At 37.5% G+C, this 144,179-nt stretch overlaps 1 protein-coding gene across 2 annotated transcripts; it reads left to right on the top strand.

The window, feature by feature from the left end:
* Positions 1–28,851: 28,851 nt before the first annotated feature.
* On the top strand, positions 28,852–143,629 carry Prrg1 (proline rich and Gla domain 1). 2 transcript variants are annotated; one of them, XM_036174443.1, is made up of 4 exons: positions 28,852–29,008; positions 85,992–86,042; positions 116,332–116,492; positions 139,998–143,629. In XM_036174443.1, the coding sequence occupies exons 2-4, from the start codon at positions 86,033–86,035 to the stop codon at positions 140,481–140,483; spliced, it is 657 nt and encodes a 218-aa protein (XP_036030336.1). In that variant the 5' UTR covers positions 28,852–29,008; positions 85,992–86,032; the 3' UTR covers positions 140,484–143,629. The 2 variants fall into 2 exon arrangements, with proteins under 2 accessions (XP_036030336.1, XP_036030335.1); XM_036174442.1 differs by lacking the exon at positions 28,852–29,008 and adding an exon at positions 68,934–68,959.
* The last annotated feature ends 550 nt before the right edge of the window (positions 143,630–144,179 follow it).

The raw sequence follows: 144,179 nt of genomic DNA, 5'->3' as shown, positions 1-144,179 counted from the left end.
TTAGACATCTGGATTTGGGATGAAGATGGGTCTAGGTGTTGATTCTTGTGTTTATCTTCATTGAATGGGTGTTTTGTTCCTTGATTTCTGTTTCCTCTCTGTTCTTCTGGCCCAACTTGCCAAGGGTTCTAGTGACTAGCAAGTCTTCAGGTTTAGTAGGGTGTCTCCATTGGGCTTTTTGAGGCCTGGGTTCCCTACATCCGCCCTGGCCTCCAGTGAAGCCGAAGTTTTCTCCCAAAGTTGTGGGGCAAGATTTGGAGCCCAGGGGCTAGGATGCAGTCTGAGGTTGTTGGGTGGGTTTAAAGAGATTGAGTGGGCTGTAGGTTGTGTCCTAACTGAGGTTTCTAAGACCAGCATGGTGTCAGGGAAAGCTGATGGGGCTGAGGGCCTTAGTATGGAGCCCAAGGAAAGGGGTGCAGTCTGGGGTTGTTGGATTGGTTTAATGGGATTTAATAGGTGGTGGGCAGTGTCTTACCTGGGGTTCCTAGATCCTGCCTGGTCTCTGGTAAAGACAAAGTTTTCTTCCAAAGTTGTAGGCCAGGATATGGAGCCCAGGAGAGGGTGTCGCCCTGTCCCTTCCTTTACTTCATTCAGTCATTACTAATTTTGCCTTAAATAATTTTGAGCCTCATAAATCACAAATATATTATTTTGCCATTTTTCATTTTTATTGATAGTGTCATTGGACTTAACTGATTTTAATTGTGTTTGTATAACTGATTTATTTCAGTGTTGTTGCTGTTGCAGTGATTTGTATCCTTCTTTCTCAGTGGTGCTCAGTATTGAACTATGAGTAAAGGCTCTTCATTATGAAGACCCCTTCATAAAACTGAAAGACACATCTACCTCAGTAGATGTGCAAATCATCACTCAAAAACACAGAAAATATGAAAAAGCAAGGAAACACAATTCTTCCAAAATCCACAGTTCTTTAAAGACCAAATTCTGAGAAACTGAAGTGGATTTTAGAAGTTTAATTTTAAAAACAATTGATTACTCCACAGGGGATTTAAAAAAGTAAATGAATCAAGTGAAGAAGTCAATTCAGGGCTTACACAAGAAAATCAGTAACATGGATGAGAAATTCAACACAGAAATTGAGCTTCTGGAAAGAAGAAGTGGTAGAAATGCAAATCACAATAAATCAAATAAACAACACATCACCAATATGCCAGATTAAGCAGAAAAAAAGAGTTTTCAGACATAGAAGACAAAGTTGAGGAAATATTACACCCAGAAAGGAATAAAGAATCATAATAAGAAGATGACAATTTTAAGAATTCTGAGACATGATTTAAAAAAACAAATCTAAGATATTCTGGTTCGAAGGACTGAACTGAGCTGCAAACCAACAACATAGAAAATGTAACCAATAAAATTATAAGAAAAAGATTCCTAAATCTAGAGCTATGAACCTCCAAACACAAAAGGTATTTAGACATTCAAATCAACGTGACCAGAGAAGAACTTCCCCATGACATATTATAGTCTGGATGTCAAGAAGGCAAAACCAAAAACATTAAAAGTATGTGAGAAAAAATGGTATTTCACATACACAGGAAAACACATCAGTTTAACAGCAGGCCTCTCAGCAGAATCCCTAAAAGCCAGGAAAGCGTGGTGTGGTATGTGTCAAGCTCTGAAAGTAAATAACTGCTAACTATGTCTAGCAGTTAGCCTTTAAGACCAATGGAAGTATAAAGACTTTCCAGGATAAACACAAACTGAAGGAACAAATCCATGTCTGTTGAACCATCGCAGAAAAACAAATACTGTATACTTTTTTCATATGCACATTCTATTTTTCTTCTAAACATCATAACTAGAAAGGGAGTAGCTTTGGGAACAGGAAGGGCCACAGTGCAAGAGAGGAGGGAAACAATAGAGGGTAATGAATGAAAATAAGAGAAAAATACCTGATGTAACCATAAGAAATATTACCAAAAACCTATTAATTGTACAACAAATATGCTTTAATACAATTAACATCAAGAAAAATATGGTTCTAAAAGATAAACAATTACCTAATTTTACTTTAAATTTATTCTTATACAAATGTAACCTTTCAAGTTAAGAATAGGTTAACTAGAGGCTGGAGAGTTGGCTCAGTGGTTTACAGCACTTGTTTACTTGCAGAGGACCCAGTTTTAATTCTCAGCACCCACATGGAGGCTCACAGAGTTCTGTAACTCTAGTTGCAGGAAATATGATGCCCTTTTCTAACCTCCAAGACCACTAGGCATGTATATGGTACACATACATATATTCAGACAAAACACTTACACATTTAAAACAATGAATAGCTGAGCATGGGGAACACAGAGACAGGCAGATCTTGGAGTTTGAGGGTAACCAGAACAGCCAGGGACACAGAGAAACACTGTCTCAAAAAACAAATTAAATAAAATGAATAAATCTAATTTTAAAAACAAAAAGACAAAAATAACTTAAGTAAATGTGTGTATACATATACATATATATACATATACATATGTATGTATGTGTGTATATATATATATATATATATATATATATATATATATATATATATATGTAAAGCTCTAGATCAGAGGTGGAAAAGTTTCAGATACTAAATATTTTGGTACTTATAGGATAATGATCTCACCATTACTAAAAGCTCTTGTGGGCAAAAATAATCCCAGAAAATATATTTAAAACTATCAATGTGTTTGTATTCTAAGAAAACTTTATCTGTGTATATAAATGTTTGCTGTTGTATTTTCAAATTAAAAAATGTGAGTACACATTTTTTTATAAATAGATTAAGTCTTTAGCACTTAGCTAAATACCTTGGTACTTAGCCAAAATTATCAAATCAATAAAAATCTTGTTTCTGAACTTTTAAAATGCTTTTCATAATTCTTTGAGAAATTCATACATGCAAAGAATTGTGATTGTATTCACTCACCTATTTCCAAACTTTGTATTTTGTAGTAACTGTGCTGCTGGAATGAGCATGTATTTCTAAACTTTAAATTTATCTCAATTTACTATTGAAAGCCTACAGAATATTTTCAATGTTTTCTGAAAAGCAAGGCAGTACAATGGTTCAAGTGCATCCTAGCTTGAACTAAATCTTAAGTTGCTACTGCTATGAATGCCCCTAAGTAACCCTGGTCAGTTGGTCTCCCACACCTTTCCAGTATACTAGAAATAAAACTATTAGAGTGTTCTGTGGAGTTTTACAAGCAGCACCTCCTGACATCTTTGAGATTAGCTTGAGTAAAACCAGGTATGTTGTGGCATGTATGAAGCCTGTCCATTCCATGGTCCTGCTTCTACCCTTGACCATGCTTCTGTCTGCATGTCCCCAATAAACTGAATTATGTGCAAGCCTTGGTCTAGTTGCCCTTTTTCTTCACTCTCTCCTATCCATTTTCCTATACAGTGGCTAGTTCTTGAACATACTGAAGCTGCATCTCAGCCTCAAGAAATCCTGATTTATGAAATATAGTACTTGGCCTATAAAATATATATTAAAAGTTATTTGTACAGTGTAACATTGCATAATATAGATCAAAGGAAATATATATGCTGAGGCTTCATGATCTACATAGAAAATACTATGTATCAGTAGAGGAAAATATAGAAAAAAACCACATTGTAACACAACAATAACATCTCAATAAAGATTAAACACACTCCAAACAACTCTACTTTAAATGGATGCTGAAAGATTGATAAACAGATATGTTTAAAGGTCTTGACCACCACTAAGGAGGAAGCAATTTGGATGATGTCACTGAAGAGATCACATAAAAATGCTCTTATTCTAAAAATATTCAATTTCATCTTTCCTTATTATTTTTAGTGACAAAGGACAAATCAAAGATCTTCATCATACTAGCCTGAAATATAGTCTCAGCCACTGTTTACTTTTGTATCTTTAATATGATTTTTAAATATGCAACCCAGACTACATTAATCATTCACGCATTCACAGTGTGAAGGTATCATTTTTTTATATAGCACAAAGTAATGGCAGTACATTCTTAATTTCTTTTCTTTTTTAATGCACACTTCCAAAATTAGAATGTTTTCACAATAGAAAATAATGGATTTCATTATGACACTTTCATATATATATATATATATTACTATTTTCATACTCACTCCAATTTATTACCCTCTCTGGTTCCCTTCTTTTTCCAAATCATCCATTGCTGACTTTAATGTTTTATGGGACTGGCAAGACTGCTTAGCAGATAAGGGTGCTTCTCACCAAGCTAAGCCTGGAGATCTGAGTTTTAGCCACAGAGCTCATGTGGTATACACACACACAAAAATAGATGAATGTAATATATATATGCATACATACACATATACAGCTTCTGCGTATGAGAAAGTATGAACTACTAACCTTTGTAAAAACTGGCGTATTAATATGATGATTGCTGGGTCATCCATTTTCCTGCAAATAATAATATATATGGCATATTTGCTGTGTCCGGTTTTCTTCTGATGGACATCTAGGCTGATTCAATAACAAGGTTATTGTAAATATTACCAACAAACATGTGTGTTCAGGTGTCTCTACTTTATGCTGATTTAGATGCCCTCAGGTATGCATAACAGTAGCTGGACAATGTGCTAGTTTTTGTTTCATTTGTTTCTGGGGTATACTGAATCCCATAGTGCGCAGCCCTTGGTTTATGTCACAGGGTCTTGCTAAGTTATCCTGGATATTGTGATTCTCCTGCCATTGCCTTCCAAGTGCTGGGACTGCAGACATTCACAACTATTATTTAGTTTATTGGGAACTAAAAATACTAAACTAAGCATGGCAGTGCATGCTTGTGATCCCACTATTTGGGAGATGAAGGCAGGAGAATCACAACTTCAAGGAAGGTTTAGATGATGTAGCCAGTTGAAGCCTGGGATACATGAGGCCTTGTGCCAAAAAAAGGAAATCATTAAAATTAAAACATACTGGAGTAAATCTAACAAAATGCTAACACTGAATACGTCTTGGTAGTGTTATGTTGGTAAAGTTTTATATTAGTCTCTATATTACTTGTATACTAGAAACAGTCCATAATCAGAGACAAGAAGTTGTTTCTTTCTCTGCTCAGAGACTGTGTCTGTTATGGAATGCTGACAATATCTACAGAATCTTTTGTTTTGAAAATTCCCCAACCTATTTTCTTTTCCCTTTTCATTATGTATATGCATGGGGGAGAGAGTTCTATGCATGAGCCTGGTGCTCAAGGAGGCCAGATAAGGGGGTCAGATTTTCTGGAGCTAGTGTTATAGGTGGTTTGCTGTCCAATATAGGTACTGGGAATGGAATTTGAATCCTCTGCAAAAGCAGTATGTGATCTGCTCAGTGGATAGGCTGAGCCATCTCTCCAACCACAAGACACTTTTTTTTTCAAGAGGAGACTGAGTAATGAGCACTTTAAAAACACAAAGGCAAAGTACTGTTTTAAAGAACAGTGGAAACTCTTACCAAACATATAATGACTTCTAGTCACTCTACATAAGTGAAGACATTTAAGCTTATAAATCACAATCATACTTAAAGTATCACATTTCCTTGATAGCTAGGTCTTCAAGCTGGGATGTATTTCTGGGGTCTGTAATTCAATGCCAACATTTAGAAATTATCTATATTTCATAGAAAGGACTCATGAGACAGTAGGTCCTTATAATCAGAGTTAAGATTTATTACAAGTATTTTAATATTTCTAAACCATAAGAGGAGAGACAGGTGGAAAACTTGGAATCCATGTGTTCAGCCTTCTGAAGTAGAGTATCCTTTTCCCCACTAACTGAAATACATGTATGTGCATACAGTATTTTTGATCCAGGAAAAGTCCTCTAGGGCTCAATTTAGGGGGTTTTGTGCACTTGTTTGTTTTCAGTAGCCCATGCTGACCACCAACTGACTACATAGCAAGGCTGGTCTTGAACCCCTGACTCTCCTGTGCTATCAAGCTCATCTTGGTTTTTTTTTTCTAATGGAGTTGGCAACATAGTTACTTCTACCTATCATATGCCCAAAAGTTCACACTCTTGAAATATAGCATATGGCCACATTATTATGTAAACAATCTGAGGACTTAAAGCACTTTAGTCAACTAAGAAATGTTAAGAATTTTTCATAAATCCAAGTTTTCAGATAGCTAGTAGTTTGAGACCTACTATATTAACTGCTTTTTGTTTGCGCAGAAACATTGATTAAGAAGTCAGAAAGTTAAATCAAACGTGTTAAAGTACTCAGTAGAGTAGAAAGAGTTGGTAAAATCAACAAGGTGAGGCCTACTAAGGGAAAGCAAGAGCTTAGCACCAAAGTCCAAAAGATTGATTACTGGCACAGGATTCAAGAGACTGAGTTTGATAGCAATTAATGTGAAAAATACTCAAGGGGCTTGTTGATCAATATCAATTAACAGTGTTAACCGAGCCATCAGAAAAACTAATGGAATCCTACTCTAAGTTAATGTGTTGTGCGTTAATCAATAGAGTTAAAACTCTCAATGTATTATGAAATGTTCAAACATCTTTGAGCAAAATATGTCTTTTTATTTTTGATACAAATAGGAATACATAGTCCAATATTCATAGTAAATTACTAGGCTGATGCTGACTCCTGATATGTCTTTATATTTGTTACATAAGGTTTTGAAATTTGACAGTGAATTGTGTTTGTTTCTTTGTTTGTTTGTTTGAGCTTCATTTGGAAAATTTGGGACCAATACTGACAAATTTAGAGAAACAAAACCAGAATCACTACAAAAAGCAAATAGGAAGACCTCACTATGGAATTAGCTGATTTACACAGAAAAGTTATTTTTCAATAGTGGACACATCCCAATGACTGCATTTATCTCTAGACTGGAAGAACAATTGAGCCCAATGAACTCCAGATTCTCTGTTACTGAACTTGGAAATGATAATCTGTATCCAAAGCCAAGTCTAGCCACCTGTCTTCAATAAGCCAATTAACTAAGGAGCCAAAAACATCCAGTGAACCCCCTAAGTCTTACTTGTTCTTCTTTCCAAAGGGTATCCTATTCCTCACTAAATTTCAGGCCCACTAATTTGCTCCAAAATTGGGTCTATGTCCATCTCAAGCTGGACTGTAAAAGTAAAAGGATTAATACATCTTTTGTATTAATATCCAAAGCAAAAGAGTGGCCTTGGTTCAATGTTTCTGATTTTTATTCTGAATATCACATCAGGTACTATGAGAAAGACCACAAATACTATGAACTTATTTCACAATTCTTTTTTCATATAGAAGAGCTCTAAATTTGGACAATAATCACTCTTCAAATTTCCAGCACCAGAATTAATCTTTAAGATTAATTTGTAATAAACATCAAGTACCTCAAGGAAATACTTGGTTTACAAGAAGTTCCCCCCCAAAAAATCATTCTTATGTGTTTTGCAAATAGGTTGACTTTCAGGAAATCCTGTTAAAAGGAAATACCATCTCAGGATAGAACTACTTTAGCTACAATCACGTAAATTAGGCATCTTCAAAGTTTTTGTGTTGTGTGTATATCAGTAAAAGGTATTAAAAAGTGTATCTCCAGTATGTGTTTCTACAATTATTTACATGTATTTTCAACTCCTTTGACTAATTTTCATTCAAAGGTACTTCCTTAATACAACTATAACCTTGATCTTATCCTTTTTTTTTCTGCTTTGCATGTTTTCTTTTTGTAAATTTTAGTTGAAAAACGCTTATAGCTATGCTGATGACTCTCTTTAAATTCTTGCCACAAACCTCAAAGAAGCCAATTTCCTGCTGCCAGCTACTTTCCAACTTCAACTGCCCTGAGAGAGCTTTAGAACTTTAAAGAGGGATTTAATAGTTCTTAGCACTTCGTCTATATATCATTCAACCTCTGAACCACATATTCTGCCTTCTCATCTGTTAATAAACACTGAAAAATAAGTTTCCTACAAATAAATCCCTGATACGGTCACCAAAGTCTCTTCCACCATGTCCTAGGTTCCCATCTCAACTTATGAAACTCTTCTCATTGCCAAAGTCAGAAGCTTCAGAGGAATACTTCTCATATTTCTTTCTTTACATCATATAGAAAATACTACTTGCTTTAATTTATGTGCACTGTCTGACCTCCTTTTTTTCCCCATATGATCTAGGGTGAGTGGATCAATCTAATCATCTGCTTGATATCCTTGTTTTTATCCTTGCCCTCTTGAAATCTATCTTCAACCCACAACTATGAGCAGTATTGTTATAAGAACCATGTTATTGAACCTAAAAGGTCACCAATTACAAGAAGATCTTACTATCTGCATAATTTATGTTAATGAATTTGGGGTGTCACAGCCTATGTCTCAAGCCAGGTTCAGCTACCTGTCCTTGGGAAACCAATTAAAACTTGATAAGTCACATCATCTCAGCCAAATTAATAAAGGGAAGCAGAAGAGATGTATTTAATGTGACCACACTGAGAATAGAATTAAGATCAAATTGGAGGTTTGGGCCCAGGAAAATATGGAAGAAATGTTCATTTTTCATGGATAATCCTCAGGTAAAGAGTGTAGTATTCCACTGACATCTGTAGTTGCAGATGCCTATTGTAGAAAACAAGATGATTTTTCCAGTTTAATGACTGCATGATAAAATGCAGAAGATGACTTTCAGTGAAGCTTCTTCTAAGTTTACCTCTTACTTTAGGAAACCAGAATATAGTATTTTTGTCACTGTTTAAATGAGATTAAAAAATGAGTACAGCAGAAAGCATTGAATATTGTTAACATTGAACAAAGGCCAGACATTGAAAATCATTAGTTATGAACTTCCTTTTTACTTGGATATTTTGTTTCTGGTGAAGAAGTAAGGATCACTTTTCTAAATTGCTGTGATAAAGATGCTTCAAGACTGTATTTGCAACAAGATCCTTACAGACATTAATTAAGATTATGTCTCATATGTTCACACTTCAAGAAAAGACTTTATTTTGATTTTCATCAAATTCATGTGTGTGTGTGTGTGTGTGTGTGTGTGTGTGTGTGTGTGTGTGTTGTCTCCTGTATTTTAACTTGGTTACCTGTTATCTCAATCACATTCTGTCACTCTTCAAAAGACTGTGTGAGAGGTCATGTTTCTCTTTTTGTTAAAACAAAAGAACAATTTTTGCACAAAACTATTGGCTTGGTTTGCCTTAGCAAATACACTGGGACATTTGTATATTTTATATAGCCCTTCAGCGAAAATTTCAATTTCAAAAACAAGTACCCATGTGAAACAGGGGAAAGAATAACCTATTTCTTCCTATTATAATCTCAATATTCTTCATCTTTTCAGAACACATCATTTACAATTCCACAGCACATTTGTATGGCCCAGATGTGTATAGTTCCCCGCACCCTCCCATACTAGCTGATTCTCCAACACTGTCTGAATAGCTTATCATTGAACTTCTGACACTGTCTATCTGGACATAAGATTCAGACACAATAGTAAGGGCTGTGTCCAGCCAGATGCTGGTGGCACACGCCTTTATTCCAGCACTCCAGGAGGCAGAGGCAGGCAGACCTCTGAGTTCAAGGCCAGCCTGGTCTATAGACGCAGTTCCAGGACATCTGGGGCTACATAGAGAAATTATGTCTCAAAAAACCAAACAAACAAACAAGGAACAAAAAAGAGCCAATCACAAGTGGTGAATTTCCCAACAAGTCAAAATATCTGTCCAATTTGGGTACAAATTGAAGGATTCCACAACCTCTTCCTCCTGTTCAATAGTTTGCTGTGTCACTTGAGACAAGGTAGAAAGATATAGGAAGACAATCACCAAAAGACTAGAGATGTTCCTTACTCTGACATCCAGCTTGCCTCCCCTTCTGATAGTGTCATGGAGCTGAGCAGCTTAACACAACATTCATAAGGAAAAATGCCACAGAAACAATATGTGACATAGGGAACTCATCTGTGCTTACTTAGAATGACGTGTAACGTCAACTTTTAGCACTCATTTCTCATCTGTCAATTTAGCACAGTCAAGTTTGTTTACAAAGGAAAATTGACCTTCTAAACTTGTAGACTACACTCTTCGATTTGATTTTGTTTCATAAAAGAGCTTCTGAAAAATCTTCAAAGATGGAATTAAAGGCTACTAAAACATATATTGAGAGATAGATATAGATATCCATTGAAAAGACACGTAAGTGTGACCATTTCTTAAGAAATGCATAATCATGCTTGGGTGTATCGTATTTGTTCCCTGAGAGCATGTCTCTTTATATTAACCCTGTACTTAAGATCCATGTTTAAAAGGTCTTTTGATAAAATCCAGTTCTGCTTCATAGTGGCTCAATCTGAAATTCTTTTCTTCAGTGAAGCCAAGAATCCTAGTTTTGCCTGAGAGTGAAAGTACCGAAGGGAGAAGGCAACTTCTTAGGCTACTGCCAGAGAGGGCACTTTGCTTCCATTCCTGCTATCATTGACAAAATCAGGGGATACAATTATCCACTGTGCTTATGGTTAATGAGTCCTTGTAAAGGATATTATGAATGATACTGATTTAAAAAGTCAGATGAAGAGATATATACAGCAAATTATGTAGAAGCAGAGGTTTGTAGAAGCAGAGGTTTGTACATCACATTTTTATGGCCTTCATGTGTTGAGAAAGCCAGAAGGGATTTTTATAGAGGCTTCATTATCTATTATTAATTCAAATTCCAGTCCTTCTCCTCTTCATGGAGAATGAGTGGGCAAGCTGAAAACTTCAGACCTTCTAGTCATGAAAGGCCAATCCCAATTCATAATCCATCCATGATTGACTTTTAGAAAGGATATTCCAGGAAATCTTAAGAGACTGATAGAGTTAAGTTGAGGGATACTATCAAAGATAAAATATCCAAACAAAGTATGACAGGGCAGGAGAGGTAGTTCAGCTGTTAGGAGTACTTGTTGCTCTCCTAGAGGACCCAGATTCTGTTTACAGAACTCACACCTCTTCTGGCCTCTGTGGGCAGCAGGCATGCACATGGTAAAATACATACATGCATGCATAACACTTAGACATAGACAATAAAAATGAATGCCTTTTTTTAGGAACTGAAAATAAAAACAAAAGCAAAAATCAAAGTATATACCTAAGACCCCTATCAGTCAAGAAACAGCACATATTTTTAGGAACTCTAAGCCAGGAACTAGAGGCAGAGAAAATATATTGATTTTATTATGAGATAACATCCCACAAAGATCAGTTTTAATATGAAGTGCTCACTATGGCATGATAAGATATTTTGCTTTATATTTATAACATAAATATATATTCATAGCTTTGCTTCCTATTTAACTCTAGTTTTTGGTGTCAATGAACTATAGCTATCTACTCACAGCATTCATCTAATGTTTTATAAATACATGTGACATATTTTATAGGACTTCTCTTGAGAGGTTTGTTACTTTGTAGTGAACAAGATACCAGTCTCCCTGCCTCTGTTCTTACTCCAACAGTCTACTCTCAACAGAGTAGCTGCAGTGCATTCTGATGAAACCAGATTCAAATCATTACTACTCCAGTGATCTCACCCTCCTTACATTCTGTCTCTCAAAGATAAAGTCTTCACAATGCCTCACAAAAACCCTCCTCTATCTTACTCCTGCCTTTCTGTTACCTGGGCACACTGGATATGTAACTATCCTGGCATCAAGAAAGTTATTATGAAAAAATACTTGTGCCTTTCCATTTGCTTATCAGACTATTGAAACAATGGTCCCCAAGGAACTGGAATTTGGGGCTGGGGAGATGGTTCAGTGGTTAAGAGTACTGATAATCCTGCAGAGGACTCAGGTTTAGTTTCTAGCACTTACATAGTGGCACACAGCCATTAATAATGCCAGCTTCAGGTGATCTGATGCCCTTTTCTGACTTCTGTGGGTATGGGACACACATGTGGTGCACAGATATACATGCAAGCAAAACGCTCACACATAGAATACACGTAAATCTAAAAAGGAAAAATATGAGATTTCTCTAGTAATCTTATACTGGGAGAAGGAAGAGTCTGAAGCCTGATACCAGGCCAACAGAAACTTTTTCACTGGGAAGAGATTTCTCATGATTCTGACAACTTGTCATACCACTTTACATTAGAGACAATGATGGTTCAGAAATGGCCAGAACCATACCTTCACTGGGACTACTTAGTGATGCATAGCTATTTCCTTGTACTTAAAGATAAACTTCGTATCAGAAACCTGAAGATGGACTTGGGGAGGTGTGGTCACTGGATCTTTGTTCTTCTTCCCAATGTGAACACATTAAAAATACCCCTTTTTCTGCTTCTTTCTATTACTTGTCTTTTTAATTGGCTAGTTGAAGATGGGTGACTAAGTCTGGCTTGTTAGGTCTACCAGGACCCAGGCTCTGACCCTAACAATTCTGACAACAAGTATATTCCCTCTTCTGATCCTGTGTATTTTCTCTCCTCTGTGTTTCAAACTTTTTCTTCCAAGATTTTCCTATATTGTTTTTACCATACCCTCTGCATATCTCTGTTCAGAACCCAATTTCTGCTCAATGTGGTGGTACTTCCTGTATTCCTAGCTATGTGGGACTCTGAAGCAGGAGGGCAACCTGAGCTCAGATGTTCAAGACATGATTGGAAAACATATAGAGAGTTGTAGTCAGATATTTCTCCCGTCCTGGCCAGCCCTGCGGATAGGGTCAAATCTCTCCCACCCATGTCCCACAACTTCTTGCCCCCAAGTAAACATACTGAGGCTTATATTACTTGCAACCTGTATGGCCTAATGGCTCAGGCTTCTTGCTAGCTAGCTCTTATATCTTAAATTAACCCATTTCTACTAATCTTTGTTTTGACACATGTTCTGTGGCTTTACCTGCATCCCATTACATGTTGCTCCTTGGGCTGTTGCTTTGCATCTCCCCTTCACTCTGCCTTTCTTTTTCCCATATATCTGCCTAGATTTCCTGCCTGCCTCTAAGCTACCTTGGTATAGGCCAATGCAGCTTTATTTATCAACCAATCAGAACAACACATATTCACAGCGTAGAGAAAGACATCCCACAGCAGAGAGGCCACCTCAATAAAAGAGTAACATTATTGAGACTTTTAAAGAATGAGCACATTTTAATTCACATTCACACACACACACACACACACACACACACACACACAGAGACAGAGACAGAGACAGAGAGATACAGATACAGAGAGAGACAGAGAGAAGAGAAATGGGGGAATTCTTCCTATGTTTTGTTTTTCCCATAGCCCTTTAACAGTGTTTTAACATTATACCACATTGTTCTTCATTAGTTGTTTACTGTCTGACATCCCTAGTATATTGTAAGCTCCAGAGGGCCTTGATTTTTGAATTGCCTGTGCTTTTCCCTGCCACTATCCAAGCTACTGGAATATAGCCAAGATGAACATTCATACGAACTTGGAAGAACAATATACATTATGCCCATTGTCCTGGTATGGTAAGTTACAGTATTTAATTATCCAGAATGTTAGATGATTTATGCTCACCATACAACAACAAAGAAATTCTCAATGAATGTTTTTCGCTTGAGAGGCTGTTTCTGCCACAGAAGTGCCTTCTCCAGTTTGGTTCAGTCAATGCTAGGAGAGAAGTAAAAAACTCATGCATTTCACACAACCAAGGTTAGAAATGTTAGTAAAGAACAGACCCATCTGCAAAGTCAGTCTCTGGACTATAGTCTTTCAATATCTGATGTTCAGATAACAAAATCCAAATCCTCAACACAGAATACAGTAGAGTGACACTCCTGGAATACTTGGGAGCTACTTAGACAAGAGAAGAAATTCTGAATTAAAAGAAAGAAATGGCTAGGTAACCACAAGTTTCATTAGAAATCGAGAGAGAAAGGGCATGAAGTTGGGTGGGTGGGTATCTGGGAGAAGAAAGAATATGATCATAATACACTGCATAAATTTTAAAAACTAATCATTTCTTTTTCAAAAACCAACTAACAAAATGTATTACTATGAAACTGAGGATGTGGTTCAATAGAGTACTTGACTAGCATACACAAAATCCAAGGTTTGACATCCAGCACCAAATATAACTGGATGTCATGGAACATGTGTCTAATCCCAGCATTTGGGAAATGGAGGCAAGATGATCAGAAGTTCAAGGTCATCTTCATCTACATAATGATATCAAACCAGCCTGAGATATACAAGACCATATCTCCAAAAAAGGTGTTCACAGTGTCTTACTGTCTTGAACAAACATTTGAATGTTTTACATATATTCAAGATCACCCTCCTTTTAAAATGTATGTATATATGTGTGTCTGTGTAAATGTGTGCCACATGTGTACAGGTACCCATGGATGACAGAAGACATGATCTGCTGGACCTGGAGTTATAGATGGCTGTGGGCCATTCTACATAGGTATTGGGAACTGAACTTGAGCCCTTTGGAAGCACTCTTAACAGATGAGCTATTTATCCAGCTCCACCACATTTTGACTCCTTATGGAATCTAGGACACATTGCCTAAAAATAAGATATTTGGCATTTGTAGAAACAACACAAGTAAGTAACATTAGAAATGAAAAAAATCCCCCTTTTTACTGTACTCTGAATGAGGTTATAAATTCTAGTTGACCTTGTCCTGAAAGTAAGTCTCATTTTAAAAAGAACTTACTCTATACCCAGAGGACAGGAATGTCACACAGGAGTTCCAAGAAGAATCACAGGAGGCCTTGTTAAGTTCCCCCTGATCCCTCTCATATCCATTTAACCATACCCTTATTTCATTCAATCATGTTTCTCCACATTTATCCAGCAGAGAAGCATAAAATGCACCGTTCTCCTTGGGGTTCTGGGTCTTCATTTCTAGATGCTTTCATGTGACACACAATATATTACTAGAGTTTGGAACATGGATTAGTGGTAAATTGTTTGTCTAACATATGCATGGCTCTAGATTCCATACTCAACACAGTGGGGTACATTATATTAAACAAATGTGCACAGTTGCCTCTTTTTTTTTTTTTTTTTTGAGACAGGGTTTCTCTGTGTAGCTTTGTGCCTTTCCTGGATCTTGCTCTGTAGACCAGGCTGGCCTCGAACTCACAGAGATTCACCCACCTCTGTCTTTTGGTACAGTAGTCTAATTCATGAACATTGAAGTATTGTTCTTCCTTATACTTCTATTTATCTTGTCAATATTCCTCAACATATGTAAGTACAAATACCTTTTTAAATGTGTTAATGTGTTTCATTTTTATTTCTTCTCTCTCTCTCTCTCTCTCTCTCTCTCTCTCTCTCTCTCTCTCTCTCTCTTGGCTTTTCGAGACAGGTTTTTTTTTTTTTCCTGGAACTCACTTGGTAGCCCAGGCTGGCCTCGAACTCACAGAGATCCACATGGCTCTGCCTCCCAAGTTCTGGGATTCAAGACATGCACCACCACCGCCCAGCTCATTTTTATTTCTATTCTCCTTTTGATCCTAAGAAAATGCTACAAATTTGCAGCTATAAACACAAACTCACTATATTGTAGTTCTGTAGGACAAAAACATGGGTTGAGGCTGAAGATAAAATGTCAATTGGAACTCAGGCAGTGGTGGCACACGCCTTTAATCCCATCATTCCAGAGACAGGGCCAGGCAGATCTCTTTGGGTTCAGGGCCAGCCTGGTCTGCAGAATGAATTCTAGAACAGCCAAGGCAACACAGAGAAATCCTGTCTCCAAAAACAAACAAAAAACGTCAATTGGTAGAATACTGGCCTGGCTGTGAGTACTGAAAAATTAAAATGAAAAGAAAACAATTGATTTGCATTTCCAGGATGATTAGAGATGTTGAGCAATTCCTTAAATGTCTTTCAGCCATTTGAACTTCCTCTGTTGAGAATTCCCTGTTTAGTTCTATAGCCCATTTCTTAATTGGACTGTTGGGCATTTTGTTGTCTAATTTCTTGAGTTCTTTATATATTCTGGATATCAGCCCTCTGTCAGATGTGGGGTTGGTGAAGATCTTTTCCCATTCTGTAGGCTGTTGCTTTGTCTTGTTGACCATGTCCTTTGCTCTGCAAAAGCTTCTCAGTTTCAACAGGTCCCATTGACTGATTGTTTCTCTCAGTGTCTGTACTACTGGTGTTATATTTAGAAAGTGATCTCCTATGCCAGTGTGTTCAAGAGTACTTCCTACTTTCTCTTCTATCAGGTTCAGAATAACTGGGTTTATGTTGAGTTCTTTGATCCACTTGGACTTATGTTTTGTGCACGATGACAGATATGGATCTATTTGCAGCCTTCTACATGTTGACATCCAGTTATGCCAGCAGCATTTGTTGAAGATGCTTTCTTTTTTCCATTGTACAGTTTTGGCTTCTTTGTCAAAAATTATATGTTCATAGGTGTGCGGGTTAATGTCAGGGTCTTCAATTGGATTCCATTGGTCCACATGTCAGTTTTTATGCCATTACCAATCTGTTTTTATTATGGTAGCTCTATAGTAGAGCTTGAGGTTGGGGATTGTGATGCCTCCAGAGGTTGTTTTATTGTACAGGATTCTTTTGGCTATCCTAGGTTTTTTGTTTTTCCATATGAAGTTGAGTATTATTCTTTCCAGATCTGTGAAGAATTGTGTTGGTAATTTGATGGGGATTGTGTTGAATCTGTAGATTGCTTTTGGTAAGATCACCATTTTTACTATGTTAATCCTGCCTATCCATGAGCATGGGAGGTCTTTCCATTTTCTGACATCTTCTTCAATTTCTGTCTTCAGGGACTTAAAGTTCTTGTCATATGGGTCCTTCACATGCTTTGTTAGAGTAACCCCAAGGTATTTTATATCATTTGTGGCTATTGTAAAGGGTGATGTATCTCTGATTTCCTTCTCAGCCTGTTTGTCTATTGTATATAGGAGGGCTACTGATTTTTTGAGTTGATCTTGTATCCTGCTATGTTCCTGAAGGTTTTTTTTAGCTCTATCAGTTCATTGGTTGAATTTTTGGGGTCACTCATGTGTGCCATCATGTCATCTGCAAATAGGGAAAGCTTGACTTCTTCCTTTCCAATTTGTATCTCCGTAATCTCCTTATGTTGTCTTATTGCTCTGGCTAGAACTTCAAGTACTATCTTGAATAAGTATGGGGAGAGGGGACAGCCTTGCCTTATTCCTGATTTTAGTGGTCTTGCTTTGAGTTTCTTTCCATTTAATTTGATGTTGGCTGTTGGCTTGCTGTAGATTGCCTTTATTATGTTTAGGTATGTTCCCTGTATTCCTAATCACTCCAAGACCTTATCCAGGAAATGCAAATCAAAACAACTCTGAGATACCACCTTACACCTGTCAGAATGGCTAAGAACAAAAACACTGAAGACAGCTTATGCTGGAGAGGATGTGGAACAAGGGGAACTCTCCTCCACTGCTGGTGGGAATGCAAGCATGTACAGCAACTTTGGAAATCAATATGGCGCTTCCTTAAAAAACTGGGAATCCATCTCCCCTAAGACCTAGCTGTAGCTCTCTTGGGCATATACCCAAGGAATGCTCAATCATACCACAAGGGCATTTGCTCAGCTATGTTCATATCAGCATTGTTTGTAATAGCCAGAACCTGGAAACAACCTAGATGCCCTTCAACTGAAGAATGGATAAAGAAAATGTGGTACATATACACAATGGAGTACTACTCAGCAGAGAAAAACAATGATGACATCATGAGGTTTGCAGGCCAATGGATGGATCTAGAAAAAATCATCCTGAATGAGATAACCCAGATTCAGAAGGACAAACATGGTATGTACTCACTCATAGTAGGATACTAGATGTAAAACAAAGATGACTAGACTGCTACACAACTCCAGGGAGGCTACCTAGAAAATGGGACCCTAGGAAAGACACAGGGATCACCCAAAGACAGAGAAATGGATGAGATCTACATGAACAACCTGGATGAGAGTGGGAGTAATGAAGGGCAAGGTTTGTGGGAAAGAAAGCTTAGGGGAGCAGGAGATCCCAGCTGGATCAAGAACAGAGAGGGAGAACAAGGAATAACAGACCATGATAAATGATGACCACATGAGAACAAGAACAGGCAGAGTGCTGGAGAGGTCCCCAGAAATCCACAATGATACATCCTCTGTAGACTGCTGGCAATGGTCAAGAGAAAGCCTGATCAGACCTAGTCTAGTGATGAGATGGCCAAACACCCTAACTGTCGTGCTGGAACTCTCATCCAATAACTGATGGAAATGGATGCAGAGATCCTCAGCCAGACCCCAGGTGAAGCTCCAGGAGTCCAATTTTCGAGAAAGAGGATGTACTGTAAGAATGTGAATTGTTGAGACCAAGATTGGAAAAGCACAGGGACAAATATCCAAATCAATGGAAGCACATGAATTATGAACCAAAGGCTGTGGAGCCCCCAGCTGGAGCAGGCCATCTGGATAAGTGAGACAATTGAATAGCTTGAACTGTTTGGGAGGCACCCAGGCAGTGGGACCCGGACCTGTCCTTAGTGCATGAGCTGGCTGTTTGGAACCTGGCGCTTACACAGGGACACTTTGCTCAGCCTGGAAGGAGGGGACTGGACCTGCCTGTACTGAATCCACCAGGTTTAAATGAATCCCCAGGGGAGTCTTGGCCTTGGAGGAGATGGGAATGGAGGGGAGGGGCTGGGGGGAAGGTGGGGGTGGGTGTGGGAGGGGAGAGGACAGGGGAACCCATGGCTGATGTGTAAAATTAAAACACAAATATAATAAATTTTTAAAAAAGGAGAGAAAAAAAAAGGAAAAAAATGTACATTAGGTCAGCAAATTTCTCTGGGGTTGCAGAAAACTGAAATCAAGGTACTGGCTGTCTTGTACATTTCTCTGGATATTTTATTCTCCATCCCAGCTTAATCAGACTGTCAGCAAAATTCAGTTCCATGTTTTTGTAGGCTTGAGATCCCTGTTTCTACTTATGTTGGGTATTATCCAGAAATCATTCTCCGGTTCTGGAGACTGCTTGAACTCCATGGTTTGTGGTCCCTTTCATCATTAAAGCCAGTAATAGCAGGTTGTGTTTCTCTAGCACTTTGAATTTCTCCATCCTCACATTCTACCATAACTCTCCTCTGGCTCTGTCTGCTACTTGAATCTTCCTACTGGAATTTGCTGCCTTCTCTTCTGTTTTTCTGGGCTCATCTTATTCCATTGAATCTTAAGGATATTCTTCTAAATTTAATCACTTTCTAACTGTAACTACATATTTTAAATCCCTTCACAAAAGTACTTAGGTTAATATTTGATTGAGTAACCAGAAGAAGATATGCTGGAGCTTTGAAGCCCCTTTTGAATAACATCCACAATACTCCCCCTGCTTTAAAAGATGAATGCTTTTCAAAATTGCCTTTCAAAATTGTTATAGTCAGTCGCTTGAGGTTTCATTCTTCACTTTTGAGTCTTAATGCTTTCCTGTCTTGCAGTAACCAAGTTTTGCCTGTAAAAGTAGGGAAGTGGGTGGTCAAAGTACTTAAGCTTACTTAAAGAATAAAAAGGAGAGGATAAAAATTATAGAGTGAGAGCTGAGGTGTGTTTCCTGCTAACAAAATGTTTAGTAAATATCAAAATCATACAGTGGAAAGCAGTGTCCTCATCTCTCATTTATTTGGTAGGATAAAGGGATGCATTATGAGCACAATGCTAAGGAAATGGCAGCACAGAGTATTGCTGTCCAAACTACATGCAAAAAATATAGCAGAAGAATTCTATGAAGCTAAGATCTACTAGTTAAGAATTATATCAAGGTGAATAGGGGTGAACCCATTGCAGCAACTTCTGCATGGAATTAGAAAAGAGGTAGTGGTCCTTCAAGTATGATTCCCTAAACTACCAGCCTGGGCAGTTGCTATACATGAAAAAGCTAGAGCCCCAACCTCTGCTAACCGAATCAGAAACTGTGGTGTGGCCAAGCATGCTGTGTTTCAAGGTGTTCTCTAGATCATTCCAATGCAGTTTACAGTAATTGTAAAATCATTTCCCTTTGTAAAGAAGGATGTTTGTAGGTTAAAGCAGAGAAATGAAACAGTTTTGATTTTTTTTATGTATCTGTAAGATCACTATTACAGAATAAATTGAAGGAGATAAAGGTATAATATAGAAATGTTACATTCTGAGTCACTTTTTATATAGGAACACTATGTTAGTGACTGTGTATGTGTGTGTGTGTGTGTGTGTGTGTGTGTGTGTGTGTGTGTGTGTGTGTATGCCTATGTCTGCGTGCAGGTGGAGCCCAAGGTAGAATATTGGGTATCCTGCCCTACTAATCTCTACTTTTTCCCTTGAAGGAGTTTCATTGGAATTCAGGGTCTCTCACTGAGTCTAGAGTTAAGCTGGTGGCTAGTAAGCCTCAGCAATCTTCCTATCTCTGCTCTTTCTGCTCCTCCACCCCTAGGAACTGGATTTAAAGGAATATGTGACCATGTTCAGTTTTTCTTGTGTAGGTTCTGAGGACTTGAACTCAGTTTCTCATACTTTTTCAATGAGCATACTTGCCTGCTGAGCCATCTCCCAACCCTTTGTTGGTGATTTTTTTGAGGTCTGGATACGGAATTTAAACAAGGCATAGTCTGCTAGTATTAAGTAAGACAATCTCCTCTAGAACAGGAATGTTTATCATGGAAAACCCCTGGGAATATTTTCAAACTACAACAAATTAGGGTTATACTTCATGTCCCATAGCAGTAACATTCATATTTTGAAAACTATCTCTCAAGAGATTCTAATTGATTTTAATCACTCCCCTGCTCTTTGTAAAAAACAATGAAGAGTGCGTTGCCTTTTCCATTCTGTTAGATTTCCAATGGCATCACTCACGGAAGTCCTTCAGATCGAAGAAAGTCCAGTCATTAACCTAATTGACTCTTTTTTTATTTCCTTGTGAGTTCTTCTTTCCCTCATATTTCTGACATTCCAAGGACCTGAGTCTGAGAAACAAACAGTCGGAAAAACAAAGATTATCCTCTTTCATGATCACAGGACTTGGGGATGAACATTCTGTGAAGGAAATGAAGATTTCAACTTAGCTAAATAACATCCTTGGCACCAATAAGACTATGATAAGAAAGGCCCCTCAACTCTTATCTTTTTGCATTCCTCTTCTATGGAAGCTCAGATCCACTATTTTTGTATCCATGACTGTCCTTAGCCTTATACTTCTTCATGGTCACATTGAAATGATTTTTTTCCTGTTTAACCCCCAACTTTTACTTATCTGCGCCCCACCCCCATCCCCACACACTTTTAAAGAGTCCTAGGTCATTGTGACTTAGAGCTTTTTTTTTTTTTTTTTTTTTTTTGCCTTAGGAACTCAGTATAGAGATCTGCCACTATTGTCCTTATAACTGAAGTTATGAAAAAACAGCCTATCTGCTATATAAATAGCAAGTACAAGTTAACTTTAAATATACACACAGCAAATAAGACTTGTCTTGGTATATTGAATTTTTATTCCTTTAGCTGAATTTGTACATGAGGCTGACAAGCTGTTCAGTCTGTTAGATGGTGCACAAACTTACTGTGAGTCAGTGTACCAAGCTGGGAGGGTGCGTGGGAAGAGGGGTCAAGGGCATGTTGAACTTATACATCTGCCTGGGCACTGTAGAGAAGAATGAACTATGCTTAAAAGGATTGACATTTTTGCCTTCTTTCTCCGTCCTAGATAAAGAGTGATGTCCTTTTCACTGAGACTACATCCTTCTGTTTTTCTTTTCTTTTGTTTTGTTTTGTTTTATGGTTGTTCTGGAAGTTCTTAGACCAAAAGAAACGGATTTTCTTGATATTTTACAAGCAGTGACTCTGAAATACATTCTTTGAGAGCTGCTTGAGCAAGTCACTTAGTCTTTCTATACCATGGGATTATTTTAATGATTATATAAGTTCACATGGGAAAAATGTTTATATACTAACACAGAAGCATGGGACTATAACAACCTACAGAAATAAAGGCTCCGTTATATATTTGCTTCAACAAACAATTTGTCTATAAAATATTTTAATATTAAAACACTTTAAATAAATAAATGAAAGCCACAAACTATTACCTCAATACACATAGACAAACGTTTTTGACATTGCAATGACCACTCCTATTAGCAACTTTTGAAACACTGAAAAGAAGGGAACCTCCTCAATATGCTAAATGGCATCATAAGAAAAACCAATGCTAATATCATAATTAATGGTGAAAGTTCAAATCTTTCCTTCCTGGCAAAGAAATAAGACATCTACCCTCACTACTTTTATTCATCATGAGTAAAGAAATTACATGTTAAAAAGACAGAAAAGACACCATGGTTTAAACTTTCAATTCTTGATAAAATACTGATATTACAAAAAGTAATAAATAATGCACAAAGAAAGTACAAAACTTTAGCTCCTTAAAATATATGCCCATAGATGCAGAAAACTAAAGAGCTTACCTTACATCATAAAATAATAGTGAAATCTTAGCAAATACATTTTTTAATTAAGCACAGTTGTAGTTTATTGAGAAAATATTTTAATGCAAAATTAAGAATACATATTATCAGAGAAAGGGGCTCTTAGGAAAAGAGCAGAAAAATCTATTTTTAGTTAAGAAAGATTATTGATATGAAATGAATTTGACACGATACAGGAAATCACTTAAAACCAAGTAAAATCAAACTAGAATTGAAGGTGGTAATAAAATATGAAATTATGCATTATCACTGATAATATAAGTTTTTGTCATATATGTGTGTGTGTACACACACCATAGTGTTTTGAAATATATGCACATTGTAGAAAAATTAAATCTAGCTAATTAACAAACCTATCATTTTATATACTTATCATTTTATAGTGGTAGCACATATTTAAATTCTCTTTACATTTTTCCATGCAGACAGTATATTGCCATTAACTATGTTTAACTTGGTATACAATTAGACCTGTTGAAATTTATTTTTTCTTTTCAAACTGCTCATTTCTTGATCCTATAACCCGATTAAATCTGAGTCAGGAAAAGGCAACTAAAGGATGCTGAGACTGGGAGAAATAGTCTTCCCTAGGGAAGGGCCCCTCAATTAGCTATCCATATTATTTATTCACATGTATATATATATATGTATATATACACACATATATGTATATACATACATACATATATATACACATACATACACATATATATACATATATATCTCACAACAAAGAATAAAGCTAGGGGAGGCAATAAATACATGAGAGAGGGAATAAACACATTGGAGAGAGGGAAGAGAGAAATGATACAACTATATTTAATTATATTTAATTTCAAAAATAAAATAAAATATAAAAATATATTTCATAAGTGTATGAAATTTTCAAAGAATAAACAAAGATACTATTTCTAAAAAAGAAATGTATTTGTAAGGGTTGGGAACTCATTATTCCCAGAATTTTTTAAGTGGCTCGCTGTACCTAATCTGTATAAACAATGCGCTTTTAAAAATTCTATTACATTTATTTATTTGTGTGGGAAAGGTTTGGAGTGGGATGTGTATGCCAGCCCTCACATTTGGAGGTCAGAGGGCAACGTGCAGGAATCTGTTCTCTTTGTTTATCATGTGGGTTTCCGGAATTGACCTCAGGACAGTGACAGCAAGCGCAGCAGCAGTAAGTGCCTTTTCCCACTGAGGCATTTCCCCAGTGGCCTGTCTTCAACATTGTTCTTAATACGGAAATCTTGCTTGTAGAGAATATCTACACTCACAACTATCAGTAATAATCCAATCCTAGGTACTGTTTATACCAGGATTCCTTGAGCAGAATAACCTTGCAAAGACTGCTGAGTGTTTGTTGATGATGGAAAATAATATCCTATATGATCCCTCCTAGAAGGGAGCGGGGTGGGGTGGGGTGGAGGGGGAGTCAGGGGAGGGAAGGATGTGGGGGAGGGAGGAAGGAGGGAAGAAGAGGGAAAGGAATGTGTATAGATGAAGGTCTGTACGTGAATTTTTCCACATTCTCCTTAAGACTATTTCTTTTATTTCTTTTGTGATCTAGCTGTGTCTTCTTAATATATTCAGCTTTAATCTTGTGTACTGAGTCCTGTGAACCTTTCAGGTGAATCTTCAAATGTAAGGGATTTTGTGGAGACCTTTGACACAGGTACTTTTTGTAAACATGTCACACGTCAATCCCATGAACACCATAATAGCATTGCGTGCTGAGTATGTTTTTATCACAAAATTGTTGAATGACTTCCATTTGGCACCTGTACTGATGAGATAAATAAAACTCTTCTTGACAATGTGTGTTTCAGTAACTTGGAAACAAACATTTTACATGATAAGAAACTCTGGGAGGAAATCAGGAAGGGAGCAAATGCGCAGAGTAGAAACAATGATGCACTTTTAAATCAAAGGAAGGACAACTGTCATTGTTCCTTCAGCCTTGGGGCACAATTATTCTTTGTTCTGAGAACTGTGAGAAATAATCTAAGAAGCCATGCAAAGATCTGCTGCGAACACACAAAAATAGCAGTTGAAAGATAAAATGGAAAAAGATAGAGGGATCATGTTATTAATGAATTCCATCTTTCAAAACTGCAAAAACATTACCTGTGTAGCAACACTGGTGTGCTTTTTCAGCCTTTCCTTTTAGCAGCAGGGTAGCCATTGAATGAGAAAAAAAAGAAGGGAAAAATTCCACATGTATATTCTGAATTTGAATTGAAAGCAAAAGAAGAAAGCAGAATATTCAGAGATCATCATATTCAATACATATGTTCCTACCATGTGACTATATTAAAATGTCAGTTCAATAAATGATGTCCCAAAGAGATACTGTAACATAATAAAAAGCATCAGAAAACAATAATTCCATGTACATGTTTTAAACAAAGCTACATGCTTGAGAATGCATAAACTTCAATGTTGTGACAGTTAAACACATTTTATGTTATTTCTCAGAGTGTTTCCAGAAAATGAGTAATCATTTAAGAGAGAGAGAGAGAGAGAGAGAGAGAGAGAGAGAGAGATAATCTATTGAGACTGGGACTCCAAATTCTGTTCCCTTTAACCAAGATTCCTGTGACATACATGCATCCTTAGTGTCTGTTCCCCTTGGTTTTTAACCTTCCCAGGAACTTCTTTTTTTTTTTTCTGTGTAAACTAAGGAAATTTTTATCCTAATAGAAGTTAAAAGAGTAGCCTTAAAGGGAAATGGGGTTTGAAATGGTAATAATACAGAATTGGAAGAAGGAAGACAATGAGAATGATGAATAGTTTAAAAACACAGATTTTTTAAAATCATAAAGTAATTGTCATGGTATCCCTGTAAACATCATCTGTCATTAAAATAGAAGTGATTTGAAGGCTGGGCACTTTGGCATACACCTTTAATCTCAGTGCAATGGAGGTAGAAGCACAAGGTTCTCTGTGACTTCCAGGTCAGCCTGAATTAAACCATGAGTTTTAGGACAGCCAGGGTTACATACTGAGACCATGTCTAAAAAAAAAAGCTGATTTTGATATGGCTTTGTTACTGTTGTTTTGTTTAGTTTTGTTTTTGGTCAAGCATATTGTGTGTTGGTCTCAGACTAGATAGATAGTCTAAATACTATGAAGTGGCAGCATTCAATTTTCAGTTCTTATTTTTGAGCTGTATTAATTTGTGGTTCAGAGGTTAGTCATCAAACTGAAGAACATTTATAGAGAAAATTTGGCGAACTCTTCCTATCTTTACTTTTTAGTATCACCTCAATTTCCAATTCTCTTGACTTTTCTGAACTATGTCTTCTGGATCTTTAGAATGGAAATGTCACAGGTTTTCTGTCAGAGTTCTAGCTACACAGTGTGGGGCCATCTTCAATATACCACAAAACTGTACTCTGTTGCTTCTTTCTAATTTCTTGTCTTCTCCAGCACCCACCTGTTTTTATTTATTTATTTATTCTTCTATGTCTCCAAGTCACAATTTTGGATTACTTGCCAACTTTTAAATTATTTCCTCTGTTGGAATTAAGCAAATTATCCAAATTCTAAAGCTCAATATAATTTCCCATAATACAACTTTAAGTGAACTTTATAAACAAGTTTAAGATTTCTATGCATTTTTTGCTAATAGATTGCTATAATAAAACAATTTAAATAACCTCATTGATAAAGATTAACCTATCAAAGACACACTTTCTATAAGTAGTGAAAGTGAATCAGTTCATTTTATGTCCTTGCATTTTGTTTATTTTTGTCTGTTTAGTACTTTTCTTTTCTTCTGTAAACAACATCTCAGGGTTGGAGAGATGCCTCAGTGATTAAAAAGATTGAATATTCTTCTGACCTGGGATAGATTTCCAGCATCCACGTGGCAGGTCATAACTGTCTGTCACTCCAGTTTCAGGAGATCTGGAGCTCTCGTGACCTCTATTGGCACTGCATACATGGGTGTACATTGACATTCATGCAGGCAAAACAGCAATACACTTAAACTACAATTTTAAAATTTAAAAACAAAACTCAGTGCACTGTCATTTTTTAGATCTGAGGGTCAGAGGCGATCTGGCAACATTTCTTCTTATCTTATATTTTCATTCAGAAATTTTTTCTTTGCTTTCTCTCTCTCTCTCTCTCTCTCTCTCTCTCTCTCTCTCTCTCTCTCTCTTTGTGTGTGTGTGTGCGCGTGCGCGCGCGCGCATAATCCCATTTACATATTATCTATATATTTTCTGTCCAGAATCAGTTATGATATTCTACCTGATCAAGCACTTCAGCTAGTGCTTTAAAAACCTGAACTGAGCTGGGCGGTGGTGGCACACGCCTTTAATCCCAGCACTCAGGAGGCAGAGCCAGGTGGATCTCTGTGAGTTTGAGGCCAGCCTGGGCTACCAAGTGAGTCCCAGGAAAGGCGCAAAGCTACACAGAGAAATCCTGTCAGTCCCAGGAAAGGCGCAAAGCTACACAGAGAAATCCTGTCTCGAAAAAACAAACAAACAAAACAAAAACAAAAAAAAAAAAAACCTGAACTGAGGGCAGAGAAACATCTTCTATCTGGCCCAACTTGATAGTTTGAACCCAGTGTTGGCCAGAGGCTGTGATTCCAAGCCTGTAGTATGTGACTTTGGGAGGTTCTGAAAGAGTGACCCTGTCTGAGAGAGGAAAGATTGAGAGACTGAGATGGAATTTCAAACATTCTACTTTTTGGTTTTATTTATTCTCATGGCTAACAACAGACTCACCCTTTCACAATTTGGGTTACACAATAATTTTGTCATTTTGCTTAAGCTATTTCAATTTAATATTTGTTACTTCCACCAAAATAACCATTAAGGGGAAAAAGAAGAATATGCTAGCAATCAAATTAAAAGTGAAATCTCTCACATATCTACTTCTATTAGATGTGTAAAATTCACCTTTTTGACCCACTGTATTTTTAAAGCACCTTCTTTACAGGTAATGTTTTAGTAGCAAAAGGAATAGAAACAAGATTACATTTTCATCACTTAAAGATTCATTCTGCAAAACTTACCAGCATAAGCACTTCCTACAATGCACAATGCCGCTAAGCCTTTTTTTTCTTTACTAATGCAAAGTAGAAAAGAGCTCAGGAAAGTCTACTTTGTAAAATACGAAGATGAAAGAACCACAAATCTAAAGAGAGGAATTCCGGTATATTTAGATCTTTAGTGACAATGACCAGACTGCCCCATAAAATGTTTCAGTCACAGCGGAAGTATTTATGGGGAAGGGCCTATTAGTGTGGCCCTAATTCCATCACCGACCAAAGCAAAAAAGGGGATGGGAGCAAATTAGCTTGGAACAAATCACTTCAAGCCACACCCAATTCACTTTGGGTTCACTGAGGTGTGCTTATTTTAATAGTTGGTCTGAAAGCATGTGAGATGGATGCCACAGCTGACCAGAGTCTAAACAGAAAAGCTCAGAGCTTAAAAGTAAGCATGCATGCAGCATAGGATAATAATCACTATAGGCTCCTGGAATTGCTAACAACCAGAAGGCTTCTAATCATGAGAGGAAAGTCTACACAACAATATGGCCTTGTATCCCATATCTAAGAGGGGCTTTTAGACCTCTAGTGTTCAAAGTATAAAACGAACACCTAAAGACATTTTAAAAATAAGTCTTATTTGACAAGTTGTGTTCTCATTTCCCGAGGCATTTGGATGGATTTTACCAACGTAATTATTCAGAGCAGAGTGCTGTGGCACACACCTATAATACCACCAGCACTTGGGTGGCTGAGGTAGGCTCCTTTTGAGGTAGAGGCCAGCCTGGGTGATATTCAGAGTATTTAAAAAAGCCAGGGCATCAAAGCAAAACCTTGTCTCAAAAATAAGTAAGTAAGTAAATAAAATTTGTTTTAAAGAGATTGCAGATCGTTAGCCTCAAGAGTTGTTCAGAAGTAGTGCAAGTTTGATCCCAGGGAGAGGGCGATTCCCTGAGCTGTGACAACAGCCAAAGGTTGGTTGGCTAGTCATTAGTCCTGGACTGGGCTCACATACATATCTTCTTAGGAGGTCTGTCTGTAGATGAGACATTTCCATTCCACTCTCTTGAAGAGGGCTGAGGAAAATGTGGAATGAGAATTAACAAAGGAAAAGAATTAATGGGGTGGTGTGCTGTGGGATAATGATCTTGTGCTGAAACTGACAATGTGGTTTGAGAAAGAGACCGGCTGCTCCGACAACTGTTTGATCTTGCTCCAAGCAAGGTTTGCTCGTGGGTGGATATGGGAACACACAGAGGGGCCAAAGGCAGTTTTTCTGTCGTGGTTACAGGCACCGAGAGTGAATAGCCTAAGGCACTGCCCAGGCTCTACTCTTCCCTTTCCCGCCCTGCCGGATCCCGCCCCTTGCTTCCCACACCTCCTGGCCCCTCCCCTTCTTCCTTAACCGTGGCGGAGTCCTCCCCACAGCTGCCAACGACGGTTCGGTTCGCAGCAACTGCTGACTCCTTTCTCCGGTCCTGGCCCGGCAGTAGCCGAAGGGCGCAGGCGCGGCTTGCGGCTCCCCTAGCGCCTAGTAGCGGAGCGGGACTCTCGGTGAGTGCGGCTGCAGTGCGGGACTCCTCCGAGAGAACGTGGTTGCAGCCCGAGCGGGGGGGGGGGGGGGTGTGTGTATGGAAGACTTTGACCTGGTTAAGGGAAACTCGTGCAGCTGGGTCGGTGGCGGCGCTGCCCTAGGTTTCTTGGCTTCCACCGCGTGGGCAGAGGAGTGAGCGGTGGCGGGACTCGGCAAGGTGTGTGGGAGCTGCTGAATTAGAAGAAGGAAGAAGGGACTGTAGACGCTGGAAGTCCATACTTGGGCTTGGCCAGGCCCGGAGATTTGCTTGAGGGCCCTGGAGAGTGGCCCAGCTTCAAGTTCAGTCGTGTGTCCGGTCCCCACCCTGAGCGATGTACCTGCTTACTCTCTACCCTCGTTCGGCTTTCTCGGGGTGCAGAGTTGCCAGGAATGTTTCCTGTCCCTGGGGAGAGGGTTGGGGAAAAGTGGGCTATGGGCCTGGGCTGTTGTAATAGAGGGTGTGGCGTTCCTACGACTTTCCTTTCCTCGGGAATGTGCTACTACTCTTCTGATGCATTGTGCCTGGACATTTTTAACAAAGGCTATAACTGTTTTGTTGGCAGTGGCTGGTGACAGCGGGTGATGCGCGCGCGCGCGCACGCACACACACACACACACCCCACACGTGGTGAGTGTGTGTGTGTGTGTGTGTGTGCGTGTGTGTGTGTGTGCGCGCGCGCGCGCGCGCGCGCAGGAGAAATCAGTCACGTTGCCGCCCTAGGTGGTGGGGAATCTAAGAGGGCCTAGAGTTGGAGGAATGGAGAGACCAAGCAACTTCCCTGCGGAGGCTTTTTTCTAGTCTGTTGGTTTTGAGTAGGAATATCCCCCATAGGAATGTGCCTGGATATTGGTGTGTGTTCATGCTCTGGCTGCAGCCATTTTGTGTGTGTGATTGTGTTATTCATATACATTTTTAAGAGTTCCAACGAGAGAAAAACAACTAATGGAATTTGAGAAGAAATTTGTGAATGTGAATGCAAGTGAGAAGAGGTGGAGTGACAAACTTTAGGGCTAGACTTATGATTTTTGATAGTCACAGTATAAGGCCAGACTTTGAAAATTATGAACGTGTACAAATCAGTAACTGAAATTTTAGCTAAAGTAATATTCATTGTTTCAATGAAGAGTGTATTCTTAGTGATATAGTGCTGCCAGATACTTAGGCAGACTCACTTTTAGAAACTTCAAAATGATGTTAAGAATATAAAACATTAGTGAAAGTCTTGGATAAAGATCTGCATGCTTTCATTTGAATTTTTAATGAACTTTTATTAAAGATGGTATATGTGGTCCCAAGTGCAGATGTTTATGTTTTAACTCATTTGTTTTAACTTAATACAACATTATAAACTTAGCTTCCTCCTCCTCCACCCCTTTTTCTTGATTGTGAATCCTAGTTTATAAACATTTACTCTCAGATCTGAAATACGTTTAAACATAATTTCTTCATGTTTTCTTGTTATTTTATTTCTTCCTTTCTTTACTCCAGTTATTCCAAGGCCTTTGGTGATGATATTATCAATCTTGTGAGGGGGATGTTAGGGATTCCTTTTGCCTTTTCCAAGAACTCAGTGAACTCCTATTTATCCTTCCAGACTCATTCTTATTAACTTATTGCGAAAATTTGTCAACTCCCTTAGAAGTAATCTAATGCTTTATGTTTTTGATAGCACTAGCCTTATTTTCTCTCTTGCTATCCAAATAGCTGTCTTGCATGTGGGGAGTGCCCAATAAACTTATTATTATCATTAATAAATTTGCATATTATTAAATGTTATTAGAAAGATAATTCATCCTGGATGAAGTTCATGGAGTAATAGAAGAAATTCTGAACTTTTATTTAATGTTTAAGCAACATTTTTGACTATGGATAAGGAGTGAGAACATACATACATTCTCATGTATTAGTGATAGTTTATCCACATAAAAGGTGTAAAAATTTGTAGGTAAAAAGGAAAATGAGGATCACAAAAATGCACACTTTTAAAAAGAGAACTAAGCTAGTGAATAGTCAGTGTACACACTGGAACGTTTAATTTGTCATTCACAAAAAGACATGAATACGGTGCTGCTTGAATTTAGGAAATACTAAAAATGAACACAGCTCACTAGGTACTCTTTAGTAAAGGTTAACACATGAATAAAGAAAACTGCAGCCTACATTATATTGTACTCCTGAGTCTTAAGGTGGTTTGAGCCTTTAGCTAATGGGACTTTTGTATACTATATCCTTAATCAACTTGGTCTGACTATTTCTGCTAGCTTGTTTTTGACATCTCTCTTAACTCCAAAAGTATTACTGACCTTCCAGTTACCTCTAGTCAGTCTCAACAGTCCTGTCCCCAACTTTCATTTCCTGATTGGATTTACTCATTGCCAAGAGTATCCTAAGCAAATACTGGCTTTCAAAGAATGAATTTATTCTTTTGTTTAAAAATGATTCAGGATATGGCAACTTGATTGATCCAGAGTCTATGCCTGAAAAGCAGAGAACTTATCCTAGTCATTAGTAACCCCTGTTTTTCTTCCCTTATTTAACTTCCTCTGTCACCTAAATGTAAAGTTGTTTTTTTATGTGACTTTTAAAATAATCACCCTCTCCAAAACAGTGATTCACGTGTTTGATGTTTATGAATAAAGTTTAAGATGCAGAAAGGCTGAGTACTCCATGAATATTTTTTTTGAACTCGGGATCAAACCCAGGGCCTTGCGCTTGCTAGGCAAGCGCTCTACCACTGAGCTATATCCCCAACCCTTCCATGAATATTTTTATTTAAAAATTCTACATATTTTCTGATTCATGCACACATTTATTGAAAAAAATTGATACCAAACTACTTTGATTACTTTATACATTTCTCCTATGAATTTTTCTCAACCAGCCTTCCTCCTTGTGTTTCTGGTGTTTTCCTGTGTTTCTATAGCTAAACAACCGAGTGTGCTTAAAGCTGGGGTTGTCATATCATGTGAGGGTGGGAAGGACACAACCAAGGGAAGATACTTGTATTTAATAACCAAAGAGCCCCCCCCTCGCTCTTTTTAAACTTTTTCACTTTTTTGGTTTATGTGCACAGGATTGACTTAATTATATTCTTCAGTTGGTGAACTATTATTTTTCTTAGGACTAGAAAGACATTGCAGGTATTTGGAATAATAGTTTTTAATTTGGCATATGTATAATACTCTGCTGTTAGGAAGCTCTTTCAACAAACATGTTTATTATCTTTCCTTCATATGAACACATCAAATTAGTAATAAGGATGTAGAAACTAAAACAACAATAAAACAAAGTAAAACCTTGGGGGATTTTTGAGGTCCACTCTGTTTCAGAAATACTTTTGAGTAATGGAAGTCAGGGTGTGGATACAGTGAAAATAAACTACTTTTGTGTGTAAATTATTAACAAAAGAAGTTAAGACAAACATTACAGTTTGAGGATTTTTAAGAGTTCAATACAATGGGAATGCACCAAAGACAGTTAAAAAGCCTGTTGGAGTGCAGGAGTGGCTATAGGTGTAATGCTCGAAGATATTAATGGAATAGAGTACTTAGAGCAGGGAACCTGGAGCAGTGAGAATAGGCACAAAGAGAGAAGAGAAAAGAATGAATTCAAACATAAGTTTAAAAGCAGAGATGGATGAAGCTGACAGTATTCTTTTTGTGTCTTTTATTAAGTGATGAATACTATTTCTCAGTAAATCTATTTGAGATTCTTTTTTTTTTTTCATTTTTAAAACTAAAAAGATAGTCACGTGGTGGTGCCTTTTGTATTAATTAATTTATTTTCTATTATCGGCTTGATACAGTATAAATTCTTATCATAATAGTGAAATATTTGATTGAGGCTTGCCCAGTAATTGAGTAAAACCAAAACTTATTTAATAATAAGATTCTTATTTAATATCCAGGTAAAGTTTGTAGGTATATCTGAGTAGAAAACTCTAGGAATAAATCAAATCATAAGTGCAAAGTTATTAATTTTTTAATCAGTGTGTTCTATTTTTAGAGAAGTTCCAGGTTAACAGGGAAATTAAGTAGGAAATAGAGTTCTTATATGCCTCCTGTATTTCCTTTACTAGGATAACAAATATACAGTGGTACCATTGTTTCAGCTGATAAATTTACACTGACATATCATCATCACCTAAGGTGTATTGTTTACATAGGCTTTTCTCTTTGGGTTGAACATTCTATAGGTTTGGACAAAATTATAATGACTTGCATTCACCATTGTCATATCATGTAGATAATTGGACTGCCCTACAAATCCTCTTTGCTTCATCTGTATAGCAGGCATTCTTGGGTTGCCAGCTCCCAAATCATGACACAAACACTTACTACTAATTATGAATGCTTGTTGCATTTGCCTCATCTACATACTGTCCATCTTTTCTACTAACTCTGTGTCTAGCTGGCTACCCCCACCCAAACCCCTGCTGGCTGGACCTCCTTTTCTCTGTGCCCACCAGCCCAACCTATCCCTTCTGCTTAGCTATTGGCCATTCAGCTTTTTGTTAGACCAATCCAGTATCTTAGGCAGGCAAGGTAAAACAGCAATACATCTTTATATAGTTAAACAAATTTAGCATCACAAAAGCTACACACCTTTACATAATTAAACAAGTGCCTCATAAACTAATACAATACATCTTTGCAGTTAAACAAAGATCCTATTCCATAACACATCTATTTATCACTTACCTTTCTAATGTCTATTAACTATTGATCCTTCCCCTATTTCCATACTTTCACCTTGTGCAAAATACTGTATACTTAGGATCATATAATATGTATTTCCCGCCCCCATACCTTTCATTTAGTAATGTGCATTTAAACTTCCTACATGTCTTCCCATGGTTTGATATCTTATTTAAGTGGTGGGTAATAACACCTCACCTGGCTATGTCACAGTTTATCTATTTACCTCCTAAGAAAATATCTTTGTCACTTCTAAGTTTTAGCAATAGTAAATAAAGCTACTGTAAACATCAATATTCTGTAAAACCCCCCCCCCCCACATACACACTCTTCCCACACCATAACTTCCCAACTCCTTTGAGTAAATACCAAGGAGTATGAGAGCTGTATTCTATATTAAGAATAAGTTTGGTTTTGCTAGAAACTGACAACATACACAGTGACTATACTACTTTTTTCAGTTGCACTGGTAGCAAATGAGAGGCCTATCTGCATTCTTAACAACATTTGGTAGTGTAAGTGTTCTCTATTTTGGCTATTTTAATAGATGTATAGTGGTATTCCATTGTTGCTTTAAATTGAGCTTCCTAAAAACACATCTTTTCATAAGTTTGTTTTCCATCTATATTTCTTCTTTACTAAGACATCTTTAAACCAAGTACTTCCAAAAATATAGAATTTAATATTTATTTTGTGAGTATATTTTCTAATAATGTGTAGTTTTTTTAAAAAAATTTTCTTGACAGTATCTTTTGTAGAGCAGAACTTTTATGTTTTAATGAAGCCCACTTTAGTAATTGTTCATTTTATGGATCATCACCATCATACCTGAAGTCATTTAGATTTCCTTTTATGTTATCTTCTAGGAGTTTTAGTGTTTTTTTTACACCTAACATTGTGGCCCATTTTAGGTTAACAATGCATTTAAAGTTAATTTCTCTGGGTGTGAAGTCTGCATCTAGACTTTTTGTCTATTGCTCAAGTTGAACCCAGGGCTTCATGTATGTGAGGCAAGCACTCTACCAACTGAATTACATGTATCAGCTCTATATTCATTTTATTTGAGACGGGATCTCATTGTAAAGACCTGACTGTCCTGGAACTTGTATTGTAGACAAAGATGACCTCAAACTCACAGAGATCTGCCTGCCTCTGCCTCCTGAGTGCTGGGACTTAGGATGTGTAGCCACTATGCCTGGTTTTCTATATTCATTTTTGGTTTTGCATGTGGTTATCCAGTTCTGGCAGCATTAATTGAAAGATTTATATTTTCTTCATTATGTTTTCTTTTGTCCTTTGTCAAAGACAAGTTAGCTGTATTAATAGGTATCCATTTATGGAAACTTACTCTATTACATTGATTAACTTGTCTATTATTTTGCAAATACCACATTGGTTTTATTGCTTTAGTCTAATAATAAGTCTTTGTGGGGGTTAATCTTTTTTTTTAACTGAAATTTAATACAATATATTCTGGTCATGCTTTCTATTTCCCCATATTCTTCTATTTGATGAGATTTAGAATCATCATGGAAACAATCTCTGGGCATGTCTGTGAGGTATTGCCCTGATTAAGTAAGTTAACTGACATAAGAAAAATCAACCAAAATGTGAGTTGTACTGTTCCATGGGCTGTGGCCCAGTCTGAATAAATAAAAAGAAGAAAGTGAGCTGAGCACAGACATTCATCACTCTCTTTCTCTCTGCTATGGACACAATTTGACCAGCTGTTTCCTGCTCTTGCCATTGTTCCTTCCTGCCATGGTGGATTATATCCCCTGGAATTGTAATGGGAAAAAAAATCCTTCCTTACTTGCTTTTGCCAGGTACTTTGTCACAGGAATGAGATAATTAGTCAGTACAGTCTAGAAATTGGTGGTAATGTTCCACTGCCTTTACTCTTTCCTAATATTGAATTGTCTATTCCCTATCTTCTGCCTTTTGATGTAAATTTCAGAACCAATTTTATAGTCATAAAATAAGTTGTTTAGGGTTTTTTTGGGGGAGGCGGGGGTTGTATTGAATTTATGGACCAAGTTGGAAAGAACTAATACCTTGAAACTATTAGTTCTTTGTACCCTTGATTCCAAAGTCATTTTAATTTGTTTGGTCCTTTTATATATCTCATCAGAGTTTTTGAGTTTTCCTAATAGACATCTTACATAAATGTTATTAGATTGTTATCAAAATAATATCAAAGATATGTCAATATAAATTATGATGTGTTTCAAGTTTCAATTGGTGGTTGTTTATTATTGATAAAATAGGAAGAAAATTGAGTTGTGTTTATTAACCTTATGCAATCTAGCTGTACTAATTCTAGGAACTGTTTTGTCAATTCTTTGATATTTTCTACTGAGATACTCATGTGATATGTAAACAAAGGCAGTTTTATTTCTTGGTCCTAACTGTGTATTACTTCCTTTCCTTCAGTAATTCCTCTTGGTAGAATTTCCAGTATGATGTAAAAATCAGTGGTAAAAGGAGACACATTTTCCTTGTTTCTGAGTTTAGAGGGAATGCTTTCTGTTTTGAACAATTAAATATGATATTATTAGTAATTTTTTAAGGAACAGATTGTTTATGTGAAGTTAAAGAAGTCTTCTTTTATACTGATTAATCTTGACTTTTAACTTGATTGGGTTGAAAGATGTCCAGAAGATAAGACACGTTTCTGGGTGTGTTCTTGGGGAATTTTCAGAGAGAAGTAATTAAGGAAAGTAAGACTCACCTTGAATATGAGCAGCATCAGCATAAACTGAAGGCTCAGATGGAATAAATTAAAAGAGCTGTTAGCACAGGCCCATATTCTCTCTTTCTTTTTTCTACTGTGCCCTCCTGCCATGACATTTTGCCTTATTACAGGCCCAAAAATATGAACATAGCCAATTATCAGTCTTTCAGTATTTATCACAGTGATTGAAAGGAAAAAGTCTAACACAGAAAATAAATACCAGAGAGGTGAGGTTGTTTCTGTGAAGACATGACTATGGTAAAGATGGTTTTAGAACATGTTTGTTGGAAGAATTTGAAGAAAAATAGAGATGAGGATTAAGGAAAGCCCCATAATTCTGTAACCAGAGGTAAGTGTATGATTTGGCCAGAACCTTAGTTCAGAAAGGGATATGGGCAGCAAAAACTGCTCAGGCCATTTCAGAGGGAAATGAGGATTCCATTGGTAATTGGACTAGAGGATATTCATGTTTCATGTGTAGCAAATATCTTTTCTACATTTTTTCCTATGCCCTAAGCCTTTATGAGAGATTAAATTAGAAGGTGATAGACTAATTAGCCTGGTAGAAGTTATTTCTACACAATGCAGCATTCATTTTGAAATGTGGGCTTTGCTTGCTGCTTTTAGAGAGGTTTATAGTGAGAACTGAAAGCTAAAAGTAACGAAAAAAATAATTGAAAACTTACAGTTTTCCTGAAAGTTGGGGCAAGATAGGTGTAGCTTTTGTAAAACTGGGACCAAGAGAGGTATTGCTGCTAAAGAGACTATGCTTAATAAAAACAAGTCAACTAGGGGTCAGAGTGGTTGCTCAGTGGTGATTATTCTGAAATCACGTATCCAACTCGAAAAGGGAAGAAATAAGAGGATTGCTTAGGCTTGCTGGCTTCCAGCTTCAACAGGAGAACACCTGTTCAGGAAGAGACCATTGCCTTAAAAGAAAAATATGGAGAGTTATAGAGGAGAACACCAGACACCTTCTGTCTACCACACATACAAGAACACTCAAACAAACACACAAATACAGATACAAAGAGATAGATAGACACCCCCAGTACATAAACAAACAAATCTAAACACAAGCCAACTACTTGCAGCAAGACAATTATAAAGATGCTTTATCACAGGGTCAAGAGTGTAAAGAGTTAACTAATTTTAAAGACTTTGCTTTGAGGAGAGCCCCCTGGTATTGGGGAGCTGGAGAGATGGATCAGCAGTTAAGAGCACTTGCTCTTGAAAACAACCTGAGTTCAGTTCATTACACAGAAGGCATGGTGTTGAGAACATCAGATACCTAGTCACAGTTTTTAATAACAAATGAAGTTTATTTTCTGTGTTCCTTTAAGTTGCTATGGTATTCGTTTTCCTTTGTAAAAAAATTTTCTTTATTTTCCTCCCAACATAATATTCCTATGATTTGGGGATTTCATACAATATACCCCATCACACTGGCTTCCTATTCCTTCCAGGTCCATACTCCCACCCTTTTGCCCTCTCCCCAAAAGGAAAAAACACACCAAGTCCAATTTGTGTTGCCCATATACTCATTGGAGCATGCTCAAACACCCAGTGGCTAGCCCCTTAAAGAAAGCTGAGTCCTTTGCTTTCCCCCAGCCAGAAACCATCAACTGTGATGAGCTACACTTCAGCATCTTTTTTATTACATGACTTTTTGTTTGTTTGTTTGTTTGTTTTTCGAGACAAGGTTTCCCTTTGTAGCTTTGCGCCTTTCCTGGAACTCACTTGGTAGCCCAGGCTGGCCTCGAACTCACAGTGATCTGCCTGCCTCTGCCTCCCAAGTGCTGGGATTAAAGGTGTGCGTCACCACCACCCAGCTTTACATGACTTTTTAAAATTGATTCTTTGGGAATTTCATAGCAAACATCCCAATCTCACACATCTCCCAGTCCCTCTACCTTCGTAGCATCCCCCTACAAGGAACACTTTAAAAGAAATAATAAAAATAAGAACGTTAAATAAAACAAAAAACAAAAACAAAATAAAACCTCAAAAAAAAAAAAAGAAAAAAAAAACACTTTGCTCCTCTATCTTTCCCACTTCTCCATCACCTCTGCATTTGTCTCAGTGTTTTTGGGAGCTGCTATGTATGTATCATACTGTTCTGACCGAACAGCTGTACTTGCAAGTGTTCATTGTGTAGTGTGTTATTGGTCAGATTCAAGACCTCTGGCTTCCGGTATATCATCAGTGCTAGATCCTCACTGAAACTCCTCTGGGATATCCAACTGTTGTGCTGATTCATGGAGGTCCTGTGGCTATGGTTCAGCAGGGTCAGTCCCTTCATGCATGTCAGCAGGTCATAGATGGGGTAGATGTTGGGAATTGCCAACTCAGAGTACTGATGTGGGCCAGGGAGGAAGCTGAGTTGGGCATGGCCCTCATACTTAAACACATGGTTGAACACATGGGTCCCTGTGATAACATGGGCAATGGACATCAATACAGACCCTGGCTGCATTTGGACTATAGACCCAGACATGGCCATTAGCAGTATCTTTGGCCCGGTTGTCACCATAGCTCCAGGTGGTAGTACAGGCCTCCCATATCGTGATATGCCCAGCAGTAGTGTGGTCCCAGGACTCCAACATGATCCCAGGTGGCAGCCCAGACCCCAGATAGTCCCACAGTCTTTGATGATAACAGGAGCCATAGGTATCAACACATACCCTGGCTGCAGTATGGCCATGAGCCCAGACATGGCCCTGTCCACAACTCAGGCCCTGACATCAGTATGGCCTGTGGAGGGGGAGTAGTGCAGGCCACCCCAATTTGTACAGCCCTGGCAGCAGCCTTACCCTCAGGTGCCAACATAGCCTCAGGTGTCAGCCTAGACCCTGGGCTCTGCACAGCCTTTGGTGGTGAGAGGAGCCACAGACATTGATGCAGACACTGGCTACAGTAGGGCCACAGACCAAGACATGGCCCTTGCAGCAGCTCAGACCCAGATGACACCATGTCCCTGAATGGCAGCATAGATTACCCAAATCAGCATGGCCTTCTAGCAGCACATCTCTTGGACCCCAACATGGCCACAAGTGGCAGCCCAGAACCCAGGCATCCTTTGGTGGCAACACGGGCCATGGAGATCAACACAGACCCTCGCTATGGTAGGACTACAGACCCAGGCATGGTCCTAGGCTGTGGCTCAGGCGAAAGTGACACCATGACCCACGTGGCAGTGCAGGGCACTCAGATCTGTATTGTCCTGGTGGCAGAATGACCCTCAGACACCAACATGGACCTAGGACACTTCAACATCTTTGTCACAATTTTTAAGAATTCTTCAGTAGCTTCCTGTCTAGGCTGCATTTTTTTGGTGCGGGGGGAGGGGGAGCTGCCATAGAAGCCTTCCCTGTCTCTTATTCTCAATTATGAGTCTGCCATCATTGATAGCCCAGCAAAAGAAGCTTTCTTGCTCATAACAGCTGGCAGCAGCATGGATCACAGACTTCCACATGGTTTCCAGTGGCAGAATAGGCCACATACATTAACATGGACTACAAGTGACAGCACAGATCACAGACACAAACATGGCCTCAGACAACAGTATAGATCACAGGCATCCACATGACCTCCTGTGGCAACATGGACCACAAATACCAACATGGCCTACAGTAGCAGCATGAACTATAGACACCAGTACTGGCCCCAGCTGTAGCATGGACCATGAACTCCAGTATAATCTCTGGTAGCAGCACAGACCATGAAGATCTTTCAAGGAGGCTTAATCTAGAAAATGAACCATTCTTCATATTGGATATCTTGTCACTCAGAGACAGGGTGATTGTGTGGCTGGGCAGCACAGCCTGCGTGAGCTCCAGGACATGCTGCAGCAACACTTTCATAGTTCTGCCTCTCGCCTCAGCTCTCACACCCCTCCATTTCATCATCTTTCCCACCTCCTATTGCATATTCATTTATTAAAGTAGCGTTGCAAATCACTGTGTGTTACACAGTATATTTTTTGATCAAACAGCTTTACATGCAAATACTTATTGCAGCAAGTCATCAGTCTGGTTCAAGATTTCTGGTAAACGCTAGACTATTGCTGAGACTCATCGCAGATAACCCTGTTGTTGCCCAGAGTCAGAGTAATCTTGCAGTCGGACAGCTTGTAAGGGGCAGAATCCACTCGCTTCAGGCAGCTGCACTGTTCCCTGCCCTCTGCACCTCCTCCCACCCCAGACACGACTGTTGTGTTTGCAGCCCATGGGCATTGCCATGGCCCCGAGCTCTTCTGCAGCAGTGGTCGCTTCATGCTATTGGGCCGGGCCCACTGGCCTGAGCCTCCTGGCAGGCCGAGGACCAGTTTTACTTGGCAACGGCATGCTCCTTTGTCCGCATCACTGCCCCCGAGTCTCTGTGCTACATGCTGCTCTGCTCTGTCATCATTTTTTCCACTTCCATGAGACCACTTCTTTTTTCAACATGATATTTATATTGATTCTTTGAGAATGTCACATAATGTCACTTCCTAGTCCTCCTAGGTCTACCCCTCCCCATACACACCCTTGTAGACACACACACACACACACACACACACACACACACACACAAAGAAAAAATACAGCAAGTCCAGTTTGTGTTGCCCATATACTCACCAGAGCATGGTCAAACTTCCAGTGGCCGGCCTCTTAAAAACTAAGTCCTTCTCCGCAACCCCAATCCCCCACTCCCTCACCCCTGCCAGAAACCGTCAATTGTGATGAGCTACACTTCAGCATCTTTGTCACAATTTTTAAGGACTCTCTTCAGTAGCTTCCTGTCTGACTGTTTTCTTTTTTAGGGGGGCAGAGGGGGTGCTTTCACCAGAATCCATGGGAAAGTCCGTGTTCTGTGCTGCTGCTTACTGAAAAGGGCAAGGAAGCTTCTTTTGCAGTGGTATGATGACTGCAGACTCACAGTTGGGAATGAGAGACATAGAAGACTTCTGTGAGACCACTTTTAAAAAGTATCTTCCCGTAAGATCTGCCTTATTTTAGTTGTTCTAGAGGTACTGCGGCCTCTCTGCAGGTTCATCCTTCACCACTGAGTCTCTCCTCAAAGCCTCCATGGGTTTCTCAGCCACCACTGCCAATTTGAATCCTGCCATATCTAGTCACATTTTACCTGTAGTCAAGAAGCAGAGAAATGAGGTTTGAGAGATAGTTCAGCAGTTAAGAGCACTTGCTGCTTTTCTAGAGGACCCAGGTTCCTAGCACCTGCAGGCAGCTCACAGCCATCTGTATGTAACTCTAGTTTTTGGTGATTCAGTGTCCTCTTTTGGCAAAACACTCATGCCCATAAAATAGTAATAAATCTTTTTAAAAAGAAGCAGAGAGAAATGAGTGTTGGCTTCATTTCCCCCTTTTTATTAATTAATGAATGTTGACCCTTTTTTCCTTTTTAATTAAGCATGAGACACCAGTCCACAGGATGGTGTTCCCCATGTTCAGGTCTTCTCCACTCTAAAACCTCTTTAGGTGTGCCCTCACAGGTTAGCCCAGAGATGTGCCTCCTAGGTGATAGCATATCCAGTTATGTTGACAAATGCAGATTATCCCTCTACACTGTGGTGCCCTGCTTGCAAAGAGCCATATAAGGAAGTGATTCTATCTGTTCAGTTGTGTAAACACTCAGAAGCCTTTGTAATGATTATTCAAGGGGGCTCAGTCTACTGCTTGAACTGGCAGAAAACTTCCCTATCATGCATATGGTGTTAACTTTGTAGGCATTTAAGGAGGCAAGATTTGAGAAGTCCTGAAAGCTTTTACCCACATTTCAAAATAAAGGTAGGTGTGTGTGTGTGTGTGTGTGTGTGTGTGTGTGTGTGTGTGTGTGTGTGTGTGTGTGTGTGTGTGTGTGTGCAGGCAATATGTGGCAGAGTCAGTATCTCTGCAGTTAGTCCCTGAGAAGATAATGTAGTAAGATACGAATGCAGTAGAGACTCAGAAGTTGGAGATAGAAGGAAGGTGGGGTTACTGCTGAGGAAAGCTGCGGGCAGTAAACTGAGTTATTCCAAGAGAGATACCATGTGAATTGCTGATTGCAAGACCATAGGGATAGGGCTTTCCAAGTCCTTTGACATTCATATTGTACCATGTCCCTCAGATGCTTGGACATGCAGCTATAGGATTTGATGCTTTCTCGGCTTGATTCTTGGGCTGCCTTTGGTATACGTCTCCCTTTCATTGCTTCCATTTTTTCCACTTCAGAATAGAGATGGTTTACTCTGTGCCATTTTATATTGCAAATAGGAGCTCAGGCTTCAGAATTATAGATATGAATATATACATTAGGGGTAGAAGGACAGCTCAGCAGTTAAGAACACTGCTCTTCTTGTAGAGGACCTGGGTCCAGTTCCCAATGCCACATGGTGGCTCATAAAGTTTCTATAACTCCAGTTTCAGGCCTCTGTTTGCACCAGGCATGCACATGATGTGTTTGCATACATGTAAGCAAATATTTCATGTAAATAAAATAAAAAGAAGTACATCTTTAAAAAAATGTATATGATAAACTCCAATTCAACATTTATTAAGTACCCTTGAAGTACAAAGGATTTTATACAGGCTTTATCCTTTGTAATTTAAAAGCAAAAATACTACTTAACATGTTATCAGGCATAATGAAGTAGCCAAAGAGCCATGGGATGGGCTAATCACAGATCTTAAAATGTTCAGAGTGGCTTTGCTTTCTCTATATTATATGGCAATAGTTGATATAGTTATTTTCAAGCTCATTCAAAGACCTGTGATGATTTTTTTGATAATAATATGTATTATCTTCTTGAAAGGCTTGACCATTAAATAGATCAAAATTGAAATAACTGTTTGAACTCTTAGACGCATTTCAGTGCTTCAGTGGATTAACTCAAGCTCAGAAAATTGTCTGCTTCTGTCTGCTTAAGCAGACCAGAAAAGTAAAGTGCCTGGAAAAAATCCTATATACAGTGAGATTTTTTATTTTTCTTAGTGACACAAACCCACTCTTAAAAATAAGGAAACAAAACTTTATTTTATGTATATGGCTGTTTTACTTGGTATTTTGCCAAATGGATACTATGTAGTAAAATGTACAGTCTCCCTGTGATTATAAGTCTCCTGCTCATTTTGAGCCTTCTACCTATAATGTCGGAAAATTGTAAATGTTCAAAATATTTACATTGATGTTTTCCATTCCAGTGTTGTTGAGTTAATGATATCCATTTGACTTTTCTATTAAAACAGATATGCTAATGATGTAAGTATTTGTATGACATGTCCGATGTTCTGGTGAAAAGCAAGATTAATTATTTGTTTGTCTGTTCATTTGAGACAATGCCTGTCTTTATAGCCCTGGCTGCTCTGGAATTCACTATGTAGACTAGGATTACCTCAAGCTCAGAAATCTGCCTGCTTCTGTCTCCCAAGTGCTGAGATTAAAAGTGTGTGCCATCACATCCAACTGTGAAAGCTAATTTTAAAATTAAATGTATTTATTTATTTTACATCCCAACTGTTGCAGACTATGAGAAGTCCAGCCCCTCAATAGCGTACTCCCAGGGGCTGGGAAGAATCTACAACCCGCTAATAATCTAATCTTTGATGGTATTAAATAAATCTAAGTACACAAAACTCTTCATACACTTTATTCTTCTGAATCAGTTCTATCTATACACAGCTTCTTTTCTGCCCTCATGCTTAGCTCCTCTCTGTCCTCTCTTTTTCTGTCCTCTCATAGCCCTAACTAAACTCATATGCTTTCAATTTCATCTTTGTCCTCTGTTCCTTCATCCTCCATCTTTCCTTTCTCTTCTACTCTCCTGACCTGATTCAAATCCACTTACAGTCTGTAAAACTTTTGTTTCTTATTCTTGACCTGAGCCAGTCTGCCTTACCATCTACAGAAACTCTGCCTTGTTCTCTTCTCTCTGACCACACAACTCTGCCCAGACCAGGAATTCTGCTCCAGTCTTTACTGTACTCTGGTTATGCAAAAAACTCTTTTGTCTTGAGTCAGTAGTTCTGGCATGCCACTGGGCCTGAAGGAGAGAGATGGTCTGAGCTTCATTTGCACAAGAAACGATATGCATCTACAGTCCACTGTCTCCTAGACTCTGTAGGGGTGTTCAGCAGTAGGATTGAGAAGCTTATACTGTTTGCCATATGGCCTAGTAGTATATGAGCATACAAGAAATTCATATCAGAAAACAGCTGATGTATTAAAAGCTGAATAACACCAAATAATCCCTGATAAATGGCTTTCCTCTAGAAAAGATTCCTTGACCTTTCTAGGTATAGCCTTATTATATACAGCTGAATCTCTATCATATATTCTTGCGGCTTGCAGCACCCAACCACATCTTCCCCTCCTTCCTCTCCTTCCATTCCTCCTCTCCTTCCATTCCTTTCTCCTCTCCCCTCTGCACCCCCCCCCCCCCCCAATCCACTCTTGTGTTTCTGTTCAGAAAGGGGCAAGCCTTCCATGGGTATCAGCAAAGCATGGTGTATCAAGTTGCCATATGACTAAGCACCTCCCTGTAGTGGATAGCCATTCCAGCCTTGGCCTGGAAGTTCCAACCCCCATTGAGGCTTCAGTAATGGTCACGCCCACAAGGCGGAGCTGAGGGAGGATGCTGAAGACCCAGGATTGAAAGGAGAGGCTTCTCTTGGTTCCAGGACCCTGGACACAGAAGGTAGACCGAGCAGAGTTCTCTAGAGAACACCGCTTGACTGCACCATACCTTTCCAAGACCCTGCAACCTATCGCTTCATTTGTAAGTTACCCCACAAAATAAACCTCCCTTTTAACTACGTGGAGTGGCCTTAATAATTTCACCAATACTTCCCCTTTTATTTAGGCTGAGAAAGGCAATCCAGTATGAAGTAGGTTCCTAAGAGCCAGCCAAAGGATTAGGGACAGCCCCTGATCCCATTGTTAGGAGTCTCACAAATAGACCAAACTATACAACTGTCACATATATGCAGAGAACTTAGGTCAGACCCATGCAGGCTCTCTGGTGTGTTGGTTCACTCTGAATTCCTATGAGCCAGGCCAGTTGTTTCTAAAGGTATTCTTGTGATGTCCTTGACCCCTCTGGCTCCTACAGTCTTTCCTCCCTCTCTTCAGCATGGTTCCCCAGCTCAGCCTAATGTTTGGCTGTGGGTCTCTGGGTCTGTTTCTGTCAATTATTGCATGAAGCCTCTCTGACATTTGGTATAGTCACCATTCTGATCACAAGGGATGGCCAGATCAAGCTACATATCCACTATTACTAGGGGTTTTAGCTAGGGTCATCCTTACAGATTCATGGGAGTTTCCTTTGCATCAAATTTCTACTTGACCCCCAAGTCCCCCCTTTCTATTATCTCTTTCAGTACTCCACCCATCCCCCAACCCAGTCTCTCAAGTTCTCATGCTCACCTGACTCCAGTCCACCTATGAGATCTCTTCTATTTCCCCTTACCAGGGAGATCCATGGGTTCCCTTTAGGTACTTCTTATTACCTAGCCTCTTTGGGTGTGTGGACTGTAGCATGATTATCCTTTACCAGTTAATATCTACGTATGAGTGAGTACATATTGTGTTTTTCTTTCTGGGTGTGTATTACCTCACTCAAGATGATTTTTTTTTTCTCATTTCATCCATTTGCATTCAAATTCCGTGATGTCATTGTTTTTAATGTCTGAGTAACACGCCATTGTGCAAATGTACCACATTTTCTTTATCCATTCTTCAGTTGAGAGGCATCTAGGTTGTTTGCCTGTTCTGGCTATTGCAAATAATACTGCTATGAACATAGTTGACCAAGTGTTCTTGTGGTATGATTGGACATCCTTTGGGTATATGCCAAAAAGCGGTATCACAGGGTCTGGAGATAGATTGATTCCCACCATATTGATTTCCAAAGTGGCTCTACAAGTTTGCACTCCCACCAGCAATGGAGGAGTGTTTCCCGTACTCCATATCCTCTCCAACACAGGCTGTATTTTTAATCTTAGCCATTCTGATAGGTTTAAGATGGAATCTCAGAGTCATTTTGATTAGAATTTCCCAGATGGCTAAGGATGATATACATTTCTTTAAATGTTTCTCAGATATTTGAGATTCTTCTGTTGAGAATTTTCTGGTTAGGTCTATACCCCATTTTTAATTGAATTATTTAATATTTTGATGTCTAGTTTTTTTTAGATCTTTTTGTATTTTAGAGATAAGCCCTCTATCAGATGTGGGTTTGGTGAAGATCTTTTCCCATTGTGTAGGCTGCCATTTTGGCTTATTGACAGTGTCCTTTGCCTTACAGAAGCTTTCAGTTTCATGAGGTCCCATTTATTAATTGTCCATCTTAGTGTCTGTGCTATTGGTGTTATATTCAGAAAGTGGTCTCCTGTGCCAATACATTCAAGGCTGCTTCCCAGTTTCTCTTCTATCAGGTTCAGTGTAACTAGATTTATGCTGAGTTATTTGATCCACTTGGATTTGAATTTGTGCAGGGTGATAGATACAGAGGCATTCTTCTACATGCCAACATCCAGTTATGCCAGCACCATTTGTTAAAGATGCTTTCTTTTCTCCATTATATAGTTTTGGATTTTTGTAAAAAATCAAGTGTCCATAGATGTGTGGATTTATGTCTGGTCTTTGATTTGATTCCATTAAACAATGTGTCTGTTTTTATGCCAGCACCATACAGTGTTTATTACTATAGCTCTATAGTAGTGCTTGAGATCAGGGATGATGATACCTCTGGCAGTTCTTTTATTGTACAGGATTATTTTGGCTATCCTGGGTCTTTTGATTTTCCATGTGAAACTAAGTATTACTCTGTCAAGGTCTGTAAAGAATTGTGTTGGGATTTTAATGGAGATTTCAATTGCTGTTGGTAAAGTGACCATTTTTACTATGTTAATCCTGCTGACCAATGAGCATGGGAGAACTTTCCATCTCCTGAATCTTCTCCGGATTCTTTCTTCAAAGACTTGAAGTTCTAGTTGTATAGGTCATTCACTTGATTGGTTAGAGATACACTAAGCTATGTTATATTGTTTGTGGCTATTCTGAAAGGTTTGTTCCCGTGATTTCTTTTCTGCCCTTTTGTCAATTGTCTATAAGAAGGTTACTGATTTTTTTTTTTTTAGTTAATCTTGTATCCAGTCACTTTGATAAAGGTGTTTATCAGCTGTAGGAGTTCCCTGGTAGAATTTTTGGGGTCACTTATAACATGTCATCCATTAGTTTGGATAAGGATTTGTCTATCTCACTGATTTTCTCAAAGAAACAACTCTGTTTCATTGATTCTTGTATTGCTTTCTTTGTTTCTATTTCATTGGTTTCAGTCCTCAGTTTGATTATTTTCTGCCATCTACTCCTCTTGAATGTACTTGCTTCTTTTGTTCTAAAGCTTTCAGGTGTGCTGTTAAGTTGATTGTATGAAATTTGTCCATATTTTTTATGCTGTGAACTTTCCTCTGGGCACTACTTTCATTGTGTCCTATAAGATTGGGAATGTTGTACATTCATTTTGATTGAAATCTAGGAAGTCTTTAATTTCTTTCTTTCTTTCTTCCTTGACCCAGTGGTAATTCAGTTGAGATTTGTTCAGTTTCCATGAGTTTTAAGCTTTCTGTGGTTTGTGTTGTTGTTGAATTCCAACTTTAATCTGTGGTGATCTGAAGAGATGCAGAAGGTTATTTCAGGTTTTTTTTTTTGTTTTTTGTTTTTGTTTTTTTGTATCTGTTAAGACTTGCTTTGTGACCAAGTATGTGGTCATTGTTGGAGAAGGTTCCATGAGATGCTGAGAAGAAGGTATTTGTGTGTGTGTGTTTGGGAAAAACATTCTGTAGCTATTTGTTAGGTCCATTATTTGTCTATTTAGTTTCTGTCTGGACGACCTGGCCACTGGTAAGAGTGGGGTATTGAAGTCTCCCACTATTAATGTGTGGGATTCGCCATGTAATGTAAGCTTTAGTAATGTTTCTGTTACAATGTGGGCGCCCTTGTATTTGGGGCATAGATGTTCAGAATTGAGACATCATCTTGGTAGATTTTTCTCTTGATGAATTTGAAATGTCCTTTTCCACCTGTTTTTATTAATTTTGGTTTGAAGTCTATTTCTTTAGATGTTAGGATAGATACACAAGCTTGCTTCTTTGGTGCATTTGATTGGAAAACCCTTTTCTAACCCATTACTCTGAGGTAGTATCTGGTTTTGATGTTGAGGTATGTTTCTTGTATGCAGCAGAAGGATGGGTCCTGTTGTTATATCCATTCTTTTAGCCTGTTTCTTTAATTGGTGAATTGAGTCCATTAATATTGAGAGGTATTGACTGGTGATTGTTAATTCCCCATTTTTTCTTTTTGTTGTTTTTGGTGGTGGTGGTGGTGGTGGTGGTGGTGGTGGTGGTGGTGGTGGTGGTGGTGTGGGGTGTGTGTGTGTGTGTGTGTGTGTGTGTGTGTGTGTGTTTGTGTTTCCTTCTGGTGTGGGATTATCTATTATTGCCTGTGTTTTCATGGGTGTAGCTAACTTCCCTGGGTTGGAGTTTTCCTTTCAGTCCGTTCTGTAGAGTTGGTTTTGTGGATAGATATTGATTAAATTTGACTTTATTGTGGAATATCTTGTTTTCTTCATCTATGGCAATTGAAACTTTTCTGAGTATAGTAATTTGGGCTGGCATCTGTGGTCTCTTAGAGTCTGCAGCACTTCTAGCTTTGAAGGTCTCCAGTGAGACGTTGGGTGTAATTCCAATAGGTCTACCTTTATATATCACTTTCTCTTTTTCCTATGCAGCTTTTAATATCCTTTCTTTGTTTTATATGTTTAGTATTTTGATTATTATGTGCCAACGGGACTTTTTATTTCCTATTGGCATTCTGTAAGTTTATTTGGTTTTCTGTAAGCTTCTTGTATCTTTTTAGGTATGTCCTTCTTTAGTTTGCGAATATTATCTTACATGATTTTGTTGAATATATTTTCTGGGCCTTTGAGCAGGGATTCTTCTTTTATTCCCATTATTCTTAGGTTTGGTCTTCTCATAGTGTCCCAGATTTCCTGGATGTTTTATTTCAAGAGTTTTTTAGATTTAACATTTTTTTGATTGATGAATCTGTTCCTTTATTATATCTTCAGTTCCTGAAATTATCTCTTCCCTCTCTTGTATTCTGTTGCTGATGCTTGCATCTGTAGTTCCTGTTTTCTTACCCAGGTTTTCTATTTCCAGAATATCTTCAGTTTATGTTTTCCTTATTGCTTCTATTTCCACTTTCATGACTTGAACAGTTTTATTTGTTTTTGTCAACTGTTTGTTTTTTCTTGGGTTTCTTGACATTCTTTAAGAGATTCATTGATTTCCTCCAGTTTTTTGGCTGCCTTTTTCTCCATTTCTTTAAGGGTTTTTTTTTTTTTTCTTTCCTTTCCTCTTTAAGGATATCTGTCATCTTCATAAAGTTATTTTAAGGTTTTTTTCTTGCGGTTCAGCTGTGTTGCAATCTTTAGATCTTGCTGTGCTAGGAGAGCTGGTTTCTGGTGGTGACATATTGCCCTTTTTGTTTTTTATTGTGTTCTTACACTGACATATAAGCATTTGGATTTTGGGGTGATTATAGGTCTAGGTGTTAATTCCTGTGTTTGTCTTTGTTGGATGTTTTGTTCCTTGGTTTCTGTTTCCTCTTTGGTCTTCTGGCCTAAATGGCCAAGGGTTCTGGTGACTGGTGAGTCTTCAGGTCCAGTAGGGTGTCTCTGCTGGGATTTGGGGGAATTTGTGTCCCTTGATCCACTCTGGTCTCCAGTAAATCCCAAGTCTTTTTGGGTCTTTAGATCTGGCCTGGCCTCCAGTAAAGCCTGATTTTTCTTCTGGGGCACTTAGGACCAGCCTGGCCTCCAGTAGAACTTCTGGGGCTGTTCTTTCCACTGATGTGGGCTATGTGTAGGCCTATGACCTGTGTTCTTCTAACTGGTGTGGACTGTGTCTGGGGAAGAGCCACTTGTTAACTAGTGAGTGCAATTGTGGCTGTTGTGGTCTGTGCCTCAGTAGTGCAAGTCTACTGGGGTTGGGGGTGGAGGTCCAGCAGCAGCAGGGCTAGGGACAAGCTGGGATGGCATTGAGCTGGGGGAGGATCATGGGGGACAGAATCCAGGGAGGGGTACAGTTCCCCTCATATGCCTGCCACTCACCTGTTCTGGCTTGTGTGACCTGGGCCTGCTTGGTAGAAGTCTTTTGGGGCTGGAGACTAGCTGGGATGGTGTGAACTTGGGGAAGGTAGAAAGATAATTTTTAATAGTGTTTTTCCTATGATGGATCACTCAAAGTATTATAATTTTTAACTTGAGTTTTCTCAAACTCCTTCCTCACCTTTTACCCTTTGTTTGGCTAATGCAATCAGTTATCTTCATGACTCAAACTCATTTTGCACATAGAAAACTTATTTAACCAGATCTTTTTCATGAAGACTGAAGAACATAGACATGACTCCCTACCATAAACTAGAATCACTTAGTACAGAATTTCTTCCCCTGCCTCCTACCACACTTGTATATCTGTTATCCCTTCCCCTCTTTGCTTATTTTTTAAAAATTATTAATTTATTATACAAAGTATTGGATTATGTTACAACATTTTGAACTAAGTATGTTTTAGAAGATTCTCCTTTCTTCTCATCTTCCAGATACTCCTAATTACCTCCCCCATCGCTTCTCATCATTTATGTCCATGTGTCCTTCCTTTCTTATATTATGAATGTGAAACTACCATTTTTCCCACTTGTTTTTTTTAATTAAGAGATTTTCTATTCATTTTACATACCAACTACAGATTCCCCTGTCCTCCCTCCTCCCACCCCCAGCCTTCCCCTACAACCCACTCCCCATTCCCACCTCCTGCAAGGCAAGGTCTCCCATGGGGAGTCAACAGAGCCTGGTACATTCACTTGAGTGTAGAAACCCCTCCTCCCTGCACCAAGGCTGTGCAAAGTGTCTCATCAAGTGGATATTAGATGTAAAGCAAAGGCTAACCGGACTGCAACCCACAACTCCAGGGGGGATAGGTAGTAAGGACGACCCTAGGAAGGATGCATGGATTGCCCAGCAATGGAGAAATGGATGAGAAACTACCTTAAGGTCATTCCTCACATACTTCCTAGTTTCAGTTCAGTGAAGGATTTTCTGCTTTGGGAAAGTAATACCATTCTGATTTTGTTTTTTTTTTTTCTGTCTGTATAAGTAATAAATTGTCTCTTTAACAGCTAAATAAGTGGTATACCTTTATTAAGGTAACATGACAGGTACAGTAGTAATGCACATGGGCCTATAAGCCACTGTGTTACCACATTAATGATGTTTTTGTGACACAGGAAAACATTCATTGGTCAAACAACTCATATGGGCTGCCATGTATGCCTTGGGATATTCCTTGAGCCTTGTGCCTATCTTTGGACAGAATGGGACTCTCAGTTTGACAGGTAGACAGAGGGCAGAGCTTTCTATTGGAATTAATCTGAAATGCTTTTCTTACATTGTCACACTAAGTTAAACAACAAGATCTCCCTCATTAAAAATTCTTGTTTTCAAAGTTGGAAGAAGTATGGCAGTTCTGAAGCCACTCCCTCTAGGAACATTTATCTGAATCTTGGTAGGAAAGGAATAGTAGTGGCAGTGTTTGGGTCTATTCAGACTAATAACCTTTAAATATGTTCTTGCCTCCTGTTCATCATCCAGTGAGCTGTTCAATCTGCAGTGTTTTGAGTCTCTAAGAAAGCAAGGTTTTACTGTATAAGCATCTGCATGTATTCTTATTCTGCCATTATCTCTAGAAAATAGTAGGATTCATGAAAAATATTTTCTAAATTTTACGTTTTTAAAAGAAATGTTTCTGTAATACTTATCTATGGTGGTTTTTAATGAAAATGACTTCTATAGGTTCATGTGTTTGAATATTTAGTTCCAAGTTGATGGAACTGTTTGGAAGGATTAGGGGTTGTGGCATTGTTGGAGGAAGTTTGTCAATAGGTATGGGCTTTAGTGTTTCGAAACTCCCTAGCCATTCCCAGTGTGCCCCACATTCTCTGCTTTCTTATTGTGGATCAGGATGTGAGCTTAGCTGCTGCTCCAGTGCCATGCCTGCCTGCCCACTACCATATTCTCCTCCATAATAGTAATGGACTCCTATCCCTCTACAGCTGTTAGCCTTGAGTAAGCCTTTCCTTCTATAACTTGCCTTGGTCAAGATGTTCTTATCACAGCAAAAGAAAACCTAATACACTGTTAATATTGCATTATATCCTTTTAAAACCTAGTTGAGACTTTAAATTTCCTTCTAAGCACTATTAATTGCACTTTACAGATTCTGATGTAGTTTCATTACCATATAGTTCCAAATTTTCATCTCATTTCCAATAGGAAATGTTTTCCTAGTTCTCTTTTTCTCAGAGAAACAGAGACAGAGAGACAGAGGTACACCGAGACATGGAGAAAGACAGAGAAACAGAGATAGTTGCTACTACTTTTGAAGTAGCTCTTATCTAGTTTTTGGTTTGTAACAGTCTGGTCTGTATAAATGTGGTTCAGTGTTTAGTAAGAAATACCAGTAGTTAAAGATTAAGGTATTACTCTTATTTCTTTTGAATGATCATGATTCCTTGAATCTCTTTTCTGTTTTTCTAAGGCCAGGCTGCTGATTTTTTTTTTGTGCTTACTTCTATCATACATATTTTGGCTGTAAGAATTCCCATGCTAAAAGACATATCATCTCCCTTCCACCAAGTAAGTTTACACCCCATACCTGTGTCGACCTACTTCTTTGCACGTATTGGTGAATTCACTGTGGCAATTCTAGCCTCAATTTACAATTATTTATTTTTACAGCTATTCTTTACAGGGTTCACTTAGAGATATTGGATGACAAAATATTATAGCCTCTCCCTAACTCTTCCTCCTTTTATTTCCACACTCTTCAGTATTTTCCAACATAACTTTTATGATTCTGTAGATGATACAAATGAGAAGTTGATCCCATGTGCTCTCACTGCTCTCCCTTGCTGCTTTCACCATATGCACTATGCGTAGCCCTGGCCAACAGCCAAGGTTAAGAGCTCCATGTGTCTTCCATCCCTCCTAGAAATTCTGAGTTCCTTTTCAGATTCCGTATGCATCTGTCCTATACCTTAAGTTCATTTATCTTTTTGTTATATTTGGATTTTTAGACTTTTTGATTCTTTCCTGTTTGTATGTGGGAATCGTATAAGTATGGGGATTCTATATAGATCAAGAAGTGGAAGATTTGAGGCCCATTTTTCCCTTAGGATGGAAAATCCAACTAAACCAAAGGAAACAACCACTTCTGCTTTACTGAATCATCCTCTCAAAACTACCTTTAGTTACTATTCATATAATGTTCAAGTCTTTTGTTTCCATAAAACAATGAGTAAGTATGACAATTGTTAGAGGTAAGAATAACCCTTTGGAGGCTATGAGCACCCTGTGTAATCCCATCTCTCCAAATTATATTGAATTTGAAAATACTTTTCACAGACTCTGAAGATTTTTTAAATAAAAAGAAAACTATTTACAGCTGTTTTGAGACAAATGCTTGCTTTTTAGATACTGCATCTAAAAAAAAGAAAGAAACTGCATCTAATACAAGGCCCACTGGATAATTGGGTATTCAATGCACTTGCCTAATAAATTACTCATCATTAGTAAATTAGCTAAGGGTGAACATTAAAGAAGAATTTTTTTTTTAAGTTTTCCTGTAGTTATGTATCTAAACAGACATGTTGAAACCATGTTAAGTAAATACTAGCCTATTGTGATATGCTTTGTTATATAGTGCTATATAAATGAACTGTTTTGGGGAAATTCCCGTAATGATGTTTTCATGTATCTGTCTAACTCATTTATTGGAGGACTGTAGGGAATAGTAAGCTAGGTAATTAAATAAAGTTCATTTTGTAGTTTCTGCCTTATAGACAAAAGGCAAAGTAAATGAGATTATTTATAGGAATACCCTGAAGATGCATATAGAAATAGGATACTTGAGAAAATTATCACAGACTTACAAGTGTAGAACAGCAAAGAAGGAAAGGTTTTTATTTTTGATTTGGAGGTTAACATGTTCATTAAAATTTATTAAATTAACATTTGACTTTGGGCTCATTACCTATCACATTAATACACATGTAAGAGTTTATCAATTCTTGATATTGTTATGGTAAATTAGAGTCCTTAGTGTAGTCTTTAGTACTGAATGGGAATGGAGTCAAAATCACCTCATTGAACTTTCACTAAAGTTGAACATTTGGCATTGACTTGTTAGGGTGATTTATTTAAAGGACATGCAAGTATGGAACTCTTTTCTGGTATTCACTCAAGTATTCAGTCTCATAAACCAGATAGTACTTTCAGTTCTTTGCTCTAGGTCTGCACTTAGTGATATAGGTATACTGGGGAATCCTGAAAATATTTGGGCATTTCTCAGTTCCTTAAGTAATCATCTTGCTGCTGGCTCTTGTGATTAATAGCTACATATTCAACTTATAAGTAGCTTCTTTTTCTCTCAGGTATCATGAGTTCAAATCAAGCATTCTAAGCTACTCTCAGGCTTTAATTGCATCAGTGAAGTCTGAAAATGAGAAAAACAATTTAAGATGAGAATAACAAGGCAAGTAAGGCTAAAGAATGTTTTTAATGGATATTCATGCATGTTGCCAATGGTACACTTTTCCTTCCATATGATTCATAAAGATTAATTTGTAATGTAGCCAGAAGTTTCTCCAGTCCCACTCTGCCCTGCAGTCCTGACAAATCTCTCCCACATGTGGTCCCGCAGCCACTTAAAAAAATCACTCAGAGGCTTATATGAATTATAAACTGTATGGCTTATGGCTACAGCTTATATTAGCTAGCTCTTACAACTTATTTCAACCCATTGCTATTAATGTATGTCTTACCACATGGCTTTGTGTCTTACCAGTACTTTTACATCCTCCTACTTGGATGGCTGGATCACATTTTCCATGACTCTGCCTTTCTTCTCTCTCTCTCTCTCTCTCTCTCTCTCTCTCTCTCTCTCTCTCTCCCTCCCTTCCTCCCTCCCTCCCTCCCCGATTTCCCACCTGGCTGTTAGCTTTCTTGCCATTGGCCAGAACAGCTTTATTTATTAGCCAATGAGGGCAAGACATCCAGAAACACTTCCCACAGCACTTCCCTTTTTTCTGTCTAATCATAAAGGAAGTTTTTTTTGTTTTGTTTTTTGTTTTTTCAAGACAGGGTTTCTCTTGTGTAGCTTTGCACCTTTTTCCTGGAACTCACTTGGTAGCCCAGGCTGGCCTCGAACTCACAGAGATCCGCCTGGCTCTGCCTCCTGAGTGCTGGGATTAAAGGCATGCACCACCACCGCCTGGCTATAAAGGAAGGTTTTAACTTTAACATAGTAAGTTTATATATAACAACACAGTTATCAAGCAAGAATTATAGTTATAATATCTAGTTTATTAGTATTTGGCAAAATTAAAGAAAATATTTTATCATCTACCCTATTTTTATGAGTCTAAAGTTTTATATATAATTTATCTTTTATCATAACCGAGGAAAATTATAACTATCTAGTCTTCAATTACATCAAAGACCCCAGAAGGGCATAATATTACCTGAATAAACAGGAAGTGCATGGCAAGCAACTTTTATAATTCTAGCAATGACAGAGACATCTAGCTACCTGGTCAGTCATCCAAATTCCTCTGTAACGTTGAGGCATCCATCTTCAGCCTACAGGTCTAGAGTCTCTGGCAAACTATTTAGTGAAACAGGGAATTTAAAGGCTTGTTTTGCCTATTGGCAAAATGCATCAGTTGCTTCTCCCTCTGTCCTGCAGAATGTCTCACAGTCTTCTTTGTGAAGCAGGAACTTGATGGACCACCTTCCCTTGCAAAGCTCAGTGGTCACTTTCCCATGGGTCCTACATACCCAGGTTACACAACAAACAGTCAAGCAGTCCAGGCAAGAGCAGCAGTTTCTTGCCTAAATGGCTAGTTTTGCCAAGAAGATAAATCCCATGATGAGTTTCTTCGATGCCCATATCTTCTTTGAAGCAATTCTAGGAGCAGACATGTCTCACTGTCCAGAAAAGTCTAAGTTCTTAAAACATTTTAAATGCCACACTCTGTTTTTGAAGTGTTTGAAGATTATCTACCTAATTTAAATATATCTTTGTGTACCTAAAAACTTAACTAACATAATTATAAGCTTGATTATCATAGATGACTATTAATCTGTATTTCTTACTTATATATTACAATTTTAAATGAGTTGCATAAACATAATACCTTAATCAAGAATAGAAATATACATACAGTATAACAAAATTAACTTTAAATTTGTATCAATAAACCAAAGTCCATACTAATGTAAGGTATGTAAGATTAATAGTTATATTTTGGATTAAATTAGATTCAATAATCTACCCTTTTATCCTATCATTTTCATATCATGCATTTCTATATCATATCCCCCTTTCTTCTTTAAGAGAGAGATTGACTATGACCAATAAATTTTTTTTAACCTATTCCCTAAACAAAGACAAATCTCCATAATCCATTTTTAGGGAATGTGGGCATAGTGTTCTAGGCTACTTCCTGCTGATTGGGGGCACTGTTAATCAGTCTTAACTGGAATAGTCTTTGAGGCTGGATAAGCTCAGCCAGTTGCCTTGAAGCTGTTCTGGATGTTGGATCATCTGGAGACCTCTCAGGGGGTCTTCCTTGATGGAACCATATTAACCTAGAAGGAATCCACAACTTCTCATTTTCATTGGAAACAAAAGTAGAACCTCCAAAGTAACATATCCTTAGATCCAAATTTTCAAGTCAAGATACCTTTAATACATACATATATATATATATATATATATATATATATATATATATATATATATGTTTAACTAAGCAGCCTTTACAATCAAATGTCTCTCTCTAGTTAAAAATCCCAAAGACAACATAATCCAGACTCTCTGTGTAATTTCCATCTTTATGTGACTTACTATATTTTTATATATTATTTTATTTTTAAGGCTGTGTTTTATTTTTATGACTATCTATATCCTTTCTTTTCTCTCTCTCAAGACTATGTACCTTTTTACATACAATGTAACCTGTTTAGAGCTTTTTTTCCATCTGAATCTGTCCTATTGTAAATCTGTAATCATTTTTTGACCAGGAGAGATTTTAAACTATTAAGCTGCATGGCTAGGATGAAAGCGGCAGCATCCCTGGCTGCTGGCTCCACCCTACTTGGTTTTTCAACATGGTCCAGGTACCAAGGAGCCATGCTTACCTCCCCAAATCTGGGAAGCAGTATTAAGTAGTATGCCTGTGTTTTTAAGCCGGAGTCAGTGATCCCAAGCCAGTAAGCACTGGCTGGGAAAAGCCTCTCTGTATCACAGCCTGGCTCATCAGATACTTCAGGAGTCTGCCATGTTGCTATTGAAGCTGCTGTGGCCAGGAGACATGTCCCTGTACCATTGCCTACCTTGAGTGACATAAACTAGGAAGTTGATCTTGGCTCCACTTTAGAACACCCCCCCCCCGTTTTTTTTTTTTTAAAGATTTCTCAGGTTTGGGGTGGAAATTCTTGCTACCACGTTGAGTACCAAAAAGTAGCCAGAAGTTTTTCCAGTCCACCCGGCCCTGCAGTCTGGAAAAATCTCTCCTACCCATGATCCTGCAGCCACTTATATAATAATCACTCAGAGGCTCATATGGCCTATGGCTTCAGCTTATATTAAGTAGCTCTTACAACTTAATTCAACCCATTCCTATTAATCTATGTATTGCCACGTTTTCTGTGGCTTTTCCTGTGTCTCTTACATTCTGCTCCTTGGATGAAAGGCTGGCGCCTTCCCCCTCTCTGCCCTTCTTCTCTCTGTATCTCTGCTTGGATTTCCTGCCTGCCTGTAAGCTGCCTTGCCATAGGCCAAATCTTCTTTATTAGCCAGTGGCAGCAATACATATTCACAGTGTATAGAAAGACATCCCACAGCATTGTAAATTAATGGAGTGTTTTGATTCTTCTGAGGATCCAGTCACATTTCTGTTGATTCTCTATAAAAAAACATATTAATTACTATCATTTGCCTTACTCTCATGTCTCTGGTAGATGAATGCCTTAGTTAAATGAGAAGTAAGGGCATGTGCTTTCAAGGGACTTGACTCCTATTTCAATGTTTGTGTTACAGACAGAAAGTCTGTTTTATAATTAATCATATAACATGTTAGAACCACATTATGTGATGAAGTTTAGCAAATACTTGGTCAAAGAGAATTTTCTCCTCAAATTAGTAGAAACATTGTTTTGTAGGAGGAGCATTTCCTAAGACTGACTTTTCTTGGTAGTTAATGTTGCAGCTAGACATTTCAGAGGCAGTTTCCAAGGAAGTGAATAGATGGTGAGGTAACATTTTAAAGTTCTTAAATCCAGTTAGTCTCTAAAGACTTTGAACTTTGAAGCTGTGAGTTACACAATAGTCTGATTTAGTCTCCTGGGATCTTTGCCAGAGATCATAATTGCACTGAGATTTTTTAATGATCACAAATGACATCATGATGCTTTTTCTCTTTATTCTGGAAGTGAGGTGATTACTACATGGTAAGGAATGAAATTGGTTTTAGTCCGAAGACTTGAAAAATCAGACTTCAAATCAGATTCAACAGTGTGTCTGATACATATTTATATAGTCACTGAGTTGTACCTAGTTGGTTTAGTGAAGTAGCATTGGCTATGTCATATACACAGTATGGGACAAGTTTTATATTCATTTTGGTAATCATTGAGCTCTGGCACAGTAGTTGGCTGTGGTAAATTCTTTTTAAATTTTGTTATGAAGATAAGAAATTATCTTTCGGGGCTGGAGAGATGGCTTAGAGGTTAAGAGCACTGGCCACTCTTTCAGAGGTCCTGAGTTCAATTCCCAGCAATCACATGGTGGCTCACAGCCTCCTACAATGAGATCTGGTGCCCTCTTCTGGCCTGCACACATACATGCAGGCAGAATTATAATTAAAAATTTTTTTAAAAAATTATCTTTCATTACAATGTTCTAGGCTTCCAATCTTTTTTAGCATGGGAATAGAGGTGGGCAGAGGGCAGAATGATGTGTTCTTTCCCTTCTTTGCCTCCTGGCAAACAAGTCTTTATTTTCATAATGTTTTCCAGATGTAGCCAACCTTGTTGTTTTTCTCACAGTATGTCCTTTTGTAGAATATAAGATATGTATCTGCCTTTCTCATGCAAGTAGAGAGCTTAATTATTACTCATCTGTCCATCTTTGTTGCAGCCACCTTTCTTGAAAACAGGATGTGCAATCAATAGGTAGGTATGTAGCTAGTTCATAGAGTAAGTTTGTAAATTCATAGTTCAGAATGACTGTCTTCACGGATTTTCTATTTTTTCACTCTGCCAGTCATAGCCTAAGGCTCTCTCATTGCTGTAATTGTTCAGATGACTCTATTCCATGCAAGAAGAAGGCAACTAGAAGGGGGGTGTGTCAGAATAATAATTTCTTAGAAAGAAGACTTTTTTTTAACGTAACTTTTGGTCAAAATTGGGGTATACAGAAATCTGAAAATTTTTCCAGCCCTTATACTAGAAAAAGGCAAGGGGGAAAGGCATTGTAAAGAGCATTTATAGAACTGGCCTTAAGAAACATGTGCAGTGGTTGCTCCCCACTCCTTAATAGGCCATGACACATGTACAGTCAATTATGTTACATATATATTTTAGACATAAACATACCATGTTAAATCTCAAGCTCAACATCTCTCTTTGATATTCCTTCAAATCTTTGCATTTATTGTTTTGTTTTTATTATACTGAGTTATAAAAAGATATTTTCAGGCAAGTATATAATGTACTTTGAGCATACCACTATACTTTATTACCATCCTTTTCACCCCTTTACCTCTCCACTAGTCCCCTCTTTTCACCAGTTTCCTTTCTATGCACATGTCATTGGTATATGTATGATTTTATGTATCTGTGATCCATAAATAAGAAAGAACATGATATTTGTCTTTTTGAGACAGAATCAATTGACTTAATATGATTATCTCTAGTTGTATTAATTCTCCTTCAAAAAATATAACTTCTTTCTTTTTTATGTGTGTATAAAGTACAGTTTTAAACCCATTCCTCTGTTGTTGGGTACCTGTTAGTTCTATGACTTAACTGCTATGAATAATGCTACAATAAACATTGCTATGCAAGTGTCTCTCCAATTATTCAATTAGAGTCTTTTAAATAAATACTGAAAAATGGTACAGGTGAGTCATATTGTAAGTCTATTTTTAGTTTTTTTGAGGAACCTTTCATACCTATTTCTATAACAGCCAGACTAGTTTACATTCTTTTCCTTCTACCAATGTATAAAGGTTCATTTTTATCCTTACCAACATTTGTTATTATTATTTTTTCTTAATGACTACCATTCTGATAGGGGTAAGGTAGTATCTCAGTGTGGTTTTTATTATAGACACTTGATTTTTGACAAAGATGCCAAAAACATATATTGGAGAAAGATAGCTTCTTCAACACATGACAATTAGATTATCCACATGTAGAAAAATGGAAGTAGATCCCTGTCTTACATTCTGTATGAAAACCATTTCAAAATGGACCAAAGACCTTAATGTAAACTAGTAGAAGAAAAATACTTCAGTATATTAACATAGGCAAACAATTCTGAATAGAACTCTACTCACTTGTGAAATAATGCCAATGATTGACACAGATGGGAATTAAGAAAATTTTAATAATGGCTTCATAGCAAAGAATCAGTTATTAATCAAGTGAAAATATAGCCTATAGAGTGAGAAAATACTGCTAGCTACATATCTGATATAGGATTAATATATAGATTATATTAAAACTCAAAAAACTAACCAAGAAATTTAGTAACCTAATCAATAAATATGTTATTGAAATGAGAACCCAGTTCTCAAAAGATGAAGCATGAATGGCCAATAGACGTGAAAAAATATTCAACATCAGTAGCCATCAGAGAAATGTATTTATTTTTAAAGTGTTATCTGGCACATAGTTTCAAATTAAAGTCACTTTGACTATTTCTAAGATATCATAAGAAATATAGATGTCAATAATAGAAGGTAATATGATTCCAAGAGCTTGGCCTCAGTAATACGGAGGTTTTATAAATATGTAAGTGATCAACTCCATAAGAGTCACAGCAGTATGGAAAACCTTCATTTCTGTGAAAGCTAAATCTATGAATATTAAAATAATCTGTGCTTCTTAGAATTCTAAACGCCCTGGGTTTTTTTTTGTTGTTGTTTTGTTTTGTTTTGTGTGTGTGCGTGTGTGTGCGTGTGCTTGTGTGTGTGTGTGTGTGTGTGTGTGTGTATGTGTGTTGTTGTTGTTGTTGTTTGGTTTTTGGTTTTTGGTTTTGTGCAGTTAGTCTGGCCTTGAACAGGGAGTTTTCTGAATTCACTATATAACTAAGGATTATTTTGAATTGATTCTGTTGTTTCTACTTCCTGGATGGGAGCTATAATAACAGGCATCTTCACATGTTTGGTTCATGGTAAGAATCAAAGCCAGATCTTTGTGCATGCTAGGCAAGTGCTTACCAACTGATTTGTTATAGCTCTCTAACTCTTTCCTTGGTTGCAAAACTTGTTGACAGTGAATTTGTTTAATAGATGCACTCAACAGAATCTCTGGTTATCAGTGACTTTTCATCTGGTTGGAATGAGGCTTGGGCCATTTGAAAAACCTTAGAATCCATGTTTTTTTGTTTGTTTGTTTTGGGTGGGTTATTCTATCTCTGATACACACACACACACACACACACACACACACACACACACATATATGTATATGTATATATACATTTGTTTGGGTTTTTAAAGACAGGGTTTCTCTGTGTAGTTTTGGTGCCTGTCCTGGATCTCACTCTGTAGCCCAGGCTGGCCTTGAACTCACAGAGATTCACCTGGCTCTGCCTCCCGTGTGCTGAGATTAAAGACACATACATAACCTATAGAGTGAGAAAATACTGCTAGCTACAGTATTTGTGTGCCACTGCCGCCCAGATATATTTTCCACTTAAGGACCTCCTTCCTGTAATTTCTGAGTTTACATGTATTTTTTATACATTCTTCAGATAGTTGTCAATTCTTATGTCTCATTGTTCTTTCTTTATCTACAAAACATTTGTTTACATGAATTCCTATGTCCTTGCTACTTTAACAGGAAAATGCCATTTTGATATTGAGATCTGTTAGATTAATCTTTTCCCTCAGAGACTGTGTGGTTCCCTCTACAGGCTTTTGGAACAAAAGAAGAGCTCTTAGGAATGTTTCTATATTTTTTTCAAAAAATTATGTCCAGTTTCATAATACAGCGTTTTCTCCCATTGAGGAACACATTGAAGAAGAAAAGATTGAACAAGACCCCATATGTTAGGTTATTTCAGTCCAGATTTGATATGTTCAGGGTGGTAATGGCCATAGAAGATGTTATATAGTTTTAAAGAAGGCTTTTTGGGCTGTGAAACGAACAGCTCTTAACTCTGTGACCAAAGATTTCAATTCTCCATATAGAATGATACAGTTACTCAGTATGCTATCAAACTTAGGGATCAAAGCCTGTGCCCAAGCCAGGTTTGGCCACTTGTCAATGAAAAGAGCCAACTTAACAATGGAAAGCAGAAAAGGGAGATTTATTTAATGTGGCAACATTGGGAAGAGGGGAAAAAGAGACCCAGTGAACTGGTTCTGAAATAAGATTGAAGTTTAAATAGAAGGTCAAGAACACTCACATCTAAGCAGTCCCCACCAAAGTGTGGTTCTACCCACCATTGACCCGTCATTGTTTAGGCTTCAATTTCATGGGTAAAGTGATCTGAGAAGTTGTTAGAACTCTTAGAAATCACTTTCCTTTGAGATAAGTTACCCCTCTGGTACCTTTTCCTTCTACCAACATAATATTCCATTTCTTTGGAGCCCATTGTTTCAATAGTCTGATAGTCAGATTGAGAGTCACAAAATATCTTCATTTCTGCCAGACCTATTAGAAACAGTGCTTTATTTTTCTGGGAGATGTAAAATGTAGGTGATACAGGGAAATATATAGTTTTCATAGATTTATTTGTTTGTTTTAATTATAATTTCATATGTTTATATAATGAATTTAGTCACTTTCACCCCTCTATTCATTTCCTTCTTTCCACTCTATGTTTGTTTCTGGAATTACTCTTAAGAAATTTCCCTTCAATTTTCATGCCATCTTTTTGTGTCTGCCCCACTGAATATAATAGGAGTGATGTATTCTGTGTGGTAGGAGGTTATTGAGTAGGGCAAGGGCAACTTATCTGAGACTATACAACCAAAGAATAAAGAGGCCATATATGTAAAAGATTCTAAGAGCATAAGTTAATGTCTGTAGAAGGTTTAAGTTTCTGAGATAGAAAATATTCTTGAATTCTTCAATTTTTTAACAGAAAATGTACATACCCATGAAAAAGAAATTGTAAGGTTTCATGCAAAAAGGGGGAAGGAAAGATAATTTTGTCCAGCCTATATGTACATGTTCAATGAATGATCAAGGAATTGTAAACTAATGAGGGGCCATATTTTAACTTATTGAGTTAAAGTTGAAAAACAAATATTCACTCACATGTGTTAAGGTGCTGTTTTAAGAAAGAATTCTGTTGCTGTTGTTGTTACTTGTTTGAGACATGGTCTAGTGTGGTGGTATTGTATTCCCCAAAATATTGTGCGCCCTAATAAATTTATCTGGGGTCAGAGACAGAACAGCCACAATATTAAACATAGAGAATAGGCAGTGGTAGCACACGCCTTTTATTCTAGCATTCCAGAGGCAGAAATCTATCTGTTCAAGGATACTACCAAGCATGGTGACTCATGCCTTTAATCCCAGGGAGTGACAGCAGAAAGAGAAAGATATATAAGGCATGAAGACCAGAAACTAGAAGCTTTTGGCTGGTTAAGCTTTCAGGCTTTGGAGCAGCACAGTTTAGCTGAGATTCATTCGGATATGAGGACTCAGAAGCTTCCAGTCTGAGGAAACAGGATCACCTGAGGAACTGATGAGGTGAGGTAGCAGTGGCTTGTTCTGCTTCTCTGATCTTCCAGCATTCACCCCAATAACTGGCCTCAAGTTTGATTTTATTAATAAGTACCTTTAAGATTTGTGCTACAGTCTAGCTTTATAGCCCTCACTGGCTTGGTACTCACGATGTAGCCTACACTCATCTTGAACTTGCAGCAATCCTTCTGTTTCATCTTCCAAGTGCTAGGATGACAAGTATGTTCAACCATGCCTAACAAATGTTCTTTCTTTTAAATATATAAAAAAAAAGGTCAAGGTACCCCAAAGTAGAAACACCAGTATAGTAGAAAAGTCTGTACTTGCCATTTGATTTTAAATATGTTTTGTAAAGGTTTTTTTCTTCCCTAATTTGATTTGGTTCCTTCTTCTGTTACTAGTCCCCTCGCTGCCATTCTAGACTGTAACACTCTTTTTACACTGGTGGTAAAATGAAATTCCTAACATCCTTCTGGACGTCAGGTTACCTAATGATTCATCCAAGACATTTAATATTTGAAAATAATAACAGATGTGTATAAAAGTATAGAGGAGTGTGCTTTTCTCTTGTTTATAATGAAATGAAAACATCTTAAATGAACAAACATTGAGGACTGCTTAAATAAGTAACTGTATGTAAGGGGTTATAAAGCAGCTAATAAAAATGTATGCATTTCATGGGTTGACAACCTTAAAGGCTGTAAATCAGTTTGAACAGAAAATATTCTTCAGCCATCCCACACAAGAATCTATATTTAGTTCAGTGCTAACACAGATGGCTTTGTTTTGGGACAAAGTAGAAAAATAAAATAAAAGTAGAGAAAAATGGAAATCCAAGTACAATGATATACACGTATAAAAATGTCTTAAGGAAACCAGTTATTTTATATGAAAATTAAATAAAAGAAAGCAAAGCAACATAAAGAAGAAAACCAATTATGTGATATATTGTCCACATTTCACTGTTTATTGTTGATAGTGAAAGCAATAGTTTGTCAAGGGAATAAAAAGATTAGTGGCAAGTTAAGGCAAGCAGTGAAGCAGACACCAGGTTTATTTAGATTGCTGAGGAGATTTGGTGTCTGAGCTCTCCGCTCCTAAGCATTTTCTGTGCCAGCTGGTTGCTGAATGAGGGCCAAGTCGTGCCCTCATCTCTTAAGTAGTTTGCAATCTGAGGGAAATACTGTGCATAGGTAGAAAGTTGGCTAATAAGAATGAGTATATTTGATTTGAATCGTATCAAAATTCAGAGGATAGAGATAATATTCTGCTGCCTAACTAACATGCTTTTCTAAGGAGGAAGGGAATTGTACGCCTCTTAATCACAATCAATTAAGTTTTAAAAAGGGACTAATGTTTAAATAAAGGCATATAGTATGAGTAAAGTCTTTGAAGTGGAAAGTTATTCAGCATATGTAGAGGCTGGGTTGATTCAATTATAATATTCTCATAGTAGTTGTGGAAGAGTATCTCTGGACCTTCTGCTTAAAGTTTAATCTTACTTCAGGACCCTAAGATGGATTTGGTGGCAGTGGTGGTATCAGGGTTGTTCACTGGATTTCTAGTTCCATCTTCCCTATGTGGCCACACTGAATACATGTCATTTTTCTGCTTTCCACCAAAAATGTAGGTGTTCTAGCCTTTGCCCCATATGTGGATTTTTATAAATTGTAAAATAGTCATAGGCACAGTGGGTAGGAAATTAGACCTTCCCTTTGGCCAAACTGTAATTCAATCCATTTTCCTAATTCCTTTAGAATATAGAGAAACTGAGCCAAGTAAATTTATGAGGTCAAATGCCTAGGGAAAAAAAAGTTATCTACTTCCTGAGAACTGGGATTATAAGCATGTTCTGCCCTCTTGGGCATGTTGTCTTCATAGGGCTTTTGTTTTTGTTTGTTTGCTTTGTTTGTTTTTGAAACAGGGTCTCACTGTGTAGCTCAGGCAGGTCTTGAACTCAGAAATCTGTGTGCCTCTGGGGTACTGGGATTAAAGGTATGTACCACTGTGCCTGGCTTTACAGGGATCTTAATACACAGATGAATTGAAATAGTATGTTCTTAATGTAGGGAAGAGACAGAAAAACTAACATTTTCAAATCAAATCTGCTTTTCACCTATTCCCTACTTCAATTCTAATGAAAAAGGCAGTGTGTATCTAAGAGAAATAAAGGAGTAACAGAAATAGTTTCACTCACCTGAAAGTGGAATACCAAAGTGATAAAAATCCAGGAAAAAAAATACCAAAACAGTAGTACATCATCTCTAGATGGAATTCCAACACAAGGTGTAGAGGTTTCTTTTTATCTGTGACTTTATGATAACTGATATCCTGATTTGGTTTGATTGTTGGCTTCCAGGGTGGTACAGATTTGGGGAATCAACTTTTCAAGTTTCAACAATCTACTGTTGCTAAGTGTTAATTCTTAGGGTCCAAGGCTTCCCTCAAATGAACTTTGCCCTTAATTTAGAGTGGAGTGGCATTTTAAAGTCTCTTGGCCCCTGTGCTTGCTTGCTTATCAGCATTTCTTACAGGTCTGCTTGCTTCCATTTTTGGAGAAAGGCCAGCAGAATGAGTCAGATCTTTTAGGTTTTGTTTATAGAATGGCCATCAGGCATAATTTTGGATCAAGTAAGTCCAAATTATTATTTTAGTCCTGGTCACTCCATTGGCTATACTTTATGTCTAGGCAATTTTAGGAAGCCATTTGTGTGGGCTAATTTATAAATATATAAATGTAGTGTATATTATGTGCTGTATTGCACATATGTCTTTGTATCACATCTATACCTGTTGTCTAGGGAGGCTAGAAGAGTGTGTCAGGTCCCCTGGAACTAGAGTTACTGACCATTGTAAGCCATTATGTGGGTGATGGGAATTGAATCCAGATCCTCTGTAAGAGTTGCCAATGCTGCTGAGCCATCTCTCCAGCCTCCTGCTACATTATTGTTAACAGCAAATAATAGAATGCCAGTTTTAAATGATTAGATTTAGCAAACTTTATTTTCAATGACCAATACATTTAGGACATGGTTAAATTATTATACGCGAATATACTATAGCTATAAACACTTGTTAAATTTTAATTTTAAGCCGAACTAGTGGAAACACATGAACTATGAACCAATAGCTGAGGAGCCCCCATGGAACTGGATCAGGACCTCTGGATAAGTGAGACAGTGGATTAGCTTGAACTGTTTGGGAGGCCCCCAAGCCTTGGGACCACCAGGACCTTGTCCTTAGTGCATGAGCTGGCTTTTTGGAGCCTGGAGCCTATGCTGAGTCACTTTGCTTAGCCTGGGTGAAGGGAGGGGGGTCTCGACCTGCCTGGACTGAATTTACCAGGCTAAGCTGAGTCCCCAGGGGAGTCCTTGCCCTGGAGGAGATGGGAATGGGGGGGGGGGTGGGGGAGAGGGCAGGTAGGGGGAGGAGGGAGGACTGGAAAAATTCTAATTTTATAGGAAAATTCTTAGAGTGAATGGTTCTAAAAAGTAGATCACAAAATAGAATATCATATAAGCTCAGCTTATTTAAATATATTAGTATATTTCAAGTATAGTGATAAACACAAGTCTATAATACCAAAGCAGATATATGTGATTCCTGCCAAAGTTAAACAAAATAAGACTTTATGAGATCATATCTCCCTTTAGGAATTTGTAATTTTTAGTTAAATATGATTAAGATTATTTTCTAGTTGGTAGAATTTTCTTTGACCCTCAACTCATAATTCTTCTGCTTTTTATTTCCTGAGGCTTCATAACTTTCCAGTTCAATTAGATAGAAAAGAGTTAAAAAAACAAAACCCATAATTGAAGCCTAGCACTGCCCATCATCATTTAAGTTTTCTTTGTCTTTGTGGTTAGTGTCACAATAATATAATCTTCAAGGAATCCATCATGAATTTCTTTGGGCTGCTTTTGCAGGGCAAGTTATTAGTTTGCAAAAGGAAATAGCACTTTCTCAGGATTTTTTAAAATTTTGTTTTATAAACAAAGCTACTTTTGTGCTTTTATGGGTTGTAATTCTTACTGTTTGTGGGATACTATTAGTTTGTAGGAAATAGATCTTTGATAAGAAAACTTTACATTATTAAATTTTTTGAGATGCTAGAGGCTTGTGCATATTAGGCACTCTACAGTGAGCCCTCAAATAATTTTTTTTCTGTGTGCTGCATATCTAATCAAGCAGAAACAATTATTGAAGAGATTATAAATCTTGTTTATTTCAGAATTTCATCCTTCAAAATAATCTGCCGGGCAGTGGTGGCACACGCCTTTAATCCCAGCACTCAGGAGGCAGAACCAGCCGATCTCTGTGAGTTCGAGGCCAGCCTGGGCTACCAAGTGAGTTCCAGGAAAGGCACAAAGCTACACAGAGAAACCCTGTCTCAAAAAAAAATCTTCTCTGAAGGTATATATATATATATATTTTTATTTTATGTGTATGTGTGAGTAACTGCACATGTATAAATATATATGTGCATCGTGTGTACTCCTGGTCACCACAGAAGCCAGAAGATGGCATCAGAACCCATGGAACTGGAATTACAGGTAGTTATGAACCATCTGATTTGGGTGCTGGGAACCTGCACCCTGGTTCTCTGCAGGAGCACTAAAGTGCTCTTAACTGTGCAGCCATGTTTGCAGGTTCATATTTAGTCTTGGGAATTGAGGTTATTGTTTTAATTGTGTATGTCAGACAACTGAATTTTGGTTCTCCCAATAGCTTTAGTGTAATGTCCTTAAGTATTTTTTTATTACAGTAGCATGATTTGTTACATAGTGATGTAACAGTAATATATAGCTTAGGAAGGACTCTTTCCTTTTAAGGCCTCTGAAACCTAGCAAATTTGTTTCATATGCTATTTACAGTGATTATTCAGTGTCTCTTTTGGTGACATACTTTCATAATATGATAATGCCAGAATTTTAATTGTGACAATCTGCTTCTTCTGGTTTAATTGCTTTTGTTGAGCTCTTATTTTATATGATCTAATTCATTTAAAAAAGTACAGTTTCTGAATCTCTTATAAGACCATATTTAAAACATACTGGATTTTTTTTTGTTGTTTTTTTGTTTTTGTTTTTTTTTTTTGGCATTTGGGGCCAAAATTCTGTGCTGTAATGTGCCTAAGATTTTGAAACCAAAGCCACATTATTTATTCTTCTACTTTTTCACTCACATGTGGTGTCCATTAGGCATTGATCTTGTTCAGTAATATTAACTTTCTTTTAGTGATTGTTCTGCTTTCTGAAGAATCTTATTAAAATTTAATAAGTAAACTAAAATAAGCAGCTAATGCCATAGTACATTCTGGTAACTCATCAAAGAAAGAAAAATAATAAGAAGGAAAATAAAGCCTAATGTTGGCTTTTGAGGTTGAAGAAAGGTTAATATATCCTTGCTGACTAATTCAATAGTATCTATAAAGGATGGATTTTTGTCCCTAGAGATATGCATACCATTTGCAGGTTGTATACATTTCTGTTTATGGAAAATTTATTAGTGTTTTATTCTAAGAATGCTGAACTGCCCTGAATTACATAGCACTATAAAACGGGAGTAAAGACCATCTGTAACCTCTTCTTTTATTCAGAAAAGCCTTTCTGGACTTTGACTATGGCTAACATGTTTCTTGACCTATTTCCTGTTTGTGGTTTACTTCCTATCTATTAAAAAGATGAATATCTTAACTCACATGCTTTGTTTTTTTATAATATTCACCACTTGTCTTGTTTTTGCTTTATAGCTTCCTTTTCTTTACTGATTTTCTTGTTTTCATTCTCAATCTTTATAATTTGGAAGAGATAACTAGTGATATTCCCACTAAATGTTCTTTTTCTTTTTGAAAAGATTATAGTTTATGTGCCCATGGTAGTTGTATGTTAGTTAGCACATGTACATATGGAGGTCAGAGGACAACTCTGTGAAGTCAGTTCTCTTCTTCTCCCTTTTACATGGGTTTTGAGGATTGGCCAGGCTTAGGTGGTAAGTACATTTACCCATTGAATGATGGTTCTACTGCTAAAGCCTTTGTTTTCATAGTGTAGTGTGTAGAGTTTTATAAAATTATGACCCTTTGCTTATTTTGAAAGTATATGCCCCAGCCCAGATTCATGTCTCATTTATGTAACTCCAGAATTTGGGAGTTTGAGATAGGTGACCAAACGTTGAAGGGTAACCCTGGCTACATAGCAAGTTTGAGGACAGCCTAGCTTAATGAGACCATGTCTCAAAAAACAATGAAACAAGGCCAGTGAAATGTTGGTGGATAAAGGTACTTGCCATACAGGCCTGGTGACCCGACTTTGCTCATTGGAATTTACATAAGGTGGAAGTAAAATGCTGTTTCTACAGTGTTGTTCTCTGACCTCTAAACATGTGCTATGGCACAGTTGGCCACAAATACATAGCAAATGGGCATGTGCATGTTTACACATACAAATAATGTTAAAACACAAACAAAAAAATATATACTTCAATGCATATGACTTGAAACTATTAGTAAACAAAAGATCTCCAAAAGATCAATTAACACACAGAAAGTGTGTTCAAATTTCGTACTCACTAAGAAAGTGCACAATGTAATACTACTTCCTCCTATCAGAGTACTGAAAAAAAAGTTTTTAAGAATGTACAACTGGAAGCCTGCTGTACAACTGCATAGGAAAATGGCTTCATTCAAATGAATAAAACTGAACGTAGGCATGTCTATGAATCAATAATTCTATTTATAGGTATATAGTCAAAAGATAGCGGCAGACATTTTCAGTAAGAGACATTTATTAGAATGTATACAATGTCATTTGTAGCAAACTTATATCTGAAATAACTCAATGTTCATTGACAGTAGAAAGTTAACGTGCACCTAACATAGAATCAATAGTGAAAATGAGCTTACTCCAGGTCCATACAATGTGAATGAGTCTCACGAGTGTGGTAATAAGCCAAAGAACCTTGATGTAAAGGAGTGCACACTGTGATGCCATTTATGAGACATTCTAAAACATGCAAAACTATGCTAGGCATGTTGCCACACACCTGTAACCCCAGCACTCACAGAAGGAAGAGGCAATGTTGAGGCAGGAAGATTCTGAGTTTGGGGCTAGCCTGATAATACATAGTGAGTTCAGGGCAAGTTTAGACTATGTGGTAAAACCCTGTCTTAACTACCCCATCTAAAATTATGTAAAACTAAACTACAGTGTAAAAATTAGTGCAGTCAGCCTAGTCACTACCCTTGTAGTAATGTAACGACTGGATATATGGAGTGCCCATAAAATTTCTAGGGTGCCCATAAAATTTTGATCAGTATCCTAATCTGCACTTGGCACTCCGCAGCTGTTCTAATCCTTGGCTTCTAGCAACAATGACTGTTGTCACTTCCAACAACCAAGAACAAGTTTGTTTCTTATAGACCTTCATGGTCTTTAGCATTGTCCTCTTCTCTCTCTGGAACTCTATGTCCCATGGCAGAATTGCTGCTGTTTCCTTCATCACTGCTGCAGCTCTGCTGCTGCTTCCATTGTATACTCTTCATATTACCAGTGTAGCCTATCCTGCCAATGACAAAACACTAAAGAGAAGCCTCTTAATGAGTCCAATGTTGCAACACCAGGGAAAGCAGCCCTCTCCCCAACACACACACTTCCCCTTTCCCCCAGAGCCAGTGTTTCTCCATTTCCCTTCAGAAAAGAATATGCCTCCCAGGAATATCAACAAAACATGGCATAACAAGGTGCAAGGTGCTATTAGACCAGACACAAACTCTCAGATCAAGGCTGGATAAGACAACCCAATAGAAGGAAAAGGGACCCAAGAGCAGTCAAAAGAGTCAGAGACAGCACCCATTCCCACTTTTAGGAGTCCCACAAGAACACTAAGCCTCACAATCATAACATGGTTTATGCAGAGGGCCTAGCACAGACCCATTCATGTTCCATAATTGTTACTTTAGTCTCTAAGCCCTGCTTAGTTGATTCTGTGGGCTGTGTTCTTAGGGTGTGTTCGGCCACTCTAGCTCCTACAATCCCTCTTTGGTAGGGGTGGAGAATGAGGGGTGAGGTAGAAAAACTGGAAGGAGTAGAGGGATGGGTGGCTATAGTCCAATATATTGTTTGAGAGAAGAATAAATAAATAAAAGGAAAATAAAAAGAAAGGGGCCTGTCAAATGCTACCTATTATTGGCATTTTATTTACTTTAAAAATATTAGATTTATTTATTTTATGTGTCTGAATGTTTTGCCTGAATGTATGTGTACTACATGCATTGCTGGTGCCCATGCAAGTCAGCAGAGGGCCTAAGATCACCTGGAACCGGAGTTACAGATGGTGGTAAGCTACCATGTAGGTGCTGAGAAATGAACTTGGGTCCTCTGCAAGAGCAATCAATACTCTTAACCACTGAGCAGCCCATATCATTGGCACGTTTAATCAGTCAAAGAAAACATTAAAAGTAGTACTGCAAATAGAGTAGTATGGTAGTTTGAATGGAATTGTCCCCCATAAGCCTATAGGGAGTGACACTATTAGGAGATGTTGCTTTGTTGGAATAGGTATCATTGTAGGAGTGGGCTTTGATGTCTCCTTTGCTCAAGCTTTACTTAGTGTGACACTAAGAACACTTTCTCTTGCCTGTAAGCCAAGATGTAGGACACTTGGCTATTTCTCCAACACCATGTCTGCCTGCATGACATCATGTTGCACCATGATGATAATGGAGTAAACCTCTGAAAATGTAAGCCATCCTAATTAAATGTTTTTCCTTTATAAGAGTTACTGTGGAAGCAGGGTGGTGGTGGCACATGACTTTAATCCCAGAACGCACTTGAGAGACAGAGCCAGGCAGATCTCTGTGAGTTTGAGGCCAGCCTGGGCTACAGAGTGAGAGCCAGGTCAGGCACCAAAACTACAGAGAGAAACCCTGTCTCGAAAAAAAATAAACAAACAACAACAACAACAAAAGAGTTACCATGGGCATGGTGTCTCTTCACAGCAATAGAAATCCTAGCTAAGACAGGAAAAACAACATAGAACTAACATTTCTAATACATGTAAAAATAGTTAATAGTATTTAACATTGCTTAACAGTGCTTAACTCCTGCACTAGGGCCCCACAAAGAGTTGGGTCTCCCTCACCTATGTGATATATATGCTATAATTAAAACTATTACATAAAAGAATGATATGTGCTGCATAATCTATGTCATGCTGTACAATAAATTATATTTAGTAGCCTCAATTAGCAAATGTGTTTTTCTGAGAATCAGAAATTCAGGAGCAATATAACTGTCTGGTTTTAGTATAGCATATTACTTTCATATGACTATCAAGATGTTGGCCGGGGCTATAGTTATTTGAAGGCTTGAAAGGGCTTGAGAATCTGCTTCCAAGATTGTTGACTCACATATATAATTGAGGCAAGCCTCAGCTAAAGCTCTTTGTACTAACCAAAGCTAAAGCACATATATACACACAGAGAGGTAACATTTTATATTCAATCTTACATTGGGGTTACACAAAGATTAAACCTATCATGACTTGAAACTATCTTAATTTGAAAATGCATTTCACATATCATAGTTCAGCCACATAGAGTCATGGCAGTTTTGCTTAGCTGGCTGGTATGTGTGGCTCATTGCCACTGCCTAACAAAAACAAGAGAGGAGCAGATTATATATTACCAGCCTGGTAACATACAATATAATAAGATCCAGATTGAAAATTCATGTGCTTTTTCTTTTGAATGTATATCACTTTCATACAGTTATTAAGCTGAAAACCAGTAAATTAATCCATTTTAAGTCTAGAACCATGTGTATAAAATGTTTTGCATATGTGTTTATATGTGTATAATAAATGAAATGATACCAAAGTTACCTTCTGAAGTGTTTTGTTCTTCACTCAATACTATGTGGAAATACTTTCATTTTTGTTTTGTGATTGGAGTATTCAGTAGTCTAGTTCAGCCTTTTTATGTCCAGCTTTATTGAGGTATAATTGTCATGTGAATTGGTATCATGCTTATGTTTGAAGATAAAATTGGAAACATTTTGCATGTATGTATCTACTCATGAAATTGTTGTCACAATCAAGATAATGAATAAGCTATTACACTCTCCTACCCACCTTCAAAGAGTTTCCTTCTGTTCCTTTGTAATCTCTGTTTTTATTGCTCGTTTTTTGGGACACAAACTCGTAATGTAGCCCAAGACTGGACTTGACATGGTTCTATTTCATCTGCTTCTTTAGTATTCAGATCAAAAGCATGTACCACCTTACCTGACCTTATTATCTTTCAGTAAATTTCCCCCTCCATTTATATATATATATTGTATATGTATCATAATTCTCTCTATATAGAGAGTATCTTGAAGATCAGCACTTATACAGAGAGTTCAATCTAAATTTTGGTTTCAACAGATTTATGTTGTCATTGATATCATTGAGCCATGTTACGGTATTTTTTTGTTTGTTTTTTCTTTTTTGAAGATTTTTTCCCTTTATTCTTCTCTCATCATCACATAAATTACATTACTGCAGTTTCCTCTCCCACAACTCCTAGTCCTCCCCCATAATCTGCACTCTACCCCAGATCCTCTCCTTCTCAGTTTACCTTAAAAAAAAAAAAAACAGGTCTCCCAGAGATATCAACTGAACATGGCATATTTTTCCTCTTACTGGGTTGCCTCAAGCCATGTTATAATTTGAACTCTGTCATTTCATATACTGTTTTGATCTTGAGAAATCACTTAACCATTATATACCCAATTCCTTATCTATAGAATGGGAGTAATGATAGTGCTATGTTTAAGTCATAAGATTACATGAATAAACTGCATGTAATGATCTGATAAGAGTACACTATCTTATCTGCTCATATTATTTTCATGAGTTATTATGCTAAAGTCTTCTTTTCAATTTCTCCTGATAGTACTAAAACTGTAGATTGTAGGGTCTTGCATTAAATAGACCAGAAAGTACCTACCAGAAAGGACCTCTTCCTTTTTATTTTCACTTCAATACTATCCCACTGTTAGCATATTGCTGAAACGGAAGAGAGAAGTATTAGAGAGATAGGCCTAAGAATCATTTCATATGCTTGCAGATATCAGAAATAAGATGCTTTAAAAAAAATCCAAGGCCTTATAAACTACTATGTCAAAATGTGGATTGCATATCTATATCGAAATTTTCTATAACCAATGACCTGATACTGGGTAATTTATAAACTTTAGAGATGTACTGCTTACAGTCTTTGTGGTTGGGAAGTCAAAGATGAAGACACCAGTAATTTCAGTGTCTCTGAAGACTCATTCTCTTAAGATAACACTTTGCTGCATGTTCATATGATGGATTGGGCAGGTGACACCTTCATGCCTCTTTTATAAGGGTCTTAATCCTGTTCATGAAGGTCATGAAGTTCAATGACTAGAACTTCATAGGATTTTATGGAAATACCAATATTTAGACCACACCATAGCACAAGTTAAACAGTAGTACATATGAAACATTTGTGCAAATAAACACATTGCTGATTAAATGTTACAAGATGACAAGGAAATATTCAGCAAAAGAAGCTGCAACTAAAAGTATTTATAAATACTTTGATCCCATTTATGTAAAGAGCATAACACTTAAAATTCATGTATGATAAAAAGGAACCAGGCTAGTGGTTATGAGTACCTATCAGTACTTTCCTCATACCTCGTCCAAGAGGTGCTCTTACTACTATGAAAACCCATGCTGCTGTCACTCCCAGAGTGTCCAGAGAGTGCTCTTTTACTTTTCTTTTTTTTGGGGGGGGGGTGTTATGGTCCAATGTGTCATTAATATAATGAAATTGAGGAGGAACTAATTTACTTGTGTAGTTGAAAAATATTTGAATTTGAACCTGTAGTATTTCAGATGGTGGTAAAATATTATATCCTTCTGAGGCCTTTGATATGGTTGAAGACTAGATAGTTATAATTTCCTCAGTTATGATAAAAGATAAGTTAGATATAAAACCTTACACTCACAAATATAAGATAGATAGGATATCTTCTTTAATATTGTAACTATAATTCTTGCTTGATAATTGTTTTATTATCTGAAATTTTACTATATAAAAGTTAAAACCTTGCTTTTTAAAAAAAAGAAAAGGGGAAGTGCTGTGGGATGTTCTGTATGTCAAATATGTTGCTCTGATTGGTTAAAATAAATAAAGTACTGATTGGCCAGTAGCCAGGCAGGAAGGATAGGGTAGGCGGGACAAGGAAGAGGAGAAGGCTGGGAACAAGAAGGCTGGGAAGAGACACTGCCAGCTGCTGTGAGGAGAAACAACATGTAAAGACACTGGTAAGCCACAAGCCATGTGGCAAAGTATAGACAAACAGAAATGCAGATCTCTGAGTTTGAGGCCAGCCTGGTCTACAAAGCAAGTTCCAGGACAGGCTCCAAAGCTACACAGAGAAACTCTGTCTTGAAAACAACAGCAACAACAAAAAAACAGAAAAAAAACATCTTGAAATGTATTCTAAATCTTGATCAATATGTTAATAACACTGGTGTTGTGTTAGTCAGCTTTCCTTCTGTGTAATGAAATACCTAAGAAAATCAGCCAGAGGGAAGGATTTCTTTTGGTTTCACAAGTTTCAGCCCATGGTCACTTGGCTGTCTTGTTTCTCTTCTTGTACTAAGTGAGTGTATTACAACAGAAGGCTGTGATGGAAGAATGCTGTACTCTTATGGCTGCCAGGAAGTAGGGAATAATAAAGGGAACATATGTTCTTTTGGGACATGCTTCCCAGGACCTATTCCATGTCCTCAAGTTTTTGCAACCTTTTAGTGGTGCCATTAGCTGGCGACCAAGCCTTTAACACATGGCTTTTGTGGATCGTTTTCAGATACCCAAGTATCTCTGAAGATTAACAAATTACAATAGTAGCATTTTCAATATAAATGTGTTGAGATGTTAACCAAATCCTGAAATGTTCTTCCATACTAGCTGTGTAAACATGAAGAATTTGATTATCAATAGTTATTATTATTTCTACCTCATCAGGTTGTTTTGGGCCCCGATAAGATGACCCAAGATAAATTGCCTTGTCACAACAATATACATGCAACAAATGCCAATTGAGACTTTATTATTTGTAGTATGTGGGATCAAAAAACCTATGAAAGTAAAGCTTCCAGAGGCCTAATAGAATAAAACTATCCAGGTGTGGTGGTACATGTCATACCACTGGAAGAGTATCTCTGTGAGTTCCAGGCTAACCAAGATTATACTGTATGACCCTGACTCAAGACAAAGGTCTTACAGATGAAACTCTCTGATGGCTGAAAAGGTCTAAAGCTTTAGGCAATACCATAAGAGGGAAGGGTTCCAGGGATTACCTGATCTCTAGGGTGCACTAGAGGGCCTTTTGGCCTTTTAAACCTTGAAATTAGAAGGGCCTTAGGATGTGTTAAAGAAACTACACATTAGGACTGGTAAAGCCATAAACAATTGGCCAGACGTGATTGTTATGGTGTATCAACATATAGGGGAGGGCTGAGAAGTGAGCAGCTCGCCTAACCATCCATGATATCCTTGTGACTGAAAAGTAAAGCAGTATGCATCTCCACAACTTAAAATGTAGCTTGCAGTATTTGAAACTAATAGCTAATTGTAATTGAATCTCAGGGGATTTTTAGAAGAATAACTACAAGGAGTAGGAGGCTGGAGAAAAGAGGGCAAGTATTTGCAAAAACAACAAAGGACGTGCTTAAAGATTACCATTCCAAAGTTTAATACTATATCTGAAACAAAATCTTAAAAATCGAATTTTAATTTTCTTAATCCTACTGATAAAATAAATATTATACTACCTTTCCGTCTGAAGTTGTAATTATTAATTCTGAATGTATTCAACTAGATTGACCAACTGAAAAGAAAACCAGAAGGATCAGATGGAACCAAACCATTTGAGTGGGAGTTGCCAAGCCTTTGTTAACACCTTCATAATCTTACTTACTGATCCCAAGAACTATTATAGCTCTTTTCATTTAAACTCTCCTCAAGGCCTATGAAGTTAGAGATTCTATGGATAATCCCAATATGGTGAAAGAAAGGCTTAAAAGTTTAAATGAGTTGCCTAAGATCAGATAGTAATTGACAGGCAAGGCCTAAATTCTAAAGCTTTCACCTTTTGTTAGAACTCTATCAAATTATACATAACCCACCATTTATTTATTTATTTATTTATTTATTTATTTATTTATTTACTTATTTATTTATTTATTTGCTTATTTTTCTCTTTTGTAACTTAGAACTTATTGGTTGAGGATCAGTGCATAGACATTTCAATTCATATACAATTCCTAACACATATACCAAAAATCTGAAGAGCCATGCATTGTGTTTCTATTTATTTCAGTTTTATATATTCATTTTATTATTTTATATATGCGTTTTACCTGAATGTATATATGTCTACCATATGTGTGCTTGGTTCCTGTGAAAGTCAGAAGAGGGTGTCAGATACCTTGGGACTGGAGCCCCCATGTGAATGTTGAGAATTCAATCCAGATTCTCTGCAAGTGGAACAAGTCCTCTTAACTGCTAAGCCAACTCTCCAGCCCTTGTGTATGTTTTGAACAGTTTTTACACTAATGTTCCAGTTTCTGATTTGTCTACACATTTTCCTTAAAGAAGATCTCACATAACTGTCAAATATGTATAATCTTTTACATCCACTGATTCATAGTTTTATATCATACACACCATATCCTCATATTTTCATTCTTCTACAACATTATCAAAATTGTTAGGAAAACTGACCATAACAACTAGAATAGAGAACACAAAGTTTTGACATGGCAAGAACCAACAAGTTCTTTTTGTTGTTTGTTTGTTTGTAAATTGTTTCATTAAAAACATGAGACCAGAAGTAATTCAAAACAATCTAGACATAAATACACAACTAGTCTCAGAATTTTTCTTTAGCATCCTTTATATTGAAGAATATAAAACTAGTCCCCTTTGGACTCTCAGACAATGACTGTCTTCCTTGATTTAGTGTCCTGCTATCTTCTGGTTGTACCAAAAAATAAACAACCAGTAAATGACTTCACCTCTTAATAGTTATTTACCCTTAAAATTTAGGATGAGGTGGGATTTCCTCCTTTTTAAAAAATATTTCTAGAGCTCCTAAGAAACTCGACATTTACAAAATAGTGTATAAGAACATTCCTCTGGCTTGTAGAAAATGGAAGACAGGGTATTCTGAGAGACATGACACATAATCAATTGGATTTGGCTTTTTTCTCTTCTGCTTTAGAGACAGGACTCTAGTTATCAGTGTCTCCCTTTTTTTCTTTATTATTATGTGTTTTAAATGTTATATATCAGCCATGGGTTCCCCTGTCCTTCCCCCTCCCGCCCCCCACCCCCACCTTCCCCCCAGCCCCTCCCCTCCATTCCCATGTCCTCTAGGATCAAGGCACCCCTGGGGATTCATTTAAACCTGGTGGATTCAGTACAGGCAGGTCCTGTCCCCTCATTCCAGACTAAGCAAAGTGTCCCTGAGTAAGCCCAAGGTTCCAAACAGCCAGCTCATGCACTAAGGACAAGTTCAGGTCCCACAGCCTGGATGCCTCCCAAACAGATCAAGCTATTCAATTATCTCACTTATCCAGAGGGCCTGATCCAGCTAGGGGCTCCACAGCCTTTGGTTCATAATTCATGTGATTCCATTCGTTTGGCCATTTGTCCCTGTGCTTTTTGCAATCTTGGATTCAACAATTCACGCTCTTGCAGACCCTCCTCTTTCTCGACAGTTGGATATCTGGAGCTCCACCTGGGGTCTGGCTGAGGATCTCTGCATCCACTTCCATCAGTTATTGGATGAGAGTTCCAGCACGACTGTTAGGGTGTTTAGTCATCTGATCACCAGACTAGGTCAGATCAGGCTTTCTATCAACCATTGCCAGCAGTCTACAGAGGATATATCATTGTGGATTTCTGGGGACCTCTTGAGCACTCTGCCTATTCCTGTTCTCATGTGGTCTTCATTTATCATGGTCTGTTATTCCTCATTCTCCCTTTCTGTTCTTGATCCAGCTGGGATCTCCTGCTCCCCTAAGCTTTCTTTCCCTCCAATCTTGCCCTTCATTACTCCCACTGTCGTCCAGGTTGTTCATGTAGATCTCATCCATTTCTCTGTCATTGGGTGATCCTTGGGTCTTTCCTAGGGTCCCGTTTTCTAGGTAGCCTCCCTGGAGTAGTGTCTCCCTTTTATGTGTGTAAATCTTCTTTAGTTTCTTCGTTAATCACCCCAGCCTGTTTGCCCTTTGCTCTCCTTTCTCCTTTTGTTTACACGTTTTTGTCTGATGACTTATTCTGAACAACATACTATAAGACCATGTTGGCTACCCTGCTACAGTTAATTTATGTACAATGAGTAGCTACAATGGTCGGTTTTGAGCTTATTCTTTCACTTAGGTGTTTGCAGAATATTTCTTGTTGCTACCTTGGAAGGAGTGGCTTTGGCTTGATAGTCTTGCAGGGGAGAGGGCAGGGGGGCACTTTGGCTCCTCAAAGCTGACCTTTCTCTTGGTCATCATGGGGTTGGGAAGGCCACCTGGTAGGCTGGAGAACTACATAGAACTTGATTAGAGTAATATCCGTGACCCTTAGTTTTCCTTCCCCAGTGGCCAGATAACCCAGCCTTTGGAAAAAGTGGTCTTGTTATTTAAAGGGCTATACTTTCCTGTAGTAACTACTTTATGCATAATCTATCAAGAAATGTATCATAACATTGTGCTCTATATGTTAAACATAGTTTAAAAAAATAATAAAATATTCAGGGGTTGAAAAATAAGCAGAAAATACAACATAGTTTTATATATATGTATATATACACACATATATAACAACATAATTATATATATATATATGACTAAAATTAGAGAAAATATCAGGTAAGCTACATAATTATAATTATTTTACCAAATTGAGGACATCTTAACTATTAGGACTACAAAAGAGTCTAAAAATTTGCCTGATATATTGTTATGAACTAATTATTTAATTAGTATTCAAACTGCTGAGTATTATTAATTTATGTTTAGTATTTGGTGAATTAAAATAATAATACTTCCTGGATATTGACAAAGGTTGATCTGGATATATATAATAGTTTACCTAAGTACTATCTGGAACATGACATTTCTGTCAAGTTGTCATTTCTAAATTGTACTACTAAAAGCAATGAAATAATACTAATTTAAAGGACAAATCTAAAGTAAATAAAACAATTGAAATACCATTAACTATGTGTAAATAGATGAATTTTGTAAGAGATCTTAACATTGGGCATTGGAGAGATGTCTCAGCAGTTAAGAGCACTTGCTGTTCTTACAGAGGACCCAAGTTCTGTTCTGAGCACCCATATGATGGCTTGCAACCATCTGAAATGACAGCTATAGGGGATCTAATGCCCTATTCTGGTCTCCTTGGGCACCGGACATGTACATGGTGCACATACATACAGGCAAATCACCCATACTTATAAAAAATCTAAAATCTAAAAAATAATAAATAAAATATTTTTAACAATTCTTTTTTTTATTATGAACACAGAAGAGGGCACCAGATCTCATTACAGATGGTTGTGAGCCACCATGTGGGTGCTGGGAATTGAACTCAGGACCTCTGAAAGAGCAGTCTGTGCTCTTAACCTCTGAGCCATCTCTCGAGCCCCAACAATTTTTAAAATTGATTAATATGGCATATAGAGTTACTAGAGTTTTTAGCCACTAATCTAAACTAAGGGAAACTAAGGTAAATGTTGTGTCCTGAACATATTTGTTAGAAGAGCATGCCGTAAATCCATTTGTGTAGGCTATTAGATCTTTCAATGGGAATAATTTACCCTGTGCAGACTCCATACATATATAGAGGAAACATTAATTACTTTGTGAGAATTAGTGTGATAGAAACTATAAAGTATGCATATCTGTATGTAATAGGGCCTAAACTTCAGACTATGGGCTCAAGAAAAAAGTAAACCTTGATTAGATAATGAGGGAAGGTGTCACTACTTATATTGAACAATGAGTGGGAATTTTTGTAGAGCAGACAATATAGATCAAATTATCTGAGGCCTAGACTTACAACTGTTCAAAGCATATTTAAGGGGCAACTAGAGGTCTTTTTGAAAGTCTTATATTATAGAAAGAGTCTCACATGTGTCTCTGCTATGTAGCCCACACTGGCCTCAAACTCACCTGATATTTACCTGACTCTGCCTCCTGAGTGCTAGGATTAAAGGTGTGTACTACCACTAATGGTTGATATATTACTTTTCAGGAAAACAGGATCTGGTTATAAAGCAGTGGTTTTTAACCTTCCTAATGCTGTGACCCTTTACTGCAGTTCTTCATGTTATGATAACCTCCAACCATAAAATTATGTTTATTGCTACTTCATAACTGTAATTTTGCTACTGTTATGAATTATAATGTAAATATTTTTGGAACTAGAGGTTTGCAAAAGGGGTCACAACCCCAAGTTTACAATCGTTGTTAGAGAGGTTATTTAGTACTAAGCTAGGTAAATAAATGGAAGAGTTGCAAGTGCTATTTAGTTTAAGATAGGGACCTGACTGAGAAACAGGATTGGGAAGAACTCATTTTTAGAGAAGTAAAATCTTCAAGTACCTCACACTGAACACAAACTCAAACACACACACACACACACACACACACACACACACACACACACACACTTCAGATGAAAGTAGATCAGAGATGAAAGGATCAGAGTTGAAGAAACACATTGAACCTTGGCAGCAGAAGCAAAAGCAAGAGACGACTTGAAATAGAGAGCTTGGCTTGAGGTAATGTGCATAATAGGCTAGAAACTGTATCTTTAAGGAAATCATTTTGTTTAAAATAAAACTGTGATCTTTAGAGGTTTGCCGGTAGATTTCTAGGTGAGGTAGGTATTGGCTAGGGTAGATACTGACGTTTACTTCCTTGGTTTCATCTTCTCCAGGAAGAAAGCAATCCTAAATGACATCTTTTATCCCCACCATTCTGACCTCTGAAGAGGCAGCCTCTCTTTGAAAATCCTAGCCCATGCTTCATAGTCCTTTCCTTTGTGGTTCCCACTAACAACAGAAATAGGCTTGATTCTTTTCTAAAGAGATTGATTAAATATTAAAGAACAAACAAGAAATTAAAAAAAAAAATAAAATAAAGCCCTGGCAGATTTCTTTAGCATCTTTGATATCACTGTCTCCAGTCAAGCTATCTTCACTCCTTATTTCTCCTTTCCCCATAGTTGCCAATGATACCCTCTTAAAATCCAAACTGCAGCACACCACCACTATCCCACTTACCTCTTTCAAGTCATCATTTGGACATGGATGGATTACCCTTTGCTGTCCCAGAATAATTTCACTTGAAAGGTCAGGAGGCAACTGGGACTTCAGACTCTTGGTTTCTGGCAACAGTATGTACAGATGACTTTAAGGAGAAATCCCAGTGAGTGGGACTAGGGTAATTCTGTACCTTAAATTAGCTTGAAAAATTAACCTATTTATTAACCAGTGTTTTTCATAAAAGTTTAAGATAACCTTTTTATTGGCATATATTAATTATATAGTAGTGGATTTTATTATGATAATTTCATATAGGTATATAATGCATTTTGGTCATAATCACCCTTCATTACCCTCTTTTGTTCCCCTCCCACTTTCCCAATCCCCTTCTTCTTGATTATTCATTCATGCATTCATTCATTTCTTTTGTTTTGTTTTTTTTGTTTTTTGGTTTTTGCTTTTTCGAGACAGGATTTCTTTATGTAGCTTTGCGCCTTTTCTTCTGAGTGCTGGGATTAAAAGCATGCGCCACCACTGCCCAGCTTGATTCATTTCTTTCTGCTTTCTTTGTTTGGTGTTTTTGTTTTTGTGAGGAGCGCATAAGACCTGACCCTTCCACATATAAAGATATTTTGAGGAACCTCAACTGATTTCTAAAGATGAAATGATATGAAATGCTCAAAAAAATGCAGAGAAATGTCGCTCATAGTAAAATGCCAAATAAGTCGTTATAGTTTTGCTACATTTCTCAATACCTGTTCTTAAAAATTTAGATTGTTTTCTCTTATGTGCATGAGTGTGTATGTTCCATGTGCCTGTGAAAGTTAGAAGAGGGAGTCTGATCTCCAGAAACAAGAATTAAGGATAGTAGTGAACTACCATGTGGGTTCTGAGTACTGAATGCAGGGCCTCTGTAAGAGCAACAAGTGCTCTTAAGCATTGAGCTCTCTCTCCAGCCCATCATTATCATTTTAAGTATCTGAAAAGTTTGGTGACAAGAAAATGTGTATAGGCTTATGTCAGCATTTTATAGATTTATTTTAATGGAGAACCTTTGCTTTTGAATCACATACTTTTAACACCCTACTGGGTACACAGAATACTTCATGAAGAATTTGAAATAGAATATGGTTTATCTGGTGCCACACAGCTAGTTATCAAGTTTCAGTCTAGTATTTATTCTTGATTTCCCCTACTGAACTTCAAGTAAGTTTCTTAATGGGCTGATAGATCATATCTTTTCACTACACACACACACACACACACACACACACACACACACACACACACACACACACACACCCCTGCACTCAGCTGCTTGACTACACATTGAGAGCTTGACAAGTTACTGGTAACTAGTAGATTCATGGTTTATACCTGTAAGAAATTGATGTATTAATTATATACATTGGCTTCTGTAAATGTTATGTTTATGCTTTTTTCATCTATAAAACAGAATTTCTGTTTTGACATATATACCTTCCTCCCACTACAATTGCAATTTGTGTATTTTCTTTGTTTCTCTTATGCTTTTGTTGTCAGGAATCCATGGTCCTTGATTCATGATGTTTATTGGAAATAATTGTGGGCCGCTTTGCCTCAGGATAATTTGATTAGGGGCACTGCTGTTTGACACCATTCAGGAAAATGTTACATGGTAAAGGGTATTGTACTTGTCACAGAATGCCAATGAAGGGAAGGCAGAGGCAGGCAAGCTAATAATATGCTAGCCTGGTTATTAACATCGAGCCTCTGGCATTTTTGCCTGTCATCTTTTGTTGATAAGGCTGTCCTCCTAAAAGATAAGCTTGTCACCAGTTTCATGAGTTTTATTTGGCAAGGGCAAAAACTAATACCAGATAAAGAAGGTCATAGTTAAGTTGATATAGACAGCCCATGCTTTCCAAAACACTGTTTCTGTTCTCTGAGGTTAGGTATCTGTGATCGAGAAAAGAGTTTTGTCAGGAACCAAGATTAGAATGCATTGAAATTAAATGCTCACACTGACTACATCAGCTGTAATGGAGCTTATCTGATGTAGTGACTCAGCCTCTGTGAATTTGACTGTGTATGTGCTCTGTTTTGTACAGAGAATCATCACCCAGGACCTGCCAGAAGCCACAAGAAAAAAATGGGGAGGGGTAAGTTTCTCTTCTTTTTTCAAATGATTTAGATTCTCTTAATAGTAATCTACTGTTCCAGGGAAATTGAGACTAGAAATATGTTGGTAGATACTTATATTGTGTTTTTTTCTTGGTGATAGAAAAATTGGTCTGATCCAACACTATGGAGAAAAAGAACAACATACTATGTGTTACTCGCTGGTTCTTTTATTTCTTCTGATATTTGGTTTGGGTGGTGGTGGTGGTGGTGGTGGTGGTGGTGGTGGTGGTGGTGGTGATGGTGATGTGTGTGTGTGTATGTGTATGTGTGTGTGTGTGTGTGTGTGTGTGTGTGTGTGTGTGTGTGTGTTTATTGGGCAGTACAGGTAGAAATAGTTCAAATTTGATATTATGTAAATCTTCCTAAATTCCAACTTCTTTATAACTCTCACCAGAGTTATCCATATGCTTTGATGGTATCTAAGTTTTTTTAATAGTAACACCAATGGGCTGGATCAGTAATTAAGAGCTCTCAATTTATTTACTACTCCTTTGAGGAGCTGGTTTTGTTTCCCTGTACCAGCACCAGGCAACTCACAATTGACTATAACACCAATTTCAGGTATTTCAATACCTGTGGCCTCTGTAGGCATGTGTGTGAATATTGAACACACAAACTCGTTTGGGCACACACACAAAAAAAATTACTAAATGTTTTTTAAAGAAAATAATAACACAAATAGGAAAGTTCCTTTTATGCAGCCAGTGTTTTTAGTGAAAAAGTCAGCACTAAGAACCATTGCATGAATTCTTTGTGCTTATTTTTGCTTTCACATGAAGTTATTATGGACAGTGGACAATAGAGAAATTTAGGTTTATTTCATTACTAATATGGACCATCCATAGCAATGACTTCATAAACAATTCTAGTCCATATAAATAATATAAACAACATGCTAAACCGGGTGGTGGTAGCACATGGCTTTAATCCCAGCACTTTGGAGGCAAAGCCAGGAAGGTGGATCTCCAATTTTGAGGCCAGTGTGGTTTAAAAGTGTGTTTCAGGACAGCAAAGGAAACCCTGTCTTGAACCACTACCCCCTCCTCCCCCTAAAAAGCAACATGCTATAAAGGGTATTGAGGAAAGATGCTGTGTGGAATACTATGCTAAGAAACATATGAATCCAGAGTTTAAAGGCCTGAATTCAAGTTCCATAGCCACTACTTCCGTTAAATCAAAGATTCCCTAAATGGGATTTTTTCATCTCTGAAGTGGAATTAATGCGTCCTGTAGTTCCAGCCTCAGGAGAATGTGGTTAGCATACTGTGATATAGTAATGTAGTTTGCAAAGATGGGCATATTTCCAGTCTGGAGATTGAAAAAGGGAAGTGCTTCACATAATGTTGTTTTTACAAACACAGGAAGCTTGTGAGAGCTGCTTTTTGACTGCAGGTGGTAACCACATTGAAAGCATTCTTGTAAATGTCAAAGTGACACCTTCCTTTATTCTTTAAGCTTTGCTTAGGTTTGCTTGATTATGTTGGTTAATTGCCAATACTTTTAGTGGAAAAAAGAATGTTACTATGTGTGCTTATGTTTTTCATTTTTAGTGCTGTATAATGAAATTTTTACTGCATTTGGTAAACATTTTCACAAACTTAACTCAGTATATCATACAGTAGGACACAATTGCAAAGATGAGACCAGACCTGTGTGAGAAATTTAAATTGAAGTTAATTTTAATATTCTTTAATAAAGACAAATCAATCATTTGCAAGTATATGAAACTTTTATTAATGGGACGTGAAAAATCATAGTTTTTAAAAGGAGGAGCAGGAACTATGTAGTTCCATTGTTACAGTGCTTACCTAGCATATACAAAGCCCTGGATTTAGTCCCTAGCATGCATGAGCAGTGGGTACATGTTGGCACTTCTAGCACTTGGGAAATGAAGGCTATGAGACCAAGTATTCAGGACTAACCTTGAATATATAGCTAGTCTGACACCAGCCTGTAATTCATGAAACCTCATCTCAATAAAATGGAAGGGCAGATAAAGAAAAGACATGTATATTTAATTTCTTATTTGACTATAATCAATGTTTATAGTGTTTACTGTGTGTAGTATTGAAATTGCTTTTACTCTTTATGAAGTATTTAATTAGGACTTATAATTTAGGACTCAAGAATTTGTAGTTATTTTTATATTAATACGTATGTGCAGTACTTTGTAACTCACAGATGTTTCCCCTGATATTTGTCTTATTTATCTTATATTGTAAGAAAACGCTTATTATAAAATTAAGGTACTCATTTCCATTTATATATTTATATGTAAACCGAACCTGATTTAGAAAATATCTATAGTGAATAGCCTATAAATAGTTTATATATTAGAGAGTGAAAATGCAGAAGTAGGTCTTATGTCATCATAAGTTTTCATTTCTTCTGATGAACTCTGAATATCCTAATCATTAGTAATGTGTGGAGTTGACTACATCACAGGAGCCCTCTGTTGCTGAGAAAAGTATGGGGTAATTTTTTTTCAGATCCATAGTGATATTCTAATATCATGGGGGGATAGACAGATAGTCAAAGTGAAATAGCTCAGTGTCCACTAACATTTTTGGTGACAGCAAAATCACACAGCTGTTTCAGATAGCAAAGTGCCACAAATTTAAAAATCCTGTATCAAACAATGACCTAGGACTGCAGAAATTCAAAGGCCAGCAGCACAGTTTGTCAAAGATCATAGCATATGTCAAGACATTTCACGTCACAAGCTTTGTTCTGAACATTCCACAAGGGAAAGCCCGTAAAAGAAAAGGCTCAGTCAGCTCTATTCTCATGTCCTATGTGAACATTATCCTTTTGACTAAAGACCTTTTATCTTTATGCTTTTTCTTGAAAAAAGAATATAATGTGTCATATAACCCATAATTTTATAACATGAAATTATGAGATGCTGGTTCAAAAAAGAATGATGTATGATTATATGTAAACTTCTAGTAGAAGCATTTTTACAAAGAAGAGAATGGGAAGTCTTTATCTTTTCAGGTGAAACTTAAAGCTTTATTTTTACTGTTCTTCCCCTAATTAGTACATTTCTAACAAAATGATTTTTAGAAAACACAGTACTCTGAATAATGTCTTTATCCATAAAACAAATTGATTTTACTTGATTTTATTATTATCTGCATTCTGATTCTTTTAAAATATATCTATTCATATGAAAATTTTTTCTGTGTTAGAATTCATCACATCTATAAGTGCTTTTGCAGTATTTGTTGCATCTATTTGTTATTCATGGCTAATTTTCCTGTCTTCACCTTAAGAACAGAGGTGCTCTCTTACCAGGACAGCACAATAGAACCAACCCTGTTAGCACAAGTATAGCTGAGCAAGCCCTGAAATTGTGAGGATGGGAGAGCTGTCCCCATTACCCATCTACTTTGTGGTGTCATGGGTGAGGGAGAGTTGATGAACTAGCTACAGGTAATGGGCCCTGCCTCTCCCCTAGGCAGTACAACAGAGTGGCTCAGTGGTCGGGGGTGAAGGTGACCCAGTGCTGATGTTGTGAACAAAGGAGAGCTGCCCCCATTACTCATCTGACATGTGGTAGCATGGGCAGAAGAGAGATGCCCCTCCTACCACCTGCAGACCATCAATGCCTGAGACAGGTAGAGGAGCTGGCCCTAGGGTCGGTCTTAAGAACAGGAAGGCTGTCCCTACCCCTCACCAGCTGCAGCACTAGGTAGAATGGCCCCTGTACCTTGCATGGGCAACATAATAGAGCTGGAGTGGGAGAGCCAATCCTGAGGGCATGAAAGCAGGAGATCTGGCCCACCCCTCACTCATTGCTGCAAGAGGTGAATTAGCGGAGGGGCAATGCTGGTGGTGAGGACAGGTGAGTACTGGCTGGTGGACCAACCCTACAGCTGCCCATGCCCAGATCCGGGTTTATAACTTGGCCCACCCCAACATCCACCCCATCTATGATCTGGAGCATGTGAAGTGACCTGACCTACAGACCCAGAGCTACAGGATCTCCACAACACAGGGCAAAAACAGGATATCCAGGAAGAGTCCTAGTAAGGGCCCAGCATAGATAGTATAGTAGAAGCCAAAGGCCTCAAACCAGACCAATGACTCTTTGCAATGAACACTTTCAAATAAAGATCTATGAACAGAGGAATTTACAGCATGACTCACTATCACTCTGTAGCTTCCATGATGAGATTTTTAAAATTTTTTCCCTTTTTAAAATTTTGTTTTATTTGGGGGTGTGTGTTTAGGATCGAAGGGAAGATGCAAAGGGATGGGGAATGAATGGGTTCAAGATACATGATGTAAAAGACAAATAGAATAAATAAAAAGAAAAAAACAGAGGTGCTGAGGAGGCTCATCATGGTGTTTCAATAATAGTAAGACATAGGTGCCCTTACCCATCCTTTACAAAATAGGAACTATGGCCATGCATCTTTAAACACATTGATTTTTTTCTTTTTTCTTTTATTTACAGAAACTAACATATCTGGAATAGCAAGTAGGTATTATTTGGGAAGATAAAGAGAAAAAAATGAGAAAGTAGTTTAACTTTTTCTCTCTTTTTCCTTTTCTGGTATTGAGATTTCAGAGCTCATTTAAATGCTGAGGCAAGAAGCAGAGTTCTAAATTTAAAAGAGTGTTTTAGACTTAAAAAATCTGAGTCTGAAAAGTCACTTCTTACCTTCATGTTCCCTACATAGTGGTAGCGTGCCCTTGCTGTTCAGCTGTGAATAAACAGAGAGCATCCTGTCAATGGTGGCATTCCTTGGGCCAGACAGGATGGCACAAGCCTATAAACCAGGTAAAGAGAGAAAGATGAGCTCAAAGTCAACTTCACAATTGAAGGCCAGCTTGCCCTATGTGAAACCTGTTCAGAAAACAAAAACAAACAAAAAAACCCTCCCCTGATGATAGTAATAATATGGTGATTAAGAACTCCTGAAAAAGATAAAAAAAAAAACTTAAAAGAAAGAACCCCTGTATAAAAATCTCAAAAATGTTTTAATTAAAAGAAGAAATTATTTAGAAAATGATCCTCATGATTTTACATTCCATAGCTCATAGGCTCTTTGTGATCTCTGCTGTTGTTTAAGGCTTATTCCCAACCGTAGAAGGAACAGTTTGATAAAAATGAAACAAACACGAAACAATTAATGTATTCTGTTCTCTGTTTGGTTGTGAGCTTTTAATGGCTGAGTCATCTTTCCAGCCAGTATTCTGATCTCTTAAGGGATATAGTGTAAAATCCCTAAACTCAGAAAAAAATACTTAAAAAAATAACAACAAGAAGACAAAACAAGCAAACAAACACTGGTAGTCCTGCATAGACTAGTGACCTATCCTCATACAAAGTCATGATACGTTGGGAACATGGTTGAGTTCTTGGAGGTAAAAAGGACAATCATATGAATTAAGCCAAGAGTTATGCAGCATGACAGGATGAGGAAAGACGACTTACTACGGGGTACAGTACATCTCAATTCTTTGTAATTCTGAATGTCAACTTTGGCATAAAGCTCCATATTTTTCAAACAAGGAATGAGTCTTCGATTCACAAGCTGTAAACTGCCAGTCTCTTAACATGTGGCCTAATTTTATTTGGAAGCTCTCTGATTTGTATAGTTCAAGTAATGACATTTATTTAATGTCAATTAATTATTTCATTTTCTTGCCTCTATTAGATCTTAGAGTCTATTATGGTGACATTTGTGTTGCTGCAGTTTAGATGATGTCACGAGTTTATTGTAAGCACTTATCTTCCTAATTTTATAACAGTAATACAAATCTACTTGGGGCTGACAGCTACCATTATTTATTCCTGGCAAGTGTTTTCCACTAGAAAAAATTGGGCTGTTTAATGGACATGCTACTTCTTAAAACCCACTAAAGAGATCTTTTGTCATTGATGTAGTCTCTTTTTTGCCTTTTCTATAGATTTGAGAATATAACACTCAGTGCATAAGTTGAGTTTTTAAATTTTTTATTTAAATTTGTTTTTAGACAATTTTGCACATGTACACAATGCATGGTGTCCACTTTAAACTCCCACCTCCTCACCACCTCTGTTAATTCTTGCCCTCCCTACAAATTTCTCTCTATGTTTATATCTATTCATTTTGTTTTGTGACTAATTTTGTTAGGGTTTCTATTGCTGTGAAGAGATACCACAAACATGGCAACTCTTATAAATGGAAATATTTAATTCTGGTGTCTTGCTTACAGTTCAGAGGTTTAGTCCATTATCATGGTGGGAAGCAGGGCAGCATGCAGGCAGACATTGTCCTGGAGCTGAGAGTCCTTAACATCTTTATCCGAAGGCAACAGGAAAAGAACTGAGACACTGGGTGTGGCTTGAGCATATATGAGAGCTTAAAGCCCACCTCTACAGTGACACACTTCCTCAAAGAAGGCCATACCTACTCCACCAAAGCCTCATAATAGTGCTGATACCTTTGGGAACCATTTTCTTTAAAACTACCACAGAGACTCACTGAGATTAACAAGGGCATCTGTATGATCATGGGTTTGGAGCTAATGGCTGGAGGTTGGTGGGCTCAGCAATAGGTATACAATCTAAGACCAGGCTGTCCTCAAACTCACGGAGATCCGCCTGGCTGTGCCTCCCAAGTGGTGAGATTAAAGGCATGCACCACTGCTGCCTAGCCAAGCACAGTCATTTTAAAGTATGTAGGTGCGGGGCGTTTACCCACAAACTCCACCAGTTCCCCAGAATTTTCTTGAGTGCAAACAGCAGGAAATATTAGATACAAGGATTTAGATTATGGAGATAAACAGATAGAAAGTACATAGCCTTGAGAGGGCCTGGAACCTGTTCCAAAGGGCTCTGACTGTCTCTGCCCAGGGTATTTATAGAAACGCCAAGGCGTGGAGCAAAAGACTTCTTTCTCCAGCACAGCCAAGACACCTGCACTCTGGCCCATGGTCTAATCATCCTCTCTATGTAGACCTGCTGGGTAAAGCCATGAGGAACCTGAAAATGGGCTCCCACAGGTACCCCTTTCTTAATATATAAACAATAACCCGTTATTAAGACCTCATGGCAATCTCCATAGCTGTTACACCTCCCAGTATGGGAGTAGAGGATGATAACGATGGCATTTCTTTTTTGGATTGGGTCCAAGGTGACTAAAGCAGTCTTAGCTGCATCAAGCCCTTTCTAAACCAAAAACTCTTAATGCAATTGCAAACCTAAAGAATACCTTAGTTCATCATTCCCAGTAACATGCTAACATAAATATTGCTATACATTAGTTACTATTTTCTCAGTCTTACAATTTAAACTCTTAATAGAACCATTTAAATTTCTTGCTAACAGAACATAGGAAAAACTTCTGATGCTTTCACATCAAACTTAAATGTTTCCTTAACTTCAAACATACATTCACCCTTAATTCACTCATAACTCGCCCCTTTTAAATTTTTTAAACAAAATCTCAAACCTAGTTAGAAAAACCCAAACTTATACAGTTCCTACAAACCCATATTGAATAGCAATATTCTCAATCTAACCATTAACACTTTGAGAATATTTAGCAAAACATTCAAAAGCAGTTTCTTTTTTTATTAAATATGTTTATTTATGAATTTTTTTTCCACTTTACATACCAACACCAGTTCCCGCTCCCTCCCCTTCTCCCGCCTCCTCACCTCCCTCCCACTCTGCCCCCATCCACTCCTCAGAGTGGGTAAGGCCTCCCATGGTAGTCAAAAAAGTCTGGCATACCAAGTTGAAGGAGGGCCTAGCCCCTCTCCATGTATCAAGGCTGAGCAAGGTATCCCACCACAGGGAATGGGCTCCAAAAAGCCAGTTCATGCATCTGGAATAAGTCCTAGTCCTGCTGTCAGGGACCCCACAAACAGATCAAGCCACATAGCTGTCACCCACATTCAGCTGGCCTATTTTCGTCCCATGTAGGTTCCTGAGCTGTCAGTCCAGAGTCAGTGAGCTCCAACTAGCACTGGTCAGCTGTCTCTGTGGGTTTCCCCATCATGTTCTTGACCCCCTCTTCTTTTTTTTTTGAATGTCGAATGCCATTTATTGAAGGAGGGAGGAGGTCTTAAATACAGGCTTACAGCACAATGGGGGAAACCCTGGATGGCAGTTCTCTTCTGATTTTTTTTTTTGAGCTGAGGTCATGTGCTTGCTAGGCAAGCGCTTTACCATTGAGCTAAATCCCCCCACCCCCCCACCCCCCCACCCAATATGCTGGATACACAGACAAGGAGCTTCCCTTAAGCATTCAGGAATCTCTTAGGGAATTAGCATAGGGAGGATATCAAGGTCAAGGGCAGCAAGCAAGGCAACAGTTACCCAAAACGGGGGCCAGGGACCTACAGGTCCCCCCCTTTTACTAAAAAATGAGCTTCTGACTTAGGTTGCATGGGACGTCAGCAGGTCACCTTACTCGTCATAGAGACACCTGTCCAGGCCACACAGGTGTTCTGTCTTAGGTTGGTGAGTGCCCCCAAGGAATTACTCGTCTCTGAATACTCATTATCATACAGGCTCAATCATGTGAGAGCTGCATAGTTAACTGTTGCCAAAGATCTCTAAGTGGTGCTGGGCTTGCAATCTGTGTGTTCGACACAGAAAAGACAAACAGAAGTCTTAATCTACCCATAGCCGGTAGGTTAAAGGCAACTGAGCCATTCCCTTCCTTAACGAGTCTTACTGCAAATTGAAGACCTTGTAAGATGGTGTTCTGAGAGCAAGTGGAACTTGAGTTTGTAAATTTATAGCTTTCAAGGCCAGTTGAAATGTATATAACTATTGATTTCAATTTGTCATGCCCAATAGAATGAAAGATTAATTAACTGTGGTAGCTACTTTTGCTGCCAGGGTCTCCACTGTGCTAGCTGAAGTAACCAATTATGAAACGGCAATCCCCGAAACAGTAGTCACCACTGTTATAACAGCAACAATGGCAGCAGCGATGTCAAATACTCTTCTGGAGCATGTGGGTATTCATTGGCATGGATGCAACTCCAGGAACATGAACCGTCAAGGCCCATTATTTTTGATCCCAACACGACCCAAGCTGGCAGCTCTGCAAAAGAACAACTAAGAACCATAAAGAAAAAAACAGGCAGCTCACAAGGAACAGAACTAATGGTCTCAATGACTACATTCAGGCTCACAAATTTTAAGGTATCTTCAAAAGGGGCTTAATGAATTTTAGGAGGCCAAAAAATGTTGCATAGAGCCACTCCTGAGAAGTAGGTACTACTCCAGCTTGAATAGGGCTGTGAGAATGAAAATGCTTAGCTGGCATGCTATTGTTAATAAATGGAGGTCAGTGATCTTCAGTGTTATCCTTAGTCTCCTAGGTGTCTGGGTGACACATTCTCAAACATACTTGAAAGAGCAGTTACCATACATTACCTTCTGGATAATCCAGCCGCATGGCTGCAGTTCCTAGGCTTACGTTAATGCTTGCCAAAGCTGGCCATATTGGGCTTTCAATCCCCATTGTCATTGGAAGGGGAGAGTTTTTCACAAAGGCCCAATAGGTCTCTGCAACGTTGGGCTTCAGCTTCAGGTGAAGCCACAGGACACCCTCAGTGCTCAGAAACCCAATGAGGAATTTTATTGTCCTGAGGAAAGACATAAGCAGAACCCGGGGCCCCCACCAACACCAGATTGGGTCCCCTCCAAGTGTCAGTAGAAAAGTCCTTCCATCGCTCCAGAGGGTGATTTGCAAAAGGAGCCCTCCAGTGCGAAAGCAGTTTCTTAATAAAAACACTTTAAACTTTAAAGTAATCTCTTAGTATACCCATTTGCATTTCTTACCAACAAAACATAACATTAATCCACTCAAATAACAGAAAATATTTTTTAATTAAATAGACAAGGAATATCACTTCTCCCTTTTCTTTATAATTTTTTTTTTTAATCTCAAGCCTGGTTAGAAAACCCAAACTTTTCCATTTAAACAGTTCCATTTGTAACACAAAACCAGTTCCATAAGTAATTCCATTTTTATATAAACAGTTTCATAAAACAGTTCCATTTTTAACACAAAACAATTCATGAATCAGTTAATAAAGCATATATGCATACACAAAACTGCATCTTAAGTCTAGGTAGAAACAATAAATTTCTTCATTTAAACAGTTCCATTTTTAACAGAAATAATTCCAGAAAAGTTTCTAGGTAATCACTATAAGTAAATTCAAAATTGTCCCATTGCAACGAAGTCACTATTGTTCATTTTATTTCTTAAGTCCCCAAATTCAAATACATTCTGGTATTGGCGTTCCAAATGTGAAGAAATCCATAACAAAGACCTTTTTGTAGTTTTATCTCATATTTTTAAGTTCAAAAACTTTTTTAAAAAAGTAAATTGTGGTATCAGACTTTCACTTCCAAATATGAAGAGATGTTTTACAACCAAAACTCTTTGCAGTTAATTTTAGTTCAAACAAGAGTCTCTGCAACTTTCATTCTCAAGCCAGAGCTCTTTGTAACATTTTAAACTGCACCGTTTTTGGTGTTAGCTCAGGTTTTTCTGTGTTTTTTCTGTGTTCCATGGATCTCAGCTACGGATGCCTTGTGCTAGTTCTGGTGTCTGCCATTCTGAGCTTCTTAGAGGCTTCTGGAGCTTTTGAAACCACTCAGACTTCCTGCTTTGCAGTCTACTAGGAAACTATCTACTGTGTCTCAGGTTCTTTCATCATATACATTAAGAATAGACTCACACTTAACATCTACACTTTTTTTTACAAACTCACACATAACATATCTTGCAAAGCATTTAGACTCACATTCAACATTCATACTTCTTTACAAACTCACATATAACATATTAACATCTACTTATTTATATACTTCTTAAGGAAACTCTCTAAGACTACCTTAGCAAATATGTATTTACTTCTTATATTCATCTTTTACAACTAGCATCTTTACTTATTTACTTCTTATATTCTTTTAAACTCATATTTATAACTAGAATCTTCTTACAAGCTTATAATAGAACTACCTTAGATATCTCTTGCAAGCTTATATTCTTAAAGAAATTCTATAGTTCTATTTTACAAACTTATGTTTATAAGAAATATTAAGCAAACTCTACAGGGCTACCATTAGCATATATCTAACTTAGCAAACACCTAAAGATGTCTTAATACTTAGAAGAGATTTAACATTTTCCAATAAGACAAATAATTTTCTACTTATTCTTAATTATTATTATTATCTCTATTAGAAAGATTCTCTTAACTAGACAGGAATTACAAAAATCATTTCTAACGTTTAGAGCTTATATTCTGAAAGTTCTTGAGAATCAAGAGTTTAATTCTTTAATGGATCTCTCTTAACTCTGGGATTTAATGGCTTCTGTTGCTATGCATTTCAGGTGTTTCATAAGAACTCTGTTAAGAGCTATGTCAGTTTACAGCAAACCCAAAAAAGAAAGAAAAGAGAAGAAAAGAAAAGAAACTTGTGAAGAATATTCTGTTTCAATGGACAGTTTTCCAACAGGAGAAGATAGTTGCGGAGTGGGGTTCCAGACCTGCAGCTTTCAGCAGGTCTGAAAACATTGCTGAAACTTAGTTACAATTGTCTCAAACTCCTCAGCAGTCTGGAAGCCTCGTTATTCTCCTACTCTCCCCAGACTGCAAGATGGAACTTTAATATCAAGAAAATTGATTTAGCTGCTTTTCACACTCACTCATCACAAAACTCTGAAACAATTTTCCCCCTCTTAATTTTTTAAAGCTGTATTTGCCATGAGTTCTTTAACCATGATAATGTTTCTGATAGATTTTTATTAGCCCAATATTTTCACCAAAACTGCTACTATCAAAGGAGTCAAGAACATAGATATTCTTTCATAAAACATATCCTCCATTAGCTTACTCTGAGGAAGAGTACTTTATGATTTAGCATTTTCACTTCATTAGCTTTAACTCTTGGTGCTATCATTAGCAGCAGTGATATTTAGCATAGATTTCTTATAAGGAACGTTCAGGTGAAGCAGCTCTATTTTTTAAGACAGCTAGATTTTCTGAAGTTTGTTCTCATCTATAAAGCCGCCATTTATTTTTGAATGCCTGTTTTCTTATCCCCTTATTAGGTTTGCAAAAGAATTATTCATTGCAGGCTGTTTGTTCAAAAGACAAAGAGCTTTTTATTTTCCCATAAGTTTCTTCATATCTAAGACATTGTTCAGTGTATAAACGGCTTTCTCTTGCTTTTTTAAAGGGCTTTTAAGTGGCTTGTTGACAAAAACAGTATTAGCATTTTAAATCATCTCCTAAGAAGCAAGCTTTTTGTCTGATCTGAGTTTTCAAGAGGTAAGATAAAGCTTTCTAGCATTGCTCTGAAAAGAAACTTCATTCTGAGCTGAAAAAAAAAAAACAGTTTTTGGATAGCATTGCCATCTTCTGCTGAAAAACTACCTTTCCCAGAAAGCATTTCTCTGTATCAGTCCGTTGTTGCAAGCTAGCTTTCAGACTTCAGTTCCCATAGTTCTTTTTGGGTCAGAAAGTCAACTTCTGGTTCTCTTTCACTGGGCTTGCTTTCAAAGCTTTTTTTTTTTTTTTTTTTTTTGCTGGGGAGGTTTGAACCAAGTTTTTGCATTTTCAACTATGGGAAATCAGGAGATTTCTGCTTGCTTTTACCAGGCTTGCTTTCAAAGTTTTCACCCAGGAGGTTTGAACCAAGCGTCAGGAGGTGAGGAGATTTCTGCTCTCTGAGCTGGCCTCAACAGGTGTTTCTCCTTCATCTGACACTGGCCCTGATCAGAACCACACCTACCTCGTTAGCATGCATTGAGGCTGGCATTCCCTTTACCAACTTCCCTCAGGGCTGGGGCTTGTGTTTGCCTTAGCCAGTCAGTGAAAAACAAAAGCATTTACAACAGAGCCTTTCCATAGCTCCTTCAGAGAGATTTTCTCCCACTAATAGATCTTTATCTCATTTTGCTTGTTCCTTTCCTCCCAGATGCAGAGCTTCAGATATCTCAGGCTATGGCTCTGTTCCTCTGATAGCTGCCTTTAGAGATAGCGGCCTCCCCTCCCCCTACCCCCGCCCCAATCTGCCTCAAATTCCAGCAGCTTTCCTTAGATCTTGCATTTTCTGGGGAGGAATCTCCTTTTCCCTTTTCCCTTTTCCCTTTTCCCTTTTCCCTTTTCCGTTTCTTCTTCAGAGAGTCTTTCTTCCTGACAGTTCCCAGTTTGGTCTCAATTTATCCCCTCTGCCCCAGAACCAGTTTCCCAGTACCACAGTAGCAGCTACTCTCTGCTTCTGAAAGTAGGGGCTTTAGTCTGTCTCTATTTTCAGGGTCTGTGTGATTTGTGTACAGATTGAAAATCAAGCTGCTGCTTTTGTAACAAAGGAGGCTTTTGCCATCTCTAGGCTCCCATTAGGACAGGTGTACTTCCCTCATCAGGCCTTTCACCTGGCAGGCCCCCAGTGGGTTGTGTTTGTTTGTCTTGGTGCTCCTGGACAGAGCTTATGCCAGAGGCAATCACCCCTTAGGGCTACCACTCCCTCATCTCACTCGGAGTCAGTTGAAACAGTTTTGTTTTGTTTTGTTTTGTTTTCAGAAAGATGCTATCTCTGATAGAAAAGAAAGGTTTACTACTGGATAGTTTTCTGTTCTGCCCTTGCTGGGCTCTTTCCCCAGGCAGCATTCCTGACTCAGCAGCCCAAACTGCTTCTGCCTTTCTCTGCTAGGAAAGCTTTTCTCAGAGAGATTTCTTTTTGCAGTTGTGGACACTGTGTAGCCCCACCTAACAACCCAGGACTTGCAGGAAAGCAGGCTGCTGGGTCGGTCATTCCCTCCAGCTTTAGCTTTGTTTGTTCATTAGCAGTTTTCCCCTGGGTCTTGCACCTTCCTGCCTCAGCTCTACACTCCAGGAAGTTGTTCACAACTGCAAGAACTCTAGTGTCTTCTGAATGCACTCAGAAACAAAACCCTGATGGCTCAGCTCAGCTGTAACTGAAAGGCTTGTCGTTTTTGCTTTTCCCAAATTAAGTTTCCTGCCATTGGGCTCTCTGTAGCTCTTCACCCACACTCTCCCAAGCATTTCCTTAGGTGATTCTGACCCGCTGCCTTTCACTAGCTTGAAGAGACAGAGCTTAGAGAGGTTTTTGGGAACTCCATCCCTGCCTCCTGCATTGCAGGGCGGATTGTTTTCTGGCTTGAAAGACAGAACTTAGAGAGGTTTTGCTGTCTTAAGAGGTTTGTTGTTTTCCCTTATAGCTAATCTCAGGTGATTCCCATACTAATATCTTTAGGTGATTCTAATTTTTCACACTACTGAGAGAAATTTCAGAAAGGTTTTCATTTAAGTATTTTTAAGAGAGCTTTTAGTTTGAGAAAGATTAAGGCTTTTTAGAGAGTTTTTTTTTTCCAGATTTTCCAAGAAAAGCTATTAGTCTAAGAGAAATGTTGTTGGTTTTTTTTTCCCCAAACAGAGAAAGACCAACTTTTCCCAAAACTTCTAAACTTTAAACTTTTTGGTTTTTTACACCCGCATTTTTGCTTCAGGGAGAAATCACTTTCTCCTGTTGCTTTGACTTAGTATTTCAGCTATCTCCAGACCAAAAGCTTCCATAGGAAACTTTTTTCTGTCCAAGAAGCTCAAAGAAGAGCTTTTTTACTACCCATAAATCTCAAAGAAAGATTTTTCTTTTCCAGTTTGCATTCATAGCCCCCAAAGTTAGAAAATTAAAGAATTTTTCTGTCTAGTTGCCTAACTTATCTTAAATATTTTTTCTACATACTCTTACACTTCTAATTTTTTCATATAGTATCTTACTACACTATACCTTATACTTATTTTTCACAGATAGAAAGAGATAGAAAACAGAAATCTTGATAGAGGAGATTTTTGTGCTGCAGCATCGGACATCCATCCTTGCAGTCTGTTTTTCTTTTCTCTTGAGGATAACCCCCAACTCCCCACTCCCCCACTCCCCGCCCATATATATATTCCATTACAACACCAGACATGTCCCTTTTTCCACTGGCAGGATCTAACTCAACACTATCGCCAAAAACTCGGTAGAAACTATTATTTTCCTTTGTCTTTAGTTCCTATTTTTTTGCCTTTAGACCCTATTCATTTGTCTTTAGTCACTGTTCATTTGTCTTTAGTACCTGTTCATGACACCATTCTGCGGAGTGTTTACCCACCAACCTCACATTTAGTTCAGCCAACAATTTCTAAACCACTTTCATCAGTCACAAAGAAGATCCCATACCCAGTAATCTTTAACTGTCTATTTTCTCCGCCTTAAAGAACCTGGAAATTTCTATTCTGCTTTCTGTCTCTACAAATTCAACTAGTCTAGAAATTTCATATAAATGGAATCATGTGGTATGTTACTTGAGTTCCCTAATGATATATACTGTAGAGCAGTGGTTCATAACCTGTGGATCATGACTCCTTTAAGGTCAAAAAACCCTTTCATGGGGGTCACATATCAGATATCCTACATATCAGATATTTACATTATGATTCACAGCAGAGACAAAATTATAGTTATGAAGTAGCAACAAAAATAATTTTATGGTTGGGGGTCACCACAACAGGAACTGTATTAAAGGGTCACAGAGTTTGAGGAAAAAAAAATTAGAGATATATTTTACAATTGCAAATTGCTGACTTTGCTTCTGTAAATTTGCTTGCGTTAGACATTGACCCATCCTCTCCCTGGAAATAAGTAAAAAGTTTCAGAGCCCAGCCGTCGGCCTTGGGACAAGGTCTGCAATTATAGATTAAAATTATAATAAGTCCCTGTTTAAAAAATTCTTCAAAGAGGACCCAAGATAAGGACCATCTGGTGAGTCCAGCAAACTAGGTCAAATGTCAGCCAATCATAAGCATGTAACTATGCGAACTCCCCTCCAGAGTAACCGCTCCCCCTAGACCTCCCCAAGCCAACCAGTTTACGACTAATGTTACAAAATTTCCCGCGTAACAAAATGATTGCTGAAATATATGATGATTTTTAAATTGGGCCAAACCCGGGGCACCTGGTATCTTATGCTAATTTTGTAGTTTCTGCCTTTAAAAATGCTTGTAACCGCTGCTCCGGGCTCTCTGACTGACCAGGACAGAGAGCCCACTTGTGCCAGTGCTGAATACATTCCTCTTGCGTATTGCTTCTGCTGGTTTGGAATCTTGGTTTCTGGGGGAGCCCTCTCGCAGACGAAAGTATCCCAGGGCTCTGGGGTCTTTCAAGTTAGAAAGGCTGAGAATCACTGCTACAGGAGTATTGTTTTATAGATCCATTTGATATCTATATACTTGTCTTTGGTGAGGTATTTGTTAAGGTCTTTGGCACATTTGTTAATCCGTCTGTTTGGTATTTTATTCTTGAGTTTTAAGAGTTGTTTATCCATGTAATGAAATGATTTTTTCTTTTGGAATTTTTGACTCAAGGTCTGAGTATGTAGCCAGGGCTAACCTTGAACTTGCAGTCCTCCTGCTTTTGCTTTGTGTAATGGTCTTTTATCACATATAATTTGTAAAATTGTTACCCAGCCTGAGGTTTGTCTTTCATCCTCACAATATGATTATGTTTCTTATGAGTCAAAGAGAGAGAAGCAGATGGTTCTAGAGACTGAGGCAAATTCTAACCCTATAATCAAATGTCTGTTTTTGATTTAGTCACTTAGCTTGTACATTTCCATTTCCTAGTCAGTTAAATAAAAGGATTGAGATGGATCAGTGGTTTCTCTTACACTCAATGAAGCATTAAGTTTTCTAAAGGGGCCCCCGAGGGAAGGGAGAAAAGGAAGGGCTTCAGAGAGAATAACTCCATTTTAGAATTTTTTCTTCCTATAGCTTTGATTTGAAGAGGATTCCTTGACTAGTTAACTTTAGGATACCACCACTTGATTAAATGAATCTCAAGAAATGCTTTTCACATTTTAGATCCTGTGGTTCATGAACACTAATTTGCACCTACTGAAGTTATTTCAGTGTGCAAAGAGAAAAAAAGCCACTATTTTGGTGATCAATTTGGCTTTAATGATTATTAGGTTGTTTCTTAGTAAATATTTGTAGTATTTATTTTTTAAAGGCTTATAAGATACAGGCCTCCTTGCTATCTACTAACCAGTTCACAACTAAGATCTTAGAGCATATTTTGCTACATAAAGACTTATCAGTAAGAAGGCACATATACAGACTGGAAAAGGGGGCTTAGCAATTAAGAGCACTCACTGGCTCATCTTTCAGCGTGGTTTGAGTCCCAGCACCTACATGGCGGCTCATAACCAGTAATTCTAGTTCCAGGGGATCTGACATCCTCTTCTGGCGTCTTTGGGCATCAGACATACATGTGGTCCACAGACATACATGCAGGCAAGAATAACGTATACACATAAAATAAAAATTAATCTTTTGGCCTATACTTGTTATATATACTCTTTAAACCCCCTGAAATCTCATTTTTTTTTACCCTTTTAGATAATATCACAATGTCTTAGATGAAAATTTTTTCTGAGACATGACGGAATTCTAGCAATAGTATTCCACTAAACATTCTAGTTAGTTAAAAGTGACCAGAGCAGTACTCAACTCAGCAGCTGCACACAGGGCCTTGAAAGCTTAATACTGACCAGCCTTCTTAAGAATACTGTGTTCAAGCTGAACTTCCATGCTATCATTTCTAGAGCAAATTAACATTTAAGAGCTAATTTCACCCCTGAAGTCCCTGAAATCCACATTCTAAAAAAAAAACAAGGACACATTTGTTACTGAAACTTCACTTCCCTGATTTGTTGTGAGCTCTATTTGTAGGCTAGAGAGAAGTGTAGCTAAATGTTTTTGTGGTAGCTATGAAATGTGACATTTTGATGGAATGTATTAGGAGTCTGACTAGGACAATTATCCACTCTTAGAGTCTACACTGCAGCTGTCAAATAGAATACATATTATACTGTCTATGTTGATGGATAGTAAAGCAATCACTATAGCATAAATTCATGTGTTCAGAACTGTAGCTCAGATTTAATGAGTTATATATGGCTTCCTTTTACCTCTTAAATAAAGGTAAATAGCTCTTTTGTTTGAGACTGAAAAATAATCAGTATAGACAAAACCTGTAAGTTTTGTGTAAGTGTGTGTAAGCACTAAGACTACTTATATACTTTGCTGATACAATTGAAACATTAGCTACAGAAGAACTAGCCATCACAGAATAGTTTTGTTTTGATGACTCCACTGTATGATGTATTTAATTATGCCAAATTAGACCATTGAACTTTTATATTTGATTTCTGTAGGTAAGCCATTGTCTCTAGTGTAGAAATACCATGTACTAACATACTGTGTCTTTAAATCAATTGGAATTGCTAGAAATTTGACAGAATTGTTAGTGGTACTGTCATCTGCCCTTTCATGAGGAATTGTTTTTGTAAGAGGTTACACATTTTAAAAATCCTTCAAACAAAAGTCATCAACTTTTACTTTTTACTTTCCTATTAGACAATTTCTCTGCATCTGATTTTTCGTTATGCAGCATAAAATCATTAGAAAAGAGACATCTGAATATGTGACCTAAAATGTAGCTTTTATGAAAACCTTATTGAAGTTGTTAGTGTCACTGCTGATGAACCATGTGTATTTTGCTTTTAAAGAATATTGACTTTATAGATATCCATTACCTCTTTTGTCTTCTCTGTTATACAAATCCATTCCTGGCACATTCTCCATACTTATTCCAGGAACATTGCCTGTTATTTGATATTTTACTGTATGCCTCCTGCATTACAATGATAATTTTTGAAGTCTTAGGTAGTCTTTATACCCATCATGTCCTTAGGAAACAGGTTTGGGACATTAAAGCTTTTTATAACAATTATTTTTTTCTCTAATATCTTTAGACATTCTGGGCTTATGAGAACTTCTTCAACTTCAAGTTAGTTTTTAAATCCCTGAACTCTTGAGTAAGTTTATGATAACCTGATTGGTTATAACAAGGCATTTTGAATTATAATTGTGTGATTGGTATTTACTAGTCACATAAATACCAATTTGTCAGTTCCATAAATAGGTTATTGTTTTAAAATAATATGAAATATATTCTTTAGCTACAATTGTAAGTCAAAGAGGATGGCCTAAGAAGCATCTTTTATTTGCATAATTTAATTATTTTAGTAAGTATAATGTTGATTCAGAATGTGAGACTTTGTTTTACAAAGGATAACTATTTTCCTCAGTCTGATAAGTACTCATTTAATACCTAAGTCGACATAAAAAAATAAGCTTGCAGGCATTGTCTTTCATGCAGATACAATGGAGTAATTAATGATATCATTCTGGCTTATGAGGAAGTAAATGTGGGATTATGAGTGTGACACTTTATAAGGTTTTCTCTGAGACAAGTTTATCTGTGTAGCCCTGGTTGTCCTGGAACTTGTTCTGTAAAGTAGGCTAGCCTCCAACTCAGAAATCCACCTGCCTCTGCCTCCCAAGGTCTGGAGTTAAAGGCATGCAACACCACACCTGGCTACTAACACCATTCCTGGCTACTTTATAAGATTAAAAAAAATCTCAGCACAGAATTAGACAAGGATGATACTTTCCTGATTTTTCTTCTGTGTACATATGTTTGTTGGTTTGGGAGATGGTGAAACCTTGGCTAAAATATAGTATGTATATGTCCCCAAAGATTTGTATATGAAGTAGTATTCCAATTTTTCAAAGTCTTTCCAGTGGTGGGTCTCTCTACTGTCACAACTATAAGAATTCTCATCCAGCATTTTCACTTCAATAATTAAGAAGCTAACTCTGATAAACTAAGTAACATTCATTAGAATCATGCAGTCAGAGTAGTACCAAAGCAGCATCTACAAATGCAGAGCCTTTTCACCACAGCACTGTTCTCATTCTTCACTTTCACTTGCCTCAAAAGAAGGTTAGAGAGAATGGAGTTCTAAAATTTGAACAGTGCATCACTTCATGTGACAACCAGGAAACTTGAATAAGCTGATACCTTTGTATGTTGTTCAGTCTTGCAGAAGAAATTCAAAACTAAATAAGACATCAGAGATTTATTCCAGAAAAAAAATATAATAAGCTTTTTTTAAAATTAGTTTGTAGAGTCCTTATAGATTTAGTTTCTAACATACCAACATTTACTCATTATCTGGGAACAATTTTTCATTTGCATAACTAGCATAGATTGATGATTGCTTGAAAACCGGGGCTGAAAGTGAAGCTCAGTAGCAGAGAACCTTCCAAGCATGTAGTACAGCATCAAGTTCAAGGCCCGGTAATACAACAAAAATTAAAAAAAAATAAATTAAAATTTCTTTAAAAACTTACATTGTGTGAATAGCTCAGAGGCAGGGAACTGGCCTACCATGCACAAAGCCATGCACTTAATTTTTTGTGCAAACAGTTCTAAATTAGATCGTATAAATGTACTATCTTTATGAACATTATCCTGAACATGATATGTCCCTTTATTGGTGACTCATTCACCATGATTAAAAATAGTGATGGCTACTGCTTTGAGACATGTCAGTGTGAGAGAAGTTAGATGCCTCTCTAATTAACCCTTGAAGAGCTTTCTTTTATTTTCTTTTACCCTGCATTTAGATTCATTGGCTTTCCCTTCTTGTTCCTTTCAGCATATTGCTCTAGTTCAGTTTACTTCTTCCTGCTGTGCTTGTCAGTGTTAACGTTCAGTGTGTCTTTCAAATCTCATAGTCTGTCTTGAGGATATGGATAGAATAAAGGGACTCTTGATTTGTCTAAAGGATGGGGCTTCACTGTAAGGTAAGCATAAAATGTACTCATTTGCATGTGACCTCATATTTAGCTTCTTGAGATTGGATTTATTTTACTACTTCTGAGTAATTGAAATACAACTATTATGCCCAAAATTAGTACATAAAATATTTGAATACATATCTGGATTATCTACCTAAATTCAAAAATATAATTAATCCAGTATTATTTTTCTTGTAACTATGCATGATTCTCAAAGCCTAAATACCTGTTGCATATTTGTTTTTCCTTTCATAACAGCTACTTTTGTGGCCTGTTGTTAAAATTCCAAAGATGAGCCTATCAACAAACAGCTAACAAAAATAAAATTTAAAATAAGCATATAAATTATGGTAAAGGATATTTCTTCATGGTTTTGTTACAAACACATGGCATTTACAAAACTAGTCCACAATTACATTCAAAATAATTTCTGAAACTTTTGATCCTGATTATCTCACCCCAAATATTTATGATTCATCACAGCATATTGTAGCAAGCATACAACAATGGGTAAATAAAAGGAATTAAGACAGACTTAGTGTAAACCAGCCCTACCTGTGTTTATTCCATATTTCCATTGTAAATTTATTATCAGTTGAGTAAATCTGTTGTGTTATTTACATGGAATAACTGCCATAAGTCAGATTACTACTTATTGGCCATCCAGTATTTGCTAAGCCTTGAACTTAGCAAACCTTCATCTATGTATAGTATCTCATTAGTAATTTTGAGATTGATACTATTCTTCTAAATTTACTGAAGAACCAATCCTTAGGATTTCTCTTTTTTCACAGAGCTCTTTGATGGGACACTTTGTCTTATTTTCTACCTTGTTCACCACTTAACAACTTTAAGATACTAGTTAGATCATATTTGTTGTCCAAACAACACTATTAGCTTCCCATAATGAAAAAAAAATGAATTCTTTTTTTTTTCCATTTCAACAATATTCCCATAGGAAACCCATGAGTCTAGAGTTACACATTAAGTCTATAGGGGTAGACCTTCTGCTTTTCAACAGTTCATTTGTAGAAAGTTGCCTTTCTCTGTTAATCTGCATTTTCTTGTTGTGCTGATAAGAGTCTTACAGCAAAACAGATCATTTGCCTGTAATTCCGGCACTTGGGATGTTGAAGCAGGAAGACCCCAAGTTTGAGCCTAGCCTGGGCTACATGTATCAATCAAGACTGTTTTTCTTTTAAATAAAAGAAGATAGCAAAAAGAAAATTAACAGAGCATGCAAACCAATCTTTCTAGTACTCAGAATAGTTCCAATGCCACTAAAATGAGCAGTACAGTTCCTGATGCACAGGTTGTCCAACCAGGCTGATAGTAATTTACAACAATGCTAGCATGACACCATTCTACCCAGAATTTCATTTTTGTATGATTATCTATAGCACAGTAATAATGATCCTGACATTTCAATTTCCATACCCTTGACTATTGCCTGTTTTGTGTTACTGTAATGAAATGGTTAAGGTATAGTAACTTTATAAAGAAAACAGTTTTGGTTAGCTCACAGTTTAAAACTTCTGTTAGCTGAGTCACTTCAGGGTGAATTGCTATAACACCCTATAACAGAAACAGAAATCATATTTTCAAATGGAGAGCCACGAAGATAATGGGTTCCCACAAGCCCTTCTTAGGATACTCTTCCAGTGACCTAAGGATTTCATGCTATTCTTCACCACTCAAAGGTCTACCACTTCCTTCTGTCTGAATGAGACCCAAGCCTTTAACACACAAACCTTTTGACAGGCAAGCAGCATACAAACCATAGTGCCTATCTTATTCTCAGGCAAGGCTATGAACTAAAGTGGCTGAAGTGAAAATACTCTATGACTGAGTGATAGGAGTGGATTGTACAGAGGACTAACCTTCATCCTTCTTATCAAAGCCACAATAATGGGGTGGGAGAAAGAGTTCCGCAGTTAAGAGGGCTTGCTACTCTCTTCCAGAGGCCTGGAGATTCCAAATACCCATGTGAAGATGCATGACTGTCTGTAACTCAAGGCACAGCAACAAGCTTTATGTTAGAGAATATTATTTTACCTTTGCTTATGCTGTGGAACATTTGTTTTAATGATGCAAAGAGTATCATTAGAATCATTTCATTGACTTTTTTTGACAATTGTGTTTGATGCTATCCTAGGACTCTGGGCTATCCCACCTCTGGGCAGTGTCAGGGGTGGACTCTCTCTCATGGTATGGGTCTCAGGGTGGACCAGTCATTGGTTGGCCATTCCCACAAGTTCATTGCCACCTTCACGCCAATACCTTTTGTGGGCAGGAAAAGTTGTAGGTCAAATGTTTTGTGGCTGGATTGGTATTCCAATCCCTGCACTGAAAGCCTTGCCTGGTTAGAGATGGCCAGTTCAACCTCCATATCTCCCTTAGCTAGGGTCACCCTCATAGATTCCTAGGAGTTTCCATTGCACTAGGTTTCTTCTAGCTCATCCCAGAGATACCCCCAACCCCAGTTGTCTCTTCCAGTACTCTTTTCCTCTATCATTCCCCCACCTGATCCTTCCACCTGATCCCTCCTGTTCCCATCCCTATTCCCCTATCTAGATCCCTCCCCCCCCCCAGTGATGTCTATTCTATTTCCCCATTAAAGTGAGATTCATACATCTCCCCTTGAGCCCTCCATGTTACTTTCTCTGGGTATGTGGAGTGTAACATGGTTATCCTTTACTTTGTGGCTGATAACCACTTTTGAGTGAGTACATACCACGTTTGTCTTTATGGGTCTGGGTTACCTCCATAAGGATGGTCTTTCCTAGTTCTATCCATTTGCCTGCAAACTTCATGATGTCATTGTTTGTGTAAATGTACCACATTTTCTTAACCCATTCTTCAGTTTAGGGACAGTTTCCAGTTTCCAGCTATTACTAATGAAGGTGATATGAACATACTTGAGCAAGTGTCCTTGTGTAGATGTAACCGTCTTGTTAAGTAAGAAATACAGAGCCAGTTGCAGAGTTAAAAACCACGAAGTCAGAGCAAGAGCGGAAAACCTTACCCTTCACTGCTTCTACTGTCCTTCCTCTCCGCAAGAGACCTACTGCTGTGTGTCCTGTCTTTTTTATAGACTTTCTGTTCTGTTTTCTCATTGGTTGTAAACCCAGCCACATGACCTCCTCGTCACTGCCTGTCTGTACAGACCTCCAGATCTTCTATGGTTGGTATTGAGATTAAAGGTGTGTGTCTGCCATGCTGGCTATGTCCTTGAACACACAGAGATCTACCTAGCTCTGCCTCCCAAGTGCTGGGATTAAAGGCATGCACCACTACCGCCCGGCTTCTGCTCTGGCTTGCTCTGACCTCAAGGCAACTTTATTAACATACAAATAAAATCACATTTCAATACAAATAAAATACCACTATATCCTTGTGGTATGATTGAGCATCCTTTGGGTATATGCCCAGAAATGTTACAGCTGGGTCTTGAGGTAGATCAATTCCCAATTTACTAACAAACCACCATACTGATTTCCAAAATGTCTATACAAGTTTTCACTCCCACCAGCAATGGAGGAGTGCTGCCCTTGCTCCACATCCTCTCCAGCAGGAGCTGACACTCTCTTTTTGATCCTAGCCATTCTGACACATGTAAGATGGAATCTCTGAGTTATTTTAATTTGCATTCTGCTGATGACTAAGGATGTTGAACATTTCTTTAAGTTTTTCTTGGCCATTTGAGATTCTTCTGCTGAGCATTCTCTATTTAGATCTTTACCACATTTTTTAATTGAATTATTTGGTTTGTCGATGTCTAGTTTCTTGAGTTCTTTATATATTTTGGAGATCAGCCCTGTGTCACATGTAGGGTTGGCGAAGATAATTTCCCATTCTGTAGGCTGATGTCTTGTCCTTTTGACCATGTCTTTTGCCTTAAAAGCTTTTCAGTTTCATGAGGTTTCATTTATTTATTGCTGATCTTAGTGCCTGTGCTATTGGTGTTCTGTTCAGGAAGTTGTCTCCTGTGCCAATATGTTCAAGGCTGTTCCCCACTTTCTCCTCTGTCTTGTTCAGTGTATCTGGTTTTATGTTGAAGACTTTGGTCGACTTGGAATTGAGATATGTGCAGGGTGATAAGTAAATATAGATATATTTACATTCATCTACATGGTAGCCTTCAGTTATGCCAGCACCATTTGCTGAAGAGTTTTTCCTTTTTCCATTGTATAATTTTGCTTTCTTTGTCAAAAATCAAGTGTCTATAGATGTGTAGATTTATGTCTGGTTCTTTAATTCTATTTTATTGATCAACCTGTCTGTTTTTATGCCAGTACCATGCAGTTTTTATTACTATAGCCCCTGTGCCTCTCCAATCTTGGTCTCAACAATTCATGCTCTTACAGTCCCTCCTTTTTCTCGACAATTGGGTGTAATTCTAATAGATCTGCCTTTATTTGTTACTTACCCTTTTTCTCTTGTAGCTTTTAATATTCTTTATTTGTTCTGTGTGTTTAATGTTTTGATTATTATGTGGTGTGGAGACTTTCTTTTCTGATAACAATCTATTTGGTGTTCTGTAAGCTTCTTGTACCTTCATAGGCTTGTCCTTCTTTAGGTTAGGGAAAGTTTTATGATTTTCTTAAATATGTTTTCTTGGTTTTTGAGTTGATATTCTTCTCCTCCTTCTATTCTTATTATTCTTAGGTTTGGTCTTTTCATAGTGTTCCAGATTTCCTAGATGTTATGTGTTAAAATTTTTTTAGATTAACCATTTTATTTGACAGATGAATCTATTTCTACTTTTATCTCCAACACCTGAGATTCTCTCTTCTATCTCTTGTATTCTGTTGGTGATGCTTGCATCTGTAGTTCCTGTTCGTTTACCCAGATTTTCCATTACCAAAATTCCCTCAGTTTGTGCTTTATTGCTTCTATTTCTGTTGTCAGGTCTTGAACAGTTTCTTTGACGTGTTTTTTTTTTCTTGGCTTTCTTGGCATTTTTTAAGGGCTTTATTGATTTCCTCCAATATTTTGCTCATCTTTTTCTTGATTTCTTTAAGGGAGTTTTTCATTTCCTCTTTAAGGACATCTATCATCTTCATAAAAACTTTTCAGGTCATTTTCTTGTGTTGCATCTGCATTAAAGTATTCATGTCTTGATGTTCTAGGATAGTTGGGCTCCGGTGGTTTCCTATTGCCCTGGCTGTTATTGATTGTATTCTTACACTGGCATTTAGGCATTTGGGTCTAGGATGATTCAGTCTAGGTCCTGATTTCTGAGTTTGTCTTTGTTGGGTAAGTGTTTTGTTCCTTGTTTTCTGTTTCCCCTTTGGTCTTCTAGTCTTTGTTGTCTGAATTTCTGGGGGTTGGTATGACCTCTGATATAGTAGGGAATCTCTGTCCAATTTGGGATCTGGCCTTCTGGAGGTTAGCTTGGCCTTTGGTGCAGCAAAGGGTCTGTGTTCTACTGACTAGTGTGGCCTACATCTGTCCTTGTGACTAGTGTGATCTCCACCTGAGCAGCAGGAGTTCCTCATGGGTAGGGCCTGATCTTGTGGCTGACAATGAGGTTGGAGGAGCAGGTGGTAGAATGGGTCTTGGGGAACAAAAGCTATGGAGTGGGGCAGTTCAGCTGGCAGGCGGATCACTCACCTGTTCTTCTGACTGGTGTGGCCTGTACCTGAGCAGTGGAATTCTTCCAGGAATGCGGCCAGGGCCCAGGAGTGGTGTGGGTGATCTTATTTTTAAACTGAAGATTGACCATAGAGCCTTACATATGCTGATAATTAACACCATGATATACCCTTAGCTTCTAGGTTTGAATTTGAAATTCCTAATGCAAGTGCATCTAGTCAGGAAATGTCTCAAGGTAAGCCTTGCAGCCTGGACACTGCCCAATGTTTGGTCTGCACAGGTTCAAGCCAGACAGAATCCCAGCATTGAGAGAGGAAAGTGGACATCCCTAATCAAGAAGATATCTGTATTTTACATTGCTTGCAAAGGAATAATCAGTTTTCTCTGTGGAGTCTCATTGGGTATATTAACCACCCTTTAGGGTAGCCCCATGCCCAGCAGTAGGTGGCCAACACAAATGAACTCAATGATATTTTTGTAGACTTTTTGTCTCATTGCTTTGTTTGGCATTTATTGTCTTACTGGTCTTTTGCTTGTATATCAATATGGTTTCCAATTTTGTGTTTTCATGGTATTTGCTGGAGTGGATGTGTTTCTTGTGCTTTTTCTTTGTTTTTTATTGGTTTTTTTTGTTGTTGTTGTTTACTTGCCTAATTGTTTTCTAAAGAGAAAGAAAGAAAACATGAAATTGGGTGTCTAGGGAGGATCTGGGAGGCATTGAGGGATGGGAAACCATATGAAAAAATTGTTTTCAATAAGAAAAACAATACAATAGATAATGTGAATTCATCCTATAAGTCATAGTTGCCATATTCTACTCTATTAAAAACAACTAATATTATTTGTGTGTGTGTGTGTATGTGTGTACATGTGCATGCATGTGTGCATACATGGTCCGTGGAGTGTAGATTTGAAGGTTGTCACCTCCCACTGTGGATTCCAGGGATCAGAATCAGGTTGATTGGCTTGCTGGCAAGCACCTGATGAACTATCTCATAAGCCCCCTAATTCTGTTATCATTATGCAGAGTCTATTAGATTTCTAAACTACTTTTTAAAATACTGTCAAATGCTCTCTTCTCATTTCTTCTTCCCTGATACATGGCAGATAAAACTTATCTATAATACTATTCTTTTTTGCTATTGGTCAAAGTTTTACTTTATGTAGTATCGTCTAATTAAGTAGATTTGGCAAGGAGATAAATATTACTTGCCAACATCTAGAGTTCTTAGTATTATATTACCTTACTTCTTGGTAGAGGGAATACATAAGAGATGTTTATGTGGAATGCTCCTGGTAATTTGATTAGTCTGGGATTAGAAGTTTATGTCCTGATATATCCCCCTTAAGTTACTTTGCTTTCTACTTTTATTAGTTAGCTACTTTCCTTAATGCTCATTTTCCATTTAGCTAGCATATGAGAGGATACTTTCCTCCTCATGATATTTTGCTTTTTTCCTGTTGAAAGCTCAAAATCTCTTATTCTTGCTTGTTTGATTTATGCTCGGGAAAACTGATCTAAAATCTGGTGATATTTTAAAATGAATTAGCATATGTATTGTGTTTAAAAATATGGATGCTGAAAATTCTGATCAAATTCTGATTCTTTTTTTTTTTTTTTTTTTGAGCTGAGGATTGAACCCAGGGCCTTGTGCTTGCTAGGCAAGCACTCTACCACTAAGCTAAATCCCCAACCCAAATTCTGATTCATAATGAGTAGTACATTCAGCAAAGGACACTGGTTTATTAATGAGTAGTACATTCAGCACAGGACACTGGTTTATGAGAGAAGGTTGATCCAGAAAATCATATCCACTTACATGGCAAACAGATGAGAAGGAAAAAAAATGTCTTGGAAAAAAATGTTTCAGTAAAAGTCAGTTACTCTCTTACATTAATTAGGGGAGACGTCTATGTTATTTTAGAAGATATGAATATGACCAGTGGCTAAAATGTTGAAATTCAGTGAAATGTATCTTGAAAAAGAATGCCATAGTCAAACCAACACCAGACATACTCATTTTCAAGAGAATTATAAGGTATATATTAAATAGATTTTAAAGACCTTAAAAGTCACGCAGTAAAATATGTCTAAATCTGCTAATCCAAGTTTTCCATAAACATTCAGAACTCATTTTCTGAGAAACTAATATTATGGTGGTGATTCTCAAACTGTGGTAACTGGATGATTGCCTGGATTTCATTACAAATACAACTTTTAAAAATGTATTGTGACCAGGAGGAAAGGCAGGGAGAGGGGGAGAGGGAAGGGAGAGTAGGTAAGTCCATTTAGCTTGAAGTGATGTGATTTTAAAATTGCCATGTTTGCTTCAAGGAATCAATTATCTTGAAAGAGATAATACATTTTGTCAATATGACTGCACCTGTTGAGGATTATTTTATGACTAGGTTCCATTTTGGAAAACTTTTCAGCCTTGCTATGTGACTATACTTTGAAGATTACATTTTATGAAATTCAAATACTGATACGTTTTGTCAATTAAAATTTAGTGTATGAATTGAAATGAATCATGTATGTAAAATATAAACCAGATCATGAAGACCTAGTGCAAAAAGAAGAAAATAAAATTCAATAATAATAAAAAAATTAGTGTATGTGTATGTATATACGCATGTGCACAGTTGTCCATAGAGACCAGAAGAGGGTGTTGGAGGTTGGAGCCTCTGGGACTGGACTTACAGATACTTGTGGGGCATTACTTGGGTGCTGGGGACTAAACTTGAATCCTCTACAAGAGCATCAAGTGCTCTTAACCACTGAACCATCTTTTCAACCCTTGTAGTATGCTTTTTGCCATGTTAGAAGTCTATAGAATAGAAAGTGTCTAACATTTTTACATTAACAAAAATTATGATGGCATTTATATATGAGGCAAATAAGACACTTTCAGAAAAACAGAAAGTAGAACTTAAATAAAAGTAAATGCATCTCCCATAAGGCTAAACATGGCTATGATATAATCTGTGTTTGCTTTTTCAAATTGATTGATTGATTGATTCATTCATTCATTCATTCATTCATTCATTGCAGTGCTGAGGATTTATTCCAGAGCCATAGACACACTAGGCAGGTGTACTACCATTGAACTGTATTCTCAACCAACTGTTTGTCTTTCAAGATCTGCCCTCACTATATAGCCCAGAGTGGTATTGCACTTGCTGTGACTCATTTATTCCACTGGATTTCACAAGTGCATTTTAAATATTTTTAAGATATACCTTTATAATTCATGGAAAATAATTTTCTTTAAGGATGATGAAATGAGGTTGAATGCCTTGAAATATAGCTACACTATATTTTGAATGAAATTATTATTGCTGGTTTTTTTGGACTGGGGTGTAGATAAATTAATCTTTTATAGTTCATTGTTTTCAGAAAGTTCTTTGGAATATATCCTTTTTCTTTTACAAACTTGAAAGATTTATAGTGTGACTTTCACCATGTTAAGTCTTTTTTTAAGTAATGGTTCTCTAGGTATATATTATTGGGTCAGTTGGATTTGTATTTATTTTTAGGTAGGCAGATACTGGCTTTTGGTTTGGTTGCAAAATGCCTTGGGGTATCTACTTACAGTAATGTGTATAAGTAGTGCTATCATTATTACTACTTTTAAACAACCATGGTGGTCAAGAATGTGCTAAACTCTGAATATAACATGGTTAATTATGTTACTGTTCCTTCTCAGGGCCACAGTGACTAAAAGCACATATTCCTTTATGAAGAAGCTATTAAATACTTTGGTTCAAAATTAAACATTATTTCACTCCTGGTTTATGAAAAGATGTTTATAATGACTGTGTTTTCTGAGGAACATCTGGCAGTTTTCTTCTTATATACTGACTTCCCACATGAGTTTCTTATTGCTTTTTTATGCTTATTATTGTATCTCTTTTTAGTTTTCCTCACGGAAGAAAAAGCCAACTCAGTATTAAAACGCTACCCAAGAGCCAATGGGCTTTTTGAAGAAATAAGACAGGGCAACATTGAGCGTGAGTGCAAAGAAGAAGTCTGCACATATGAAGAAGCCAGAGAGGCTTTTGAAAATCATGAAAAAACTGTAAGTATGCTGGCAACTTAAAACATGTTCACAGAATTGCCTACCTTTTGATGTATTTTTGAGCTCTATATTCCCAAAGTACATGTACTGCTTTCAACTAAAAGCTAATTTACTGAAGACACCTCCATGTAACATCTATTGAATAGTGTTCTGTATAGGAGAGAACTAAATTTACTTCCCTCTGCATTTGTCTGTCTTTGGGGGCCGTATTTCTACAGTGCACTGGTTAGCTAGAAATTATTATAGTGGCAAGACATGCAGTTCACACAAGGCTTTGATCCAGAAAGTAGATGCTGTCTTTACCTTTCTGTGCCTAATGAGAGAGAGAGAGGATGGAGGGAAACTGTAGGTATTTCAATATTGTATTTCTCCTAGGCTAGGGGTATAGCTCAGTGGTAGGATGCTTCCCTTGCATGCTTAAGATTCCTGGTTTGAAGTATCGTACCAGAGAAAATTTCTTTTAGTTCTCTATGCTTTTGGTCTCTTCTTCCTCATTTTACAGGACTGCTTTCCTTTCCTTTACTCTGACTGCAAGCTATTAAGAGAGCAGGGTTGGGAAAGCAAAAGCAATTATTAATTGTTAATTGCACAGGTCTGCTCTACAATTGGAAATTCCAACACCTAAAGTAGCTGTTGTGTAAAGATCCATGCCTTATGCACCATGAAAATAATACTATATGCCAAATAAGTGGCATACAATGTGCTATAGGGACATCAAATAAGCTGCAGGAACAGTGAGTACATACATTTTTTAAAGAAGGAGGATTTGATTTTTTGTTTGGTAAAGAAGGCTCCAGAGATGAGAGAAAGAAGGGCCTCGAGGAGATTGCTAGATTCTAGTGCCCAAAGCAAAAGCAAAATCTGCTTATAAATTAACAGACTTCATCTTCATCAGCTTTGCTGATTTTACCTACAATTATTGTCATATACAGAATGAATTCTGAGTGTGATTTTTTTCATGGCTATCCAGTTGTCCAAACACCATTCAACAAACAGCCCCTCTTCACCATAGCCATTTTAATTATCCTTAGGTATATATTTCCTTTAGATATATTTACTTCTCCTGGTTTCCATATGTATTTCATCTATTTTTGGATTTTCTGTTCTAGTTTATCTTTCTCCTTTCAGAAGACATATTGTGTGTGCTAATGTAAGTTAGAAGTAGTTCTACCTTGATATGGTATTCTACGGCAGTTTGTGAACTCTTCTTACCTACCCAGGAGACAATGGGCTGCCTTTTTCATGTAAACTTTAGTATTAAATTGTCTAGCAGAAGAAAACTATTTTATCAGTATTTTTATTGGGATTTTTTTTTCAGTTTGCACTCCTTCCCAAACAGTCAGCTCTTGCCAGGGTAAGTAGTAACTTCACCCATGTACTTGTTGCCTCTTTACAACAAAACCATTTGTTATGGTTTGAATACTAAGTGATCCCACAGGTTCATGGGTGGAAAGCTTGGTTTCCACCTCCTGGAAGGTAGGACCTCAGTGAAAGTAATAGGCCACTGGTGGTACATCTGTTAAGGATAGCTTCATCCTGGCCCCTCCTGTCTCTCTGCTGCCTGACTACCATAAGGTGAATAACCTCTGCCACATGTTCCTGTTACCATGATATTCTGCCTTGCCTCAGACTCAAAACAATGTATCCAACCAGCCATGCACTAATACTTCCTAAACCATAAACAAAATTTAATCTCCTTCCTTCATACTGTTCCTTTCATGTATTTGCCACAGCAACAGAGAATGTATGATTAATACATCACTACTACCATCTCAAGTGTATCTTTATCCTTTCCACACAGGTAAAATTTCTACATTTCTTCATCAGTTCTTTGAGAATTTTGTACAATCTAGTCATATTCCCTACCTTTCCCAAGATCCACTTCCCCTTCACTGCCCACTCAACTTTGTTTCCTCTTTATTTATTATTTTGTAGGAAGAGGGAGGGGCACATGCCAGTAGGTCAGAGGACAGTTGTGTAAGTCAATACTCCTTTTACATCATGTGAGTTCTATGGCTGGAGCTCAGGTCATCACACTTAGTGGCAAGTACCTTTACTCACTTAGCCACCTCTGACATGTGCATATTTTTTAAAATAGCAGGCTAGAATGACATTTTAAATTTTCTTCACTCTGCATAGTGGTTCATAGCTATAGAAACAATACTCAGGAGGAGAGGAAGATTGTGAATTATACCTAGACTATGTAGTGAGTTGCAGGCTAGTCTGGTCCATATTAGTAAGAAACACTCTGAGAAACAAAGCAACATAGATATCTTCTCTGTAATGGCTTCATAACTCCCTCAGTAAAAGCTGGAGAATTCAGAGTCACCTATAAAGTACAACTGTCCATCTTCCACTGTCATTTCCCTACAGAAGAAACCTTTACCACATCTCCTATGACTCTACCCCTCAGTGCTTGGTTGTGGCTTTCTGCTTCCTTATAGAGCACATGCCCTATCTTGGGGGCATTGACACTTGTTCTTTTCTCTTCCAAATATATATATCTGTGCTTGATGATTGCAGTCAGGTCATTGTGCAGCTTCACCACTTCCTCAATAAGGAGATATTCTGTCTTTTGTGATCCCCGCCCCCCAGTATTTGTTACCATCTGGCATTGATTTGTTGTATTTATTAGTTGTGTGCTTTCTTCCCAAGACTTTTATCCCTATGATAGCACTATTTTGCATTTGTTTCGTTCTAGCTATGAAGTTCTGCCACATAATAGAAGCTATATAAATACCTGATAGAAGAAAGAAGTAATGGATTGTGATACTAGAAAATACATTTGAAACATGGGAAGAAGTGATTTAAATTTTGTTCATGAGTTAGATAAGAAATGTAGACATTAAAATGGATTTTTTTATTATATTAGTTTGTTGCCTTTTCTCTGGTTTCAAAGTCTGTGATCCAAATTTGCTTGTATACTATACCTTTATAATAGGATGTGTTGGAAGGCATTTAGGTCAAAGTGGTACTGTCATCCTTTACCTGCTTCAATGCAACTGTTTCAGAATCATATTTTGTTACATGCTAAGAAGGTTCTAGAGAGAAAAATAAGATTAACTTTTGCAATTTGTTTTCTCCTACACATCTTATCTTTTTATATACTAAAATTTCTTACTTAAAACAGATTTCATGCTGGGCGGTGGTGGCACACACCTTTAATCCCAGCACTCGGGAGGCAGAGGCAGGCGGATCTTTGTGAGTTTGAGGCCAGCCCGGTCTACAAAGCAAGTTCCAGGAAAGGCGCAAAGCTACACAAAGAAACCCTGTCTCGAGAAAGAAAAAAAAAAAAAAAACAGATTTCATGACATTTCATTACCCTAAAATGAATTTAGTAGATAGCATTCAGTGGAACATTTATTTGTAACACTTTACCTAATTTAGCTCACAAGTCTAATTATAGATTGGGAGAAAAGACGAGATTGAGAGAAAAGACATTATGCTTAGTGGTCCTCACTTTCAGCACACAGGTGTATCAGATATATTCAGATGTTACCTGTTAAGTAACTGCTATGTAACAGACACAGAGTACATAAAAATATGTATCATGTTTGAAGTCTGGCAGAAGTGACTTACACATGAAAGGTCGTCTAAACATTTAATACATCTGGTTTGAGGTGGAGGGGCATTGTTGGTCTAAGCCAGAGACTTTCACATGCTAGGCAAGCTGTTTACCACTGACTGACATTCTAGCCTGAAATCCACAGTGCTATTTGTTTATGGTGCTAAGGATTAAATCTAGTAGCTTCATGCTAAGCAAGTGTTCTACTGAGCCACAGCCCATTTGTATGTTAAATATGTAGGTTTTTGCCATCTATACTTCAATAAAACAGAAGTAGAAAAAATTTTCTGCATATCATTCTCAAATCTTAGAAAATCAGATAGATCTGATTTGGTGTCTCAACCCTGCCACCTACTGACTGTATTGCTTTCAAATAAACATTTCACCTTTATAGATGTTAATTTCACAAACATTTTTAAGTGTGAAGTTATATACAATAGACAAAGCCTTTAATAAATATATTTCATTCAAGTTTCAGATGCTGTATTATAGCTATTTTATTTAGAACTCATATTTCTGCCAAGTGATTTTTCCCTTCTTTTTTTTATAAATTAATATATATGTGTATACACACACATACAAATGTATAGTGTGTGTGTGTGTGTGTGTGTGTGTATGTGTGTGTGTGTGTGTAGCTAAGATGCCAAATTTGGGGAAGTCAGTTCTCTTCTTCTCTTGCCTTGCTTTTTTCTCGAGCTTCTGGCTACCCTCCTGTTCAGTCTCCTAAATCACAGTAGGAATGCTAGGATTACAGATTTATGCCATCACATTTGACTTTTTATGTGGGTGATATGTAAAGATTGAGCTTGGCTTATAGTCTTCTGCTAATGCTTATACCCATTGAGCCATCTCTCCAGCCTCTACCTGGGTTTGGGGGACATAAGAATCTCTGAGTGCTGGACTTTTTAATCTTGAGCTACTATGAAGAAAATTATAATTATTTCAGAACTTGTCTTCACAAATAATTTAAGGCTTACTTTGCTTGACTCTAAGTTAGTTGTCCTAAAACTTCAAAGGATACAAGAAGGTTTATGTGCTTACCAAACTTGTACAGTTGGGCTGGAGAGATGGCTCAGAGGTTAAGAGTACTGGCTGCTATTCCAGAGGTCGTGGGTTCAATTCTTAGCATCCATATGGCCTCTCACAACTCCACTTCAAGGGGATCATACACCCTCACACCAATGCACATAAAATAAACTATTTTTAAAAACTTGAACTGTCCTACATTTTGCTTAGTTCTATGTTCTTTTCATGGAGCTGAGGATTGAATCAAAGGTCTTGCACATGATAGACTCTACACTGAGCCATTACACATTCCCAAAAGAGGCCAGAACTCTTTGAAGAAATGATTGATTCTAGAGCTGGCACTTCTTATAGTATCAGAAAGTAAAGATGTGCCAAAAGAGGAAAAAAACTAAAAGAAAACATAGAAACATGGTAAATGGACATAGCAGTTAGCTTTAAGAAGACCCCAGTTGCTAAAGCTATGAGCACTTGGAAAAACAGGATAAATGCTGTAGTATTGGATTATAACCCCAAAGCAAAAAATAAATACAGACTCTCAAAATCTGCTCCCAGTTACATGCTTCCTCCAGCAAGACTGTACCACCTCCCAAAACAGTGCCACCAAATGAGGATCAAGTGTTCAAATACATGAACTGTGGGAGACATTTCTCACTTCAACCCACTTCAAACCAAAAGCTTCAACGTCATGTTCCCATTCCCAATCCACTCCTCATCAACAACATACCACATAGATGACACACTCAGAACACAACATAGGATGTGTGGAAGAGAAGGAAACCTAACAAAGCCAATGCAAAAGAAATATAGAAGTTGAACTCTTGGACAATAAGTGTAATGGTGAAGTCATTTTTAAGAGAGCTATCTTTAAATTACATATATTAAAGTGGGTTCATTATAATTTTTTTAAACTAGAAAAATAATAAAGAAGCACTTTTGTCTAGTTATTGAACTTCCTTAAAGCTACAAAAATTCCTTTTTTAACTCTGAAAAATAGATTGGATTATAAAAATCCAAGCTGGACACGATGGTGCACACCTTTAATCTCAGCATTCTGGAAGCAGAGCCAGGCAGATCTCTGTGAGCTCAAGCTCAGCGTGGTCTATATACTGACTCCCAAAACAGCCAGAGCTACATAGTGAGACCCTTTCTCAAAAACACAAACAAACAACCATACAAACAAATTTGTACTGATAAGTAAAATGAGATTAATAAAAAAAGTTATATTTCTCCATAACCATAGATTTTTTTAGTAAATCTACTAAAAATAGCAGTATTAAATACTTTATTATATATTTAGAAGTTCTACTAAAAATAGAAGTATTAAATACTATAATAGTGGTATTAAATACCTAGTGTGTGTGATTGTGGGCATGGAACCCAGGGCCTTGCACATACTAGGCATATTGTCTACCACAAACCATGTTTACCCCAGCCCATAATGTATTAGCTTTTATGTTTCAGCTGTTCCATTCTACTTGAAGGGATTTTATTTTTAAATATTTAAACTTGTCACAGATTGTATTAAAAATACAGCTCATCATCTTAAAAAGAGCTTAGCATCCCTAACCATTAATAAGAGGTGCTTTTGCCATCATTCACAAATTTGCTATCTGCGTTCTACCAAATACTGTACTGCTTACTTACATTATCATAGAAATTCTCTGCTCATTGCAATTTGATCCTTGATTGCCCTATCAACATCAACCCTGGGAGAAAAGACAGCAGTTCCCTGAATACATTCTATGTCACTGATGAAGAGAACAGGCAAATTTGATCAATGATCTGAAAACTAGTCTACCATTTATTGCTGAGAGAACCTCATTTTTAGAAGTGAAAAATATATCTAATTAGTAATATAAATCATAACTAGGTTAGGGACTATTATTATTTTCTATTTCTTATTCCTGATATTGGTAATTTATATTCACTATCTGTTTCCTAATCATGCTATCTAAAGAACTAATGCTCAGTCTGTCTATATGTCTGTATGCCTAATAAATATATCTGGTATATGGATCTCATTGTATGTATGTATGTGCATGTCTCCCTGTGTGTGGTATATGTGTATGATATGTGTGCAGAGAACAGAGGGAGATATTAAACAGCTTACTCTGCCACTCTCTGCTTTTATCCCTCATGACAAGGGTCTCTTGCTGAATCTGGAGTTAGGCTGGTAACCAACAAAACCCAGGGGTCTTCATCTGTCCTCCACCTTCAACAGTATTAGGGTTACAGGCACACACCAGGTGTACATGCAGCCACCCCTGGATTTTTATGGGAATTCTAGGAATTTGAACACAGGCACTTAATTTTCTATAACAAATGTTGTTACTGGGCTATCTCTGTAGCTGAAGTTTTCTCCAGTCCTGCCTGGCCCATGGTCAGGTCAAATCTCTCTCACCTGCCAGTCCTGCAGCTGCTCAGACCCAACCAAGTAAACACACAGAAACTTATATTGCTTACAGACTGTATGACCGCAGCAGGCTTTTTGTTATCTAGTTCTTCTATCTTAAATTAGCCCATTTCTATAAATCTATACCTTGCCACATGGCTCGTGGCTTACCAGTATCTTACATGTTGGTATTCATGGTGGCTGCTGGCAGTTTTTCTCTGCCTCAGCCTTCCACTTCCCAGAATTCTCCTCTCTGCTTGTCCTGCCTATACTTCCTGCCTGGCTACTGGCCAATCAGCATTTTATTTACACAGCGATATCCACAACATATCTCCACAGCTTGATTTATCTATTTTTAATATCAAAATCTTAAAGTTTTATTTATTTTCACTAATTATATTTTACTGAATGCCGCCCCTCTCAAGAGCTGTTTTCTTTGTTTTGCTTGATTTAAGTGTGTATTGCCTTGCTCTTTTTTGTTCCTTAGAGTAGTTTAATTTTCTGATTGGAGATGTTATTTTCTCCTGTCTAGTATTTTACAGTTTGAATCTTTTGGGATTTATTTATTCAATCTTTTGGAGACTCAGTTATTACTCAAGTAAGAACTTTTGATAAACAGTCCATTTTAAATTGAGAATATGCTTCTACAGGATATAGGCTAAAGTTTCTTTTATACTTGAATATTATTACTTTCTTTTTATACTTTATCTCTTTATGATCATACACATAATCATCATGTGGTTGCCAGGAGGAGATTTTAAAATATGTGTCACCTATTCAAGAAATAACATGCACTTTTACAAATGTTTAAAATGATAATGGGGGTTGGGGATTTAGCTCAGTGGTAGAGCATTTGCCTAGCAAGCACAAGGCCCTGGGTTTGATCCCCAGCTCAAAAAATAATAATAATAATAATAATAATTTTCGGGCTGGAGAGATGGCTCAGCCATTAAAGGCTAGGCTCACAACCAAAAATATAAAATGATAATGGATTTGGGGCTAAACACATGAATGTATCTATTCACACAAAAATCACACAACACATGAAATGATACCATTATTAGACCACAATTTGTATGAAGAATTTGTACATTTCATATAGGGGAATTCTACTCATCAACTTGAAAATTAAATTAAAAAAAGATACCATAATGAACAAGTAGAACTAATACTGAAGGAAAAATAGACAAAACACAGAAAACTCAAGAGAACTTTCAAAAGCTTCAATTTCATGTTCTTATAAGGAAGACAATAGGGTTAAGAATATGCAAAGAGCCTATGATAGCGAACAATAAAAGACAAGAGAGAATACTTAGATGATACAAACATTATAAAATTAAAATTTCAATAATGGCCAAACCATGTGGAGCCAGATATGAAGCTAAAGGAACTCGGAGCTTGCCTGCCTCTACTTGCCCCAGACTCTTGACCTCTCTTTCAGAAATGTCAGTAGACATTAAAGTCACAGAAAAAATTGCCTTTCAAATAAAGCTTTATATTAAGTTAATGGCATCACAGAAAGTACTACATTTAACCAAAGGGTTGTATTTGAACAGTATTCAGATGACTTACATTCAAAGAAAAAACAGGAAAGATTGCTTATGTAGCACAGTTGGTAGTGAGCTTGCCTAGCATGAGAAAAGCCATAGTTCAGTTCCCATCATCTCATAAGCCAGGCATGATGTTATATGTCTGTAATCCTAGCACTTGGGAAGTGAAGACAAGAAGTTCACTGTGGCTACTTGGTGGTTTCAAGTCCAGCCTGAGTTACATAGACCTTATCTCAAGAAATTGGGAGAGGACCGAAGAAATGACTGAGGGAGATGATTAGGTGGATGGGGTCAGTGGTTAACAGCACTTGTTAACCTTTCTGGGGATAGGTTCCTAGCTCATAATCATTTGTAACTCCAGTTCCATGCCATCTGACAGACACCCACTCGCCAGCGCCAGGCATGTACACAGTATATGTATACATATATACATACATACATGCATACATACGTACATACGTATATACATATCATACAAATTCATACACATTATATAAATCTTAAAAAAATTAAAAGGTTTTGAAGTTTGGGGCTGGATACATAGCTCAGTGGTTAATAGCACTGGCTATATTTCCAAAGGATCTGGATTGATTCCCAGCACTCACACAGCAGTTCACATCTCATCTGTAACTCTCGTTCCAAGAGACTAGATGATCTCTGTGGGTATTGCGTGCATGTGGTACACAGACATACATGCTGGCAAAATATGCATACACATTAAATTAATTTTTAAAAAAATGAAAGAAAACAGGGAGGTATCCAGATGATTTACTAAAAGTGTTGTACTTTATTTGCAAATAACTTTAAAAACCGCTGTAGTATGCATTTGTATGTTGGCTCATATATGCCAGGGTAAATGCATGTTATGGTTCACTGCTCTTGTGGAAGTCAAAAGACAGTTTTCTCCGCTCATATGCATCCTGATGGTCATAAAGCTTAATTTTAGTCCCCTTCATTGTCTGAACTATCTATATGGCTCCAAAATACTTATCTGTATTGCTACAGAAATTAGAACTCACACCATGACCTCTGACCTTTCCGTCTCAATAGGGGCAGTTGGCCCCTCTCACAGCCCTTTGACACCTGACCCTACCCTTTTAAGGGACAGTCTCCCTCTCTCGCCGCCATTACCTCCTTTCGGTGCCTCAGACTCGCCTCAGCAAGCCAGGAGCTCTCATTCTTAGGTTACCCCCATAACCCAAAAATGGGATTTGCCAGTGCCAATGCCAGAGTGAACATCACCATCACTGCTCTTGCCAGATACCCTGACTGCTGCTACATCCTCTCAAGTGCAACAGAACTACCATCCCGACTGTGAAGCTGCCATCAACAGTCACATCTAATTTCAGCTCTATATCTCCTACATTTATCTGTCCATGGCTGCCTCCTTTGGCCACGGAGGTTCAAATCAGAAGCACTTCACCTGCTTCTTCCTGAGCAAGTCTCATGAATGGTCGGCACTCACAGAGATGTTCCTGACACTCCAAAATGAGCGTGGAGGCCACATCTCCTTCCGCGACATTAAAAAACCAGACCATGAGGATTGGGTTAATGGCTTCACATCCATGGAGTGTGCCTTCTGCATGGAGATGACCATCAATGACAGCTTCCTTGACTTGTACCAGCTGGCTTCTAGCAAAGGTGATTCCCATCTTTGCAGCTTCCTACAGAACCACTGTCTGCAGCCTCAAGGTCATTCAGGAGTTGTTTGTCCTTCTGTCCAACCTGCGCCAGATGGAGGCTAGGAAAGATGATGTTATTGAGTATCTTTTCAGTAAGCTCCATCTAGGTGACAGAAGCTCAAAGAATTGAGCTCCACCATCTTGTGCCCCTATCCTCTTATATCCCATATCTTTAAAGGGTGAGTAGGTAGTGGGGACATTCTATGGCCCCAGCAAAACCAAGTTAGCCTACTTATAAATCATGAAAGCATGGTGTGGGGGATTATAATGTGACTGGATAGGTGGCCTGAGACCTTGTTGTCTGGTCCCAGTACAAGTGTAACTGAGAGATTGTCTCTGGGCTCAAAATAGAGGAAACAAAATGGAGCAAAGATTAAAACAAAAGAACCTTAGTCTTCAGATATTTATTTGGCCTGTGGGTCCCTTGGTTCAATCTCTGGTGCCCTCTAAAACTAAAGAAAGGGATCTTCAACTTGCCCTAAATAATTTTAACTTAGTAAAATATTCATGTTTCTCAATTCTAGGTAGCAAAAAAGAAACCATGGAAGAGTATGTGGCTAAAAATTACTCTGACCATGTCACCCTGGACCATGGTGATAATGGGTTTGAGACTTAGCCTAACTTCTCCATAGGCACAGGATTCTTATGATCACCGATAGGGCATACATATTACCTTCACAATGCTCCCATTGCTGTTTCTTTTAAAATATAATATTTGTACTAGTAAAATGATCAACCTGATCTCTGTCCCCTGCACATTAAAATCTCACCTCCTCTGTAGGGCTGAAAATCATGAAGTCATGAGTGAAGGTCATATTTGTGCTATTAAATATAAAAGCACGAATCCTCAGTAAGTGAACTGGCTGCTTTAAATAATGTAGAAGGGTGGAAAGAATTGGAAACCAGTTATAGATAAATAATTATAGGAGGGGATTTATTAGATTTAGGAACAAAGGTTGGATTTTGCTACAATGGCCTTGTACAGGCTGAGGAGCTTTGGTTACAGCCCAAGAAGCAACAATCTGTAGAAAAGTGGGATCAATTAAGCTTTTAAAACCATCGTACTCTATAAGTAGGAATGCAGGACTGAAGAATCTGGAGTCTGATGCATGTAGGCTGTTGTTGCAGCGAGACAACATTTTGAGAAAGTTAGGTTTGTACATATATGTTAGCTTCCTCTTTTGTCTTTTTAATTAAAAATTATTCATTGTATATGCATGGGCATTTGTCTATGGATATGTATGTGCTAATAGATGGTACTTCTCATATTAAAATAACCTCATTCTTACCTTGTTTGTTTACCTGCTGGCCAATCACCTTTGGAGTAATTCTCACAGACATACCTCAAAATGTACTTTACCAGTTTTGTATCCTTTTCTCTAGCAAGTAAAATTGATAGCCATCAGTCATTGTGTTCAGTACAGGTGCAAAAATAATGTGGCTTGAACTATTGTGCTAACTGAGGGGTTGTAAAATAATAGGCATATTTCAGATGGGACAAGTCAACATGATTGTCCATGAATTGGTAGTAATGCATGAGAGATGGCACAATTATAGATCCTGCCATTTAACTGTTGTGAAGATGCTATCATTAACTGGAAGTGCTTGCAATGAGCACACAGAGGCTAGAGGACTGAAGAAAATATGTTATGCTATATAAAATTTAGTATTCCTGTTGCACATAAAAGTAGGAATGTCAAGATAGAGTTGGGAACAATGAGCATGCACTCTCTTCCTATAGGAGTCCAGGTGGATTGCTGGGTTTTTATATAGACATTTGAGAAACACATTTCTACACATGGTTCTGATGTACCTAGATAAGCTCTCCAGAAAGAAAACAGAATATTACAATTACAGTCAGGTCACCTGTTCATTTAGGGGAGTACCCAAAAGAGCTGCTGTTCTCATCTTGACTTTGCACTGCTATTCACTCTCAGTGTATCTGCCTGGTTTTGATTTTAGTATAATCTTTGGATGTGTAGAGAAGAATTCACATATTATCTGTCTCTTGGCCATGTGTAGAAAAAAATTATTTCCTACTGCAAAGAACATTTTCGGGGGAACTAGTAGATAAATATTTTTAATATCCTTAGATTAACTGTCTTCTGACATACTTTATTCTCTATTTAGCCAGGTTAAATCAGTGTGTAAATTCTAAGATAGGCTTTGTGAAAAAAAAAAAATCAAACCATGTAAGACAAAAATAACAGAATATTAATTCAAAGTTATAATGGTAGCTTGAAGTTATTATTCCCCAGCTAACTAATTGGTTTAAATATTAGATAAACTGTGAACATGCTTAGATACTTAGTAGCTTACACATTTTATGGCTGTACTTTTATCAGATTTTAATAAGGTAATAGTCAAGGTGGGGCCAACAGCTCTTCTGGATACCTTTTTAAATGTTCAGGTATCCTCAATGTTTTCTGTTTTCTTTCTGGTGAGATTGTCCAGGCACATGACATCAGTACCATGTATAGAATGATGTTTCTCAAATGTCTATTTGAAAACCTGACAATCTACCTGGACTCTAAGAAGCCAAGAGAATGGCCTCCATGGTCTCAAATATTTGAATGCTTGTTCTATAGTTGGTAGAACTGTTTAGGAAGGATTAGGAAGTATGGCCTTGTTGGAAGAGTTGTGTTATTGGAGGTAGGCTTTGAAGTTTCAAAAGCCATGCCACTCCCAGTTAGCTAACACCCCTCCCCTGTAGCCAGAAGTTTTTTTTGGATCCCACCAAGCCCCTGCAGTCCTGTGGCTGACTTATAAAATAATCACTCAGAAGTTTATATTAATTATAACTGCTTGGCCATTAGCTCAGGCTTATTACTGATTAGCTCTTACACTTAAATTAAACCATAATTCTTATCTGTGTTTAGCCACATGGCTTGGTATTGTTGTGCCCAGGTCACAACACCCCCAAGTGAGACCACCACAGTGCCATTATCTCATCCAACATCTGACACAGCAGGTGGAGGAGAATGGCCCCACCACTCACTTTAAGGGGTTTATATAGGAAAAGTTTACATGCAGCTTGGCATTGGATGAGGGGGATAGAGGTGAAGTAAGCATAAAGTTACTAATTGCTAACAAGATTCAAGGTATCTATAGAGACATAAATTTTTATTCTCTAGTTTTGCTTTTGTTGATACATTCAGATTTATTGTTGCAGTCCTACACTCCTCTAAGGTCAATTTCTGGTCAGCTGAGTCCATTACTCCCATATCTTGTTTTGCCAAGTCCAGGATACATAGATTTATAGTCCCAGCCTTAAGCTGAACTTCTGCTCACTTCTAAAACTGCTGATCAGCAAATACCTTTGGAGGCGGGGAGGGGGAAGCATCTCTCAAGATAGCTACTGATTTTTCCCTTTCAGTACCTTAACTCAGTTCTCCTTTATCATCTTGCTTCCTCTGTGTCTGGCTGGCAACTCCTGAATCTGTCCTTCTGTATCATGACACTTGAAAGGTCTTATTAATAAAAACAAACCCAGAGCCAGGTATTGGGGTGAATGCTGGAAGATCAGAGAAGCAAAACAAGCCACAGTCACCTCACCTCACCAGTTTCTCAGCTGATCCTCTTTCCTCAGACTGGAAGCCTCTCAGTCCTCATCCAGATGGATCTCAGCTGAACTGCTGCTCAAAAGCCTAAAAGCTTAACCAGCCAAAAGCTTCTAGTTTCTGGTCCTCACACCTTATATATCTTTCTGCTTCCTGCCATCACTTCCTGGGATTAAAGGCATGTGTCATCATGCCTGGCTGTTTCCAGTATGACTTTGAACTCACAGAGATCCAGATGGATCTTTGCCTTCGGAATGCTAGGATTAAAGGCATGTGTGCCACCATTTTCTGGTCTGTATATCTAGTGGTTATTCTGTTCTCTGACCCCAGATAAATTTATTAGGGTGCACAATATCACCACATCCTTCCTCTTCCCAGAATTGTCTTCATCTGCTTGCCCCGCCTATACTTCCAGCCTGGCTACTGGCCAGTCAGCATTTTATTTATCAACCAATCAGAGCAACACATATTTACAACATACAGAACAACATCCCACAGCAGACCCCAAATCTGCCTCATGATTGTGGGCCAGGATGTAAGTTCTAAGCTACTGTTCCAACACCATGCCTGCTTGCCTGCTACCATGCTCTCTACTATGATCATAGACTCACCCTCTGAAACTGTAAGCTCCCAATAAAATGTTTCTCCTATAAGTTGCTTTGGTTATGGTATCTTGGAACAGCAATAGAAAAGTAGCTAAGACAATATTGTATTAAATTTATTCCTTAACAGTTTAATGCAGATATAAAGTAACTCTGATTACTATCACCCTCACTCTCTTATGTCCCTTCCATTCCTTTTATCTATCCCCTCCCTGCAAGTCTTTCCCCCATATTCTTGTCATTTTTCAAATTAATATACAAAGTGTTAAATATTACTATGACATTTTTGAGCAAAGTTTGTTTTAGTGACTTGCCTTCCCCCCACCACATCCTCTGCTATCCTTAGCTCCCTTGTAGCTTCATGTCCCTTCCTCTTTTATGTACTATGCATCCTTTTGCCACCTCTCATCTTTCCTCATTATCTATTATTACTCTCTTGGTCTTCTTTCTGTTTTCTTTTTCTGTTTTTTGGGATTTTTGTTTGTTTGGTTTTGGTTTTTGTTCATTTGGTTTTTTGTTGTTGTTTTTTGCTTTACCCCACACTTAGACCTCTTTATATGTATACATGTACACATTATAGGTTTAGCATCTACATATGAGGTACAGTATGCATGTTTTGTTTTGTTATTCTTTCATTTTTTCTGAGTTTGCCTCATCTTGCTTAATATTGTACTTTCCAGGCCCATCCATTTTCCTGTACATTTCATGATTTCCTATAAAGCTGAATACCATTTTTTATATGTATCACATTCTCATTATCCATTCCTCTGTTGATGGACATCTTGGTTGGTTCAATGATTTTTGTTTTTGTTTTATCTCTATGTACTATGTGCATGTGGTGCTTGAGGAAGCAAGAAGAGGGTATGGAATAGTCTGAAACTGGAGTTAAAGATGTTTGTAAGGTTGGGTGCTGGGAATTAAACCTGAGTCCTATAGAAGAGCAGTCAGTTCTCTTAACTGCTGAGCCATCCTTCAAGCCATGTTAATCAAGTTTCCATAAAGTATTCTTTCGCCTTTGCCACTCTTAGTCTAACTTGGTCTTTCTTTAGCTGTTTGTTTTTCAAACTTCTGTCTTAGGCTTTTCAATGCCATGACCAAAAAACTGAGCAAAAAAAAAAAAAAATTGGGGGGGGGGGCTTGCATTTTTAGTTTATATTCAGCTGGCTTCACATTTCTAGGACTAAGGTGAGGCAGAATGTCACAGTGGAAGGACATGACAACTGTCTGCTTACATTATGGGAGGGGCCAGAGGTTATATGGCTGCCTGGAGGACAGAGAGGGAAGAAACTGGAAGCAATGTAAATCTTTCAAAATTACACCACTAGTAGCGTATTTCCCACAACTGGCCCTGACTACCCTACATTTTACCACTTCCCAATAGTGTCATTATATTTTGAATCAAACAAAGGATTAGGACAGAGCCCTCAAGATCCAACCACTTCTTAGAAGCTGTCAACCAAGCCTCTAAGACATGAGCCTCGGGATAACATTTCATATTCTCTCTCCCTCTCACCCTCCATATGAAAATGTCAATACATTGCTCCCTTGTACATGTGAGGAAAAATAGTCATCTATTTGTATTTTAAAAAATCTGTCAGTTCAATGGATCCTTCTTGTTTCTGTATTTTTAGAGGAGCAGTTTGCTATAGTAATCTATTTATCTACAGATTGCTGGGTGAAAGTCTCACTTTAGCTACTTGTCTTCAGAAGTCTTAGGTAAATTCTTTGAAATCTCTGCCTCCATTTCCCTCTAATATAAAACAGAATAACAAAAATATTAATCCCTTTTCATTATGGAGATTTTGTATACAAATCAGATAATTCACAGCACACTGCATTTCCTTTATTATCCATCACCATGGCAGCCAATGTCATTTTCCACTCACTTCTAGGTTTCTTTCTGGCACTTAGGCTTTAGGAAATGGAGTACAGATCCATTAGTTTACCACTGGAGGTCTCTCCTGTGTTACAACTACCAAGATTACTGCACATTTAAAAGGGAAAAAATCCTTAGCTGTTGATTTGCTTGATAGGAAGATAGATTGCTGCCTTTGCTCTTCCTGAGTTGAAGAAGAGCAAAAAGTTGCAATGCTAACCCTGGTCACCTGAACTTAAAGCAGACAGGAATGGATGGTCAGGTTGGGAAGTAAATGAGCAAAAAGGACATTAGAGCCACCAATATCATCATAAATAAAAGTAATAGTTCACTGTGAGCTTTAGCATAGAGGTTTTCCAGCTATTCTATACGTACAACTTAACTAAAGAATTTTAGAAATATCATCTGTAGTGGGTAGCCATCCCAACATTGGCCTGGAAGTTCCAACCCCCACTGAGGCTTTGGTAATGGTCACGCCCACAAGGCGGGGCAGAGGAGGAAGGGGAAGACGAAGGATCGGGAAGAACTCACTCTCTTGGTTCCTGGACTCTGGACGCTGGAGGTAGACCGAGCAGAGTTCTCCAGAGAACAACGCCGGATTGTGCTATACCCTTGCCAGACCCTGTAACCTACCCCCTCATTTGTAAGTACCCCACAAAATAAACCTCCCTTTTAACTACGTGGAGTGGCCTTAATAATTTCACCAATAATCATCCTGGAGGTCCCTATCAGACTGAATGCCTTAACCTCTGGGAGACATCTTGGTTGGCAAGCACTGAAAGCCAGTGTTTGCATCATAATGATTCAGAGAGTGGTCTGTGGCCTAGCATCAACTATTTGGCCTCACAGCTTATTTGCAAGGTAAATTCTCAAGCCCCATCTTCCTGAATTAGAATCTATACCTTAACAAATCACTTTTGTGAAGTACTCTTTAGCACCTTGATTGTCAAACATGATATACCTTGAGGTAGCTTAGGATGCTGAAAAATAGCAGTGCTTAAATCACATATGTAGTCAGGGCCTCTTGCAAATACTGGACCAAACACTGAAAATGTCAAGTATTGAACTAGCAAATTTCCTAGAAAACTAGAAAATTTCTGCTTTCCATTTTCGTTTTATACATACATATATAAGCACTAAACATACACACTTTTAATCATTTTATTATAAACAGTTTGGCAACTTGTTTGTTTTATCATGAACATGAGATTGGAAAATATATCCTAGAAGCCAAATCCAGCCCATCTGTTCTGGTAAATAAAATTTCATCAGAACAGATGCATGGTCTTTTGTTAACATATTGTATGCCACTGTGTTCCTATAACAAAAATAAAGTCAGTAGGTAGATGGAGGTGTTATATCCTACAAAGTCTAAACCATTGACTTTGTTAATGGAAAATGTTTGCTGGTACTGTGACTTTAAGGTTTATTCTTTATGTGTAGTGTATGGGTATTTGGCCTGCATATATGTCTGTTTATCATGTGTATGCCAGTGTCTTTGGAGGCCAGAAGAGGATGCTAGATCCTCTGGAACTGCAATTACAGACAGTTATCAACTGCCATGTGGATGCTGGAAACTTAACCTGAGTCCTCTGTAAGAGCAATAAGTGCTCTTAACTGCCGAGCCATCTTTTTTAGCCCCTTACTGATACTATTTTATAGTAAGTTATAACAGTATCTAAATTTACCTGGTGCTGACAAATAATTCTCAGTGTGTAACTGTTTTATCACTATGATGTGCTCAGATGATTTCTATAGTGTAGGTATTATCCAACAGAAAGAAAAGCAATGTACTACATACATTTAGCCTAAGATGATACTGTTGAATTTCATGTCTCTAGCCATTAGAAGTATGGTAGACACATGGCTACTTACCTGTATGAGTTACATTTCCATGGAAATGACAAAAAATACCAGATAAAAATTATTTAAAAGAGAGAAATTCATTTTGGCTTATGGTTTCAGATTTCAGTTTGTCAGGGAAAGAAATACCTGGTAGAAGAGCTCAGTATAAGCTTTATAGTGGAGGCTTTTCACAACACAACATACCAGGTAAAGGGCTTGATATAAGTTTCAAAGGCCCATTCCTAATGGCTGCTGAATCCCATTTAGGCCCCACTTCCTAAAATGTCCCATAATCTTTCAGACATACCATTGGCTGGTATAATAGTTACTGTCTTATCACTGCAACCCTAACAAGCTTGACATAGTGGTACACACCTTTAATCACAGCACTCAGGAGTCAGAGGTAGGTGGGTCTCTGAGTTTAAGGCCTACAAAGATGTATAGACATGTACAGAGTGAGTTACAGGGCAGCCAGAGCAACATACTAAGACACTATCTCATAAAACAAAAACAATAACAACAACAAAATAAAGAAATACCTTACAAGAACAAATTTAAAGAAGGGTTTGTTTTGTATCACAGTTTGATGATAGAGAAAGCGTGGTGGTGGTGGTGGTGGTGGTGGTGGTGGTGGTGGTGGTGGTGGAGGAAGCATGAGGTATCTGAACAAAATTGCCTCCACAGTAAGGAAACAGATGAATGCTTAACCTGAGTCTATCCTTTTCTCTTTTTATTCAGTCCCAGACCCCAGCCCATAAAATGATACCATCCACATCCAGAGTGGTTCTTTGCACCCCAGTGAAATCTCTCTAGAAGAGGCCTTACAGACATACCCAAAGGTTGTGTCTCCTAGGTGATTATAAATCCAGTCAAGTCAGTAATTGAAATTGACTACCATGGAGGCTAGAGAGTTGGCTCAGTGGTTAAGAGTCCTTGTTTCCCTTGCAGAGGACCTGGGTTTGGTTCCCAGCACCCATACAGTGGTTCACAACCTTTATAACTCCAGTTCCAGTGGATCTAATGCCCTCTTTGGCCTTTGTGGGCAACAGGCATGCATGTGGTACTTATACATGCATGTAGGCAAAGCACTCATACACATAATATTAAATAAATAATTTAATAAATAATAGATAATCTTTTTAGCTAATTACTACAACTCTACCAATTGTTAACTTGGTTGCTAAACACATCACTTTAAAGCATAACATTCCACCCCTAACTCTCAAAGGCATATGGCTAGCTTATAATACCAAATTCCAATTTCAGAAATTCCCATTGCCTTCACAGTTTAAAGATTGTTCAAAAGTCCCACTTGGTAGAATAAACATAGTCCAAGACAATCTCTGAATCTGGGAAAATATATCCCTAGGTTACTATTTTAGAGCAGAGAAATGTTGAAGTAATGTTCTGTCTCTGTCTCTCTCTCCAAGTAAATTTGCATTTTTTAATTTTATTTTATAATTTGATTTCATTTTACTTATCAGCCACAGATTCCCCTGTCCTTCTCCCTCTCCCCCAGCCCACCCCCATTTCCATCTCCTCTAGGGCAAGGACTTCCCTGGGGATTCATTTAAACCTGGTAGATTCAGTCCAGGCAGGTCCAGTCCCCTCCTCCCTGGCTGAGCAGAGTGTCCCTGCATAGGCCCCAGGTTCAAAACAGCCAGTTCATGCACTAAGGATAGGTCCTGGTTCCACTGCCTGGGGTCCTCCCAAACAGTTCAAGCTAATCAACTGTCTCACTTATCCAGAGGGCCTGATCCAGTTGTGGGCTCTTCAGCTATTGGTTCATAGTTCATGTGTTTCCACTAGTTTGGCTATTTGTCCCTGTGTGGTTTTTTTTTGTTTGTTTGTTTCCAATCTTGGTCTCAACAATTCTCGCTCATACAAGCCCTCTTCTTTCTCGCCAATTGGATTGGATTCCTGGAGCCTGGCCATGGATCTCTGCATCCGCTACCATCAGTCATAGGATGAGATTTCTAGCACGATAGTTAGGATGTTTGGCGGATGTTTGGCGGATGTTTGGCCCTATTACCAGAGTAGATCAGTTCATACTCTGATTTGTTCCTTTCTTCACCAAAGTATGCATTTTTCTGTTCTCTCTTTCACTGGAAATCTGAATAAAAGCAGTGAGCAATAATTGTGTCACAGCTTGAATGTTAGATTATCTCCTAAAATTTTTTCCACTAAATAACCTCCATTACTTTTATATTCAGCCTCACACAAATTTTCAGGACACTGGTAAAATGCTACATGACTCTGCCAGAATATAAAAGAAGTAGCCAGAATCCAACTTCCCAGTGGCATCCTTGTTCACTCTGAAACCTATGTACTGAGCCTCCCCCGTCCTTATTAGTTTTTTATTTTAGTGTATGATTATAGATTTCAGCTTCATGGCCCATTAATCTCTGCTTATAGCATGGTGCGGTTTGTCTATCTAGCCCATAACTGCAAACTCTTGCACATTCTTGCCATAAATTTTTTCCCATAAACTATCATATGGTCAGATCTATGACAGGAGTTGGCCTACTTCTTGGTACCATTTTTCTGTATTAGTTACTCTCTTGGTGCTGCTATTAAATACCCGAACAAAAAAAAAAAAAAACCTTAGGGAAGAAATTATTTCTTTTACCTTAAAATTTGTATGGGGAAGGCGTGGTGGCCACAGTATTCTATCTGTGGTGGCAGGATCCCTAGGAAGCTGGCCTTTATTGCATAGCCAGGAAACAGGGAAAGATATTCGATGCTGGTACTCAACTGACTTCCTCCCTTTTTCCTTTTTCCTTCAGTCTAGTATCCTAGCTTTCCATATTCAGGGTAGGCCTTTCTTCCATTTAAAAAAAAAAACTCCCTCAAAATACCTTCCTGAAAATGTGTCCTAGGTGATTTTAAATCTAACCAGCTTGACTAATCTAAAGGTCTAAATCATAACAATTAAGAAACAAACATTTAGAGTATTAGCCATTAGGAAATAGTTCAGATTTAAACTGTGACATTATCAAGTAGCCGTTTTATTCCTTCCTTGTTAAATCAACAGTGATTTGGAGACAGTGACAGTATGTCCAGCTTCAAGCAATAAATCACAATTAGTCTACATCAGACATGAGAAACATGTCCCTTCAAGATATTTGCTTTTATTCATTTGTCCTGCTTGTAAGGGGACTGTGCATGAAGAAAACATTCTTAACTACTGATCTATCTCTCGACCCCCCTTACATGTGCTTCTTTTTCAAGAAAGAATTGTAGTAAATACTTTTCAGCCATCCTCAGCAGTTCAAAGGAATTGGGAAATCACCTACTTCTCTGCCTTCCCAGATGGGTTCTGAGCTAAATAATCAAAGAAGGTAAAACATGAACAGGCATGGGGCTGGCGCCAAAGTTGGGCAGTTGAATTGACTGTAACTCCATCTGCATGGATTCCAACATGATCTCTAGTCTCCACATATGACATGCATTCACGTATATACATAAATATTTTTTAATCTTAAAAGACATGAGCAGTTCTGCTCTTTCCAATTATTTGTAGGGCTGTTAAGGCCTTGATTGAATCACTCAGATCCTGTTCATAAGTGGCAGTGAGGAAATTTAAATAGAAAATCACATATTTAAAGAGAGTCAAATATTCTTTCAAAGAATTGTTTACCTATTGAATTCTCCTCTATAATTTCCATACCATAATAAAATGCTTCCCCCATGGTCTTCTTCTCTCTGGAATGATTTTCCAACCTCTCTGATAGCTTTATAATGTAGAATTTGCCTTTTGAATACCTTTAGCCTGCTTTAAAATTACAAATTTCCCTGGCTAGAGTTGTAGTTTATTGGTATACTACTTGCCTAGTATGTACAAGCTCTGAGATCAGTCTCCAGCAATGCAAAACAAAACAAACAGAAAATATAAAATTACCCTTAGTAATTCTTTCTTTCTCTGAACTCCTGGACACAAGGGAAAAATAATTCCACATCCCAGAGAAATAATTTGCCGGTACCTTTTTTATTTATATCATTATTGCATTAATTGACAATATTTTATCTGTAAAATAGATTGGCTGACTTTTAATTATGCAATAAATATAAAAGAAACATTTGATTTTCCAAGAGATGACCAAATTGGTTTATGTTATGTAATGTTAACACAGACTGCTTCTTAGTTTGCTCTGGTTCCAGGCCTCCTGGTTGAAATTCCAGCTCAAATTTACAAATTAAAAGTTTAATACTATGTATCCACTATGGGCCTCCCTTTCCTCACTTGCAAAATAAGTATGATAATAGTACCTACAGTATTGGTTGTATGTGTAAAATTAAAAAAATAGGTTTAACAAATCTGCTTTTTTCTAAAATAAAAGTTTGATTGTTTTTCTTTAACTTTCCTAAATCAAACAAGAATATTAGTCCCTGGATTTTAAGCTCCCATCATATTGAAGAAACAAGAAATTGAATTTTGCAAGCTGCATATGTAAAAATTACTCATTTTCTTTCTGCTTAACTTTTGGTCATGTATATTTTATGTGCATGGATTTTTTTCCTACATGAATATCTATTGTGCTCATGGAGACCAGAAAAGAGAATTGAATCTGCTAGAACTGGAGTTACTAATGGTTGTGAGCTACCATATTGATGTGAGCCACCATATGGATGCTAAGAACTGAACCCAGATCTGCTGCAAGAGTAACAAATGCTCTTAACTTTGAGCTATCTCTCCAAATCATTTTCATGTTTTAGAAACACGTTATTGTTTTTATCAAAGGTGACAGGTAATTTCTCAAAATCATATTTACACATTTATATTCATTGATAAGATAAAACAGAAATAGGATGTGATAATCTAAGGGACTAGGAAGATGGTAAAAATTTCACATGAAGATACAAGAAAACTTACTCTCAACAGACACAAAGATTTTTAAATGATAGTTACCAAAATATTAATAATGCTTAATGTCTTTGTGATAAAATTGCAAGTAATTTGTTTCTCTTTTAGCTGTCTAGTTTAAAATCTGTATTCTAAATGTCATTTTATGTAATGAAAATTAGTAGTTGTAAAACTGACCATTATACCAAAAGTATACAATATTAAAAGCTGCAGCTCTTCATTACCTGTCAGCCATGCAACCATAAGAGACCTGAAACTTCAGTGTACTTATCTATGAGCTATGATACTTGATAGTTAAGTTTATTAAATACAACAAATTAATGGTGTTTTCAAATGATAATCAGTTTCTTTGGGAATAACTCCATTCTAATGAGGGACTTCTATATTTGTTATTTGCTGGAATATAACATAAGGCTTTGTCACCTGAACCAACACATCTGATTCTGGGTTTTTGTCAATATGAGAACACAGGAATTTGTTCATACTCACCATATTTTGACCACACTGATGTTTTTTCCTATTTATTTTGTTTTGCATTTTCAGAAAGAGTTTTGGAGCACCTACACAAAAGCACAACAAGGAGAGACCAACAGAGGAAGTGACTGGTTTCAATTTTATCTTACTTTTCCATTAATCTTTGGCCTCTTCATTATTCTCCTTGTCATCTTCTTAATCTGGAGATGCTTTCTAAGAAACAAAACTCGGAGACAAACAGTAACTGAAAGCCACATTCCTTTTCCTCAACATCTTAACATTATTACTCCACCTCCTCCACCAGATGAAGTCTTCGATAACAGTGGATTATCTCCAGGCTTTTTGGAATATGTTGTTGGGCGCTCAGATTCTGTCTCCACTCGCCTTTCCAACTGTGATCCCCCACCAACCTATGAGGAAGCCACTGGCCAGATGAACTTGAGAAGAAGTGAAACAGAACCTCATTTAGACCCACCACCAGAATATGAAGACATAATTAACTCCAGCTCAGCTAGTGCCATTGCTATGGTGCCTGTGGTCACAACCATCAAATGAATCTGCAAACCTCTTTTTACTCTAATCATTTCTAAAATACTAATGGATGAACTTTCTAGCACTTTACCACTACATAAATGTGCATTGACTTATTTTGTTAGACTCTTACAGCATACCACTTCACATTTACTGGTTGATTTATCTTTAGTTTTGTTTCTTATTATAAAAGTATTATCCACATTCATTTTTACAAGAGGAAACATGAAGGAAAGACATGCCAGTGAAGGTCTTTATGTGCTGTGATAACATACACATGTCTTTACAAATATGTATACATATGTATGTGTATATACATATATATGCATATAGGCACATGTGCATCATCCAGTATGTGTATAACTCTTATAAAATTAACTAACTTCTACCACACCACCCATAAAAACAGCATTACTCCCCAAAATTGAAAAGGCCAGGGGGTGGGCACCAACAGTTTATGTGATAGTCAGCAACATGCAATGTTTTCTAACATTTCTAATAGACATTTCTTGAAAGGAAAAAATATACATGGATTCATTCTCAATTTTACAAACATCTCACAGAGAGAGACAGACAGATTGTAGAGTATAACAAGGAAATCATTGGTCATTAGTGGCATTTAGCTCATTTTGTACTAGGGTTTTTCTTCTTGTCTAAGTACCACCCACTGTCCCATTAAAAGCATCTTTGAATGTTTTATGCTACTCATATTAATATCTTGTTTGTAAGAATTTCTAGTTAATGGAATAATGTTAGTGACAGGGAGTAGATTCTGACTACGCCTTTGCTCAAAGTGTTGGGTAATATTTTTTCTTTTACACTAATTTTTATTTTCTCATTGCTATCATATACTCTGTGCACTCAAGAGTTTAGTTAAAACCAATTTTTTGATTTATTTTCTTAATGTTTTATAAGGCTGAAATCTTATTCTAAAAATTATTAGTACACAATTTTCCATTCAGCTGTGATTTTTTAATTGATACTGTGTTGATGGATGGTGATTACACAGTATCTGCTATCATAGGTGCACACTAAATCTAGTTTAGTCCCACATAGATCTTATTAGTGTTGCTGTTTTGTTTTATAGTCTATCTTTTTCTTTTAGCTGCAATAGTTTTACTTCTTTCCCTTTGAGTAGAGGGAGCAGGTTGTGAATGAACTGCTATTTCAGAAGAATAAAAAAAGGTCAAACAAAATGGTATATGTACAAGTAATTTGTGCAATGTGAAAAACTATTCAACTATTAAGATGCTAATATTAATATTGTGCTCCAAGGGGACATTTCTCTGTTTCCCTAGAATTGATCAGAGCTTTCACATATTGAAATTTAGAGCAGTCTTCTCCATAAACAGCTAATATTTTCCTAATCTGAATGTACAGGATATTACTTAACCTTCTGACATAATCTGGAGTGTACAAAAGCTGTGCCAAATTAAGTACATTTGCCAATGCAGCATAGGATGAATAAATGCTGGAAATTATACCAAAGTACATGAATTAGTTAATAGGTCTGATAGATAAAAAATAGTATATCTTGATAATGGTCTTAGTACAACAATATTGCTTTGAATTTTTTCTGATTATATGATCTTTCCTTTCTAATTAAATCTGAAGTTAGAGATGTTTGATTCAATGTGGACAAGGAGATATGTGTTGTTTATAACTGAAAATTTAGTTAGGCTATTTTGTGGGGATTTTGTGTGTGTGTGTGTGTGTGTGTGTGTGTGTGTGTGTGTGTGTGTGTGTGTGTGACTAATATTAGGCTTTAGATGAGACCAATAATTTTCAAATTGTGGCCCACAAACCATGGGAGTTCCTGACAGCCTTCCAGGGGATCTGTGAAATCAAATATTTTCATCCTATCTGAACATATTATTTCTCTCTTTATTCTAATTCTCTCAAAACAGAGTTGAACAATGGAAAACAATACAGTCTTTCCACACATCTTTTTAAAAAATATATATAACTATTTTTCATAAAAATGTATTCATTCTTATTGGCATTTTTTAATCTTTAGGTGAACTAGTCTTTTAATTTTTTCAGTTCATTTCTCACATGCTAAATAGTTATAGATATAAAACTCAAAAAAAAGTTCTTTGGAATCTATAGTTCCCCAAGAATGTAAAGGGTGATCCAGAAACCAAAATTTTAAGATCTACAGGATTAGACAAAAAAAATAGGACATCCTGTCACTAAGTTAGGTTTTTGTTTTTGTAATGTGATTTCACATTTTGAAGTCTGAATATTTGATTTAATACTTCATGCACTGAAGTATAAGAATGAGTGATGATTTTTGGAACAGAAGCCAAATGTTTAAACTGATCTCCTGATCAATTTGATAATAGCTATTTAGATTGTTGGTCAGAGAATACACTACTTCATAGTAAATAACTGCTGCACTAACTAAAAATTTCATGGCAGCTTTTCCATGATAATGAGAGAATAATGAAATTATTTTCTTCATTAAATTTTATTTTGCATCTTTTTTTGTTGTGTTTGAGTACAGTTTAGGTTACATACTTTGAAAATCTCCTTTCCTATAAAGTATGAGTTCTTAACATTTATTATAATTAAGGGGCTTATCTGGAATAATATATATATATATATATATATATATTTTTATGCTTTGCCTTTCCTACTTGATTGATACTGCATTTGCCTTTGATCATTTTTAATGAAGATTTATTTTTGCAGAATACACTTAATACCTTTCTAAGCAGTAAGTAAATGGAATTAAATGGTTTATATTTAACTAGAAGGATTTGCTCATGGTTCCTTGAGCGAATGATTTTCAAGCCTCAACCTGCAGTGCTTGTGCCTGGAATCCTTGAACTGGCAATTTATGCTTCCCTGCTCTAAATGTCACAGCAAATTCTATATGTTCTAAATAAATGAAATGATTGCTTCTTTTCCTGTTGACCAAGCAAAATGCAGATGTTGTATTTGTTAATTGCTAATGAAAACTTCTTCAAGACTGATGATCTGATCCAGTAACTACAGAGGTAGTTTTAACTTAGTTCTATGTAAATAGCACGTATTTTATGACAATACTTCACATTTTCAAATGCTTGGTTTACATTAAATTATGATATTTAACTTTTTATGTTTATACTAGATACAATTTTCTTATGTTTCTGTGTTTTTAGTATGCTAAATAAAGCTATTTTTAAACCCGAGATTATTTTTCTGTCATATATTAATCATGTGATTACATGTTAAAATATTGCATATACTGTTATAAATTACATTTTAAATAGGTAAAATTATTATATTTTTCTCATGAATTTGCAAAATATCACTGTAGAGAAATCAGGAATAATCTAGAGAAAACCCCAGAGTTTTTTCAGTATTAAAAACTTTCTAAACAACCAAAAGAAATGGAAACACCTGATTCACAAGATCCTTGCTATTGTGTACTTTGTCAATCCATGGAAATAGAGAATGGTGTCTACAGATATCAAAATGTTGGCTTTTTCCTGCTTAAAATAACTTGCTTTTGACATTTGCCATGAGAAAAAAATAACATATTATTAAAATGTTATGACCACATGACATTTCTCCAAGTGTAGCTAACTTAAAATAGCAAAGACTGATACCAGTAGTGTAAAGGAAGCATTGAAGATATGATTTGAATTTTCTGCTATAAAATTTTAAGATTTTTATGTTTGGGGTGGAATTTTAAATATTAATTCTAAGTATATATTTCATTTCTGGAAAAAA

The sequence above is a fragment of the Onychomys torridus genome, chromosome X (assembly GCF_903995425.1).
Source record: "Onychomys torridus chromosome X, mOncTor1.1, whole genome shotgun sequence".
Taxonomy (NCBI): Eukaryota; Metazoa; Chordata; class Mammalia; order Rodentia; family Cricetidae; genus Onychomys; species Onychomys torridus.
This window is presented reverse-complemented; position numbering and strand designations above follow the sequence as displayed.

What these genes read in the sequence shown, in the direction of transcription:
- Prrg1 (XM_036174443.1), top strand. An exon ending in TTGAAAATCATGAAAAAACT is followed by an intron (nt 116,493 to 139,997) that starts GTAAGTATGCTG and finishes TTGCATTTTCAG; the next exon opens with AAAGAGTTTTGGAGCACCTA.